Source organism: Hyperolius riggenbachi, chromosome 4 (assembly GCF_040937935.1).
Source record: "Hyperolius riggenbachi isolate aHypRig1 chromosome 4, aHypRig1.pri, whole genome shotgun sequence".
Lineage (NCBI taxonomy): Eukaryota > Metazoa > Chordata > Amphibia > Anura > Hyperoliidae > Hyperolius > Hyperolius riggenbachi.
Window position 1 is genome coordinate 128,881,996 of NC_090649.1, and position 113,013 is coordinate 128,995,008.

A 113,013-nucleotide genomic window follows, 5' to 3' on the forward strand; every position below is an offset into this window, starting at 1 on the left:
TAGGCAGGGGTATATGTCCCCAGTATATGTAGGCAGGTGTATATGTCCCGGTATACGTAGCCAGAGGTATATGTAGCCAGGGATATATGTGCCCAGTATATGTAGCCAGGGGTATATGTCCCCGGTATATGTAGGCAGGTGTATATCCCCGGTATATGTAGCCAGAGGTATATGTGCCCAGTATATGTAGCCAGGGTGTATATGTGCCCAGTATATGTAGGCAGGGGTATATGTCCCCAGTATATGTAGGCAGGGGTATATGTCCCCAGTATATGTAGGCAGGGGTATATGTCCCCAGTATATGTAGGCAGGGGTATATGTAGGCAGGGGTATATGTCCCCAGTATATGTAGGCAGGGGTATATGTGCCCAGTATATGTAGGCAGGGGTATATGTCCCCGGTATATGTAGGCAGGGGTATATGTCCCCGGTATATGTAAGCAGGGGTATATGTCCCCGGTATATGTAAGCAGGGGTATATGTCCCCGGTATATGTAGGCAGGGGTATATGTCCCCGGTATATGTAGGCAGGGGTATATGTCCCCGGTATATGTAGGCAGGGGTATATGTCCCCGGTATATGTAGGCAGGGGTATATGTCCCCGGTATATGTAGCCAGAGGTATATGTCCCCGGTATATGTAGCCAGAGGTATATGTCCCCAGTATATGTAGCCAGGGGTATATGTCCCCAGTATATGTAGCCAGGGGTATATGTGCCCAGTATATGTAGCCAGGGATATATGTGCCCAGTATATTGTAGCCAGGTGCCCCCCCCTCCCAGGAGGAGAGAGCGAGGGAAGGAGAGCGGCACCTCAGGGTGCTCTACCTCCCTCGCGCTCTCCTCCGGAATGAAGTGCGGTGGCTGGCAGAGGTGCGGAACTTACCTTCTGTGTCCACCGTCTGGTCTCGTCACCGGCGCGGGATGATTTGCCACTACTCTGGCCTGATCCAGACCAGAGCAGTGGCTGCGACACCAGAACTTCCGGCCGGCGCATGGAGCGACATGGAAGGTAAGTCCCGCCCGCTGCCAAACGCCGCCGCACACACAGATCGGAGGGGAGAGCGAGGGAGGCAGAGCACCCTAAGGTGAGAGAAGGGGGAGATATGGCCCCCTTCTCGGCCGCTGCCCACAGCTTTACCTCCGCTGCGCTGCTCCCCTCAGAGAGCCGCGACACATACCCGAAGCTGCCGCGACACATGTATGTGTCGCGGCACATGGGTTGGGAACCACTGCAATAGGGTATAGTCCAGGCATGGGCAAACTTGGCCCTCCAGCTGTTAAGGAACTACAAGTCCCATAATGCATTGCAGGAGTCGGACAGCCACAGACATGACTCATAAAGGCAAATGCATTGTGGGATTTGTAGTTCCGTAACAGCTGGAGGGCCGAGTTTGCCCATGCCTGGATAGTCCATAGGCCCCAGTGGAGATATGTAAACACCGGTAGCTACCCATAACTACAATAAATGTAATCAAAACATGTAATCAAAAATGCTGCTCAAAATCAGAACTAGTAAACATAGAATAATATACAAATCTGCAGTTGAAGAATATATATATATATATATATATATATATATATATATATATATATATATATACATATAATTAAAAATCATATAGAGTTTTCATACAGTACATAAAAAATGAGAGTTTAAATCAAACTATATATATATATATATATATATATATATATATATATATATATATATATATATATATATATATATGTGTGTGTGTGTGCATACACTTACACACACATACACATATACATACATCCACATCCACATCCAATACAGATAAAAATAGCATACATAATGCATTTAGGCCAGAGAGACAATGTCCCATGTGTGTATTGGACATTAGAAATTATGTCTAATAGAATTGCACAATATAATATAGCCCACGGAGGGGCCAAATGAAGGAGGGGGGCAATAAATAATAGGTACCCTGGGAAAGGGTTGGCACGTGGAAATGGACATTATTTAAAAGGACTCCATTATGGAGTAGTGTATATGGGATTCAGAGATACCCATAGGAGTTTGTATTAAATATCTGGGAGATGTCAGGGCTAGTGATTGATAAAATTAGTGTCAGAGGGGGCGGGGGAATCAAACTCTATGTAATAGAGGTGTAATTAGGATATACCTCTGAAAATATCAGGGCAGGGCAAATGTGCCTTTAAATATTTAATATGGGGGCCAGGAATAGAGGTGATGAGGAAGATGACAGTTATAAGGCAGGTCCCCCGAACGGGGGACTATGCATTATATAGGAGCAGGGAACAGCCGCTTACCTAATGCAAAGTGTCGCTATCCTGGGCGCCAAGCCTGCTGCTAGTCTGACAGCGCCTATTTGAAACATACGTATGCGCCGGAGCGGGGCGGGCCGACGTCATCAGGGGGCGTGGCCCGCAGCCGGCGTGCGTCCATGTGTAATGACGCATGGTGTGATCTTGTGTCAGGCCGGGGACGGGTTTCAGAGCTGCTTCACGGGTTGCTACGTGACAGTAGCCGAGAGAGTTGACTTTTTTTGTTTTAAAAACACTTTTCTTTTATTGGTCGGATGAAATATGCTAATTTTTTGAGATAGGAATTTTGGGTTTTCATGAGCTGTATGCCAAAATCATCAATATTAAAACAATAAAAAGGCTTGAACTACTTCAGTTGTGTGGAAGGAATCTAAAATATATGAAAGTCTAATGTTTATCAGTACATTACAGAAAATAATGAACTTTATCACAATATGCTAATTTTTTTGAGAAGATCCTGTACATCTATGAGACAATTATTATTACTATTATTTTTATTTATAGAGCGCCAACATATTGCATAGTGCAGTAAAATATGTAAAATATGCAATAATGGGGAGCATAATTCAATTGGCCCCTACCCTCTCTACCTGGGTTTCCTTTTTAGGTAACCCCGATTTCAACTCCCGCCCTAGAGAACCCTCGATCCTTTTTATGGTGGAAAAACCAGGGACTCATTACAGCTAATAAGTTTTGGATATCAAGATAAGTTTCCCTCTTTTTATCACTTTAGTTTTACCAGATCCATCCTCTATGGAGAAATGTTCCGCTACTGCCAGATTAAACATTATGTTTAATCATTGTATAATCCTATCCCACAAACCCCTCTTCAGCCCTTTGAGGTCATGTATTATACTCAGAGCCGCAGTAGAGGTTCTATTTCCAACATTTATCAATTGCTGGTTGGTGTGGGCACTGATAATAAGTTACCTTATACTAGCCAACCCACGGCGTAGCATACGCCACATTAGGGGGTAGCGGGCAGGAAGGGGGTATTGGGCACAGCGGCGGGGAGGGGGGTCGGACCCCCCCTCCCTCACCTGGGTCCCCCATGTGCGCTCCCCCTCCAACTTAAGCTCAGCAGGACCCCCCCTTCCTCACCTGGGTCCCCCATGTGCGCTCCCCCTCCAGCTTAAAGAGGAACTGTAACGACAAAACGGCCCCTGGGGGGTACTCACCTCGGGTGGGGGAAGCCTCAGGATCCTAATGAGGCTTCCCACGCCGTTCTGCGTCCCTCGGGGGTCTCGCTGTAGCCCTCCGTACAGCCGTGACGCAATATTTACCTTCCTGGCTCCTGCGCAGGCGCTCTGATGCCTCTCGGCGCCGAAGTAGGCGGAAATACCCGATCACCGTCGGGTCTGCTCTACTGCGCAGGCGCAAGTTTCCGGCGCCTGCTCAGTAGAGCGGACCCGACGGAGATCGGGTATTTCCGTCTATTTCCGTGCAGAAAGTCGCCACAGCGCCCCCGCTGGAGCCAGCAAAGGTAAATATTGAACTGACAGTCGGCACAGTCGCCGGCTGTTCGGAGGGCTGCGGCGAGACCCCCGTGGGACAGAGGACGGCGTGGGAAGCCTCATTAGGATCCGGAGGCTTCCCCCACCCGAGGTGAGTACCCCCCAGGGGATCTTTTTAATGTTACAGAGTCTCTTTAAGCTCAGCAGAATGCCCCTCCCTCACCTGGGTCCCCCATGTGCGCTCCCCCTGCAGCTTATGCTCAGCAGGACCCCTCCTCCCTCACCTGGGTCCCCCATGTGCGCTCCCCCTGCAGCTTAAGCTCAGCAGGACCCCCCTCCCTCACCTGGGTCCCCCATGTGCGCTCCCCCTGCAGCTTATGCTCAGCAGGACCCCCCCTCCCACACCTGGGTCCCCCATGTGCGCTCCCCCTGCAGCTTAAGCTCAGCAGGACCCCCCCTCCCTCACCTGGGTCCCCCATGTGCGCTCCCCCTGCAGCTTAAGCTCAGCAGGACCCCCCACCCTCACCTGGGTCCCCCATGTGCGCTCCCTCTGCAACTTAAGCTCAGCAGGACCCCCCTCCCTCACCTGGGTCCCCCATGTGCGCTCCCTCTGCAGCTTAAGCTCAGCAGGACTCCCTCCCTCACCTGGGTCCACCATGTGCACTCCCCCTCCAGCTTAAGCTCAGCGGGACCCCCCCTCCCTCACCTGGGTCCCCCATGTGCGCTCCCCCTCCAACTTAAGCTCAGCAGCAGCCGCCGCCACTGTTAGTAAGAGGCAGTGGGGGGGGGGGGGGGATGACTCACCTCTTCCGCGTTCCAGCGTGCGTTCCACTGTCGTCACGCCCTGGGGGCAGGGCGCTACTTCTTCTTCTTGTTTGAAGGTTGAGGCACTTACGCTATGATAGATAGATAGATAGATAGATAGATAGATAGAATGGGAACATGATATTGATGAGGAACTTGACCTAGGTATCTTGTCCAAGATTTGGGTAATGTCACTTTAACTTCTTCCTCTAATGTCCTGAAAGACACTGCTATCAAGCTAATGTTATGGTGGTACTAAACCCAGGTGAAATTACACAGAATATTTCCTTCGGTTTCCCCTCTTTGCTTTCAAAATTGTTATAATGAGGGTACGATGTCCCACATCTTCTGGGATTGTAGAGTGGCTCAAGAGTTTTGGGCTCTTTGGGATGATCTAGTTTTGCAGATATTTTCGTTTACTATTCATATTACCAAGAAACAAGCGTTGCTGTTTTTTTCCCAATCCAGTGATCCTAGGTAAATTTTATAAATTATATAGGTACCTGTTGTTATCGGCCTTGTGGGCCATCGCTTCAAAATGGAAAACCACCACTCTTTCTATTACAATGATCAAAGACAGTATGAACAGTATTAGACTTTCGGACAGATTGTTTTATGCTTCATTTGATAACCTGGATAGATTCAATGCTATTTGGGATCCGTGGACCACCTATTGTGAGAGTCTGAACTTAAATGTATTGCCCTCTACATCTCTGCTGGCTCCTTAATTTATATGCTCTGGAATTGCAGGAACTGTTGGATTTTATATATTTCCTATGATTGCTGTTTTGTCACCCCTATGCTTTTTTGGCTTGCTAGATTTTCTACTTTAATATGAATGTTTGTACCTGACTTGTTTATTGGCATTGTAACTTGTTGGATTTGAATAAAGCCTTTGAATATTAATGGGTAGCATAAATACATGAGCTGTTTAACCTATTGTACAATCAGGACAACCGGTGACACAAGTACAGATGCATACAATTGATGTGTAGTTTAAATGAACATCTATCAGTATTTTAGATGTTATTCAAAGGGAACCTAAACTGGGAAGGATATGGATTTTTCCTTTGAAAATAATACCAGTTGCCTGACTCTCCTGCTGATCCTGTATTTCTAATCTTTTAGCCACAGCCCCTGAACAAGCATGCAGATCAGATTCCCTGACTGAAGTCAGACTGGATTAGCTACATGCTTGTTTCAGGTCTGCAATTCAGCCACTACCGCAGCCAAAGGGATCAGCAGGATTGCCAGGCAACTGGTATTGTTTAGAAGGAAACATCCATATCCCTCTCAGTTTAGGTTCCCTTTAAATTGCACAGAAACAAGAAACAAAAGGGGGAGGTCCCTGCCCTTGCTAGCTTACAATCTAGAGGGTTGTGGGGTTGAGCCACTGGGGAAGTAGACAAAGGAGTTAGCAGATGAGACAGTGAGTTGATAATGAGACATTGGCCTCGATTAATCAAGACTTATCAAATTGGTTAACGACAGTTTGGTAAAATACCGAATTTGTTAAGATGGTTTCAGGATTCATCAAATGTATCTACAGCTGTTAGCGAGCATTCGGTAATAATTCGGTAATAATTCATTAGTGATGCGTTAAAACTGAAGAAAGTGCAATTCATGAAAATGAAAGTGGGCGTGGTTTAGCGTTAAATTTAGGATTAGTTATCTCTGTCACTGCTCTGTCGTTATTCCTGTCAGATCATTGCTGACAGAGAAGATGGAGCCATTTGAAGTGGTTATGTATCAGCTGAGAGTGATTCAAAGGCGCAGAAGGGCAAGAATAAGGTCTAGAACCATATCAATTTTGCAAGAGAATAGATTTATTTGCTTTAGCAGGACATCTGCATTTCTCTTGAATCCTCTTGTAAGAGAACACAGGCAGTGCCAGGGTTAACTAATTTGCTAGCTGCACTACATTTTTTTTTAGAAAAGACTGCTATAAAATTGTGGGATTGTCCCAAGCCACTTCCAGAATCCTGGTCCAGGTGTTAAGCCCTATTCAGAATGTTGCTACGTGGTGTTCAAAGGACTGCCTTTTTACCCACAATTCCATGGAAATCTTATGGCCTTGTGTTAAATTACCGCTGTAAAATGGAAATATCGACACGTTACCGAATTGTTATCGAATTCACACCGAATGTGGAAAAACCTTGATGAATACAACTAGAAATCGATAAACTTCGAATTCGGTAATTTAACAAACTGGAAAAAGTTATCACAAAGACAATGATGAATCGAGGCCATTGAGTTGGTGCAGATAAAAACAGATTGTTTTGTCTTCTCATATTATACTATGTAGATATTTCCAAAGTCCAAACAGCAAATACTAAAGAGAATGACAATAAATAATTACAAAGAGAGAAGTACAAATAATAGTACTGAAAGGAATGAATACACTTACAAACTATTAGGCTTTGTTCACATCGAAAATCGAAATAGCTGACGGACGCATTTTGCGATTTTGAGAGTGATTTTTTCCACTCCCGACGCTTACCTGAGCGCTATATGATTTTGTGTAAAGCGCTTTTTTTAAAGCGCTTTTGCAGAGTGATTTCTTTATTCACTTCCTAACGCAAGTCAGGAAGTGAACTCTTTGACCCGGAAAATAATAAATACAATGTATTTATTCTTAAAAGCACTCACACACTCCAATGAGTTCTGGTTCACCATGAGCTTGCTAGTTAGTCTGGTCCTCTCGGTGTTACAAGCCCTACTCCATAGAGCCAAATTAATCCATGCCATGCACTGATGAGGATCAAACAATCCGAAACAGTCTGTATGCATGTTGGATTATTATGGCTCTGTACAAATTAACAAGATGACACATGATTGCATTCCAGCGGTTCTGGAGGTGTGTTTAGCTTTTAAGGGCAACAATGAATAATTTGCATATATTCAGCAGTGATGCACTGGGAGACATCTCAAGCTCACTCCAACCTGAATTATCGCAAATTCTTTCTGTTCTAAGTAAGCAAACTTTTGTTTTTCTTAAAAGCATAAATGCAATTTCTGCATAAAGCGATTTTTGAGCATTTTGCGCTTTTCCTATACTTTCCATTGTAGCAAAATCGCCCAAAAAATGATACATGCAGTGCTTTGGTCAGCGGAAAGCAGACACAATGCGCTGATATGAACTGTCCCATAAAGAATCATTGTACAAGTACTTTTAAGGTGATTTTGAAAATCGCCGGCGCTGAAAAAACAACGAAAACGCCCTAGGTGTGAAAAAGCCCTTAGGGCTAGAAGGGCTAGTTCACAGTGGGTGCTCTTTCAGTGCTTTGTTGATGGCCAGCGTTCAGCAAAGCGCTGCTCTTAATGTATCCCTATGGATACATTCACACTGCAGCGTTTGCGATCAATCACAAACGCGCTGCAAGCAGCTTTTTGGGGGCGATAGCGCTGTGATTCTTGTTCTATTGAGCAGGAATCACAAGTAGTGATGTGAACATCTCCAAATCCCTGGGGCTTTTACTACTTCCGGGTCGCACTGACCCGGAGTAGTACGCGTGCGCTGCCTGGCGGAGCGCGTCCTAGATCGCGCTCCTGTTGCCGGGCACTCTCTGCGCATGTGCGTTACGTCATGAACGACGTCACGCTCATGCGCAAAGAGTGCCCGGCAACATAAGCGCGACCTAGGACGCGCTCCGCCGGGCAGCGCAGGCGTACTACTCCGGGTCAGTGCGACCCGGAAGTAATAAAAGCCCCAGAGATGTTCGCCGGGCGAACAGTTCGCAGCATCTCTAATCACAAGCGCAAATTGCGAGATTTCACCCGCCGCATCGCGATCGCGGACATGAATGCGATCGCCAGGTAGCGCCGAGGGTGAACCAGCCCTAAGTGCTTTTTGAGCACTTTTTGGCCATCAGAGCTTTCTGAGAGCTTTTTTAAAAACGCTCCCATTGACTGCCATTAAAGTCGCTGTAAAATCGTGATCGTGGTAAAATTGTGCGATTTTACCGTTATTGTGATTTTACAGTTATTTTAATGTAAGTCAATGGGAGCGTTTTTTAAAAAGAAAGCTCTGATGGGAAAAAGCGCTCTGATGGCCAAAAGTCTGTGCAGTACTATTCTCTGCCGGAAAGAGACGGAGAGAGTGCACTGCGCTTGCTCAGACTGGCCGAAGTTACAAGACCTGGTACCGGAGCTGGAGAAGACTGAGGACAGCGGCGTGGGAGCAATCCCTGCGGATGGGGCTGGAGGAAGCCCAAGGTATGCAGGGCCGCCATCAGACATTTTTGCGCTCCATACTGGGCAAACCTACTGGGCCACCCTCTGCCCATGGCAAATCACAATCTTTGAAGGCCTGAACACACTAACGTCCATGTGTCCGCTTTTCATGTTCTCCCATGGCTAGGAGCATTCTGCGTATACTCAGTTCGTCAAGACTGTAACTGCACTTGCACCGAACGCTCCCAGCTCTGGCAGCACGAAGGTGGAGGCCCGGAACAGTTCATGTGCAGTGCCCTGCAACCTATCAAGACTGTGCAAACTTCACAGGAGCACAATGGATCGGACCAGAAGGGTATCGAGGGAGTTGATAGACTACAGGGGGCTGGAAGGAGTCCCAGGTAAGTATAAATCCTTTCCTCTCTCAGTTTTACTTTATTCACTAACTGACTGAGGTAACTCCTGGATGAGCCTTCCGGCACCTCTCACCACACTAATGGGCAGCCAGAAGGACAGGCACAGACTGCCTACAGCTGGGGCCTGTGTGCAGGGCCGCCAGCAGAAATTTTGGGGGCCCCTCACACATCATCAAGCCTGGCGCCCCCCTCCCTGGGTCCACCCACTGGTTGCTGTGCCCGCCCACTAGCCACCCCACCCCCATGTCCGTGCACAAAGTGCGCTGCGGCGAAAAATGTGCATGGCTCCGACACTGAATAAAGCGGCATGCACAGCATGACGCGGCAAAAAGTGGGCATGACCATGGCATGTTGTGGGTGGAGCCAGATACTAGCAAAATACAGGTAGTCCCCGGTTAACAAATGAGATAGGGACTTATAGGTCCTTTCTTATCCTTTATCCGTTCTCTTTTGTCCCCCTCTTTTCTTCCTGTGCCTCTTTTGTTCCTCTCTGTCTCACCTCAGTTTGTGCCTCTTTTGTGTTCCTCTGTATGGCCTCATGTTCCAATCTCATCTCTTTTCTCCCTGTGCCTCTTTTATCCGCCTCTGTTCCCCCTGTGCCTCTTTTATCCCTGTGTTATCTCTTGTCCCCTTCTGTCTCAGCTTGTATCCCTGCCCTAGCCAGGTATAGGTGCCCCCAGTATAGGTATCAAGGAATAGGTACCCCCAGTATAGGTATCCTGGTATAGGTTCCCCCAGTATAAGTAGCCAGCTATAGGTGGTTCCCCAGTATAGGTAGCCTGGTGTAGATGCCCCCAGTGTAGGTGGCCTGGTATAGCTGGTGCCCCAGTATAGGCCAGCAAGATACAGGTGCCCCAGTATAGGTATTCAACTGTAGGTGGTGCCCCAGTATAGGTAGCCTGGTATGGGTGGTGCAACAGTATAGGTTAGCCAGGTACAAGTGCCACCAGTATATGTAGCAAGCTATAGGCGCCCCAGCATAAGTAGCCAAGTATTGGTGGTGCCCCAGTATAGGTAGCCAGGTATAGGTGGTGCCCCAGTACAGGTAGCTAGGTATAGGTGGTGCCCCAGTATAGGTAGCTAGGTATAGGTGGTTCCAGCCCCAGTATAGGTAGCCAGGTATAGGCGGTGGCCCAGTATAGGTAACCTGTAGCCAGATATAGGTGGTGCCCCAGTATAGAAAGTCTGCTGTAGCAGGCTCACTCATCTGCTCCCCACGTTCAAGCGCTGATGTCACTCTTCTCTCAGTGATGGAATGGTGTGTGCTGGTTAGTAAACCACAAGCCCGCAGCCAGCACATGCGGCCCTTCCAGGGCTTTGGGTGGGCCCAGGGCCCCCAGAAGCCCTGGGCCCCTCACTGAAGAGTCGGTTGTCCCCCCGATAGCTGCCCTGCCTGTGTGTGGCACTGTTCGCCGGGCCCCAGATTAACTAGTGCCCTATATAGCAGTCCCCCCTGTGATGCCCTGAAGGCGGCCCTGCAGGTATGTATAAAACTTTCAATTTAACTCATCTCTGGTTTCCTTTAAAGGGACACTTAAGTCAAAAAAAAAATGAGTTTTACTCACCTAGGGCTTCCAATAGGCCCCTGCAGCTGTCCGGTGCCCTCGCCGTCTCCCTCCGATCCTCCTGGCCCTGCTGGCAGCCACTTCCTGTTTCGGTGACAGGAGCTGACAGGCTAGGGACGCGAGTGATTCTTCGCGTTCCCAGACACATTAGCACCCTCTATGCTGCTATATGGTATATGATATATGCTATAGCAGCATAGATGGCGCTATTGTGGCCAGGAACGCAAAGAATCACTCGCGTCCCCAGCCTGTCAGCTCCTGTCACCGAAACAGGAAGTGGCTGCCGGTGGGGCCAGGAGGATCGGAGTGAGACGGCGAGGGCACCGGACAGCTGCAGGGGGCTATTGGAAGCCCCAGGTGAGTATAACTCATTTTTTTTGTTTGACTTAAGTGTCCCTTTAAGCTGGCCATACAATGGTGGATTTTTGACGTTGATTGAATCTGCTAGAAATTGATGCTCCACCATCCCGGCCCGATCCATTTTTGTCTGAAGTTGATCGATCATACTGGATGGAGGATATAAATCGGTATTGGGAGCAACGGCCCATATTGTTGCACTGCATAAAACAGTACGATGCTACGGTTCGATTTTTAATAAACTTCATCCTGAAGTTTATCTCTGTGCAGTGTGTAGAGGAATTCAATCAGAGATTCCTCTCTGATAAGATTATGATCTGAGAGAGATCTATCTTTTGGCCACTGTCAGCCTTAAAGAGACACTGAAGCGAAAAAAAATGATGATATTATGATTTGTATGTGTAGCAGAGCTAAGAAATAAAACATTAAGATCAGATACATCAGTATAATTGTTTCCAGTATAGGAAGAGTTGAGAAACTCCAGTTGTTATCTCTATGCAGACAAGCCATTAAGCTCTCCGACTAAGTTAGTCGTGGAGAGGGCTGTTATCTGACTTTTATTATCTCAACTGTTCCTGGACTATTTACTTTTCCTCTGCTAGAGGAGAGGTCATTACTTCACAGACTGCTCTGAAAGACTCATTTTGAATGCTGAGTGTTGTGCAATCTGCACATATTATAGAATGATGCAATGTTAGAAAAAACACTATATACCTGAAAATAAAAGTATGAGAATATTTTCTTTGCTGCTAATCTTCTAGTAATTATTCATAGTACACAACCAATTCACTATATCATATATTTTTTTTCCGCTTCAGTGTCTCTTTAAGGCTGCTTTCAGAGTGGGACGTTACAGGCGCACTTTAGAGCAGCCTGTAACGCAGCCCAACTCACAGTAATGAAAAATCAATGGGCTGTTCACAGTGCCCACGTTGCGTTACAGTGTAACGCTGGACGTTATTGGAAAGTGCTGCATGCTGTGCGTTCTAAGCGGCTTTAGCCGCGTCAGACTGTTTGCACATGCTCAGTAATTTGTTTTTTTATATGTTTGTGCAGGAGAGGAGGAGGGGAGAGTCCGCTATTGTCAGCAGCCACATGGCTAATTAATATTCACTGCACTGCAGTGTTTTCTTCCTGGAGCGGCTGCTTATTGGCTGGCGGGACCACGTGATGCGGAGTGTTCCGATCACGTGGTCTCCGCAGTCTATACTGCGCACCAAGAGCTGCATAACGCGGCTCACTCTGGCATCCTCCTTCAACACCACCAGGCGTTGCAGTAGGGGCATGTTATGTGACCTTAACGTCCCCTAAAACGCAACGTCTTGGTGTAAAAGAGGCCTTAAAAACACATCCGAGCTGTGCGAAAATAAAAAAAATCCACTTACCTGGGGCTTCCTCCAGCCCCTGCCAGCTGTCTTCTGCCCTCGCCGGAGCTCCGCTTACCGCTGGTGGCCCGGGGTCCCTTCGGCACAGGATGTGCACTGCGCCTACACTAGCGGCTCTCAGAGTTGGCGACCAGTGAGCCACACGCTGAAGTGCAGGAGAAGCCGACCAGGAAGCCGATCTGGTGAGGTTGGCTTCTCTACCGGACGGGACCGGGAGCCACCGGAGCTGCAGCGAGGGCACAGGACAGATGCAAGGGGCTGAAACAAGCCCCAGGTAAGTGGATTTTTTTTTTTAAGTGCTTGGACTTTCCCTTTAAAGGTGCCCACTAATAATACAATTTTTTCGTCCAATCTTTCATTTTCACCTATTCACTCAGTTTTCCCTTCTACTACATAGATTTTAGTACGATTTAGTAAACAGTAGAAGCCCCAGGTAAATTAAACTTTTTTTTTTTTTTTAAACAGCTTTCATTTGCCCTTTAAAGGGAACCTAAACTGAGAGGGATATGGATGTTTTCTTTTAAACAATACCAGTTGCCCGACTCTTCTGCTGATCAATTTGCTGCAGTAGTATCTGCCTCTCACACCTGAAACAAGCATGCAGTTAATCCAGTCTGACTTCAGTCAGAGCACCTGATCTGCATGCTTGTTGAGGGGCTGTGGCTAAAAGTATTAGAGACACAGGATCAGCAGGAGAGTCAGGCAACTGGTGTTATTTTAAAAGGAAAAATCCTTATCCTTCTCAGTTTAGGTCCCATTTAAAGGGAAGGTTCAGGGAGAGGGGAAAAAAAATAAAAATCCATATCCACTTACCTGGGGCTTCCTCCAGCCCGTGGCAGGCAGGAGGTGCCCTCGCCGCCGCTCCGCAGGCTCCCGGTGGTCTCCGGCGGGCGACCCGACCTGGCCGGCTGCCAGGTCGGGCTCCTCTGCGCTCCAACGACGGGCTCTTCTGTGCTCCACGTGGGCACGCTGACGTCATCGGACGTCCTCCGGACTGTACTGCGCAGGCACAGAACTACTGCGCCTGCGCAGTACAGCCCGGATGACGTCCGATGACGTCAGCGCGCCCCCGTGAGGCGCAGATTGGAGCGCAGAAGAGCCCGACCTGGCAACCGGGCCTGGCCAGGTCGGCCGCCGGAGAAGACCGGAGCGGCGGCGAGAGCACCTCCTGGCTGCCACGGGCTGGAGGAAGCCCCAGGTAAGTGGATATGGAGTTTTATTTTTTTTTTACCCACTCCCTGAACCTTCCCTTTAAATGAGACCTAAACTGAGAAGGATATGGATTTTTCCTTTTAAAATAACACCAGATAAAAAAAGCATTGAGTACGCAGCCTCAAGGTGACCCAAACCGATAGAAAAGTATAAGGTGCTCAAACAGAACAAAATCCCTCTCATTAAAAAATTAATAAATGAATACTATAAAATATGTTAGATTCCTGCGGGACAGGATGACATCTAGGCGCTTCACAAACGCAACGTGTCATTGCAGCAAACATACTAATAAAGCTTTTTGAAGAAAGAAAAGCGGCAAGTATTTCCTCCCGATTAAACTGATGCACTTCCGTTTCCGACTCCCAGTCGTCAGAGGTTCCGCCTGCCCATCCTGTGGCTGACGTGTCGCGGCTGATGACGTTGCTAGAGCTGATAGGTCAGACTGCTTTCTATATAGGAGCTGGAGGAGACGGCCGCAGCTTTCCCCGGCAGTCAGCGGATCGGGACACGGAGTGAGTGCAGAGGGGTGACGGGGAGGGGGTTGTCGCAGTTCGGGAATAGAGAGACCAGAGTGTAGCAGGGGCAGGAAAGCATGGTATAAGTGTAATGGGGTGGAGGGTGGGCTGCTGCTGCCTACGTGGAGAGCACACCGTGTTGGATTGCGTGTGCACGGCAGCACTTGTCATTGACTGGCGAGCCTGTATGTGTAACAGCCAGTCTGCCTCCTCCCCACCAACTAGATCTCATCAGTCACCCCTATTGCTGCATACCCCACCTCTCTATGGTGTGCCTGTCTGTCTTTTTGAACTCGGTGTGCTCTCCTGCCCTCCATGTGCCTGTCTGTCCATCCATCCTTTCCCCAGCAATTATCCCTGTTCTGTCACAGCTAGATCTTCAGTCTCAAGGCTGGGAACATTACAGCTCTTGAGATCTTCAAGAACATTTATGCCCAGTGTTAAGTTAGGTTGTGAATTGATTGATATTAAAAGTATGTGTGTAACATCAATATGATTATAAAGTGTTTCTGACTAAAAATTTTGAATTCAAGTTCTAGAGCTCATTAAAGACTGGATCTACTTAACCACATACAGCGCTGCGTAATATGTTGGAGCTTTATAAATACAATAAATAACCACATAACCTGTATAACAGATATCTGAGTAATTGAAGGGATGAGTTGGCAGACATTCTTTCTGAACACTTCCCAACGTTCCCCTTCGTTGCAAGTGTTCTCCTATATTCTTAATAATATTTTTGTGTGTGTTTTGAGGCTACTCAACTTCTGTGTTCTTTTATTGTTCTGATATTTTACTTTAGTAGTAGGATTTATTATTTGAGTTACTAGATCTGTCCACTAACTTTCACCATTACTTAAAGGGAACCTAAACTGGGTTTTTCCTTTTAAAATAATGCCAGTTGCCTGACTCTCCTCCTGATCCTGTGTCTCTAATACATTTAGTCACAGCCCCTCAACAAGTATGCAGATCAGGTGCTCTGACTGAAGTCAGACCGGATTAGCTGTATGCTTGTTTCAGGTGTGTGATTCAGCCACTACTGCATCCAAAGAGATCAGCAGGACTGCCAGGCAACTGGTATTGTTTAAAAGGAAACCTCCATGTCCCTCTCAGTTAAAGTTCCCTTTTAAGGGTCGTGTTCTCTCTGTATAGTTTGATTATTGTGAAAATAACAGAAGTGAGACAGGCAGAGCATGAGTAGAAAGTGCTGAGTGGTAGTTCTGTTTAGTATCCTGTAGTAACTGAAAGCGCCACTTTGGAAGGATTGCTCCTTCATACCTGAGTTTTCATAGGCTTATGTCAGCCATCTTCTCTGTCCCATATGGTTGCTTTGTACAGTCAGACATTTTTTGCCTGGGAATTGTGATTGCACGGGTATTTTAATTGAAAAATATTGCCACTTGACTACAAAGAAGAAATCCGTAAATGAAAGCTAATAAACGCTGCTTTTTGTGGTTGGAAACATGTCATCATTAAGTAGCCTGTTAAAGGCATGTCATACTGTTTTATAACTTGCACCTTGGCTGTCCACATCAGCTAAAGTAAAAGGCCCAGTTCCACAGCAAGGCGCGACTTTTTATAACTATGTAACATAATGCTAAAACTTACAGAATATATGGGGATTTTACTGTCTCTATAAAGCTGCTTATGTTCTTCCTAGACTTGAATGAAAATACTACATGTGCAAGAATTTAATAGTGTGATTAATGTTTGGTGCCTCTGTTGTATGTTTTATAGCATTAATGTGCTGGGGGTGTGCTCTCTAACTTGTCAGATTGGGATAATGTTGATAGCCAGATGACGGTACAAGTGACAGAATAAGATGTTTATATTGAGCTAGCTTTTAAACTTTTTCAGTAGTTTTTTTTTTCTTCTCTTTTTATTTTTCCCCATCTGCCAGACAGCTGTTGTTGCTTGTAGAATTAAATTCTATACCTTGCTAGAAGCAGAGATTTAACCTGGGCCTGAAGTGGTGACGTTGGCATATAAAGAGGCCCGGGGTGGGAGGGCTATGCAGAGTTAGGAGAGGGGGAGGTGAAATCCTTCTAATCCAGCTCCCAGGCAGCGAACTATGTTGCAATCCCTGCAACTGAAAAGAACTCAGGACTTTTTCTCTGTTAACTTTGGGACTTTTTCCTCTGACGTGTATACATACTACATGCATTATTTCCAAGAAATCAACGTGTACTTTGTGAATTTCTATTAAAGGCTTTGTATGTGTTCCTCTTGTCATGCTATTTCCATTATGTTTGTCAGGTTTTTAGCTCAGTATCGCTAATATATTAAGTTTTTTTTATATCTTATTTTTAGATTGTTTGTGTCCTAGTAGGTTAAAATCTGTTTAGTTAATTGCCAATGGTTCAATGTAGGTGGAAAGTTTATTCTCTTAAAGTTCCTTTGTGACCTGAATGTCCAAATATGTCAGATTTTAACGTGGCTGTAGATGAATTCATGTTGCACTGCGAGGCAATTTCAAGCCTTCTTTCTTCTTTGTTTTCTTAAGGCAATGGGAAGAGTGATACATTTTAAAGCAGATTTGTAACTATTTTCTACGACCATTATTTACATTGTATATTTTTGTATGTTGAGAGGTTCTTGATGTTATGGCCCTGTTCAAGTTGGAATGTTGCGATGGAGCAGACTCATTGTAACGGTGTTCCTGATTGAGCGGAGAACTTTTTTGTTGTTGTTCACTCTCCACTCATCGCTAAACACAGTGAACTGCTCCTGTTTTATAGGAGCTGTTCACACTTGTCACTTTGCAATGTATCTGTGGGATCCATTGCGGTAAGCTAACCGCGCTTCTGTGCTTTCTGCGATAATCGCCTGCAGGCAGATGCGTTTCCCCATATAGCCTATGGGGGTAATGCATCTTCTCCGTGCTACAGGCAGACCATTGGAATGGACAATACACTGTCCGCTCACGCTGGCCACACATGGTCTGGCACAAGTGGGAGCAGAGCCTTGAAGTCGCACTACATACATCGCTTAGATGCATTATCAGTAATGGTGAAGCATACTTTTCAATGAGTGTATGCTTCACTGTATGTGACGTAATACACACACAGCATTTGGTTCAACTTTTCTTTCCCTTGCCGTTCCTGTTTTATACAGAATGCAATGCAAATCCCACTTTGAACGAAGCCTTTCACTGTGACCACTTTATTTTTTTTTTCTTCCTCTGTGCCTAATTTTTGTTCAAAATTGCGGTTTTTTTTTGTTTTTTTTTTACGCCTGACTTTATGGCCCCGTTCACACTGGAGCATTTTACTAGCGTTCGATCACTGGTGACCGCTAGTTGTTTGAAAAAGCTAGCTATTAGTAAAATCACAAACGCAGTGCATGCAGTATTTTTTAGCGATTTTGGAGCATTTGTATTTCAATGTTAATGAATCAAACAATCGCTACAAAATCGCTTTCCAACAGAGTGAATAGTCACAGGAAAATAACTTGGCAAAACACTAGCAATTTAGCGATTCCCAGTGTGAATGCATGTTGGATTATTATGGCTCTGTACAAATTAACAAGCTGACACATCATTGCAATCCAGCGGTTCTGGAGGTGTGTTTAGCTTCTAAGGGTACAATGGTTAATTTGCATATATTCAGCAGTGTTGCTCTGGGAGACATCTCAAGCTCACTCCAACCTGAATAATCGCAAATTCTTTCTGTTTTAGGAAAGCAAACTTTTGTTTTTCTTAACGTCTTAGTAAGGGGGCTTTTAGGACCATTGTAGTCCCTTACACACTCCAATGAGTTCTGGGTCACCATGAGCTTGCTGGTTAGTCTGTGCCAGTGTGAATGGGGCCTATGATATTAAAACTGAAGTGTGAAATGATTTTCTTTGTGGCCTATTACACCTCCATACTGGCTACTACCAGCTCTTCATTACTGGTCTATTCTGTTGAAAAATGCAGTACTAGCTGTATGTTTGTGTCTTGTATCATGTAACCTGGAAAAGTGCACTCAGGTGTGCTCTTATTAGTTTTTGTAAATATATGGCTGACCTATTTCCACACCACAGTGCTTTACAGAGCGTATAGTCACTAACTCTCCCTCAGAGGTGCTTACAATCAAATCTCTATCATAGTCCTAGGTCCATCATGGTCTTATGCTGGGAATACATGGGTCGTTTTTTAGCTAGATAGATGGCAGAATGAGCCATGTATGGCCAGCATAGGGAAAAAACTGTATGGCAGCAAAAGGAAAAAGAAATGTTGTGCGCCATGCAACGCATACAGTACATGGAAAGTATGCTCCACTGCAACTGTAAACACACATCCGATACTTGTAGGCCTCTCATTATGCCTATGGATTCCCCACACTGTACTGCTAATGCGTTGATGTGAACTTACCGTTACAATATAATTACTTTGTATTTGCAATGCAATTTTATTGTTCGATGTGACTTGCCAGTGTGAACCTTGCCTAAATCTGGCTATACACTACTCAACCACAGTGCAGATTGGACCACTATCACTGCTGGTATATGGAGGCTGCCATATTTCTTTTTAAGCAATACCAGTTGCCTGGTAGCCCTGCTGGTCTATTTGGCTGCAGTAGGGTCTGAATCACACCAATCTTGTCAGATTTGACGCATTTTAGAAACCCTTGATCTGCATGCTTGTTCAGGGTCTATGGCTAAAAGTATCAGAGGCAGAGGATCAGCAGGGTAGCCAGGGAACTGGTATTGCATAAAAGAAAATATGGCAGCTTCCATATACCTCTCACCTCAGTTGTCCTTTATGGACAGTTTTGTAGAGACGCCAATTGACCAATATCTGTGGTTTCGGATTGTGGTGGGGAAACCGGAGTGCCCAGAAGAAACCTGTGCAAACACGGGAAGAGCATAGAAACTCCACACCTGCTTATCGGTCTAGGATGTAGATTCTACATCATAATTAGTGCTGCTGTATGTTTTAGGATGTAGAATCTACGTGTCTTCCCCCCCCCCCCATCATTAAAAGCTGCTGCTCGTGATCGTGTACTGCCCTATGTGAAAGTGAATGCTTGCTACAGACGCACAGGCTGGGGATAATGGTCTGCCACATGCACAGAATTTATTTTTGTTTTGTAACCTTCGGACTTGTCATGTGAAAATTGGGAAGGGCGATAAATGGAAAAAATAAAATCTTCACCTAATTTGTCCCCATAAAAATATTACCCAAAGCCTAGATTGTACTGAAAAACAAACAAACCATCTATATCACTAAGATGGTATAAGTTATTAAAAAGTTATCAAAGGGACACAGCTCAAGTGTAAAAAACGTCACAAACCTTAAGTGTATCTGAGACGAAAGAAGTCTCAGGTTTTATACTTACCTGGGGCTTCCTCCAGCCCCCTTGAGGCCGCTTGGTCCCTTGCAGTCTTCCTGGGTCATTCCTATGCCCGCTGGATGGCCTGGTGCATTGGGCGAGTCGCACATAGTGGCGCATTCCCTGCTGCGTGCGCTCCCCGTCATGCTCCAGTGGCTGGGAGCGTGCTGCCTCTGCACAGTTAAGGGGTAAAAACTGTGGAACGCGAACCAGATACTGATGGAGTCCTTATCCAGATTCTAACTGGGGACGCACCGCTGCAAGACGAAATATCTATCCAATATATTACCATACCACTCCATATTGCCTTTGTAATCTTTATATATTTTGGTCAGCCAACTGGCCTTGTTGTAGTGTTTCAACTTACTTGTCGCTACTCCCCCAACTTTTTCTTTTTAAATTGTGACATTTTTTCCAAAGGCATGGGTATATCTGTGTGTAATAGGGCCCTGTACCAATATTTTTTATCAAACGAGAAGGGTCGGCACCACTCAAAAGTAATTATCGCTCTTTATTCAAAGTGCATACACGGCAGCAATATTTTTTATAGCATCCTTGTTGCATTTATCATCTTTCCATCTCTTATTTTTGACTTGAGTTTGTGTTTGTACCAGGGCTGTGGAGTCTGTACAAAAATCATCTGACTCCATGTACCCAAAATTGCTCTGACTCCTCGACTCTGACTCCTTAGTCTAATACTTACCAGAGCTGCGGATTTGGTACAAAAACCATCCGGCTCCTGACTACTCAGTTTATAAATCCACAGACTCAGACTCCAACTCCGACTTCAGGTACACAAAAGTGCTCCGACTCCACAGCCCTGATTTGTACACACTTGTGCTGTGCAATGTGGTGTTATTTTATAAATTGGTACAAATCTGAGCCAAAAAGCAACATTGCTATCTGCATGTAAATGGCAAAATGTGGCTCAATTTCATTGCGACTTTACAATGCAATTTTTCTGCCATTGCATTTTGTGATTCTAATGCTAGATCCACACCATACAATTTTTTTGGGCCGATTTACTTGCCCGAATGATTATTTCCAGCATTTCCGATCTAAGGATCGATTTTATGACCGATTTTCATTAGAAATGAATGGGAATCTGTGATAAGATCGATCCTTAGATCGGACATGCTGGAAATAATTGATCGGGCATGTAAATCGGCTGAAAAGTAGTATGGTGTGGATCCAGCATAAGAATCGCAAAATGCACTATGCAATTTCTAATCAGATAGATGGGTCGAATAGATAATATCCGACATGTCCAACCTGATTTTATACGCCTTTGGGGTGTTTGCAGGCTCCCCTCGACCTTCTCGTTGTCTCCCTTGCATCAACACTTCCTCATAGATCACCAGGACATTGTTCCATTCAAAATACCTCAACAACAATAATGCATCTTTATTGCGCAGCTTGTTAAAAACAAGTGTACTTTATTAAAACCTTGCACTCACGTTTAGTGTGGTTTTTCAAAAGGCCTGCAGAGTACATGGCCGCCGCTTTAATGGTAATTGGGTCCTGAGCCGAACGTGACCCATCTATCTGATGGGAAATTTGCATGGTGTGCACCAGGCGTAACACAATGTGAAAGACCATTACTTCACCTAACATCTGAAAATATGCCTGAAAAAGGGGACTAGATCCCAGAAAGCTTGCATCATTTAACTCTATTAGTTAGCCATTAAAAGGTATTATTTTTTACAAAACGTTGTTTTTTTCTACCTATATAATGTGAAAGACCCAAACTCAATGCAGCATGCAAGACCGTTGCGTTCAAGCAAAATCTGATTGCGCTATAGTTTTTACTATTCCCAATATGCTACATTCACAGTGCCCAGTGCATTCCCTGTGACAGCAGGAACTCAATGGATCAGGACAGCAGCGCCGCATGTTATGATCGCATTGCATTAGGTACAGAAGCATACAGTCAGTGGAAAGTATGCTTCACTTTACTGGTAACGCGCATTTAGCAATAACACTGTATGCAGTGCCTTATGATGCCACAACGCACCTGCTGCACTTTGTGACTGGATTAGCGCATTGCTGTGTTACAAAGCAGTCATAATACACATCAATGCCCCACTGAACATGGCCTTATTCTGCAGATGTTTTTGCATTTTGGTATTCACGATGAGAATTGGATGCTAAATACAACAAATTGTGGTGTTAAACATTCCTAAGGCTTCGTTCACACTGCAAATTGCAATCGCTAATGTGCCTTTTTGCACATTCCTTTCATGAATCGATCTGAAAAATGGTACATGCAGCAAGATTTGGTTTTTTTGAAATGCTGCTGTGAGAACACCCTCATAGGGTGACACTGCACTAGCGCTTTGCTGATCGGTGGTGATCGGCAAGCGCAGCACAATTGCCCCCGGTGTGAACCAGCCCTGATGATAGGGTCAGGTAATTCTGAGTCCATTGCAGCAGCCTGGTCTGCTTTAGCTGTTTAGCTGTAGTAACACTGTGGATTCTGCTACTCTAATTTTGAGAAGCTGTGTGAAGCTCTTGAGGACATCCATGTGCACATGAGCTGCTGGTGTGTCAGGAATCAGCAGTTACTACACTGAAGGCGCTCTACTGGAGCTTATATTGTAACTGGTTATGTAATGTGTTGTACTTTGCACCTGACACTTGCTACTTGCACAGTTTTATTGGTTGATAGTAGTAAACCTGTGTAGACTGATCACCTCTTCTGTTCATAGCTGATCCGGGGATAAAAGTCCAGCTCTACCTATCAGCTGTCCTGTGATAGAACACTATAACATTATTCAGTTAGCGTAACTAGATTACTTGTTGTGGGTGTGAACACCTGTAGTGAGTGTAATATGGGGGCTGCCATCTTTGTCATCTGGGCTTCAGGAGTGAGTCACACCACAGCTAGTGGGGCCAGAGGATCCGCATGACAGGGAGGAGAATACATTTTCTAATCTCCATACCTGTCCTACTTGGGTTTCCTTTTAATTACTGGTTTCTTACCTGAGATAAGAACATAATAGCTGTGGAATCTATATCTAGACTATATTTGGATCCTCAATCAATACATGCCCTACCTGCTTCATATTCATTTTGGCTTATTCATTCTGCCCCAGATTGTAGTATCAGGGAAGTGGGCAGTCTGTTACTGTGCCCTGATCTGAGTCCCATGTGTTGGGTCACCGCCCCCATGTCCCAGACACCATAAAGACGTTTTCATTCTGCAGAGCCTCTCTTTCTGTGCACATTCCATAATTCCGAGCATTCTAGCATGTGAAGGAATCTTTCTGTTACAGATGCAGCTTGTTTTTGGAAGAGGTTTAAACTTTGCTTATTTTAGTTGCCAGTGTGTGAGAAACTAGGCAGGGAGTTTCTGATTGGACTAGAAAAGAATGTATGTGTGTATAGATAGATATCTCCTGTTTTATACCTTTTCTACTCTGATGGTTTATATAGTGCATACTTTATCTTCTGTTTGGTTAGTTTTATTGTATCCAGTCAGCTTGTTTTTTGTCTTGATTTAGATAGTATGTTTGTATCCTGATAACAGCAAGACTATTGCCTGGAAAATAGAATTTAAAAGAATAAATGTTTGTTAAATAAAGAAAAACAAACAGTCCTGTGAAGCTTTTGTTTGACATTTATTTGTAAATCTAGCACTCTGCTTTCAGCAAGTCAGGGTGGCAATATTACATTCCTTCTGTCTGTTAAATGAATGTAGAGGACTTTAAGCTATGGTTATAAATACTTTCTCTAAAAAGGTTTAAGCTGATTAATTTTTCAGGCAGTCATGGGGTTAATCTGGAGTGGAAAGCAATGTCTGGTGTATGCTGAGCTGGCAGGGAGCTCTGGCCCTTTAAGTCATCCCCTCCCCCATACCGGTAATACAGGCTGTGCTGAGGTGGCAGTACAGAGGGGCCTGTCCCTGCTGATCACTAACCTCCAGCCTTCCACTACTCCATGCTGCAAGTGTGAACCTCCTTCTCAGCACATACACACCTGCCAACTCTGTGGCCTGTGACACTGATCCTCGCTGATCCCCATGTGCACTACTTTTACATCGTCTTTTCTCATACTTCCTCCTCTGTCCCCTTGCAGCAAGTCCGCCTACAAATCAGAGCTGCTCTTTCAGCTCACTTGCCATTGGTGGATTAGAACTAGTGATGGCGAATGCTGTAAAGTTTCTCTGAAAGAAAAAATAGTATTTTCCTTTGCTGGAAAATGAAGATCATATGTGGAATCTGACCCTGTACGTCTGGGTGAAAACCTTTTTTCCTTCCTTCTGTAATAGACAATCTCTGTTCAGTGGATGAATTTCAACCATTGTGAACTTCTGGGTCAAATTGACAGAATCATGATAGGACAATTTTTCAAGGACTGTAAATTGTATGATTCTGTTCAAGTAAACCTGCTGTTTTTAAAAGGGAAGCTGTGAATAGATTTGAAATCTGTTAGTAATGTTTTATTACAGCTCTGCCTCAGAGTCTGAGCTTAATTGCTCCTAATTCTAAATCTTTATTTGCAAAGTAATTATGTAACATCTGCTGATTGTGTCTAACATATGCAGATGTAGCAGCCTTTAATTTTAAGTTTCTCAAGCAAGGAAGCATTGTCTCCTACCAAGCTGGTTGTGAAAACGTGTTGTGTGGAGTGCTAAACTGTCTGACTACAGTTGTTGGCCAAGCTTTTGTTGTGTGATCTTAGCAACTTAAAAGGGAGGGTTACCTTGTGTTGCTAAAGCTTATTTGATGTGTGCTTCTGCAAGTGTGTGTGTTGGGGGGGGGGGGGGGGGGGGGGGGGTGTTCCTAAGTTTTTAACTCCACTATGGCCTGTGTGGTTGTTTGCAAGTTAAATTGTATGTGCCTGTATTACACAGGTGAATGGTTCCGATTATTCAGGTAATTAGTATCACAGCTGGAGATGACTGGTACACTTTAGTCTTGTGTAATGGAGATATTTTGCAAGTAAAGCCTGTATGTGTATTGTATAGCACTTGCAGCTGTGTGGGTACTTTTGTAAGCTGAGCATCATGGTGAAAGCTGTTTATATAGTAGCGCCATGTTATCACCTAGAGGAGCTTTGTTTGCCGCATTGTGGCTGGCACCTCTGTCATCAGTAGCTATCTGTATGGAAACCAGTATTGGTATCATGGGAAAATTCCTTTACGGGAGAAAATTGTGTAGCTAAAGGTGCCCATCCATTGGCAGATAGATCTGCAGATTCGACCATTAGATATATCCTTTTATGATCAGATTTGTTTAGAGATGGATTGATCGCTGCTACACATCTGCACACATTTCTAATAGATTTTAGCATTAAATTTATTGAAAATCTGTGCAGCCGCCTCTGCCTGCCAGGCCCCCAGGCTTCCCCCCCCGTAATGCGTAAACGCATATTATCCCGTGCCACACAGCATGCTTTACATCAGTGCTGTCCAACTTCACGGGCATAGAGGGCCGGATTTTTTCAGAGTACATGGTGGAGGGCCGACTCCCCGCCCCTCCACTGACTCCACCCCCACCACTACCCAACTCCGCCTTTGACTCCACCACAAGGAAAAAAAATCTGGCAGCATCTTCCTACAAGATGCACAATCTGGCAGCATCTTCCTACAAGATGTACAATCTGGCAGCATCTTCCTACAAGATGCACAATTTAATACCAGAGCTGTGGAGTTGGTACAAAAATCTTCCAACTCCGACTCCTCAGTTTATGAAATACCGACTCAGAGTACCCAAAATGACTCTGACTCCTTAGTCTAATACTTAACAGGGATGTGGATTTTGTACAAAAATCAGCCGACTCCGACTCAGACTCCTCAGTTTATGAAATAAACTACTCCAGCTCCGACTCCGGGTGCCCAAAATTGCCCTAACTCCTCGACTCCAACTCCGACTCCACAGCCCTGTTTAATACTAATAATAAAAATAAAGCAGTATTAGGCAAATGCAGGCTCCCTCCTTTCCCCCACCAGTATTAAGTTTATGTAGCCCCCCCCCCCCAGCAGTATTAGGCATATGCAGGCTCCGTCCCTTCCCCCCAGCAGTATTAGCTATATGCAGGCTCCCTCCCCCTCACCCCCCCCCCCAGCAGTATTAGGCATATGCAGGCTACCTCCTACCCCCCTGCAGTATTTACCACCTAAAACCATCAGTGAAAGACTGGGTAAAGATATTCGACAGCATCATCACCCCAATCCTGCTCTATAGCAGTGAGGTATGGGGCCCGGTCACCTACCCTGACCAATCAAAATGGGACTCCAGCCCAACAGAAATCTTTCTTTCATCTAGAGTTCTGCAAGTATCTTCTCCAAGTCCATAGCAGCACCTCTAACTCAGCCTTCCGGGCAGAGCTAGGTAGATGACCACTATGGCTGACTATTCAGCAGAGGACACTCTCATACTGGGCGCATATACAGAGCAGCAGCCCCAGCACTTACCACCATAAAGCCTCACTGAGACAGGGGGGCGAGGCCATACCACGCGCTCTCAAGAAAAGCATCAGCAGCCAGCCCAACCAAGACCACCAACACAGGCTGACAAAAGCCCAAATAAAGGGGACTATAGAAAGCTGCAAGGAACGATACATAGAGGAATGGAGAAGTGACATAAAGAACTCACAGAAACTCACTGTCTACCAATCACTGCAGGGGAGTACACAATGGTTCCATATCTGGAGAGGCTACACCACCACAAAGACAGACAGACCCTGAGTCTGTACCGTCTGAGTGCCCACAGCCTGGAGATAGACAGACAGGGCGCCACAGACAGACATGGAAGCCCCGGGAGGAGAGACTGTGCAGATAATGTGAACAGGGGGGCTTGGAGGATGAGGCCCACTTCCTGCTACACTGCAGCAAATTCGCACCTGTGAGGACTGTCCACTTCCAGAGACTCTCTGACCAGATCCAGGATTTCACCTCCACAGATGAGGAGAGGAAACTCTACATCCTACTGGGGGAAGAGGAAAAAACTGTGCAAATAGCTGCCCAATATGTCACAGCCTGCCACCAACTGAGAGGAACATGATACCACATGGACTGTACACCCCCAATACCCCCTGTGGACTGTATATCCCAGTCCCCCATACTGTCCCTTACATCCTCCACACACCTATGGACTATATACCCCAACCCCCTATACCCTTCCCTTATTCCCACAATCCCCCCTCCCATGTTAATGCTTTGTTTTGCTTTGGCAATGCTAAATGTATTGGGTCCTGCCAATAAAGCTTTTTTTGGATTTGGTATTCGGCATATGCAGGCTCCCTCCCTCCTCCCCCAGCAGTATTAGGCATATGCAGGCTCCCTCCCTCCCCCCGAGCGATCAGAAACAGCCGTATCAGTCCGCCGACAGTGCGTACACACGCCGGACTGTCGTTGGAACGCCCACCCAGCGGGAGGTGACGACGGACCTGTCGTTGCCTCCAGTCCGGCGTGTGTTCGGACCTTTAGGCATATGCAGGCTCCCTTCCCCCCCCCCCCCCCCCCAGCAGTATTAGGCATATGCAGTCTTCTTTCCTTCCCCCTCCCCCCCCCCCCCCCCCAGCAGTATTAGGCATATGCAGGCACCCCCCCCCAGCAGTATTAGGCATATGCAGGCTCCCTCCTTCCCCCCTGCAGTATTAGGCATATGCAGGCTCCCCCCCCCCCCCCCAGCAGTATTAGGCATATGCAGTCCCCCTCACTCCCCCCCCCCCCCCCCAGCAGTATTAGGCGTATGCAGGCGCCCTCCTTCCTCCCCCCCCCCCCCCCTCTGCAGTATTAGGCATATGCAGGCTCCCTCCCTCCTCCCCTCCCCCCCCCCCCAGCAGTATTGGGCATATGCAGGCTCCCTCCCTCCTCCTCCCCCCCCCCCCCCTCTCCCCAGCAGTATTAGGTATATGCAGGCTCACTCCCTTCCCCCCAGCAGTATTAGGCATGGCTAGGCTTCCCCAGAACCCCCCAGCAGTATTAGGCATATGCAGGCCCTTCCTGCACTCCAACAGCATTAGACTACATAGGCTCCAACAACCTCTGGCCTGCTCCATCCATCCTCCCCTCACCTACATACATTTTGAATACACCCCCACACAACTGGTGAAATATCCCCTCTCTGAGAGAGAGCTCTCACCTCTCTGATGTGCAGCAGCTGACAGCGATCTGGAAATAGCGGCAGCAGCGTGGCTCCTAAGATGGAGGCGGGCTATTACAACAAACGCTGTCTGCAACGTCCAAATGGGGACAGCCGGGACAGAAAGCCATCTGTGCCGTCCCTTTTCACCTCCTCAACCACTTCCACACCAATCACTGCATTGCACACGGCCTCTGACAGGATGTCTAGTGGGGAGGGCGGAGCGATGACACGGAGAAGGAGGAAGCCTCCTCTTCTGCACGGAGGTTTGAAAAAAAAAAAATTTGAACCGCAGCAATTAGTTTAAAGGAGCAGGCGGGCCACAGAAAGACCCTGGCCGCATGCCGCCAGTTGGACAGCGCTGCTTTACGTTTGTGTGTTTGTGTGCGCAGAGCTGGGACAAGGTCCTCCAGCACCCAAGGCTGAGACACCAAAGTGCGCCCCCCCCCCATCCCTCCACCCCAGCCATCGCACACTGATTGCTATTAGACTAAGAGGGCCACAGGGTCCACAACCTCCCCAACACCTTAATATCTAGTTATCTGGCTTGCAGTCACTGCTATGTATCCCCTTTTCTTATTTCTTTCTGCTTCAAACACAATTAGGAATGAGAGCTGAATGAATTGTGCGCCCCCTCCTACACTGCGCCCTGAGGCTGGAGCCTCTCCAGCCTATGCCTATGCCTCGGCCCGGCCCTGTAGTGTTGTGTGTGTGTGTGTGTGTGTGTGTGTGTGTGTGTGTGTGTGTGTGTCAGGAGGAAAAAAAAAAGGGGGGGGGGTTAGGGTTAAACTTTGAAGTAGGGGAAAGGTATTGATGAGTTTAGGCCATCAACGGAGAGATGCTGCAAGATGTCTCCACTGCAAAGCTGAAATGGTAGTGTATGTGTAAACGCACTCCCGTATCCATGATTGTATTAGCTTCGGTTAACACTGGCGCTTTCAGAGAAATGGATCCATGAAAATTGCTCTTATTTCCATTCGACTGGATCAGTTTCCATTCACTTGGTTCAGTTCTGGTTTCTCCCATACACCCCCCAGACTCCCATCACCAAAGTGGATTTTGCTGGCTAGAATGGTCAGTTTTCTAGCCAGTGTGTTTTTATGATCCATTTCTCAAATGGATCCACAGGTTAAAATTGGATCCGTTTGCATCTGTTATGATCCGTTCGTTATGATCCACGGCAGTACTGTTTTTTAGAGCTAATGTGAACCGGGCCTTAAACATACGCCCCCATAGTGCTGATCAGTCACCAACGATCAGCCAAACCTCACTGAAAACGCCCAAGCATGAGTGGGGCCTAACTCAGCAAAGAGCAGTGCTTGCATGTGTTACTGTGGCAGGATCTCTGCAGACTGAAGACATCTAGCTGTTAAATCAAGTCTGTTTAGCTGTACATTGCGGCCATCACCCATAAATCAATCTTGCAGTACCTCTGAGATTCTGCCTCTTAGCAGTTTTATCCTTTGAGAATTAAACCCGGTACTAACATTAAGCTGTTGTCAGCCGAGGAGGCCGTATGGAGCTGCCTTGGCCAGTAACCTAGCATTAGCACAGGTGTCCTCTGAGGTTGTTTCATAGACACAGAACGCATCACTGGGCTGTCTAGCGATGTATCTGTATGGTATTGGGGCCCCACAGTTTCTCCCACAGGATTGAGTTATAACTTGGTGGATCACACAAATTGTAGGTAAATTGTGCACGTGTACACAGCAGAAAAGTGAGGTGGAAGATGTAATCTTAAGCTAAAGTGACTGCCAAGTGATGCCACTTTCCATTGATTTGTTGATTGCACCACATTCAGTATGGCACATTTTGCTCCTTTATAAATTGCTGAAACCAATGTCCGATATCAACTGCTAGTGATAGAGCAGTGGAAAATCCATTTTCTAATTATTGCCTCTTTATTAATATGAAAACAGACTATTATAAAGTATTAGTCTGTGAAAAGTTACAGAAGGTACATATACACGCAGCTCACTTTACATTATTCCCCCTTTCTTGTTGTTATAGTCTATAATAACTATAATCAGATTAACCTTAAGACTGCATTTCTAGCAGTCAGCTCTACATGACTTTCCCGCAGGCGTCCGAGAGAATTCTCAGCCAGGAGGCTTGGGTGCAGGATACAGCCGTTATGGCTTATCCTGCTGCTGCTGCACAGGTTCCTGGCGGCGTTAAATACTATTCCCCCTCTAGGTCCACGTGGATAGTGGAGAATGATGTAATTCGGTTTCAAGCTATTGCTGGAAGGCGAATTGCAGTGTTATAAAAGTAACTTCAGCTCCACCTTCTGACGGCACTGAAGTTACTGACTGTGCACCGCTATAACCGTAATTCCTATTGCGGTCTATGGTGGCGCCGCTGCGCCCAAGTCTCCTGCGATGCATTTGCAGTGTTCGTTCCCGCAGGGCTATGGAGTTGGTACAAAAAATCATCAGACTCCAACTCCTCATTATAAAACCACCTCCAGTTACCCAAAATAGCTCCAACTCCACAGCCCTGCTTCCCAGCTGGTGATCCCCAGCAAGTCCTATTTACGGGATGTTTTGTGTTGCTAGTCCAGTCCCCTTTTTTTAGTGTGAGCGTGCTTCAGCCTCTGCATTGGTGCAGTGGTTGGAAAAGCATATCACAAGGGATGATGCCTGCACATCTACCATCCACAACTTAGTGCCCATTAGAAAGGGACAATGTGATGCCCATTTTACAGATGCATGCAATTTAAACCAAAGCGTATGCAACTTGGAGTGCACATCCAGCTAACTTGATTGGTCAAATCTCAAGTTGCAAGAAGTTCATATAATAGATTTTCATTCAAGTAAAGACCATTGACGTTCCATTTATTATTATTATTATTATTATTATTATTATTTATTGTATTTATTTATGTAAAAAAAAAAATTATATGGCTTTATATAGCACTAGCATATTGTGCAGCGCAGAACAATAAATAACGTTACAGAGAGGGCTTGGGAGTCAGAGCAATTTTGGGTGCCTGGAGTCTGAGTTGGAGTCGGTGGTTTCCTAAACTGAGTTGGATGATTTTTGAACCGACTCCACAGCACTGGTTGCAGCCAATGATAGTAGTGGCGATAGTCCGCCCAATACAAATAGCAAGACACACAATGCCAGATCATGCACTGGGGTAGTAGTCCCTAACAATTCAAGTTGTTCTGTAAGCAAGATGATTGATCAGGTAGGATACACAAGAAAGGAGGGCCCTGCTCTGCACAGAGCTTTCCCCCTCCTCTTGTCAAAGTGGCATGACTGCTGTGATGTTGGTGGAGCTGTCCGCGGGGGACTCCCTTCTCTCTCTGCCAGCAGACCTCCAGTGTCCTCTCTCATTGGGTATCGCATTGTGCTCGGGCACCACATATATGCACACCTGTATTCATAGTTGCTATTGTCTCAAGCACTTTGCCACTTTTTGAAGAGTTTTGTATTTGCACTTACTATTTATTCACGACTATTGCTTCACTAATGTTTTTCTTTATGGGCAATCTGACCTATTATTGTGCTTTTACTCTGGTAATTTACTATTGAGTACAATTGAACCTAGGTTCATTACCTGATAGGAGCTCAATTCATGAGCACCTCAGGAGTTGGTATACATCATGATATATATGTATTGATGGTTATTTGCCTATTAAATGACACTATTATCATATGTTTCTATGGTGGTCTTATTTGGAAGTGGATATTTTAATTGATTTTAACCTTGCCTAATGCATTATTTTCCAATTAATTGCAATATTGTTGCTTGTATATAGCACTAATTAAAGGGCTTTAAGGGAAGATCCGAGGGAAAAAAAAAGTTCTACTTACCCGGGGCTTCCTCCAGCAGCTGATATGTTCCTCGCTGCAGCTTCAGTGTCCCAGGGTTCCCTCCATTGCAGTTGGCATCTATGGTGCCTGCGTGAGCGCATAGCCATGATGCTAGTGATTGCGCTCACATGGTCTGAATCGTTCTGTGCAGGCGCAGTACTGCTTCCAACGCTCCAGACCATGTGAGACTGATAACAAGCAGCATGGACGCAGGTTAGCGCAGGTGTAGTAGATGCTGACTTGGCGAGGTCGGCATCTGCAGTGGAGAGGATCCTGGGACACTGGAGCTGCGGCGAGGGACACATAGGCTGGCAGGGGCTGGAGGATGCTCCTGGTAAGTAGATCCTTTTTTTTTTTTTTTTTTTTTCTTTCCCCTCTGATTTTCCTGTTTGTTGGGTTTTTGTTCTTAAATTTTATTTTTATTTTTTATTTATTTTTTTTACTTCTTCAGCCTCAGCTTACACCTTTGCAGTGTTGCAGAGTGTTTGCCTCTCTTTGGTAAGTAGCTGCTTTTTTTTTTTTTATTTTATATATTTTTTTTTTTTACTTTTTTTCTTTTACCACCCTGGATTTGCTTTAAATCTGGGCTCCCCAACCTTTTTTGGCCTGAGGACCGCGTTGCTGTATAGAATGTTTCCGGGGGTGGGTGGGCGGAGGTTCGGCTGGGTAGTCGGTTGTGGGGTTGGATGTGTTGGGACTTTCACAGGGAGGGGGGTGCAGGTGGTTTTGATGGTGTACGGCCAGGTTGTTCGAAGGGAGGGGAGTGTGTATTATGGGTGGACAGTTGCAGTAACATTGCTACCCTATAGAACCATTTGTCTATGTAAAGTCCTGATCCAGATGAAGCAGGTTATTTTGGCGCGTGGCGCTCAGCGATGCAATGTCATGTTGCGCCCCCCCGCAGCTGCCAGACCCTGAATTACACCCCCCCCCCTAGTTGCGACAAGTAGGAGGGGGAATAGTATATAATGCTGCCTCAGAGTTAAGCGGCAGATCCAGAGCATAGTCCTGATCCAGAGGATTGAGAGAGTCTGGTAACTGGGCAGCATGGTGTAGTGCTTAGCACTCTCGCCTTGCAGGGCTGGCTGAGTCCCTGGTTCAAATCCCCAGACAGGGCCCTAGCTGAACTGAGTTTATGTTCTCCTTGTTTGTGTGGATTTCCTCCAATCACTCGGGTTCCCTCCAACATCCTCAAAACGGACAGATAAGTTATTTGGCTTCCACTTAAAAATGGCCCTAGACTACGATACATGCATAGACCTATGACAATAGTAGGGATTAGATTGTGAGCCCTCTCTGAGGGACAGTTGAGTGACAAGACTATGTACTCCATACAGTGCTGCAGAAGATGTTGATGCTATAAAAATACTAAAGAATAAATAACTCTAACTGCCTTTTAAACACAATACTGTTTGTAGGCCTGCAGCACTGTTGTTGCCATCGATACTGAGGTTTTGTATTTTCTAGTAGTGTGGACATAGCTGTGTTGAATGTCTGACATGCATAACATTTAGGAGTGAGCTTGAGGGAATAGCGCATGTAGAACTTTGTACGTTTCCCTGGAGTCCGGCCCTACACAAGAGACAGAGGAGCACATCTGCAGTATCCCCAACAGGGCCACTGCAGCTCGCAGAAGAAGATGCTCTGATTGTTTATGCAGAACTCTTTAAATAACATCCCCAGCTTGTTTTTGCAGATCAGAATACAAGTCTCATTTACTTCTCTCTGTGTGTTGGCCAGCATTTGCTGCACTTCACTGGCACTAGTGGCTGGTTAGCTGGTAACAATGCAGACTCTCTCAGCCCAGCTGTTATAACTTGGGAAACCACAGTGTCCACAACTGCTGGATGCAATGCAACAGATGTGCTTAAAGAGGAACGGTCCCGAAATCTTAAAATTTAAAACGCATACAAATAAGTACATTTCTCCCAGAGTAAAATGAGCCATAAATTACTTTTCTCCCATGCTGCTGTCACTTACAGTAAGTAGTAGAAATCTGACATTACCGACAGATTTTGGACTAGCCCATCTCCTCATGGGGGGGGGGGGGGGGGTTAGGTTTTTTTGTTTTTTTTTTAGTGAATGGCAGTTGCTCCATCCAACTGCCAAAATAGTGTGCAGGGAGGCTGGCCAGCATCTTTTGTATGAATCATTTTCAGAGAATGTCTTAATAAAGAATAAAGGCCATGCTGAGAATCTCCTATAGAGAGATGGACTAGCCCAAAATCTGTCGGTAATGTCAGATTTCTACTACCTACTGTAAATGACAGCAACATAGGAGAAAAGTAATTTATGGCTCATTTTACTCTGGTAGAAATGTACTTCTTATTTGTATTTGTTTTAAATCTTAAGATTTTCGCAATGGTTCCTCTTTAACGACCAATGGAGTAAGTGTAACAGTGCTTAACCTGGGGTACTTTAAAGGACCGCTGAATTGAGTGGGATATGGAGGCTGACATTTTACATAATGCAGATTGCCTGGATGTCCTGCTGACCCTCTGCCTCTAATAGCTCTAATGCTGGGTACACATGGTAAGATTTTCCGTGCGATTTTGCGACCCAATCGGTTTTTTTTCCACATGATTCCGCACTCTATTCTGAGCTCAATTATCTTATTTTCATTCGTTTTTAAAAAAATCTTTTTCCTTTCACCGATATGAGAAATTGAGCGCGGAAACGATCGGGAGGAATATCGGACATGGCGGATCTTATCAATCGTGTCCATCTATCGCAAGGAAAATCGTACTGTGTGTATTAGACAAAACTATAGACCCTAAACAAGCATGCAGATCAGATGTTTCTGAATGAAGTCTGTCTAGATTAAGCTGCATACTTTTTTCAGGTGTGATTCAGACATTACTGATGTGTGAAAGATCAGCAGGTTAGCTAGGCAACTGGTCCTTGTGAGAGGAAATAAATATGGCAGCTTCCATACCACTTGTCCATACAGTTACTGCTTTAGTTTTTACCATTTGCCAGTTAACCATTTCAGGTTTTTTGTTTTTTTTGTGGTAAAATCAAATGAGGGTTTTTTGTGTTGTGTAAAGTGCTAGCCATACACAAGCAGAGTTGGTAAAGTATGAGGAATAAATATTTTTAGTGATGTACCCTGAATAGTTCTGAAACCACTCATGGATTATTCCTGCTTTGATACTGGGTGTAATTTACATCCAAATGAATTAATTTGTATTATCTAATATACTTGCACACCATAATCTACTGGCTTCTTGTACTAAACCTGTGCACAGATGCTAAGATTGCATTCACACCTGCAAACCAGTCCCAGTGCAAACCTGTGCCGCTGAGTAGAATGTGCTGCACTACTACTTCAGAAAAGTTAAAAATGTGCACGTCCCAACTTTGCAATAGAAAGTGTAAAAATGCATATCTGGTGATCGTATTCTTGGTGATGTACTGCAGGCTGATCATCCCTCTCTGCATGCAGGTAATCAGAATCGCCCCCCCCCAGGACAAGTTGAAACTGGAGTGAAGGTGTACATAAAGTATCAGGGGTGGGGGTAGCAGGTCACACTGCTCTGCCCACTCTGTAGAAAGGGCCAGTGAGATGCTAATGATTCTAAAGCATGGTTTCCATGGGTAGAGGGCCAGGCCCTCCCCTACTGCATGAATGACAATACTGCTGCGTGTGCTTTGACTACCCGAGGGGGGGGGGGGGGGGGGATGGGGTTCCTGCAATACATAGCAGAGAGAAAGTTATTTACCGTACATGAATAAAATTGTGCAGGTATTTATGTATTTTCATTTTCCTTATTGTAAAACGAACTACCGTTTACCATTTCATTTAAATATTTTTTTAAATCCTACTAAGCTAATGACTTTCCATGATATTTTAAAGTGGAAGCTGATAAATTTAATTTCTTGCTTAAAGAGACTCCGTAACAAAAATTGCATCCTGTTTTTTATCATCCTACAAGTTCCAAAAGCTATTCTAATGTGTTCTGGCTTAATGCAGCACTTTCTGCTATCACAGTCTCTGTAATAAATCAATGTATCTTTCCCTTGTCAGACTTGTCAGCCTGTGTCTGGAAGGCTGCCAAGTTCTTCAGTGTTGTGGTTCTGCTATGAATTCCCCCTTCCAGGCCCCTCTATGCACACTGCCTGTGTATTATTTAGATTAGAGCAGCTTCTCTCTTCTCTTATCTTTTACAAGCTGGATAAATCGTCCTCTGAGCTGGCTGGGCTTTCACATACTGAAGAATTACAGACAAGGGCAAAGCTGTTTGCAGGAGAAAAAAGAGCAGCCTGAAACTTCAGTGCATGAGAACTGCAGGGAGAAAGAAACACACAAATGATCTCTTGAGATTCAAAAGGAATGCTGTATACAGCCTGCTTATGTATGGTTGTATTTTCTATGTGTGGACATACTGTACATCAACCTACTTCCTGTTTTGGTGGCCATTTTGTTTGTTTATAAACAAACTTTTTAAAACTGTTTTTAACCACTTTTAATGCGGCGAGGAGCGGCGAAATTGTGACAGAGGGTAATAGGAGATGTCCCCTAACGCACTGGTATGTTTACTTTTGTGCGATTTTAACAATACAGATTCTCTTTAAAGACACACTGAAGCGAAAAATAAAATGAAATAATGAATTGGTTGTGTAGTACTGATAATTACTAGAACAGTAGTAATGAAGATATTCTAATATTTTTATTTTCGGATATATATATATATATATATATATATATATATATATATATATATATATATATATATATATATATATATATATATATATATATATATATATATATATATATATATATATATATATATATATATATATATATATATATATATATATATATATATATATATATATATATATATATAATTTTTTTTTTTTTTTTTTTTAATAAAATTGCATCATTCTCTAATAATTGCAGTTTACACTCTACTCAACATTCTAAATGATTTTACAGAGCAGGCCAGTAAACTTTTGACCTGTCTGCAGAAAAACAAAATACTGTGACTGACAGTTGAGATAACAAGCTTCAGAAGACAGAGCTCTCTGTGACTTTGATTTGGAGCTCAATGGCTCTTTTGTGTAGATAACTGGAGTTTCTTCAGGCAGGGAACACACTTGTCTTTCAGTTTTCTGCACTCGTTTTTCTGCACACCAAGTGTGTTTCTATGCAGGAAACCGCATTCGTTTTTTTTTTTCAGTCAGCAGCTAATGTAATTGATAGAGAAAACTGACAGAATGTGCATAGTCATCATGTCCGTTTTTATTCTGTGTGCGAAAAACACATTAAGTGTTAACTAGCCCATTGATTAACATGAGTTCTCAGTTTTTCTGTGCAGAAAACGTGCACGAAAACTGTCAAATATGTTCCCTGCCTAACTTTCTGTACTGGAAGCAATATTAGACTTATGTCTCTGCTCCTAATGTTTTATTTCTTAGCTGTACTACACATACAAATCATATAATTTTTTTTTTTCACTTCAGTGTCTCTCTAAAGGCCCAATCCATCCAGCGGATCAACTCACTTGCCTGTTGGTCTGATATTGTGCAGTTGACCTTGTGTTTACAACTTTGTTTGAACGGCGTACTTGTTTTAAATGTGGCTGTGTCGTGCAGTTTGTCGCTCCGCTTGCGTGCGCAGTATGTTCGTGCGCTTCACATACAAGTCATGTCATGTGAACGGTTTGTCGTGGGGTCTGTCATGTTGTGGTGTTGGTCATGCACTTCGTTGGACGTTTGTACATACCTTACAAAACAGCTCCCAGTTTACTTCGTACATGGTTGAAAAAAAGACCTCTGTCCATCTAGTTAAACCAGTTTGTCTCAAACAATGCTCCTCAGATGTTTGGCTGGAACAATAGTTTGTGATCTTTTTAGATAGTTGTGGCTTGGGTCATTAGAAAGGGGGTGGATTACAGAGGTCAGTACATCAGCTCAGCCATGTGTGCATGATTGTGACTAGCTGCTAGGCACTCTGTTGTGTGTACAGGCTTTCACCTGTGGCTTGGTCTGTGTAAGTGTGTATGTATAGCGAGGTTTTGGTAATGGCAAAATATATGCATAATGTCCTTCATGACCAGAGCCCATTCTGCGGTAACTGCCTCTGTATGGTTTTAGTTTGCTTCCTAGTCTTGTTAATTTGATGTCTGTGGATCTAAAAAGACTTGGTGCTATATGTGATATACTTTATTTTGCAGTACCTGAATATAGGATTAGCTTTCAGATGAGGGATCGAATTGCAACTTATGATTAGACACAGATGAGAGGGAATTAGAGAGGCTAAACTCTCTAAATACATACAGGGTGCATTCCTCTGTTTCCCTTATGTCCTGTGCAAGAGTTCAGGTCCACTTTAAAAATGTTCACAAAGACGACCAAGTTCTCCCAGACTGAGTTTATTGCTCCTCAAGGTGATGTTTATCTTTGAATCTGTCTGAAAGGGTAACTTTCTTAAAATTACTATTTCTGTCTCAATAAAGGGCTGTTTCTTCAAGTGGATCCGAGGTGAACATTTACTCATTGCATAGTTGGGTTCCTTTCCTATTGTTTATAGGGCATTCCTCAAGCCAAATACTTATTTGTTTTAATACTCTAATTCCCTATAAACTAAATACACCACACCCACAGGTTTTCAGAGAGCCTTGGCAGTACCAAGGGCGCATGGGAGCTCAGTCTGGGCAGGAGAAGGAGGTGTTACTAGCCATTGATTTCAGAGGCCGAGGAGAGGGGGGATTAGTTTTTTTTTTTTCACAGGCTGAGTGCTCAAGATACAGATAAGCCTGCCTCTGTGTAATGTTTACAAACAACATGGCTGCTGTCATTGCATCACAGGAAGAAATAATCATTTTCTATTAAAGCTGTTTGCAGCTAGAGTTGCTGTGTAAACTAATCTAAACTTTAGATAAGATATATAGACAAGTTACTTGTTATAATTAGTCTTTCATCTCGGATCCGCTTTCAGTTTACTGTGATAGTAAAGAAATTGGAAGCCAATGCAATGTGGCTGATGGCTATTGGCCCTAGTAGGGTTGAGTGCGCACTATGTGGGATATCTGTACAGACTTAACCAAAATGATTATTTCAGGTGGTAGAATACAAAAGCTTATTTTAGACATAAAACATATAAAATGTAATCTCTAGCAGATTTGTAATTCTCTTTTTTTTTTTTCCTTTTTATCTCCTAGAAGCTGGCAGGCTGAAAAAAGCGTTCAGCTCACCGGACGGACTTTCTGGCTTTTGACCCTTTAGCTGGTAAGTTCATTTTTGGATCTCTGCAGGTTTTATAGCAGTCCTATGTATCTAAATGTATATGGTTCATTGAGTACATTCCTGGCTATGTAGAAAGGCCAGGTCCAGGACAACTGGGCTGCTTTGTCATGATGATTTATCATAAAGGATTTTACTCCTGAGCATATACAGAAAGTATCAGGAGTGGACATGTGTTCTAGGAAGTATTTTGAACACTGCAGCCCAAGGATTTGTCACGGTACCATAGCAGCCCTGGGGGTTGTAATGTAATCAGGCCCAGCCATAGAAATGCATCTGCAAAGGGATTATTTCATGTAATATCACATTCTGCCTGTCTGCGCAAAACAAATGTGTAATTTATATTTCCCTCTGTAGACTCATAGGGCTGTAGTGGTCAGAAATCGTTCTGTAAATGCCTATGCCAATTGCAGGTCTTATTTTTTTTTTTTTCTCTATTTTTCTATTTTTTTTTATTGAAATTTGTATGGAGTTAACATTGGAGACCACTGCTTCTAAACTACAGAATGTAACTGAACACCGCTGACTCCAGAAGCTGAATGTAGCTTGTAGCTGGGAAAACTTGATCGACCATGGCATTAGTGCAGTCGAGGCAAACTGCTGTAAACAATGTGAGATGAACCCTCCCATTCACCTCAATTATGACTCAGTTGATCCCTAGCGGTAAACATTGGGAATAAAGGTAGTCAGTCGTCCATCTGAACTGCCCCTCGGTTTGACTTTTTTTTTTTTTTGGCATCAGCACTTCAATGACCCAGACGTGTGCAGAGTGGGCGGTGTGGGATCCCCAGATGCATTCTGGCCCAACTAAGACTTCATGTCATGGAACCAAAGCACATGATAGTGGGACAAATGCCTATATTCTGAAGGGTGTCTGCTGTAGGTCTCCATCCCTCTTTTAATGCAGGATTCCTATAATATTACAGTGACTGACAGCAGTCAGTAAATGTAGGTGAACATAAAACATTTTGTGAATACAAGCTAAGATATTTGCACTGTACAGGAAGTGGTCATTGTAGTCACTAACCTTAATTACTTCCAATGAGAAGTCTTTTAGGAATCCAAAATGTTGACTGAGGGCCCATAGTTATGGCTGGTTGGCCTTCTTGCTACTCACAAGTTCAAGCTGTGACACAAGACAGTGAAACAGCAAAGTTGGAGGCACATAAAGGAGGTTTCGGACAAGGCTCTGGCATGGTTTTTTTTTTTTTTTGTTTGTTTTTTTTAGTGCCAGTCATACTGCTTCTTATTCGAATGACTTATGTTTTCTCGTCATTCCTGTGACTGCAGTCATTTTTTGCAGATATGAAATGAAAGGGGCACGCCATTGGAAGTAGTGTACGGCAGGTTTTATTTACACAGTACTGTTATTGAGCAGCAGAGGATGGAAATGCAGGAATTAAGCTACAGTACTGTAAATAGGACTGTCTCATAGGCAGTACTTGCCCTGATTTTTGTTGTAGTGTGCCCATGAACTTCTTCTCACCTAATAGTATGTGTACTCTAAGCGGTATGTTTTTCTTACCAGAGTAAATATTGTACATCACAGCACTGCTGAGTTTTAGATAGCAAAAAGTCAGATATTAAAAATGTATTGAAAACTTGTAGGTGAATTATGTAGATTTATGAAGGGTTAATTTTTACAGTGGTGCTCAAATGTGCATCTGGTAAACACTGGGAGGGACATATGTCGAGAGTGTCTGAGACAAAATATTAGTAGGTTTTTAGAAATCCGTGCAGAATTGTCTGACATCCTAAGAAATCACTAAATAGTGCAGTTTCCTTCTTAATCTGTTAGGAATAGGAGTTAGGAAGGTTTCTCAGACAGTGCAGTGTGTGAGAGAGATTGCTAGTGCTGAGGTAACCAATACGTAACCAATATGTATTGCATCAATGCCCAGCACTGGAAGCTTCACATGACACCTGGAAGCAGGGAGGAGAAGCCCTTCACAAATCATGCCCAGCTTGCACAACTGCACTATCTGTAGAACGGCTATTAAGCACTTCTTAATCTGCATCAGTTTAGGGATGGATTTGCACTTTTCTTAACTGCAGTACAGCTCTAGAAATCCATGCTAAACTGCCACTATCACGTAGGATTTAAGAATTTTCTTATCATGCAGAACTGTTCCTCTGCTGGTTAGAACTGTTTAACCTCCTGAGCGGTATGGACGAGCTCAGCTCGTCCATCACCGCCGGAGGCTGCCGCTCAGGCCCTGCTGGGCCGATTTTCTTCAAATAAAAAGCAGCACACGCAGCCGGCACTTTGCCAGCCGCGTGTGCTGCCTGTTCGCCGCCGCTTTGCGGCGATCCGCCGCGAGCAGCGGCGAAAGAGGGTCCCCCCAGCCGCCCGAGCCCTGCGCAGCCGGACCAATCAGTTCCGGCCAGCGCTAAGGGCTGGATCGGAGGCGGCTGACGTCAGGACGTCGGCTGACGTCCATGACGTCACTCCGCTCGTCGCCATGGCGACGAGGAAAGCCAAACAAGGAAGGCTGCTCATTGCGGCCTTCCTTGTTTGTTCTGGGCGCCGGAGGCGATCGGAAGAACGCCTCCGGAGCGCCCTCTAGTGGGCTTTCATGCAGCCAACTTTCAGTTGGCTGCATGAAATAGTTTTTTTTTAATTAAAAAAAAAAACCCTCCCGCAGCCTCCCTGGCGATCTCAATAGAACGCCGAGGAGGTTAAGAAGAAAAAAACGGTAGTGCTTTGATAAATCTGGCCCATAGAGATATAAAAGGATACATGGTGCAGAATACTGCCAGTAAATGGTGTAAATCAGTGCTATGTTGTTCTCTTATCAATACTGCATTACTGATTCTGCTGCACTGAAGGGAAGCCTTTGTATTTTACTTTTATTTTATACATCCACAGTGTTCTCCCCAGAAATTTTTTTCCAGCCGGGTGGCATGGAAAAGTAGCCGGGTGGCATGAAAAAGTAGCCGGGTGGGGCGAGATGAGAATGCAGGGCCAGTGCTTCTTTGAGCAACTCTGCTTACAGCACAGGAGGTGGTGAGCCGATGACAGCTGGGTGGTCACCAAAACTAGCCGGGTGGAGCACCCGGCTAAAAGAGCCTGGGGAGAACACTGCATCCACATAGTTTCCATCATTCAGAGCACAGTCAGAGTGTACTGGCCTTTGTGTAGCCTGACCCCTCCCCCTCCCCCCTACCACTTTGTTTCTGTGGCTTGTTAGTGAAATGGACACAGGTAGTTCCCGCCTTACAAACGACCTGCCGATACGAACGGCATGGATTCTGTGTCTCCATGGGAACAAGTTACATTTTTTTTTCCAAATTGGATTTGTAGTTTTTGAGAAAAAAGATTTTTTTAAAAATCTAAGAAAATGGCTTTTAAACTTGTATAAGCAGGGAAAGAGGGCAGAGGTGGCACAGGGGGGCACAGAGGAGGTACAGGGGACAGAGATGGCACAATGTTCCAACTGAAGAACAGATGCAGGTTAAGAACGAACCTACAGTCCCTATCTCATTCGTTAACTACCTGTAGTTCTCCATCTGTAGTGAGGTCTGATCATTGCTTTCTGCATATCTTTTCCTCCACCTGTCTGCACACTGGAAACAGGAGGGTGTTTCACAGGAAAAGGCAGGATGGTTTGTCAATAGCCTGACCTAATGTCAATAAATGCAGGGATGTTTACCTAATACACGAGTGTGGAGTTCCCTTTTTACCGCAGTGCTTCCGAGAAATAGTACCACCCTTATATTTGCCTCAGAATTACCCTTTGGGGAGAAATCTGTAAGGATCATGTGACAACTCAGCTTGCAGCTTCTGGAGTCACAGAATACTGTTTACTGCTGTACATGTTGGTATCAAGTTGTCTCCATTGAAGTAGACCAGGTGTCAGTAGCATCGATGCAGTGGCTTTTTAGCCAGAAATGGCACAGGTAGAGCCATCTGGGCCCCGCCATTGGTGGACATTAAAAATTTGGCGCTGATTGTAAATTTGGGTGCAGGATTTGCCTGATAAAATAGCGGGCTCCAGGGCCACCCATGTGGACAATGGCAGCTATAAATAGTGGGCGGTCATACCTCATTTTTTTTTTTTTAAATGGGTGCCTATAGGGGGGCTGAGATAGGGATGGTGCCCACCTACAGTTAACCATTAACATGGGGGGTGGGGGTGGTAAGGTTAGCCCCCCACCAGGGATTTGTTAGTGTTTGGCATCATCAGGGAGGGTTCTGTGTGAGAATAGGATTCGTTTAAGACATGGTAAAGTATTGGTAAAATTACCGATATTCTTCTGTAGTGGATAATAGAATATTGGTAAAATTACCAGTATTCTATTACCAGTTATTTCACAGCCATTTCGGTTTGCAGCACTACATGTATGCATACCAGGGGGCCTCCCTCAACTGCTGTATTAGCTCTTCATTGGTGCTGTGCTGGCAATAATGTTGGCAAAACTGGTCCTCTTCTGCTTCCAGCTCCCTGACACTGTGGCTGTTCTTAGCAGGAAGCCGTGCTTAATATAAATTATCATGTATGAAACGCTGGGGCCATAGCTCCTAAGCTATACCTCTGTATATACAGTCCTTGTTTCTGTTTACAGTATGGAGGTTTGTTGCAAAGGTTTTGGCCAAGACTTGAAGGCAAGTGTAGATACCTACAGACTTGTCTGTCCTGCCCTAATTCCACAGATATTTTATGAGATGGGTGTGGGGACACAACGTAGTAGAGTCAGCCTCTTTACTATGGTACCTTATGTTCCATTGGCCGTTGCTGCCAGGCACATCTCTGGTGCATGTTTTGTGTAGGCTCAGATTAGAAGACTTGAAACATCAAACACTTTCCTCTCCATTCTTAACATTCCAGAAGAACAAAATGTTCTTACATCTCACTGAAATCAAGATCATGTGAGCTAAATGCATGCGTGGTTTCAGGGAACTGCAGCAGGTGTTTACTAATACTGTATAGCTTAACCGACCGTTGATTCAATATTTCTTTGCAGGCTCCAGTGGGGGCGCTGTGGCTGCTTTCGGCTTCAAAGTAGACTGAAATACCTGATCTCAGTCGGGTCCGCTCTGCTCTACTGCGCAGGCGCCGGAGTCTTGTGCAGTAGAGCAGACCCGACGGCGATCGGGTATTTCCGCCTAATTCGGAGCCGCCAGAGCGCCTGCGCAGGAGCCGGGAAGGTAAATATTTACGTCGCCGCTGTACGGAGGGCTGCAGCGAGACCTCCGAGGGAGGGAGGACGGTGTGTGAAGCCTCATTAGGATCCTGAGGTTTCCCCCACCCGAGGGGAGTACCCCCCAGGGGACGTTTTGATGTTACAGATTCTCTTTAAAGGGAACCTAAACTGAAGCCCCATACACACGCTTAACCGCCGTCTTTTACAGTGAGCGAAAATCAAACTATTTAAAAAAGTTGAGCGACAGTTGTCACGTGTAGATGTGCGGATGACTGAGCAAGAATAGATAAGAAATGGCAAACGACGGATAAGAGGTTGAAACGTTCTGGTTGTCGGATTGATTATTGAAACGACGGGGAGAAGTAATTTGAAACTTGGTAATGCGTACGGAAACCCAGAACATTTATGATTCAACCAAAGTCGTTCTGCCTCTCTGGAAGTTGCATTGCAGCTCTTTGCTATGTTTGTTATTGATTGCATGACCTGCATACAGGTGAATGTTCTTTATGATTTTTTTTCTTCTTTTGATAAATGTACGTACATACGTAATACCTACAGACCCACCTCCTTCGAATATAACGATATGTAAATCATGAGTCTTTGGCCTAGTCACTCGTTGTGTTCTGCGGTGTGTATGTTTGCCATTTACACGTCAAGACGTATCTCTGCTGCAGGTGAAAGTCGTTTAAATTTCTTGTCATTTGTACTAAGCGACTTTGATTGGGCGTGTGTATGAGGCTTGAGGGATATGGATGTTTCCTTTTAAACAATACCAGTTGCTTGTCAGTCCTGATCTCTTTGGCTGCAGTAGTGGCTGAATCGCACACCTGAAACAAGCATGCAGCTAATCCAGTCTGACTTCAGTCAGAGCACCTGATCTGCATGCTTGTTGAGGGGCTGTGGCTAAAAGTATTAGAGACAGGATCAGCAGGAGAGTCAGGCAATTGGTATTTTGAAAGGAAAAATCCATATCCTTAGTTTAGGTTCCCTTGAACATACTAGGAGGTTTGACAAAATCCATTAACCGCGCTCCATTCTACACCATGTTTTTATTAGCAGAAATACAATTTTTAGTAGTCATATTCTAAGCTAAGGAAATGCAATACTTTAAAGATGAAATGAAATAAGGGATTTCACTATAGGGGGCCCGGGGTACGTTTTACACAACCTGAAGTTCTCCATTAAAGCATACTGTGCATTTTACCTTGATGAGAGTGCCTATATTTGCACACCTGCTTAAAAATGTGCTTTTGCTTTTGCAGTGGTTACACGGATTTGCGTGGGACAATGAGCTCGGTGGCGGTTCTTACCCAGGAAAGCTTTGATGAGCATCGCAGTGGACTGGCCCAACCAGCGGTCAGAGGTCAGTGTTGTCTACGGTTTGGCATACTGCATTACTGCTTCTATTAGAGTGGAATGTATATCATGCGTATCATATGTTTGACTTCACAGTGGTAACCATTGGATCAGAGGAAGAAAATGATCCTCCCACTTACAAAGATGCATTCCCACCCCTCCCGGAAAAGGCAGTTGGCAGCGAGACCACTTCTGAACCTGCAGGTGCATGGAGCAAGATCCGACCTATCAAGTCTTCCATTATCACTCAGGTTGGGGAAATATTGATCTTATCTGTTTTGTATTGCTAACGAGCAGAAATAAAAACTTTCATTAGATTCATTTTTAATGTACATTTTGGCATGTATAGAAAATGTGTATTTTGGATGGTACTCCCAATCAGTTGGTTGAGGAGAGATGGGAAATCATGCATTGGGAATAGCTATGGAAATCTGTGTTCCAACTCTCCCACTCTATCAAATCTATAAATGGATAATAAATTTGAGGTTTTTTGTAAACTGTATGCTGATCGGGAGTATTGGATTTTCTAATATACAGGCTCTTCTCAAAAAATTAGCATATTGTGATAAAGTTAATTATTTTCTATAATGTACTGATAAACATTAGACTTTCATATATTTTAGATTCAAATACACACAACTGAAGTAGTTCAAGCCTTTTATTGTTTTAATATTGATGATTTTGGCATACAGCTCATGAAAACCCAAATTTCCTATCTCAAAAAATTTGCATATTTCATTCGACCAATAAAAGAAAAGTGTTTTTAAAACAAAAAGTCAACCTTCAAATAATTATGTTCAGTTATGCACTCAATACTTGGTCGGGAATCCTTTTGCAGAAATGACTGCTTCAATGCGGCGTGGCATGGAGGCAATCAACCTGTGGCACTGCTCAGGTGTTATGGAGGCCCAGGATGCTTCGATAGCGGCCTTAAGCTCATCCAGAGTGTTGAGTCTTGCGTCTCTGAACTTTCTCTTCACAATACCCCACAGATTCTCTATGGGGTTCAGGTCAGGAGAGTTGGCAGGCCAATTGAGCACAGTAATACCATGGTCAATAAACCATTTACCAGTGGTTTTGGCACTGTGAGCAGGTGCCAGGTCGTGCTGAAAAATGAAATCTTCATCTCCATAAAGCTTTTCAGCAGATGGAAGCTTGAAGTGCTCCAAAATCTCCTGATAGCTAGCTGCATTGACCCTGCCCTTGATAAAACACAGTGGGCCAACACCAGCAGCTGACATGGCACTCCAGACCATCACTGACTGTGGGTACTTGACACTGGACTTCAGGCATTTTGGCATTTCCCTCTCCCCAGTCTTCCTCCAGACTCTGGCACCTTGATTTCCGAATGACATGTAAAAGTTGCTTTCATCCGAAAAAAGTACTTTGGACCACTAAGCAACAGTCCAGTGCTGCTTCTCTGTAGCCCAGGTCAGGCGCTTCTGCCGCTGTTTCTGGTTCAAAAGTGGGTTCATGCTTCCATCTGCTGAAAAGCTTTATGGAGATGAAGATTTCATTTTTCAGCACAACCTGGCACCTGCTCACAGTGCCAAAACCACTGGTAAATGGTTTATTGACCATGGTATTACTGTGCTCAATTGGCCTGCCAACTCTCCTGACCTGAACCCCATAGAGAATCTGTGGGATATTGTGAAGAGAAAGTTGAGAGATGCAAGACCCAACACTCTGGATGGGCTTAAGGCTGCTATCGAAGCATCCTGGGCCTCCATAACACCTGAACAGTGCCACAGGCTGATTGCCTCCATGCCACGCCGCATTGAAGCAGTCATTTCTGCAACAGGATTCCCGACCAAGTATTGAGTGCATAACTGAACATAATTATTTGAAGGATGACATTTTTTGTTTTAAAAACACTTTTCTTTTATTGGTTGGATGAAATATGCTAATTTTTTTGAGATAGGAAATTTGGGTTTTCATGAGCTGTATGCCAAAATCATCAATATTAAATCAATAAAAGGCTTGAACTCCTTCAGTTGTGTGTATTTGAATCTAAAATGTAAAAGTTTAATGTTTATCAGTACATTACAAAAAACAAAGAACTTTATCACAATATGCTAATTTTTTGAGAAGATCCTGTATATTTTTATATATAAAAACCCAATGAATTTTTTGTTTTTCAATCATTTTTTTTCATAAATAGTGAAAAAATTGAACACAGGTGTGTGTGTGTGGTACATTAAAATCCATCAGAAAAAACAATTGTATATTTTGAATTTAATAGAAATGCTAAAAAACTGAAGGGTGTTTGGCCAGCTTTACACTGATGAAGGGCAAATATCTCCAGTACCGTTCACTGCGGAAAAATCCTGGAGGTTATTCTTAACTTAATAATCATTTATCCTGTAATACCTGGATTCCCTGACATTGAAGTACACAGGTCAGGTTTTCTGACTGTCCTAATCTGCATATTTGTCATAAGTTAGAGTAAAAAGGTGGCCATACACTTATAGATTTGCAGCAGATTCGACCATCAGATATATTTCTGTCAGATGCCTGTCAAGCCGAATCTGACAGGAATCTATCTGTGTGCCACATACAATGGTATGCGAAAGTGTGGGCAACCTTGTTAATCGTCATTTTCCTATATAAATCGTTGATTGTTGCAATAAAAAATGTCAGTTAAATATATCATATAGGAGAGACACAGTGATATTTGAGAAGTGAAATTAAAGGGAAGGTCCAAGCAAAATAAAAAAATGAGTTTCACTTACCTGGGGCTTCTACCAGCCCCATGTAGCCATCCTGTGCCCTCGTAGTCACTCACTGCTGCTCCAGTCCCCCGCTGGCAGCTTGCCGACCTCGGAGGTCGGCGGGCCGCATTGCATACGTTTTTACGCATTCCCACTAGTGCAGGAACATTAACACATAAATTTTTACGCATTACTGGTTCAATGCGTAAAAATGTACGCATTGAACCAGTAACTCGTAAAACGCTTAAACTTTGTCACCGATTCCTGGACATTGGTCTCCAGAATCTACTGATACGGTGTGGAATCCATGTGTCCCTCAACTTTGGCAATATTCCCAGTCCCTGCACTGGCCACACAGCCCCACAGCATGATGGAACCACCATCATATTTTTTTTTAGGTAGCAGGTGATTTTGTTGGAATACTGTTCTTTTTCCATCCATACATAACGCCCCTTGTTATGCCCAACAGAAGATGTCCAAACCAATTAAACTATGGAGTTTCGTTATACATTTTTGACTTGCGCATAAAATTAGCTTTTTGGTTTAGCCTCTCGCAACCTTTTTTCAGGCTAACAAGTTTTTTGCTTCTTGGTTGCTTGTTGTTTGGCTTCTACACTTGTAGGGTGTGGACAGTAGCATTATTTCCTTTTCATTTCTAGTTTCTTGGCTTTAACTTTCTAATGAGATCTGTCTACTTATTTGGTAACACAAAACAGGAAAGTGAGGATCCATGGACCAGTTAACTTGGAAGATTCCACTACATGAGACTGTTAACACACTGTGGCTTCTAGTTTGCATTGAACTGCTATTTGTAAGGGCCTGTACACACTGGCGGCTTTGTGCTACGTTATTAAAACTGTATGCCTTTTTTTTTTTTAATCGCAAGGACTTTTGAAAAACCCTGAAAATTGTGATCACTTATACACAGTGGTGCTATGCAATTTTTTTTATTTTTTAAATTTTCATGAAGGCTTTGCAATTAAACGCATGCGCTTTTAAAAAACGCAGTGCAACACAGCCAGTGTGTACAGGTCCATAGTGTACATGCACTGCACTTTTTCCTCTTTCCCATTCCACATACTCTAAGGCCTCTTTCACAATACATGCGATTCCAGTTTTTTTATAGGATCAGATTTTTGATACAGATTTAAAAAAAAAAAAAAAAAACTGCATGCTGCGATTTTTTTTTTTTTTTTTTTTTTTTTTTTTTTTTTTATCGGAATAAAAAATCTGATTGTGTATATAATAAAATAAAAATCTGAATCACATGTATATGCAAGAAGCCTAAAGCCCCGTCTACACGGGGAGAGGTTGTGGTGAACCGGCGGCTCGATTAGTCGCCGGATCGCCTCTTCCGCGTCCCCGCTCCGGATTCAATTCCCCGCCGGCGCTGCTCATCTTCAGCTCAATTCCCTGCCATTGACCCCTCGCGGGGAGCGAGCAGGGAATCGGCGGAAGCAAGATCCGTCCTGTTGGATCTTATCAGGCTCGATTGATAAGCCACATCGCGGCCGCATCTACGCGTGTAGATGCGGCTTAACTGTTACAATATGATACAAAATGTTTTCTCTAGTCAGTTCTGTCTGGAACTCTGCAAGCCCTGTACTGTTTGGATACTATTAAATGTGTCAAAACTGCCTTACCAATCAGAACATAAGTTTGAAGACAAACTGTTACTATATTACACTATTTGAGAAATTGCGCTTCCATGTTGCTCTAATAAATTGTGTGGGTATTTTTGTTGTGCAGGTGTTCCATGTCCCTCTGGAGGAACGCAGGTACAAGGACATGGCTCAGTTTGGGGAGGGTGAGCAGGCGAAGATTTGCTTAGACATCATGCAGAAGACTGGGGCTCAACTGGAGCTTTCCCTGGCTAAAGACCAAGGCTTGTCCATCATGGTTTCTGGAAAACTCGATTCGGTAATGAAGGCAAGAAAGGAGATTGTGACCCGGCTGCAAACACAGGTAACAAAGACTGTACAGTTATGTATGCGTTGTCTAACAGATGTTGAGCTGTAGCCTTGACACCACTCTTCTCCCAGGACGCTGAATGGCTGAGGGGAATGTGGGGTGGTTGTATTGGGAGCTAGTATTCATGGACATGATGTAATCTTCTTCCCTGAAGGTTAAATTAACAGCCATACAGGGAAATTTTTATTTTTTTATTTTTTTTATAATATAGTGCAGAGCAACTGATCATCCAGGCAATGTCGAGTGTCAGCGGAGAATTGTTTCCCATGTATCGAAGGATGGGAGTTGCTTTATACTTTATTACATGGAGCCCGTCGTTACACAAACACACCTGTGCTCATAGCAAAGCATTCTCTATTAGTTTGCAGTGACATTTTCCAAGTACTAAATCCAGTTACTTAGCTCAAATGGGTTAATCTTGTAGTACTGTGTAATTAACGGCTCTGTGCAGGTTGTAGTTAATGAACGTACTGCTTAACCCTCAGTCTGCCACATATGACTATAGACGTTTGGTGAATAAAAACCTTAAGAAGTCTGTGGCGTATGTGCGCCAACTACTTTTGCCTACCACCGTGTTTGGGCATCATGTGGGCCCCATATTCCTTTACAATAATTCTTAGTTGATGCAGAATTGTGCAAGTGTAACTGCAAATCTATACAGCTTGAAAATGGATAAGGGCCCGTTTCCACTATTGCGAATCTACATGCATTGTCCGCATGCGGATTCGCATAGCCAATACAAGTGGATGGGCCTGTTTCCACTTGTCCGTATTGCTGAGCGTTTTTGTGTGCGGGGAAAATCTGCACGACAGAGCCATCAGTTTTCGCACCCCGCACACCGCTATGCAAATCGCACACAATGCATTTAATAGGGAAATTGCATGCATTTTCCCCCACGATTCCGCATAGGAATCAATGTTAATTTACACGGACAGTGACCTGGTTAAAATCGCATATACCCTAACCCCTAGGTTCTCAACATGCGGTACGCGTACCCCAGGGGGTACTTCTGATGGGTCCAGGGGGTACTCGGGCTTGATATACTTAACCAAGAATAACAAATTTAGAGATTTAGAAAATTATAATTCTTATTTAAACAACACCAAATTAGTATTTTAGCTAATTAAAAGCAATAATAAATGCTTGCACATTGTTTACAACCAATTATCATGTACTACGATTAAATATATATTTGTCAAGGGGTACTTGTGATCATGTTTACTATGCTAAGGGGTACTCGATGAGTACAGGGTTTTAAAAGGGGTACATAGCAATAAAATGTTGAGAAACACTGGCCTAACCTATGCGGAATCGTGGCAAAATACGCATGCGGATTCGGACCCGCATGCGATTTTGTCAGAGGTGATTTTCCGGTGATTCCGCACCGCAATAGTGGAAACGGGCCCTAAATGCTTTCGCGGCAATATTTGATCAGTCAATTCAGTTTCGATTTTTACAGTATCATACTTGGCATAATTCTCAATCATCTCATACTTATTTGCACCTCAATGACAATACCTACTGCATAATGTGGACTTGAACTTATAATATTAGTTTCTCTGCTGTAGTATTCCTCACTGTAAGTGAGAATAACTGATGGCATGGACAGGGCTGTGGAGTCGGTCCAAAAATCCACCGACTCCGACTCCTCAGTTTAGGATTCCACCGACTCCGACTCCACGACTCCGACTCCTCTAATTTGCATATTACAATTTTGTTGATTAAAAGTATGTAACATGAAATTCGTCTCATAACTGCCAACGCTTAGGAATTTTACAAGACAACTGAAGTGAGAAGGATATGTAGACTACTATATTTATTCCCTTTAGACTAAAACTAGTCCTTGGTAAGAGTACTTGTAAAAGGTACAAACCGGAACAAAGAACATCTATCAGGCGCTAGACAATGTAAGTGTGGGTACATGTAAGAATGATGTGCAGGTACTCTGCAGGGGAATGAGGAGATTGTAAACAGACAACACCTCTGTGTTCAATGTGCACAGCATTCTCAGTGGATTCCCTGCAGCTCTGTGGGGAGTGCATATGTAGAGTATAGTACTACTGTGTAACAAAGTAAACCTGAGACAGATGAAATTAAAGGCTTTATTCTTACAGCATAGATGTTATTTAGTATATATAAGAGATTCCTGTGTACACATCATATATACAGTCACAATCAGATATGTATATCTGACCTTAAAAATACGGGGACTGCTTTATTAAAGCAGCACAAGTAACTAATTTTGATTGGTTTATTTCATTTTTGTGGACTAAGCACAGCTATTACTGTATATATACTGTATATATACATTATTTTTAATGACTATTATCTGAGAAATAGAACATATCATATTTTCTATTTTAATTACAGTTACAAATTAATTAGGAGTCGGAGTCGGTGCATTTTTTCCCGACTCCGACTCCAGGCACCCAAAATTGCCCGACTCCACGACTCCGACTCCGACTCCACAGCCCTGGGCATGGAACACCTGCAGAACAAAAATACCCACTGACTTTTTGTATGTTGGAAATGTTTCCAAATGTTTTCCAAATGTACTCGACAGGCTGCAAAAGTAGTGTGGAATTGGTTTATTCCTCCAGTAGTTCTTCTCCCCCTTACCTGGCAGAACACGGAGGGTAGCCTTGGGGCTTTTCCAGTCCAACCCAAAGTTGCTCCAGACTCAGTCAGCACCACTGAGGGTATTAACTCTAACACTGTGTGCAGGTTCGGTGGGTGTACCAATTGATGGGGAATTAAACTTTAGGAATCAAATTTTAGTTCAGCTGAATATTGCCAAAATTACGCACCTCATTCCTTCAGAGGAGTTTCCAACACTAGTTCATGCCTTCATCACATTATGGCTGGAATTCTGCAATGTCCTCTGTACAGGCCTTCCAAATAAAAACCCGCATCACCTGCAGCTAGTCCATAAAATGGAGGATGTTTTTCAAAATTGGCATGCTAACATTCAAATCTCTACATAATCTAGGCTCTTGGATAACTGAAGGATTTGTTGCAACTGCATCAAACTTCCCACACCTTCCTATCAAAATAATCTTGCCCATACCCAGAACTTGCCCATACCCAGAGTCCAACTGCACCACTATAGCTGTAATTGACGTTATGGGCTTTAGTGGTGCCCAAGTCAGGCTGTATGTGGTGTTGTGCAGGCACAGAGATGAACTGATTCAGAAATAACAAACAGCTGTTTGCGTCTAACCCAGGGCTTTGTGTGGAAAGTATTTGACCTTCTACCCATAGGAACCAGTCATATTCTTTGTTTAATTCTCGAACTAGCACTAAAAATGATTATCCGGGAACCATGAAGCTTCCTGTAACCAGAAACCAGTCACATTTTAGATATACCACAAAAAGACAAATTTTATTATTCATTATATCTGTACATTCTGCTTAAAAGGAAACCTCCACAAACGTTCTACTGATGCTCCTCTGGCATACTGCCTGTTGAGTAATTAGTTACCTGTGCCTTCCATGTTTTTAGTTTTCATGTACCTACTATGGTGGAAACCTGGCACCTGGTATTTTGGCCAGGGAGTCTGTAACTCTGTGTGTGCTCCCTGGCCTCCATAGTCCCATTGCCTGCTCTCCTGGCTGTAGGAGGCTTCAGGAGAAGCAACAGCTTTCCACCAGGCCAAACATCTGACATTTGTTTGAGGAAAGCTCAGTTGATGGAGGGTATTATGAAAGGGCAGCATGCCACAACACTGCTTTAATAGCAGTAAAAAAATTTTTTTTTTTTTTACCATTTTTGATTCGACCAAAACTCAACTCACTGGTTTTGGTTCTGGTTGTATATGTATCCTGGTAAATGCACTAAAGGAATCTCCTACACCTCTGACTTGGCAGTGTCCAGTAGCACGTTGTCTCTTCCATTCCCCTTTAGAAGGAATTCCAAAGGGAGACGACGTGCTGAGGTCTATACTTCCAGATTCCCTACTTTCTAATGTTTCTGGCTGTGAATGTTTAGAATGTTCTTTGTCTATTGAGGACAGCAACACAATGTGCCTATCTGATAGATTTAAAGGTAACCTAAACTGAGAGGGATATGGATGTTCCCTTTTAAACAATACCAGTTGCTTGGCAGTCCTGTTGATCTCTTTGGATGCAGTAGTGGCTGAATCACAGACCTGAGACAAGCATGCAGCTAATCCAGTCTGACTTAAGTCAGAGCTCCTGATCTGCATGCTTGTTTAGGGGCTGTGGCTGAAAGTAATAGAAACACAGGATCCGCAGGACAGTCAGGCAACTGGCATTATTTTAAAAGGAAAAATCCATATCCTTAGTTTAGGTTCCCTTTTAAGGACGAGTTTTGCCTCCTATAGCAGGTTTTCCACATGCTATAAAGAAGTCTGGTTATAACATGGGAAGAAGTGCTCTCTGCCAAGTAAACACTGCTGGCAGTAACAAGGCAAGAAGTCACTTTGGGTTCCTAGAGACCACTATCATGAGTCTTCCACCCAGAGACCATTTTATTTTACAGAGCTGGGTACTGGAGGAACTTAACACTGTAGTTGGTTGAATGAGGCAGTTTCAGAGTTCCTGACACGGGGAGACAGTCTAACTGCATTGCTCCATCTCAGTAAGGGAATTTTAATATAAAAGAGCAGATCTACAGGGCCCGCCTTAGGTTTCACAACGCCCTGAGTGAAACTAGACTTTGGTGCCCCACCCCCTGCTGCACTTTCTTTTAGCAATACTTAGATGCCTGTCATTAATTAAAGACCTATGTTTGAGCAGCTTGTGCATTGTACAATAAGCATATTGGATGTGCATGCAGTCTAAAGTTTAACAGCAGACAAGAACAAAAATGTTTCTATATTGCACTTTTTTGATATCTGCAGGAAGTTGCATGGAACAATAGAAGGGTATGAATTGCCATCAATACAAGCATGTACGATGTTTTGGCATTTCTCAGTGTTCAATCACTGATTGGGAACATGATCGGAATGATGGCTTACCCAGTTGCTTCTGCCCACCCGTACCCATGTCAACAGTTGGATTAACGTCTTATTAGTTGTTTGAACAATAGCATTTAAAACTGATTAAGGTACTTATCTTTTTTTCGCTATTTGGGCTCGTAAGTCCTTTAAGGACCAGGGGATTTTCTAATGATCGGTGCTGCGTGGGCTTCACAGCCCGCAGCACCGATCAGGATTGTGGCCGGGGCGATCAGACTCCCCAACCCCCCCACCTTTTTTTCCCCCCACTAGGGGGATGTCCTGCTGGGGGGGGGGGTTTCTGATCGTCACCGACTATTACTGAGTAGGCAGCCATTTCCGCCCTCCCTCTGCTTACCTCCCTCTCCCTCATGCTGTGTAATGCGCAGGACGGACATCTGTCCTGCACATCCTAGGATAGGCTTTAGCCTATCAGATGCCGGGGATCGCCGATCTGCCTTACGGCGCTGCTGCACAGCAGCGCTGTATGATGTAAACATTTCACCCCCGCGTGTTTACATTACGCGTGCGAGCCGCGATCGGCGGCTCGCACACTGTTCACGGAGACACCCTCCGTGAACTGGCATGGAAAGGCCGCTCCGATCGAGCAGCCGTTTCCATGCTATACCACTAACGATCTGCCGACGCCTATCGGCGCTAGGCGGTCGTTAAGTGGTTGAGAGTTGCAGCAAGGCCTTCTCCTTTTTGTCAAAGGACCCTGTGATTTACTTACAGTGAGTGCTTTAAACTGATGATCATGAAGTGTCAGGTAATGTCATGTCTGACAAAGCAGTTTTTTTTTTTTTTAAAGCTTCTCTTGTATGGGAGGCTGATCTGTGGACCTGTTGGGCTGTTCAGGCTGCTGGCCATGATCGTCATTTGGCTGCAATGACAGCTCCAGTAACACCATAAGTTTAAAGAGGAACTCCAGCCTAAACAAACATACTGTCATTAAGTTACATTAGTTATGTTAATTAAAATAGGTAATATAATCTCTTACCAACCCTGTTTTAAAAGAACAGGCAAATGTTTGATTTTATGATTGCAGCCATCTTTTTGGTTGAAAGGAGGTGACAGGGAGCATGAGACACAGTTCCAACTGTCCTGTGTCCTGATCACCTCTCCCAGTTTCTAGGCAACGTGAATAACATAGGAAATCCCATCATGCTCTGCACAGCATCAGGGGAAAAAAGCCCGTTTTTTTTCTTTGATGGGTGGAGCTTAGATAAAAATGCAGCTAAAAATGATGCTTTGGTAAGAAAAACAAAGTTCTGTTAAAGAAACACCAAGCCTTTTCAGTTCTGCTGAGTAGATTTTGAGTCCAGAGGTTCACTTTAACTGCTTGACTGGTGGCAGACGGTGACTCCATAGGGGCGGTGCATACTCGCCGCTGGTACGGAGTTTTAGCAAAATCGTCACCAGTGCCATACATTAAAAATGGCACGGGCAAACTTGGGTACAGGGTAAAGCCAAAAGACAGCTTACCCTGCTCTAGCCAAACTCTCTGCGCTGAATACTATTCCCTCAGCAACTCGAGTGGACACGTAATTCAGGCTCCTGCTATTGCCTGCAGCCAAACTAGTTGCTGAGCTCCACAATAACTGCAATTTCCATTACGGCTTATGGTGGCACCCAAATCATTGGCGCAGTGCAAAAAATTGGCTGTCTTGGACTAGTGTGTGGGAGCAGCTGGCAGCCTGTAAATTCACTGCCTGCAGTCTCCCTTGTGAAAAAGGCCTAAAGGAAACGCACAGCAGTGACTGTACATCACACATTGGCAAGCTGCCAGCCACAAATACCTTTAAAGCAGATCCGAGATAAAAAACTAACTATAACAAGTAGCTTGTCTATATATCTTATCTAAAGTTTAGATAGTTTACACAGCAACTCTATCTGCAAGGGGCTTCAATAGTTTATGATTATTTATTCCTGTGATACAATGAGGGCAGCCATGTTTTGTTAGTCACAGGCTGAGGGCTGGAGATGCTATCAGCTTGCATGTGTGTAGTATGACAAATTCAGTCCCCTCTCCTCCTCCCTCCTCCCCCCTGCCTCTGAAATCTCTGGCTAGTAACCACCTCCTTCTGCCCAGATTGAGCTCCCATAAGCCCCTACTACAGTGCCAAGGCACTCTAAAAAGCTGTGGGCGAGGCTTGGTTAGTTTATAGGGAATTAGAGTATTAAAACAAAACAAAGTATTTGGCTTGAGGAATGCTCTATAAACTATATGAAAGGAACACAATTATGCAATGAGTAAAAGTTCCACTTTACGCATAGTTTCGGGCAATACAAATTGAAAATTTGTATGCAGCTGAAGCATGGATAGACTTATTTACTACAACATTGACACCTTGCCAGCAAAGTCTACAGGTTGAACTCCTTAAATTAAAGGCATCATTCATTTGTTTATATTTATTATAACTAGTGACCTAAACCCGTTTAAAAACGGGCTCTAGGTCTGTCAACGCCGCGCACACACTCCCGGCCGGCCCCTCCTGCATCAGCAGGACGCAGGGGCACTTGTATATTAGGTAGGACTAGGCGACCCAAGCCTGTTTAAAAACGGGCTCTAGGTCTGTCACCGCCGCAAGTCAGCACGCATGCTTGGCCCTGTCCTCTCATGCAAGCTGCGCGTCACTCCCCCTCAGTGTCTGTGTCCCTGCCCATGCGCAGACAGAAAACACACACACACACACACACACACACACACACACACACACACACACACACACACACACACACACACACACACACACACACACACACACACACACACACACACACACACACACACACACACACACACACACACACACACACACACACACACACACACACACACACACACACACACACACACAGGGACATGGGACACAGAGACACTTAGGTTTTAACACTGGCTAGGTCTGTCATTAATCAGCGGCGCGCGCGGCCACACGCCCGCCCCTTCTGGCCCCGTTCTCCTCCGGCTTTCAGCAGTGTCTCTGCATCTTGTCCCTGCACATGCGCAGTGTAAAAAAGCACTGACACACGGACAGACGCAGGGGCACTTGCCTATTATTGTATAGGATGATTACAAAAAAGCTTGCTTTTTTTTGTTATTGTAAATCGGCCTAAAAATTATTTTGTTCCACTTCGTTAATGTTTTTAAGAATCCAGAGCTTTAAGAATGCAATTGAGATGCCTACAAGTGACTAGAAAGCCCAGTTTTAAGTGCAGCTGCCCCATGGTAACAAAGGCCTGGTTTTGTTATTCTGGTACATTTCGACGATAACATTTTTTTCAGTTAGATCTTTTTATGGATGTCCTCCCGTAGCGGGCGATGAGTGATCTAGATAAAAATCTGACCTGTCAGATACACTTCACTAATCCTTGATCAATGAACTGGAGTGTGGGGATTCTTGGATTCAAGGATGGGGAAATTCTTATTGCTATGGCAACTGGGAAATGCTCCTTGACTTATAGTAAAAAAGGACAGTTCTAGTAATTTTTTTTCATAGTTTAAGGTTTGTAAAAGGCCAGTAAATTTTGCCTATAGAATCTCGCTGAGGACCCACACAGGAACTTCCTCCACAATGGTTATTGTGCACACCCTTACCCTGCCTGCACTGAGATGTGGCCTGAGAAATCAGTGTTCATTGAAAGGGATGCTGCCTTACTGGAGCAGATGCAGTGCTAGAGCAATGAGGACTTTGGGAGTGGATGATTGATCAGTCATTGCCAGTGAGCTGACAGCTGCACAAGGCAATGACGCTGGCTTCAGAGCTGTGAGCAGCTATACTTGCACAAGGCCTGATGTACTAAGGTTCTCCTATGCTGGACAACAGAAGTGACCGAGCATATCTAGATGTTTTCCTCACCTGAGTATTAGCAGACGCTTGTGAGGAATGCTGAAAATTACTGCATTTTTTGTCCTGATTTTTTGCAAACTGCTCTCTTAATTGTGGCGATGCCACTACAAACAAACACCTAGCCAAAATGTCACCAAATTTTAACAATCTTCCTTGTGCTTTGTGCACAGTGTTTAATATGTCCAAGCTAAGTTTTTTGGGTCTCGTGTTCAAGAGAACTTAAATTCCCTTCCCAGCTGAAGCTGCTAATCCTTTGGTCCTCTCTCCTTCCCAGTAGGCCTTCAATGAGACGCTCGCTTGTAAATGCCTTATGTCAACAGGAACAGAGGCAGTCTTGTGCGAGTAGGAAGGGAGGCAGAGACATGAGTGTGCTGCCACTGGTTACCCTCCCAATCAGGATATGAGGGAAGGGCCTGGTGGAGCTGCAGATCACCTTCTCACATCGGGCATAAAGCTGGCTGCAGGCTCTCTGATACTGCCACACACTGCCTGCTTGTTGTTTGCTGCACAGAAAGGGCAAGGGTGGTTACGTGACTGTTTCCTGGAAAACTACTGTATTATTACTGGGCGTTTGTAGGCCACAGGATTAATAGACATTAGCTGTGCCATGCGCCTTTAATGTTGGGAATACACGGTACGTTTTTGAGCCATTTAGATGGCTCGATTGATGATTTCTGACATGTCCGATCTCCCACCCGATCGATTCCGCGCTCTATTTCGCATAGGGAGCAATAGAAATAGATAAGAAAAACGAATGGAAGATGAGAGAATCGGGCGTGAAATCGAGTGATATTGTAGCCTTCATATACTTGTCAGGTGGCTGTTAAGGTGTGACAGACATTTGCGATGAATTTCCCCCCGGATCTTTTTCTTATTGTTATCTTGTTCTCTCATTTTTAAATACTTGGATAAAGAGGAACTCCGGTGACATAGAGTAGAATGTCCTAAATGATTTGGAATACCCACTTTTACATTAATTATCAGCATCAGAACTATATATTTGAACCAATTTGTAAATTTAGTTTCTGCTAGTAATCTATCATTTTGACATTTTGAAGCCACCCTTCAGGGCAGTGACACGAAAATCATACATGCTGTGTTCGTTGGAACGAAAGTGTGTAGCAACTGGGAGTTCAGATTTAGTATTAAACAATTTAGTGGCTAGTGTGCTCCTCTACTAAACACCTTCCTCACTACACCAATCTTAAGTACTTCAGGCTATAACGTGTGAAATGCTGGATCGCTGCACCGTGGGGGGTGTCACCACCCTGAAAAAATTGTATGGAAAAGATGAAGCGCTCAACAGCAGATCCACGTTCTAAATCACTTGCATGCAACAATATATAAATTGTACAACATCACTTGTATGCAGCAATACAGGAATTGTGCAACATAATTCTGTATTTCATATTAAAATGACACCAATTATTGTAATAATTTGTGTCATTTTAATATTAAATACGGAATTACGCTATGAGAGCTTTGTCTTCTTGAGTTTAAAGGCCTGGCTTCCCTCTGTGGATTCAATATACAAGAAAGCGATTATAGCTGGTCAATGCAGGATCAGCCACTGTAGTTGGTGAGCGTGCATTTCTCTTATATATACAACTGTGGTGTTGCACAATTTGTAAGTCACGCTGGGAGCACTAATGGTGATATATTGGTCTATCTGAAACTGGATTACGCTATGTTGTCCCTGTTTTTCTGAGTACTACCCAGGAAGAAGGTGGTTTTGACCCCAAGGAACTACTAGTATGTTTATGCCCTGTTTGCTGATCTGTGATAGAGTCAGCCACATCTGATGGTAAGAGTATTTCAGCTGATACATTTGAGTGATGAATATACAAATTGGGATCAAGAATCCAGTAATACGATCGCGGACTCTGTGATGGTTATGTGGACATAGTACATAAATACTAATATCACGGAGTGGTTTTCTTCTTTTCTTTTTTTCTTGGTCTAGCTGGACTTTTGGGACTCCTATTATGCAAATCTATTGTGGAAAATACTGTGTTTTTGCAGGTTGATGATCTCTACTTCAAATGTTGCACAATTCCTGTATTGCTGCATACAAGTGATGTTGTACAATTTATATATTGTTGCATGCAAGTGATTTAGAACGTGGATCTGCTGTTGAGCGCTTCATCTTTTCCATACAATCAGATTTAGTATTATTAAGTGTGCCTGTGTCCTTTCATACGTTTGCGCAGTTTGTCCAGTTTCTCCCACGTACATAACATTGGGGCATTTAGTATACATGATCAGATATACCAGATTGGTGGATCCACAGCAAAATGAGCCTTGTACTCTGTGCGCCTGTTGTGAACCTGGTATCGTTACCCTGTCAGTGGAGTAAATGTGTCTGCAGGTCCCACATCTTTTTTTGTCGGCAGGGTGATGTTCAGTTTTGTTGAGGCCTGTTCAAAGAACTCCTGACAATCATCTGTTTTATATTGAATTTTTGCCGATATGACGAGGGGAGGTTTAGGGAATATATTTCTCAGACTGTGATCCTTGTGTAAAATGGGATGAACTGAAGTTCCTTAGCAATCCTCCTTAAGATTTCCAGGTGTGGGTTGTAGGTGACAACCAAAGGGACACGGTCCTCTTTCTGGTTTTGCTTATATTTCAGCAGTTCAGTCCTGGGGATGACGTTGGCTTTCCTGATTTGGGCCTCAGCCATAGGAGGACTGTAACCTTGTTTAATGAAAGTGTTCTTAAGTCGATCCAGGTGCTTGTCTCTGTCCATCCTGTCAGATCAAATCCGGTTGTACCTTATAGCTTGGCTGTAAATTATAGAGTTCTTAGTGTGCTTGGGATGAAAACTGTCATATCTTAGGTATGTGGGATGGTCTGTAGGTTTGTGATACACAGAGGGTTGTAGGTTGTTACCCCTGATGTATATGGTGGTGTGCGAGAGTAGGTAAGTTTCAGTTTGATTGTAGGATGGAAGGCATTGACGTTCCTATGGAACTGGAGAAGATCATCCTCACTAGCGGACCAGATGATTAAAATATTAATGAAACGGAAGTAGGCAATGGGTTTTATGCGACATGCATTTGAGGTATTCCTCTTCGATTTTGGCAATGAAGAGATTTGCATACTGTGGTGCAAATCGTGAACCCTTTGCCACACCCATCTGCTGTAAATAGAGGTCCTTTCCAAAAGTTACATAATTATGAGTGAGAATGAAATTGATCAGTCCAGCAATAGGCTTTACAGGTATGCCCAGCAGTAGTTCTGCGCCTGCGCAGTACAGCCCGGCGGACGTCCGATGACGTCAGCGCGCCCGCGTGGGACGCAGAAGAGCCCGACCTGGTAGCCGGCCTGGCCAGTTCGGGTCGGCCACCGAAGACGACCGGGAGCCTCTGGAGCGGCGGCGAGGGCACCTCCTGCCTGCCACGGGCTGGAGGAAGCCCCAGGTAAGTGGATATGGATTTTTTTTTTTCAAGGTGTCCCTGAACCTTCCCTTTAAGTAATGTTGTAAAAAAATAAGACTGACAGTTGAAATGTTGCTTGCTTTTTAATTAGAATTTCCTGTCTGCTTTTGTGCATTATTCTGGCCATTGGGCTGTCGCTGATCTACAGGGAGTGCATTTGAAAATAAAGGAAACCTTGAGATGCAGAACTAGTTAGAGGTTTAGTGTTATCAAATGAAACCTACTGTAAATGACATCTACCTTGGAAAAAGTAATTTGCAGTGTTTTATGTTGCGACAAATGCGTGTACAATTTTAAATGTTCTTCATAGTGCTTCTTTCCGTGTAAGTATTAAAACTGGCAGCACACACTAGATTCTCAGTTAAGGTGGAGCTGACCTGGTCTGGCCAAGAGCCATTCGCGTGTAGATTTTATACATGTAGGGCAAATAGACCATTTTATCTCCTTGTGCTTGAGCCCAGCCTCCTGTGAGTTGCATACAATAAAGATTTGTACACACGTCAGATGCAAGTCATTGAAAACGAACAATGGAAGACCGTGTGGGGAGCAAAGCGGCGCTGACGCATGAACGCAACACTGTGAATCATGAGATAATTTGCATGAGCAAACGGGAACTACACTTCTCCTTTTTACACATCCGCTTAAAGCGTTTGTGATCTGTCGATTCCTGTTCACACGAATGACACAAAACTGTGGTTTGTCTTTTTTAGTCATTCGCTTGCATTTTCCCTAATGATCATTGGTCGCTCAGTTGTTCATTTGGAGTGACTTCCTTCTGGTGTGTGTACTAAAGCCTAGCCTCCCTGGTGGTATGGAAGAGTCTGATTCGTCTAGGGAAAAATGGCTGAAAATGGTGTGGACAAGTCAGGCAGCTCTAAGACATTTCTTAGTTGCAGTTCACAGAACTCCTGTAAAAAATCTGCAGTCTCTACTTCCTGCTCTCATGGAAGTAGAGAAAGGGTTAAACCTCCTGTGGTTACGTATTAGCTGTGTCTACCGAGACTGCTGAATTTCTGTGCTGACACAGCTGAGATCAAATTACACTTGCGATTACTTGAAGATGAGGGTGAATTAGGCTCTTCTCTCTAAAAACACACAGGGTTCATATCTGTTTTCCTTGTTTGCTGTGCAAGAGATCAGCTCCACAAAAAGTGTTTTTTATTTGAAGTGCAAATGTCTGTGCTCTTTTAATCAGTATTTTTAATTATTTTCTAGGCTTCAGCCTCAGTCGCTATCCCCAAGGAACACCACCGGTTTGTGATTGGTAAGAACGGAGAGAAGTTGCAGGACCTAGAACTGAAAACCGCTACCAAGATTCAAGTCCCCCGGCCCGAGGATGCCAGTAACCAGATTAAGATCACTGGCACCAAAGAGGGCATTGAAAAAGCTCGGCATGAGATTCTGCTCATCTCAGCTGAGCAGGTAAGAAAACTGACAAGACACTAAAAGGTTATTTTCTGTAGTGCATCTTTGAGCTGGTTTCCATTCTACATTGATAATATTTGGATGGAGGTTCTCCTGGGTTTGTGACTGATCTTTCTCCTCCATTAGGATAAACGAGCAGTGGAACGTTTGGAGATTGAAAAGGCTTACCACCCATTCATTGCTGGACCTTACAACAAGACCGTGAATGAAATCATGCAAGAAACTGGAACAAGAATAAATATCCCACCACCAAGTGTCAACAAGACTGAGATAGTGTGCACTGGAGAGAAAGATCAGTTGGCTCAGGCAGTGACAAAGATCCGGCAAATCTATGAAGAGAAGGTGAGGAGTTGTGCAGTAACGTCACACTTGTATGGACTGATTCACTAAGGGCCTGAGTCCACTAACACAGTTGTCTGCTTTTCAGCAATACATCAATGTTACAGATGCTGAAAAATGGGACAGAAGCGGAGACAACTGCGTTAGTGGGCTCAGGCCCTGACCATGGAAAAGTGTTTGGAGCAGATGCCTTTATCAACCAGTTAGAATTGTATTAGCCAGTCAGAATTTGCTTTGTCGGCGAGAACCTGTTGGCTCTGGGTGACAGCCTCACTTTTACATCAGCATATTTCCCACGTATGGCATTGGCGAACAACAAAACAAAAATGCACCGGTGTTTACTATTTTTGATGTATCCATATATTTGGGGGTATTGGTGATTGTACCAATCAGCTCTATTTTTCTGATATATTTTTTTCCATGTTGATATTCAGCCCCATAATTTATTTTATTTTTTTAACTTTTAATTTCTTTTAGTAAAGAGACTTGAGCACCAATGTAAATGTTTTTTTCCCCCTAAATGAACATCTCCGCAAGGGAGGTTCTAAACTGATCGTGCCATTGGGGGAGCGAGGGTTGAGGGAGGCACCATTACTTATCTATGGGGTGTCGTTCCTCTTGTCCCCCCCCCCCCCATCTGTTTGGGATGTGCCAACTTCAGGTTGGCAGCACCGACAGCAGTTTGTATCTCCTGACAGAGAATGTACTCTCATCCGTGCACTACATCTCCCAGGATGCATTGCAGCGCACACACGCTTACAACACCACTGGTAGATACAAAGTGCAGTAGGTGTGGCTAGTCTGAAGAGATGAAGGGGCATATTAAACTGTTGCGGGACCAGAGGAGCAGCACCCTGTAGGTAAGTAATGATGTGCCTCCAACCTTCGTTCCCTCAATGGCATGCTTGATTTAGAACCTCTTATGGGCCGATTCCATTGTGAGATTGTGTACATGATGCAAGCTGCAGTAGTCTGCACTTTGCAGAACATATTTTCTTTCATCATCCTCCAGTACCCCCGCCTCCCCCACCCCCTGGACTTGGGGGTAGGTTTATTTCTAGAATTGGAGCAAGATCCATATTCCGTTTCTCCGAACAAATCTTCAAAATGATGACTACATTTTTCTGCACTATTTTACAGTTCGCCTTATGTGGAAACCATCTCCTGCGGCTGAGCATCATCTAAAGCAGTTTGTTACAGTGATCTGGATTAAATTTTGCTAATCTCTCTGGACTAAAATAGACTCAATGGAGAACTTTAATGAAAGGTTCTCTCACTGATGCTAAATATTTAACTGTTACTTTACTCTACTTAGAAGGGAAACTGGCTGTTTCTGCTCTGCTGCATTGGTGCCGGCATATACTTTTGTGCATGCAGTGTAATGTGTGTGTGTTCATTCTTGCAGAAGAAGAAAACCACCAGCATTGCAGTGGAAGTACGGAAATCGCAACACAAGTACGTCATCGGTCCAAAGGGCAATAGCTTGCAGGAGATCTTGGAGCGCACTGGGGTGTCTGTGGAAATACCGCCGAGTGATAGCAGTTCAGAGACAGTCATCCTGCGAGGAGAACCTGAGAAACTGGGCCAGGCACTGACAGAAGTATATGCTAAGGTAAATACCATCATATGTAATATAACTGTATATCCTCAGCTATGAGCTAAGAAATTTTAGATTTGGCTCAAGAAAAGTTTAGCATCTGTGAGTCAGATCTAAATTTCCTTACTTTATAGGCAGGGGCCAGGACGCCTGGCAGAGTATGCTGCAGCGGAGCACTTAGTAGGCGCCCCTTCCCCCTCGTAGTCATCATTGGGCACTGGCCAGTATTTAACAACCCCCCTTTTTCTCCTGCCAGGGCGAAGGGTTCTTCCCTCCCCCCACTTAGGTGCCTATATGAAGAGCGGAATACAACAAAGTGGACGTACCTCTACCACCACTGGGCATGTCTTCGTCACTTGGGCCAGTGAGCGTGCACCAGCAGATGCTTCCGGTATCATGTGACATGTAACTGGAGGGGCAGCAGTGCTTGCTCTCCGGCCCAAGTGAAGAGCCGATGAGAGGATTTGGTGCCTGGTGGCTGCAGTTTTTTAACCAGAAGAGCCTCTCCTACTCAGAAACCATTTGTTACTAAGAGGGAGATTTACTGGCTGTAGTTAGTTACTATGGGAGGAGGGGGTGATGGGTTACTATGGGAGGAATGGGAAAATGGCTGCAGAGATTACTTAGGGTGGGGAGGATACTGGCAACACTGATTAATAAGATGGATGATTGATTGATACAGGCCACATGGAGTACTGGAGGTGGTGGTGGGGGGGGGGGGGGTGGCGAATACTGGCCTCACTGGTTACCAAAGTGGGGAGGAGGATAGATACTGGCTGCACTGATTACCAAGTGGAGTGCTGCATGTGGTGACCACGTGGGGTTACTGGCTGCTTAGGGGGGACATGAGGGGTTATTTGCTGCACTTGGGGATCGGGAGGGGCTAATATAATAGCTACACTTGGGGATCGGGGGGGAGGGGGGGTCAATGACTGCAATAATTTGTGTAGTGCAGCCTAGTCACCAACCTTCCTGGGCTGACTTATATTTGAGTCTTAAATATACCAGCTGAAGGGGGTCAAATATTGAGGTCGGTTTATACATGAGATCAACTTTTGTCCAAGAATATAGAGTACAGTCACTTTATTTCTTTAGGTAATTCAGTTGTAATGGATACATTTTGTCTCCTCTAGGCTAACAGCTTTACAGTGGCCACAGTCTTGGCTCCCTCCTGGCTGCATCGTTTCATTATTGGCAAAAAAGGACAAAACTTGGCAAAGATCACACAGCAAATACCAAAGGTAAGGTTTGCTGTTTAGAAGAAGCTAATTATCTATATAAAATACTTAAATTGAAAAGACTTGTTCATTCTCTAACAAGTGTTCTGATGGTGGTCTCTGCAGGTGCACATTGAGTTTACAGAAGGGGAGGACAAGATTTCCCTGGAGGGGCCAACAGAAGATGTAAAATTAGCTCAACAACAGATGGAAGTTCTTGTTACTGATTTGGTAAGCTGGTTTCCTTACTAGTGAATGTTCGAGATGCATTTTGAAACTCTAAGTACTGCAGTAATGTGAATCCTTGTGCTTTAAAGGGAATCTGTAACAAAAAAAAGCCTCTGTTGGGGTATGGAAGCCTCTGGATCCTAAAGAGGCTCCCTCCGTTCCTCCTCAGTAGAGGGGATCCATCGCTGGGACGTGCTCACTATAATGATGGCCACGTCTAGGAGAACTCATGGTGAAGCATGTGATTTGTTTGATCAGCTGATAGATTTGCATATCTATCACCTCAAAAAACTGAACACATGCTTTTCTATAAGTTCTCCTAGACATACCCATCACTAACCTTAGTCCCAGCACCATGCCATATGCTGCTATCATGCAGCACTTATTTCATAGAAAACTTAAAGTACAACTGAAGTGAGAAATCTATGGAGGCTGCCATATTTATTTCCCTTTATACATCACCAGTTGCCTGGCAGTCCAGCTGGTCTATTAGGATGCAGTAGTGTCTGAATAATGTCAGAAACAAGCATGAAGCTAATCTTTCAGATCTGACAATGTCAGTAACACCTGTTCTGCTGCATGCTTGTTCAGGGTTTATGGCTAAAAGTATTAGGGCTCGTTTCCACTAGTGTGGCGTGCGTCTCGTAGACGCATGCGGGCACTGAGCGAGTGGGCGGGATCGCAGGCGATTCCCATGAGCCGTGCCATGCACAGCTATTGGATTCGCAGCCTCAGCAGCGAATTCTGCGGGGGGTTCCGGCGAATCGCTCCAGCAAGCGATTCCGCCGCGGCCCCGTCATCCCCCTATGACAGTTTCCCTGTGCGAATCATGTGCGGGGAAACTCTGCAGAATCGCTGGCGAAATCGCCGAAGTGGAAACGGGCCCTACGAGGTAGAGGATTAGCAGGATAGCCAGGCAACTGGTATTGCTTAGAAGGAAATAAATATGGCAGCTTCCATATCCCTCTTATTTAAGTTGCCCTTTAAAGGCACTCTGAGCTGAGATATAAAAAAAATTATACATAACTGGGGCTTCCTCCAGCCCCATCCGCTTGGATCGCTCCCACACCACCGTCCTCCGCTGTCTGCAGCTTCGGGAACCAGGTCCCATCACTGCCGTCAGTTGGCTCCAGTCTACGCACGAGAAGTGCGCTGTTTGCATATGCGTAGAGGGCACACTTCTCGGTGGTGTGGGAGCGATCCAAGCGGATGGGGCTGGAGAAGACCCAGGTATGTTTTTGTTTTTTTTCCTTTTTTTTTTCTTTTAATATATCTTAACTCTGGTACACTTTAAGATAATGTCAATGAGCCCTTTTAAGTTAGATGTAGTGTTGACATTTGCATTCAAAAGTTTGATCTAAACTATACTTCATGTTAACCTATGTGAAAAATAGGCAAAATTGCCTACCTGTGTTATTTGTAAATGGTTTATTTCAGAAAAGTGACTTTTTTTTTAACTTTACATTTAGATATCTCGAATGGACTTTGCAGAAATAAGCATTGACCACCGGTTTCACAGGCACCTCATTGGAAAAAGCGGAACAAATAGTAAGTGGTTATTTTCTAAAGGCTTTGATAGCTGTTGATATTTATCTTGGCATTATCTGCTAGGGCCTGGGGTCTTGGAGCAACTATTTTCTTATAGCTGAATCCATCAGTCACTGAGCACCTAAAGAAAATCCTAGCTTGTCCCAAAAAAACCCAATGTAGATATGAGTAAACTATATTACTGATTAAAATGGGGGTATATAGTTAAAAAGTCAATACTGCTCAGGTCTATAAGGGAAAAGAAAAAGTGCGAAGTGGTTAAAAAAAATAAATAAATAAACATAACGAGGAATCTAAGAAATTAAGAGGCAAGACAAACTATCCAACTCCCCCCAACCCCCTCCCCATTTTGTGCGTTTTTTTTTTTTTGTTTTTTTTTTGTTTTTTTTGTTTCTGTGGGATTTTTTTTGTTTGTTCGTTTTTCCTTTTGAGATGCTTTTCAGCAGTATGTTTCCAAAATATTTATGATGAATTCCTAAGCTTTATAAATCATTGCTTATTTGAAGAATGGGTATTACTGGTTTAGCTACTCTGAGCACTAGCCAATTCTGATACGTTTGAGGGACTGACTCTGCGATAGGTTTTGTCTTCAACCAAACACTATGAAGGGACAACTTGTTATAGTTTTTATATTTTTACTTGTTTATAAAAAAAAAATGTTTCTCCTTTTTTTTAGTAAACAGAATCAAGGAGCAATATAAGGTATCAGTGCGTATTCCCCAAGACAATGAAAAAAGCAATGCGATCAGAATTGAAGGTGACCCCCAAGGAGTCCAGCAGGCTAAGAAAGAGTTGCTGGAGTTGGCATCACGCATGGTGAGTAAAGTGGAACGTGTTCTCACATGTTCAATGACCGAAAACCTTTATTAATGACAAATGTTTTGTTTTTTAGGAAAATGAACGCACAAAGGACCTGATCATTGATCAGAAGTTCCACCGTACGATAATCGGGCAAAAGGGTGAAAGAATTAGGGAGATTCGGGAAAAGTTCCCTGATGTAAGTGGTCTCTCTATTCCTGGAACATTTCTTGAAGGCTGCTTTCTTGTCTTTCCAGCAGTCTGAATCTTTTCAATTTCCCTTCTAGGTGATCATTAACTTTCCAGATCCCACTCATAAGAGTGACATTGTGCAGCTGCGGGGGCCCAAGAATGAGGTGGAAAAGTGCACAAAGTATTTGCAGAAGATGGTGACAGAGATGGTAAGGACAAATTCAACTTGTGATTTAGAAAAGTGTTTTTTTTTTTTTTTTTTTCTGTACAACATGCCATTAGTGGGCTTGGTCTGGGAGTTTGCTATACTTTCGGATAGGTGGCATAAGCACTTATAGTGACTATATGAAGATTTATTGGATGGATAAGAACATGTCCTCTGTATTCTGTATGTCCTCACTAGAATGAGATGCAAATCATTCGGAGATGATGATTTTTATGCTGGTTGAACACTGATCAATCGAAGCAGCCACTGAGACATTTGATTGGCCCATTTACAAGTTGCCTACCTTTCCATAAGATTGGCAGAACTCTGATTCACATTACATTGACCATCCCTAGTCCTCACCATGAGCCCCATCATACATAATTTGATATTTCTAGCAGAAATGGTCACACTGATATGGAAATGTCTTCAATGTTATGCTATTGACTTTTGATCTGTCTGAAAAAGGTTAATGATTTGAATTAATAAATTGCAGGTGGAGAACAGCTACTCTCTATCTGTGCCAATCTTCAAGCAGTTCCATAAGAACATTATTGGAAAGGGTGGTGCCAATATTAAGAAGGTATGTTAAAAAACAAACAAAAAAAAACACGGCCGCCATTCAGATTTAATTTAGTCCTTGTGGATTTTAATTGTTTGTTGTTTTTTTTAACCGCCCTATTCAGATTCGAGAAGAATGTAACACTAAGATAGACCTCCCGGCTGAAAACAGCAACTCAGAAATGATTGTCATCACCGGGAAGAAAACAAACTGTGAGGCGGCACGTGAACGCATTCTGGCCATTCAGAAAGAACTGGTAACTGTTCCATACTAAAGGAGTCCTCCACACCTATGTAATGGGTGGTTGAGTATGTTTTAGCACCAACTTTATATAAGCGGGTACTGTGTACATTATGCATAACTTGGAAGCATCATCTCAAGAATAAGCTAAAGTGGCCTAGGCCACATATGTGCTTGCATACAAGTGAGTTTTAATGTTGCGTTTGTACATTACCAAGCTTGCATAGGGTTGAGCTGGTTTAGGGAGAGAATTCCAAGGAAGTGGAGAGGCATGCGAGAAATCGTTTGTGGGAGCAGGAGAACTTGACTAGACCGAAAGAGGAGACTAGCAAAGCGCAGATTGTGCATTAGCTGCCATCTCATAACAGATGTTGCAATGTATGGTCCCAGCTGATGGGAGAGTATGCTAGGTCAGTTAGAAGCTTGAATTGTAATTGACTTTTATCCAGTATCTCCTCTAATATGGCATGGCTAGGTTTCTACACCAAAGTATGTTACACCAAGTGTATTTTTCATCCACACTTCTGTGCTTTTCAGCTGCATTTTTCTGTTCCCAGCCACATTGTAAGATAGATCAAGGTGTAACAAAGCAGAATTGTGGAAAGGATCTTGTGTTAGATTTTATGCAGAGCACTGTGGGGATTGAACCAGGTTTTGAAATTCTGTTATAAAACAAGCGAGGATGGTAGAGATAAGCAAGGCAAGATCATCTCGACGTGACACAACATAAGAGAAGGACAAAAGTGTCAACATGGCAAAGATTAGTCAGCAGATTTTAGAAAAAGAATATGGTGAAACTTGGATTAAAATGGAGTTGTCTGTAATGACGTCTGCTTTATGTCTGCTGTTCTAGGCAAACATCTCAGAACTGGAGGTCAGCATTCCATCAAAATTACACAACTCCCTTATTGGAGCTAAGGGACGCTTCATAAGATCCATCATGGAAGAATGCGGAGGTGTCCATATCCACTTCCCAAGCGAGGGCTCCGGCAGTGATACTGTAACCATCCGAGGACCGGCTCAGGATGTAGACAGAGCCAAGAAACAGCTGCTGCAGCTGGCAGAGGAGAAGGTGAGCTGGGGTGCCTGGAAAAGGATAATTAGTTAGATTATGCAGCTCATTCTCCAGCTGTTATGGAACAAGTTGCAGCTCTGACATTTGGCTGTGGAATTTTGAACTCAAACCCATAAATACAACAGCTTTAAATGGTTATTTCATTTCTACATAAAAATTCCTAGGACATATATCAGTAATACACAAGACATTTTGTACTTTCATTTTGAGCTACCATATACTGTATACTCAGCTAAAAGTCTAGCAATTTAGGTCTGACTCACTAAATGGTAAGGATAGGGGCTGACTTGGAGTTAGACCTAAATTTCTGACTCATAGGTGAGGGGTGGGAGCCCACCTCTCTCTCAACCTTTGCCAGAGCGAGCCACATTAGCCAGCATGCTTTATAACCACCTCCCACTGTCATAATTTGCTGGAAAAAGACTACTTTGTATAGCTTGCATCTCTTTTCACAGTGGGTATGGGCTGGGAGCAGGACATGAAGGGTGGAGTCATGACATCAATCCCCAACATCCTTTGCACCCATGGCTAGGAAATAAATAAAATTGCCAAAGTCCAATTTCAGAGGGGGCTGGGAGTTCAAGACCGTATGTGCAATACAGACTCTGGGGGGAAGAAAATCGCATTTATGTGCAATTTTAATATAGCTTTGTAACTTATTAGGTTTAACCTCTTGCCGACCGCGTCACGCCGATGGGCGTGGCCGTGGCTGCAGCCCCAGGACCGCCTAACGCCAATTGGCGTAAAGTCCTGGGACTCTGTTTTGCAGAAGATCGCACGCAGGCTGTGCGCGCGCTCATCTCCTGCTTGGAGGGGCGGAGCTCCGCCCCGCCTGGGAGACTGTTAGACGGCGTGATTGCCGTCTATACAGTGCAGCGCTGCAATCAGCAGCAGCGCTGCACTGGGGACAACCGTGTGACACGACTGTCCCCCTGGGGGTCAAGTGAGCGATCGGCTCTCATAGGGTGAAGCCTATGAGAGCTGATCGCCATGATTGGCTGGCTGGGGGGAGGGAGGGAGAGGGTTTTAAAAAACACGAACAAAAAATATTTATAAAAAAAACATGGGGGAGCGGTCAGACCCCACCAACAGAGAGCTCTGTTGGTGGGGAGAAAAGTGTACTTAAACTGAGCATGCTTGAGTTCATGAATTTCGCATGTCCAGTAAAAGCGACTGCTTGTGCACGAAGAAAAGTAGGTGTATTTTTCAGTTCAAACTCGTTATTGTCCAGTACAAGTATGCTCGTTCTCAGCAGAGTCTTTACTGCTGGGAACATAGCTGAAGACTAAGGGCCCTTTTCCACCTGCAATCGCTAGCGTTCATGCTGAACGCTAGCGATTGCTGAATCGCAAAACCGGCGATTCCCCCGACGTTTGTGGCCGCGATTTTGCTATGCTATGCACTGCATAGCAAAATCGCGGCAATTATCGCTCCGCCGCGCGTTCGCGTTCCCGACAAAAGCGAATCGCGGTAGTGGAAATGACCTACCGCGATTCCTATGTTAAAAAGCAAACCGTAGCGATTGTAAAATCGCTAGCGGTTTGCGGTTTTGCGATTTAGCCAGCGCAAACGCGCTGGTGGAAAAGGGCTCTAAGGGACTTCCAATCAAAGCTGTTCATCTGCCCCAAGAGCATAGGATGGTAAATGGGCACGGCACTGTATTATCAGAGTTCCACCTCAGTTGTCAGGTACCCTTTAAAGGGATACTGTAGGGGGGTCGGGGGAAAATGAGCTGAACTTACCCGGGGCTTCTAATGGTCCCCCACAGACATCCTGTGCCCGCGCAGCCACTCCCCAATGCTCCGGCCCCGCCTCCGGTTCACTTCTGGAATTTCTGACTTTAAAGTCAGAAAACCACTGCGCCTGCGTTGCCGTGTCCTCGCTCCTGCTGATGTCACCAGGAGTGTACTGTGCAGACACAGACCATACTGGGCCTGCGCTGTGAGCTCTTGATGACATCAGCGGGATCGAGGACACGGCAACGCAGGCGCAGTGGTTTTCTGACTTTAAAGTCAGAAATTCCAGAAGTGAACCGGAGGCGGGGCCGGAGCATCGGTGAGTGGCTGTGCTGGCACAGGATGTCTGCGGGGGACCATTAGAAGCCCCGGGTAAGTTCAGCTCATTTTCCCCCAACCCCCCTACAGTATCCCTTTAAGCTCACTCCATTAAAGAGAACCCGAGGTGGGTTTGAAGAATATTATCTGCATACAGAGGCTGGATCTGCCTATACAGCCCAGCCTCTGTTGCTATCCCAAACCCCCCTAAGGTCCCCCTGCACTCTGCAATCCCTCATAAATCACAGCCACGCTGCTGACAAACAGCTTGTCAGAGCTGGCTGTGTTTATCTCTATAGTGTCAGTCTGCTGCTCTCCCCGCCTCCTGCAGAACTCCAGTCCCCGCCTGCATCCCTTCCCTCCATGCTGATTGGAGGGAAGGGACGGGGGCAGGGACCGGAGCTATGCAGGAGGCGGGGGAGCAGCTGAGACTGACACTACAGATGTAAACATAGCCTCACAGCATGGCTGTGATTTATGAGGGATTGCAGAGTGCAGGGGGACCTTAGTGGGGTTTGGGATAGCAACAGAGGCTGGGCTGTATAGGCAGATCCAGCCTCTGTATGCAAGATAACATTCTTTAAACACACCTCGGGTTCTCTTTAAACTGTGTTTTAGTAGCAGAAACAGTCTTGTTTTTGTAATCAAAGCATAGTTTAAAGCAGATCCGAGATGAAAAACTAACTATAACAAGTAACTTGTCTATATATCTTATCTTAAGTTTAGATGGTTTACACAGCAAATCTAGCTGCAAACAGCTTCAACAGTTTGATTTATTCCTGTAATAAATGAGGGCAGCCATGTTCTGTTTGTCTTGAAAATGGGGGAGAAACCGAGAGCCCAATATGGTGCAGTATGTTAATATGGAGAGGTCTGTTGTGAATAAATGAGATGATTATACTCACAAGGGTGGGTCGCCACAAAGGCAACCACTGGAAAGGCCGGCGGGGAGAATTGTAACCTGACCCCGCTCAGGTTAAAAAGTCGCTCTCTGTAGATAGGAGAAAATGGGGATACACCCCTCCACCAAGGGTGGACTAGATGATATTGAAATATGATAACAGAGGCGCCAAGCAGAATAAAATTAGTTAAAATTGTTAAAAAGGGGGAAGTGGGTGGACTCACCTCCCTTCTGAAAAAAATGGCCGGACAATGGACAGGTTACTTACAGTCTAAAGTAACATTTATTAGTAACTCCAAAAGTGCAACGCGTTTCACGGGTAACAGTCCCGCTTCTTCAGGCAAACGATTATTTGGAGGGTGCTGGGGAAGGGAAACAAAAGGAAAAAAAAGGGGATTGCCAGAGGAACGCAAATACCAGGCACCCAAAGGTGCACCACAAGTCTACAGCAATAAAATGTGCAATATGCATTTAACAGCAAGATATGCATACAAAATAGACTGAGAACGTGTGCAAATAGCATGTATAAAGTGACAGTGCACATATCCATAATATAAAGGCAGAGTATGAGTCACTCTTAGTAAAATGATAAGACAGTAAAAAAATGAATTTAAAACAGGGAGAAACAGAGAAAGGTTTAGTTTTTAAAGGAGTGAGTGCAGCAGTATATTATGATAAGGCAAAAAAGGCATAAAAAAAAAAAAAAAAAAAAAAAAGCAGTGTTTCAAGATGAGCAAATGTTCAACTTACTAGAGTTATGAGAAGCAGAGAAAGGTTTCATTTTTGAAGGAGTGAGTGCAGCAGTATATTATGATAAAACAAAAAGGCATACTAAGAAACAGCAGTGTTTAAAGGTGAGCAAATGCTCAACTTACCAAAATCAGGTCATGAACCAGGTAGAGCGCCTCTGTGAGGTGTGGGGTGCTCTGTCTTAAATTTATAAGTGACTGGAATCACCCAGAATGGGGGATGGGAAGTGGGAGCGACAGAGGTCGCATGCTGATGACATATGGTAGTAGGGCGGTGCAGTACTGTGATCAATGTGGGAATAGGATGCAAACCTATGTGTATGATGCTGGATGGGAAGGGAAGGGGGGGGGGGGGGAGAAAGAGAGGGATATAGGCAAAGGGACTGGGATATGCATAAGTAACAACATGCTTACTCCCATAGTGTACCTTGTATGGGTTGGTAGTGGATGGTGAAAAGCGCATAGGATTGGAGGTGGCCTAAATCTTAAGTAAAAACAATAGATGTGGTGTTTGTTATAGGGTCGGAGGCTGGAGAAAGGAAATGTAGAAAGGTTAAATAAAAGTTGCACTTGGAATACATAAAAAGTACATGTAAAGAAAATGCATAAAAAAATTTGTTCATGCCACACTATGCCGAATGTTGGATCCAAAATATACTGGAGAGGTTCATTCCAGCTAGGGTTAATGGTACAGGGTGAAAAACAGAAAACTGCTGTAATAGGAGTATGGATACAAAACTATGCATAGTTGCAAAAATTTGTATGAAGCATAAAACTTGACGAAAATACATTAAAAATGATAAAATAAGTAAATGATCAAAGCAAAACAAGTGTAAGACAAATATAATGGGTTCGAATAAAAGAGAGGACCATTTAAAATATATTAAAAAAGATGATTCAATATACTTTCTCTAATTGTTCGTTTAGACCTTCGGGCGTTAGTGTTTTAAGAATTTGTATCCAGAACATTTCTTTATTCCTAAGGACCTCAAAAGCATTGTGCGGTGGGATGGATTCAATAAGCGTGAATTTGAGTGTTTGTGGATTGCAGTTGTGGGTGGAGCCGAAATGACGGGAAATGCTGTGAAGTGGATAGTTTTTCAATATATTGCGCTTATGTTGTCCTATTCTGTTTCGGACAAGTTGAGTGGTTCGCCCCACATATTGCAGATTGCATGAACAAGAGATCAAATAAATGACATTTCTGGTTGAACAAGTAATGTATTGTTTGATAATATACTGAATTTGGGTGGTATTGGATGAAAAGGAATCAGTGGTGTTTATGAAGCGACAGGCAGTACATCTGGATTTCCCACAGGGAAATGACCCAGGGTTTGAGATGGGGGTGGTTTCAGTGGGATTAGGGATAGGTAGGCGTAGTTTACTAGGGGCCAGGAGACTTTTGAGGTTGGGGGCCCTTCTGAATGTGAGTAAGGGAGTTTCAGGTATGGTAGGTTTGAGGTGAGGATCCTGTGTCAGAATCTCCCATCTGTTTTGTATTATGGATCTGATCTGTTTGTGGTGTTTACTGAATCCAGTGATAAATCTGGGGAAAGGACTGGGGGTCGAGGACGAAACAGTATTGTTGGTATTGGTGATGGTGGCCTTCCATTTGGCGTCTTTGATCAGTTTTTTTGGGTAGCCACGTTCTGCAAACTTTTTGGTAAGGATATCTGATTGGGATTGGTAATCAGAGATTTCTCCGATTACCAATCCCAATCAGATATCCTTACCAAAAAGTTTGCAGAACGTGGCTACCCAAAAAAACTGATCAAAGACGCCAAATGGAAGGCCACCATCACCAATACCAACAATACTGTTTCGTCCTCGACCCCCAGTCCTTTCCCCAGATTTATCACTGGATTCAGTAAACACCACAAACAGATCAGATCCATAATACAAAACAGATGGGAGATTCTGACACAGGATCCTCACCTCAAACCTACCATACCTGAAACTCCCTTACTCACATTCAGAAGGGCCCCCAACCTCAAAAGTCTCCTGGCCCCTAGTAAACTACGCCTACCTATCCCTAATCCCACTGAAACCACCCCCATCTCAAACCCTGGGTCATTTCCCTGTGGGAAATCCAGATGTACTGCCTGTCGCTTCATAAACACCACTGATTCCTTTTCATCCAATACCACCCAAATTCAGTATATTATCAAACAATACATTACTTGTTCAACCAGAAATGTCATTTATTTGATCTCTTGTTCATGCAATCTGCAATATGTGGGGCGAACCACTCAACTTGTCCGAAACAGAATAGGACAACATAAGCGCAATATATTGAAAAACTATCCACTTCACAGCATTTCCCGTCATTTCGGCTCCACCCACAACTGCAATCCACAAACACTCAAATTCACGCTTATTGAATCCATCCCACCGCACAATGCTTTTGAGGTCCTTAGGAATAAAGAAATGTTCTGGATACAAATTCTTAAAACACTAACGCCCGAAGGTCTAAACGAACAATTAGAGAAAGTATATTGAATCATCTTTTTTAATATATTTTAAATGGTCCTCTCTTTTATTCGAACCCATTATATTTGTCTTACACTTGTTTTGCTTTGATCATTTACTTATTTTATCATTTTTAATGTATTTTCGTCAAGTTTTATGCTTCATACAAATTTTTGCAACTATGCATAGTTTTGTATCCATACTCCTATTATTACAGCAGTTTTCTGTTTTTCACCCTGTACCATTAACCCTAGCTGGAATGAACCTCTCCAGTATATTTTGGATCCAACATTCGGCATAGTGTGGCATGAACAAATTTTTTTATGCATTTTCTTTACATGTACTTTTTATGTATTCCAAGTGCAACTTTTATTTAACCTTTCTACATTTCCTTTCTCCAGCCTCCGACCCTATAACAAACACCACATCTATTGTTTTTACTTAAGATTTAGGCCACCTCCAATCCTATGCGCTTTTCACCATCCACTACCAACCCATACAAGGTACACTATGGGAGTAAGCATGTTGTTACTTATGCATATCCCAGTCCCTTTGCCTATATCCCTCTCTTTCTCCCCCCCCCCCCCCTTCCCTTCCCATCCAGCATCATACACATAGGTTTGCATCCTATTCCCACATTGATCACAGTACTGCACCGCCCTACTACCATATGTCATCAGCATGCGACCTCTGTCGCTCCCACTTCCCATCCCCCATTCTGGGTGATTCCAGTCACTTATAAATTTAAGACAGAGCACCCCACACCTCACAGAGGCGCTCTACCTGGTTCATGACCTGATTTTGGTAAGTTGAGCATTTGCTCACCTTTAAACACTGCTGTTTCTTAGTATGCCTTTTTGTTTTATCATATACTGCTGCACTCACTCCTTCAAAAATGAAACCTCTCTCTGCTTCTCATAACTAGTAAGTTGAACATTTGCTCATCTTGAAACACTGCTTTTTTTTTTTTTTTTTTTTTTTTTTTTTTTTTATGCCTTTTTTGCCTTATCATAATATACTGCTGCACTCACTCCTTTAAAAACTAAACCTTTCTCTGTTTCTCCCTGTTTTAAATTCATTTTTTTACTGTCTTATCATTTTACTAAGAGTGACTCATACTCTGCCTTTATATTATGGATATGTGCACTGTCACTTTATACATGCTATTTGCACACGTTCTCAGTCTATTTTGTATGCATATCTTGCTGTTAAATGCATATTGCACATTTTATTGCTGTAGACTTGTGGTGCACCTTTGGGTGCCTGGTATTTGCGTTCCTCTGGCAATCCCCTTTTTTTTCCTTTTGTTTCCCTTCCCCAGCACCCTCCAAATAATCGTTTGCCTGAAGAAGCGGGACTGTTACCCGTGAAACGCGTTGCACTTTTGGAGTTACTAATAAATGTTACTTTAGACTGTAAGTAACCTGTCCATTGTCCGGCCATTTTTTTCAGAAGGGAGGTGAGTCCACCCACTTCCCCCTTTTTAACAATTTTAACTAATTTTATTCTGCTTGGCGCCTCTGTTATCATATTTCAATATGTTCTGTTTGTCACACTACACCAAGCAAGCTGATCTGCATCTCCAGCCCTCAGCCTGTGAAAACTTCTCCCCTCTCCTCCCCCCTTCTGCCTCTGAAATCTCTGGCTAGTAACTTCCTCCTCCTCCTGCCCAGACTGAGCTCCCATAAGCCCTTGCTACTAAGGCTCAAAGTGCCAAGGCTCTAAGTGCCAAGGCTCTCTGGAGAAGCTGTGGGCGAGGCTTTTTTAGTTTATAGGGAATTGGAGTATTAAAACAAATTAAGTGTTTGGCTTGAGGAATGCCCTATAAACTATATGAAAGAAATACAATTATGCAATGTGTAAAAGTTTCTCGGATCCACTTTAAGCAAGGGGGAAAAAAACTATTCGAGGATGAATAGTAACACCATATAAATATGGATATACTTATTTAAACTATCTTGGAGTTCTTCTCTCATATACCATGTTTGTTGATGTTATACTGATATACCGAATATGGAGGTTTTTAATTTAGATGACATGAGTGAAGGATATACGGTAAGTAATATTGCCACTGCCTAAAGTTTCATACGGTATAACATTTAATGAATGTCTTGCAGCAAACCAAGAGCTTTACTGCAGAACTGAAAGCCAAACCGGAGTACCATAAATTCCTGATTGGTAAAGGTGGTGGTAACATCCGTAAAGTACGCGACCAAACAGGAGCCCGCATTATCTTCCCCACTGCTGAGGATAAGGATCAGCAGCTTATCACCATTGTGGGCACAGAGGAGGCAGTGAAGGACGCGCAAAAGGAACTGGAGAGTCTCATTAAAAGCTTGGTAAGACCCATTGATTTCTCACTTTGTGGTTTAAGGGGTTACATATCTCTTCTGCTTATCCAGAGACCAAGGAAACCTATGGATTATATATTGCTGCACTTCAGATATATTGTGATAACTTGAAACCATGTTATTGACCAAGATGATACACAAGGCTGATAGCTGGCTGATGCATAAAGGGAGGTTGGGGTACTTCTATACATACACTAGTTTCTTGGTAATGTACCACCGACCGGCTGCTTTAGCCAAGAATCGCATAGGGTGGGTACAAGGTTTACAGCACACCTGAAGTGAGAGAGATATGGAGGCTGACCTATTTATTTCCTTTTAAAGAATGCAAATTGCGTGGCTGTCTTGCTGATCCTCTGCCTCTCATACTTTTATCCATTGACTTTGAACTAGCACGCAGATCAGGTGTTTGAAGTTTGGCTGGATTTTCCACATACTGGTTTCAGGTGTGTCATTCAGATACTACTAAAGCCAAAAAGATCAGCAGGATGCCAGGTAACTGGTATTGTTTAAAAGGAAATGTATTTGGCAGCCTCCATATCCCTCTCACTACAGCTGTCCTTTAAGTATAAAGACAGCTAAATGATTGCTTATCCCTCTTTCCTCGCAGCACCAATGTTCCAAGTTAGAATTCCAGCCACAAAACTATCTACATCGTTTTTTTCTCTTCTTTATTTTGGTTAGGTTGTGTGTTTTTCCAAGGTATGCATGTGTCTTCCTGCACAACCCGGAAACATGCTGGTAGGGTAACAGTTTTTCCCCAAAAAACGGGGGCTAGACTGTAGTGGGGGGTTTTACACTGTGGTGTGCCTTGTTTTGTGTACTTACTAAAGTGCTGTCGAAAATGTCAGTTCATGTTTATTCTTTTTTCATATTTTTTTTGAAGGACAATGTTGTAGAAGACTCCATGGCTGTGGATCCTAAACACCACCGTCACTTTGTGATCCGGCGAGGACAAGTGCTGAGGGAGATAGCTGAGGAATATGGTGGTGTGACTGTCAGTTTCCCTCGCTCCGGTATACAGAGTGATCGTGTTACTCTGAAAGGCGCAAAGGAGTGTGTTGAAGCTGCCAAGAAAAAGATTCTTGACATCATTGAGGATTTGGTAAGCCGCTAGCTAGCCAAAATTTCTTTGCAATCTGAGACATCACTAGTTGATATTTCAGTGGCATTAATGAGGTGATTCTTGCTGTTTAGGAGGCTCAGGTGACCATTGAATGCATGATTCCTCAAAAATTCCATCGATCCATCATGGGACCTAAAGGATCTAGAATTCAACAGATTACTAGAGAACATGGAGTGCAAATTAAATTTCCAGATCGTGAGGAGAACCCTCAGGGAGGTAAGCAATCTCTCGTCTGCTGGTTTAGTGGAATTTGAATATTGGTCTTTAGAGCATTCATATTGGATATTTACCGTATTATACTCTTTATGCTAGCACCTGGTGCTGAGCTACCAGCCCAGGAGAATGGAGAAGAAGGGACAGAAGCTAAAGTTGCCCCCGAGCCTGGTTCTCCTAAAAAGTGTGACATCATATTGATCTCTGGTCGCAAGGAGAGATGTGATTCTGCCTATGAAGCATTAAAGGTATGTGTTTTTTATATTTCACCCTTAATTTTTAAATTGTACCTGAAGTGAGATTTTTGGGGAAAAAAAAAATCAGACATTTACCTTAGAGATAAGCTTTTGGAAAGTCTATGAGCTTCTTCCATCCCCCTCAAGCTTGCCAATCCAGTGCTGGGACCCTCTGAACTTGTTCAACAAGGGTTTGTTGAAAACATTTGTGTTGCCGCACTCATGTCCGTGAACAAGTGTACCCGTATTGCGCAGACGCAAGACAGCCCAGGCAGTAGAACTGAGCCACTCGTGCACGGCTTTTTCTCCTTCATGCTACTGCACAGGCACGGTCCGTCAGTGCATCTGCATAGTTCTGCTGTGGTTGTTCATGGATGGGAGTGCAGGCGTGAAGAAAAGGGTCCCAGCCACCAGGAGTAGACTCAAAAAGAATTGGAGAAGATTCTGTAGGCTCCAGTGGCAGCTTCCCTCTATTGTGGGGATTATCGAACGTTAAAAAAAAATGTATGTCATAGGTTTGCTTTAAATATCTTGCAATTATCACCATTTGTTGGCCATTTTTTTTCCCATTGCCACCATTGTCTGTCTTTTTTCTCCAGGCTCTTGTACCTGTCAGCATTGAAGTGGAGGTCCCCTATGATCTTCATCGCTACATCATTGGGCAGAAAGGATCTGGTATTCGAAAGATGATGGATGAATTTGAGGTGGGTTTTCTACAAGGTGTAACATGGATTTCTGACATTCTAGTTTGCACAAGACTTACAATTGCCTTTAGTCTTGTACTCTGATTTTTGAAATATTCTGACAGTCTAAAGATTCTTTAGATTTCAGACAACTCTGGCTGTGATGGCAAAGTTGGCTTACCATTGTTTGGCAGCTTTCTAGATTTTAAGCATACCCAGCATCACAGTTGAAAACTAGTTTATAAAGTCTGCGTTTGACCAGCTTTGCTGTGCGGTCTCCAGTGCTGGCTATTGCTTAAAGGACACCCGAGGTGAAAATAAACTGATAAGATAAACCATTGCATCTATCCTCCTCGATACCGGGTACCGTACTTTCCGCCAGTCGACGCAAGCGCAGTGCGTCACTGCTGGCGGACACGGCCAATTTTCCACATGAACAGGGGCTCCCTCCATACCCTTACGCATGCGCCTCCATACTACGCAGACGCATGCGTAAGGATATGGAGGGGAGCTCCTGTTCATGCGGAAAATTGGCCGCGTCCGCCGGAAGTGACGGGACCAGGTAGCGGCGATAAAGGCAGCGGAGGACGGCGGCATGGGAGCGATCCAGGCTTATGGGGCTGGAGGAAGCGCCAGGTATGTATAAAAGCTTTTTCATTTTTTCATTTCTCTTCGTCTCTGGTTCCCTTTAAATCTACTTTTTAAGTTTTTTTTTTTTTTTTTTTTTTTTTTTACGGTTTTGTTTCTGCTCAATGACACCTTCATTGAAGTATGCCAGAGCTAAAATCTGAGTCATTGATCTTTTTTATCTTTTTCCTGCTCTAATAAGCCATTTTCTGCTAGGAAAGTTTTTATGACTGTAATTCTTTGTCACTGAGGGTTACACTGTAGTCTGACCCAGACAGAAACTGTCACTTGCATACCTGATGTATAGCACTTTCAGGCAGAGAAAGAAAAAAAAAGGAACACCGCATGGTTTTGTGTCAAAATCACACAAGATAAAGTGAGGTTGCTCGGCACTCAGTGGGGTAAGGCTGTTGTCCAAAATATCACCAGCGAGGTTTATAACATCTGCATACATATAAATGGCTTCTGGATGTCAGGAGAAGACGTGCAACCAGTATTAAAGAAGAAAAAATCTGTAACATGTCACACAATAAGAGCAAGAAGTTTTAAATCAGGATGATACTATTTATTGGCTAACTAAAAACTAATAAGAATAAACTAGCTTTCGGCCTTGCAGCCTTCGTCGGGCTTATAATCCTGTTAGTTTTCAGGCTGGTGGTACAAATAGCAACATACATGCAACATCAAAAGTAAAACAGATTTTTTTTTTCAAGCATAAATACATGTCATTAAGATGCCTTAAGTGAAACAGAACATCCAAATGGGGTGAGAAGTTGTTAGCTGAGATAAGGATCCTTGTTTATTCCATGCTCACAGACCTGGGAGTTGGACTGGCACAGAGGTGATCCAGGCACTGTCTCTCCATAAAAGCTTTTGAATTCATGCAAAAGAATTGCCATCATAACACTGCAGACAAGTCCAGCATAACATGAAAAGTGAAGTACATTCCTAACCTGGCGCCCTGTGTGTGTGTGCTGAGATGGGAGGATTCACTTTTTATGTTATGCTGGACTTGTCTGCAGTGTTATGATGGCAATTCTTTTGCATGAATTTAAAAGCTTTTATGGAGAGACAGTGCCTGGATCTTTCTCTATGGTGTGACATAGTTATTTGTGTGCTAGGCATTGTACATATGCATGTCTATCTCATCATGTCACCTCAGGTGTCCTTTAACCACCCTGGCGTTCAGTTTCCCCAGGATTTCCGTGCAAAAAGTGTTTCAATTAATTTTCAATAATTTGCAACCATTTTTTTTTTTGCAACCAATTTTTTTTTTAATATTAAATTTAATACAGATTATTGTATTGAATTCAATTAAAAAAAAAGTGTTTTCTGCAAGATGTTGACGCTGTGTGACCCTGGTGTCATCAACGCCGATCAACGGGGGACATGTGATCGCTGAGGAAGAAGCAAAATCCGCCAAGGGACATGGAAGAAGACACTGGGGAAGCTATCAGAGGTATGCGACGAGGGATCAGCATGCCAATGGTGAGTATAAGACCCAGATGTATAGGTAGAAGATGTGCAGCCAGGTATAGTTAGCCAGATGTGCAGCCAGGTATAGTTAGCCAAGTATAGTTAGCCAGGTATATAGTGAGCCAGGTGTTTAGCCAGGTATATAGCGAGCCAGATGTTTAGCCAGGTATATAGTGAGCCAGGTGTTTAGCCAGATTTATAGGTAGCCAGATGTCCCCCTCCCGATCCTCCCCCCCCCCCCCCCCAGCACGCTGTGGGTAGCGATCTGTGCTACCCACAGCGTGCAGAACAAGCATCCAGCCACCCTAGGGAATCCCTGGGCAGCCAGCGGGGCAGAGAATGTGCGGGGGATCCCCCTTGTATGTAGAGGCTGTGCTGGCGGGGGATCCCCCTCTGTGCGGGCGGGGGGAACCCCTTTATATGGTGGCTGTTGCGGGCAGGGGATCCCCCTCAGTGCGGGTGGCGGCATCCCCCTTCTATTGTGGCTTTTGCGGGCGGGGGGATCCCCCTCTGTGCGGGTGGGGGGATCCCCCTTCTATTGTGGCTTTTGCGGGCGGGGGGATCCCCCTCTGTGCGGGTTGGGGGATCCCCCTTCTATTGTGGCTTTTGCGGGCGGGGGGATCCCCCTCTGTGCGGGTGGGGGATCCCCCTTCTATTGTGGCTTTTGCGGGCGGGGGGATCCCCCTCTGTGCGGGTGGGGGGGATCCCCCTTCTATTGTGGCTTTTGCGGGCGGGGGGATCCCCCTCTGTGCGGGTGGGGGGATCCCCCTTCTATTGTGGCTGTTGCGGGCGGTCTATCCCCCTCCTCCCCCTCCCTCCCGATGTCCCCCCTCCCGATCTCCTCCCCCCCCCCCCCTCTCTAAGCCCATTGAGTAAATAGATTTACTCACCGAGGGCTTTCTCCAGCGACGGCAGCAGCACTTCCTCCTCCATCTCCGAAGTCTCGTTCTCTGTACAGTTACATTACGAGACTTGGTGACGTCACCAAGCCTCTGTACAGAGACCGGGACTTCGGAGATGGAGGAGGAAGTGCTGCTGCCGTCGCTGGAGAAAGCCCTCGGTGAGTAAATCTATTTACTCAATGGGCTTAGAGAGGGGAGGGGGGGACATCGGGAGGGAGGGGGAGGAGGGGGATAGGCCGCCCGCAACAGCCACAATAGAAGGGGGATCCCCCCACCCGCACAGAGGGGAATCCCCTGCCCGCAACAGCCACCATATAAAGGGGTTCCCCCCGCCCGCACAGAGGGGGATCCCCCGCCAGCACAGCCTCCACATACAAGGGGGATCCCCCGCACATTCTCTGCCCCGCTGGCTGCCCAGGGATTCCCTAGGGTGGCTGGATGCTTGTTCTGCACGCTGTGGGTAGCACAGATCGCTACCCACAGCGTGCAGTCAGGCATCCAGCCATCCTGGGGAATCCCTCTGATAAGAAAAAATGCAGCCGGCGGGGCAGAGAAACAGGAAATCTCCCTGTCGGCATGGACGAGCTCAGCTCGTCATTAACGGTTTTTGCTGGACGAACTCAGCTCGTCCATACCGCCAGGGAGGTTAACCTCCTGGGGACTGCCTAAGGCCAATTGGCTTCAAGTCATGTGCGCATCTCCGCATGGATGAAGGAGCTCCGCTCCGCCATTAGTCTCCCAGTGGCAATTGCTGCTAGGAGACTGTTAGACGCCGTCTTTTAACAGGGTACAGCGCTGGTATCTGTGGCAGTGCTGTACAGAGGACAGCTGCGTGATACAGCTGTCCCCCTGGATGGCACAAAAGTGATCTGCTGTCATAGGCTGCAGCCTATGACAGCTAATCACGCTGATTGGCTGGCAGTGGGAGGGAGGGGGATTACAAAATAAAAATCGGGAAAAATATTATGAAATAAATCTTTATTAAAAAACAAACAAACCTATGCGGAGCGATCAGACCCCACCAACAGAGAGCTCTGTTGGTGGGGAGAAAAGGGGGGAGGGATCACTTGTGTGCTGAGTTGTGGGGCCTTGCATCGAGGCCTTAAAGCTGCAGTGGCCCTTTTTGTGAAAAATGGCCTGGTGTTTAGGGGGGTAAAAGCCTGTGGTCTTGAACTGGTTAAAGGCCTCGGGATGCACTCTGGTCAGCATTGTGTCATGGCACAGCCCTAAGTTGTCAAGTACTACTGCCCCTCCCTCTGCAATATGACAAATTGCAGTCATGTGGAATGAGGTTGAGAATAGCCACATGGGGACAGGGTTGAGCTGCACTACATTTGCAGCAATGGCCTAGCAAGTTGTGTCAGAGCTGATGAAAAATACATTTATTACAGGAAAGTATGCACTTTTTATACTAACCTCCACTTCCCTCCCATATGTCTGTGCCCTTGCAATGGATTTGTATGCCCCTTGTAAACAATGAACATGTATAGCCCAACCAGCAAAATTCCTTCTTTTGTTTCTGAGGTACAATCACCCAAATAGTTGGTGCAGTCCTCAACAGTAAATAAAGGTGGAGGGACCACATTACGCATAGCTGTACAAATTGCAATTCATTCTTCTTGGGGGTATAGAAGTATCATGAATCACATGATCTGCTGAGCTGCTTCCATGTTGAGAAAGGAGATCTGCCTTTCCTGTAAGAATAAACTGTCTTTTGTACTGCAAGCATGTGCACTCTCCATCTTTTTGTGCACCATGCATATATAGTTCTGTTTAGTTCCTGGGATCAGTGTGCCTTGTGTATTTGATAATATGTTCTGTTTAGTATTGTGATAGTATGTACTTAGTATTGAAAGAGGATGGGATTCGACCCTGCTTCTAATGTGTGATCACTTGAATGCTGTAGGTCAACATCCAAGTGCCTGCCCCAGAACTCCAGTCCGACATCATCACCATCACGGGGCTTTCTTCCAACCTGGAGCGAGCCAAAGCTGGTCTCCTAGACCGAGTCAAGGAACTTCAGGCTGAGCAAGAGGACAGGGTGAGTGACTTGTATGGCTAATCCTGACTTGTTCACATTTATTAACGAGCCAGCAAAACGAGCTCCATCACTTTATATTTAAACTATTCTCAGATATCTGAGACATTACATGCAATGCCATAGCAGGAACTATATTCTTGCTCACAAGTCGATTGTCAATGAGATGTTAACTTTCCTGGCTTGCATGCACATTTTTATGCAGACTGTATGCATCTGGGAACTGGACCATTCAACATCAGCAGGATGTGAATGTCATTGACCCAGTTCCAAGCAGCATACAGCTTGCATTAAAGGGGCCCTAAGCCGGTCGCCATAAGTGTCCTGTGCATGGACGGTTCTCTAAAGACTGCACAACTCATGTGCAGGATGCTTACGGCGACAGGCGTAATGACGCGGCAGGGGCACGCGCACGCTACTTCAGTCGAAGTCGCCAGATTACTGGCGCCACGGAATGGAAGAAGGGGGTGCCGGGAGTCCTCGCGGGCTACGGTGTGGGGGGGGCTGGAGGATGCCCCACATAAGCAGAAGTCCAAATTTCCTTTCACTGGCACTGCTAAGGGTCCCTTCGGATGCACAATTTTTTTTTTCTTTCCTGCATGCACAACTTTAACCACCCCCCCCCCCCCCCCCAGCAGGCAAATTGGATGGCATCCTATTGATTTTAATAGACTGCGTGTTCCCTGTCCAAATTCAGGGAAATATATTGCATCACAGATAATGGTAACCGGTCCTTGCTGTTAACCTTTAAGCCTCGAACCCACTAGGATTGCTTTTCTGAGCGCTTTGTGATTTGAAAAACTCTTGATAATGTAATGATATGGGTGTGATCCCAGTAGAGGGATGTGATTTTATAAAAATCCCCCATAGCATTGCATTAACAAGAGCTTTTTCAAATCACTAGTGCTTAGAAAAGCCTGCTAGTGGGTTTGAGCCCTTAAACTGCTTGAGCCAAGGTTACACCCGCTGGTTAAACTTTATACCTCAAGCTATCAAGAGAAAAATATTTTAGAAGTAGTACAACATTTTTTTTATTTATTTTTTACAGTTCACTTTGATGTATTTTGAGCTTAACCACTTCAGGATTCGGCGTACGCTTAACTACGCCCCTGAATCCTGAAGTGGATTCCATGGAAGCGGCCGCTCGTTCGAACTGTGTACGCTTTTCTACAAATGTGGAAGTAAATTGTTGCTTGGGGTCATGCACATAAAAGGGAACTTGGACTAGGCAACATGGATGAGCAACAGATGAAATCCGAATGACCTTGATTCGGATTTCATCCTTCTAATGAATGCACCTGAACATGTGTGTGCAGAGTGGTTAAAAGTACACAGCAGGCCTCTTCTTTAACCCATCCCACAGTGCTTCCCATGCTGCGTTCCAAGCCGCGGTCACATGACTACAAACCCTTCCTCCTTCCGGGTTGAAGGAGGAAGTGTTTGTAGTCACGTGATGCTGCTTGGAACGCAGCATGGGGTGGGTTAAAGAAGACTCCCACTGGGTAAGTTTTTAACCCCTCCGCGCACACATGTTCAGGTGCATTAATTAGGAGGATGAAATCCAAATCAGTCATTCGGCTTTCATCCGTTAGCATTCCGGAGATCATCACTGCTAGGCAAGATATTGCTTATATTCTGCACACCTAATGGAGCGACCTAAGGTTGAATTGAACAAGCTTGCTGCATGGTGACACTGCACACGACTTCTGCTGATTATAAAGCCAAGTGGTGTCCAATGTGAAAGGTCAGCTGAAAGTCCATGCCCTCTCTTACTGGACTTCAGGAGTCCCCTTTAACGTGCAAATATTTTCTAGTCTCCTATTGAGTGAATATACCATGTGTTACTTGCTATGCTTTACAGGAGAATTGGCTTTTAACATTGCTGTGCTACCAGTTGTGCAGTATGTTAATTTCTCTGTACGTGTGCATCTTGTTCTGTTTTCAGGCTTTACGTAGCTTTAAATTGAATATCACTGTGGAGCCCAAGTTTCATCCTAAAATTATTGGTCGCAAGGGTGCGGTTATCAGTCAGATTCGTACAGAGCATGATGTCAACATCCAGTTTCCAGACAAGAATGATGAAAATCAGGTAAAGCTTTAAAAAAAATGTAAGTCCCAAAAAATATCTACAAACTTTGCACACTGAAATCCTCCTTACTGCCAGTTTATTCCTGTTAGATGAGAATACTTTATGACTACTGGAAAAGTATTAACTACTTCTTCCTCTCCACTTTCTCTCTAGGCCAGAGGTATTGAACTCCAGTTCCCAGTGCTTATGATGGACTGAAAAATGGAGAATGTGTTAGATGAACCACACTTTTCTTGATTCAGTCCCATCAATTTGAGCTGTGTGAAAAATGTGAGGACCTTGGCCCTTGAGGCTGGAGTTCAACATTCCTGCTACGCTAAGGGAAACCTTTCCTCCATTCACTTTAGTGAACTAAGCTACAACCTGATAGTACAACCTCTAGGGGGTCGGGGGTCTTGCCTACAGCTGTAAAGTCAAAATTTGATTAGTTTTAGTTGGGCCGTTGGTTGTACCACGTAGATTATAAAATGGACAAAGATGTAGTCAGGTACACGGCCAGTATTAGAGGTTATGTTATGTTTTCTTCACGATCTTAGATTCTTGAAAGATATGCAATAATCTCAGTGTCTTATTTTAATACATATACATTCTGTGCCATTTCCAGGACCAGATTATTATCACAGGTTATGAGAAGAATACAGAGTCTGCTAAGGAGGCCATCATGCAGATCGTTGGTGAGCTGGAACAAATGGTTTCTGAGGACATTACGCTGGACCATCGTGTCCATGCTCGTATCATTGGAGCCAGAGGGAAAGGTATACGCAAGATCATGGAAGAATTTAAGGTGTGTGGAAATACAATGGTTGCTTTATAGCCATTTCAAACTAAGTCTATATTTGACATTTTCTAAATCTCATATTTAAAGAGAAACTCCAACCTAGAATTTAACTTTATCCCAATCAGTAGCTGATACCCCCTTTTACATGAGAAATATAATGCTTTTCACAAACAGACCATCAGGGGGCGCTGTATGACTGATTTTGTGCTGAAACCCCTCCCACAAGAAGCTCTGGGACGCGGTACTCTGGGCAAACTGCCACAATGTAACAATGTTCACAAACAGGAAATAGCTGTTTACAGCTGTCTGTAACAGCCAGAACAGCTAGAAGCAGTTACATAACCTGCCCACAGTAAAAATGTCACCATGTAATAAATGTCAGAATGTAAATCCGGGAGAGGAAAGATCTTACAATGAGCAAACACTGACTAAATCATTTATACATAATTATGGTAAAAATGAAGCACTTTTTTTACTACATTATTTTCACTGGAGTTCCTCTTTAAAGCTTTAGTTATCCCTCCCAGATCTTTTGTTGGTAAAGGTGAACAGGGAACTAAGCCATTACATAATCTCTTCATGATGCAAGTCGGTCACATGACACAGGGATCTTTTCACAAAGTATTGAACAGCCAAAAAAGCAGGGGTTTCTTCCCTAGCAGATTAATCACCTAACTCTACCCACCCCTCCCTCTGTAAAGCACGGTAAGAAAACAGGCAGGGTCAGCTCTGTTCAGAGGGAAAGACTGGCTCATCTCAGGCTACCTCATCTGAATAATGATTGGATGGGGGAAGAGTTTGGATAGGCACAAACTTGTTTTCTCAGGTATGCAGCATCTAATATTGGGTGCAGGAAGAACTTTTTGATCACCCAACCAGTGAGGCAATAAGTTAACATTTTCCCTGCAATTTTCCCATTGCAATTGTTTGTACCGTGGTGGGGGATTGGCTTTCATGTCCAATGCTAGAGGACCATTTGGGCAGTACTGTTCTCCAGTGGCTTGAGCCCCCACCTACAGAGGAAGTACCTTATAGGCTGCGATTCTCGTTCTCTGAATGTCCCCGGTGCTTGGAGGACAATTGCACTGTGACTGCAGATTGCTGGTAATCGGCAAATCATTTGTGCACTCTCTCTGTGGGAGCATTCGCAATGCAGCATTGCCTTCACAAAAAGAGCTTCTAGTAGTGTTTGAGGAGCAATCATGCTGCAATTCTAATTCCCGGAATAATTGCGAACGCAAATACCAACTTAAGACGACCCCAAACTGTGAGAAAGTTAAATGATTACATATTTTAATGTTTTTTTGTTTAAAAAAAGGTTTCTAAGGGGAAATGCAAAAGGTATGTGTAAGGCCCAGAAGTTTGTGCATTGCAAATTATTTATTCCCTACAATATGTATTAAAACTTGAGTCTGAACTGGAAGTGTTAACCTTGGATTTCTTTTGTTTGTTTTTTGTCAGGTGGATATTCGTTTCCCTCAGACTGGAGCCCCAGACCCCAACTGTGTGACTGTGATGGGAAAGCCTGAGGATGTGGATGAAGCCATTGATCATTTGCTGAACATGGAAGAGGAATTTGTAAGTGCCGTTCATCTGATCAACCACTTAAGGACCACGGGCTTAAACACCCCCCCCCCCCCCAAAGACCAAGCCATTTTTTTTATAAATTGGGCCACTGCAGCTTTAAGGCCTCGCTGCAGGGCCACACAACTCTGCACTTAAGTTATCCCACCCACCCTTTTCTGCCCACCAACAGAGCTCTCCTATTGGTGTGCAATGGTTGCTCCCAGGATGTTTTTTTTTTGGGGGGGGGGGGGGGTGTAAATATTTGATTGTTTTTTAAATACATTTTACCTTTTTTGATTTAAATATTCCTCCCTCCACCAGCCAATCAGTGGGATCGGCTGTCATAGGCTTCAGCCTATGACAGCAGATAGCTTCCGTCTCACCCAGGGGTACAGCCGTGTGACACGGCTGTCCCCAGTACAGCGCTGCCGTAGATGGCAGCACTGTACCATGTACCAGTAAATGGACAGCAGTTTCGCAATCTAAGTCTCCTGTTCCTGGAAGGGAGCAGAATCTTCTCATTTAGAACCCTGCCATAAAGACCTTTGTGTTTAGAAAAACTTTCTTGGGTACTTTATTTTTTTTTTTTGTATTGTTTTTCAATGGATGGAATTAACCACTTCACAACTGAGGGGTTTTACCCCTTGAACACCAGAGCAATTTTCACCTTTCAGCGCTCCTTCCATTCATTCGTCTATAACTTTATTATTACTTATCGCAATGAAATGAACTATATCTTGTTTTTTTTGCCACCAATTAGGCTTTCTTTAGGTGAGACATTATGCCAAGAATTATTTTATTCTATTTATTCTAAATGTGTTTTAATGGGAATATAGGAAAAAATGTGGGAATTTTTTTTTTGTTTTTGGCCTTTATAGTTTTTAAATAATGCATGCTACTGTAATTAAAACCCATGAAATTTATTTGCCCTTTTGTCCCAGTTATAAAACCGTTTAAATTATGTCCCTATCACAAGGTTTGGCGCCAATATTGTAATTGGAAATAAAGGTTTTTTCAGTTTTGCGTCCATCCCTAATTACAAGCCCATAGTTTATAAAGTAACTGTTATACCCTCTTGACATAAATATTTAAAAAGTTCAGTCCCTAAGGTAACTATTTATGTATTTTTTTTTAATTGTAATTTTTTTTGAGTGTGGGAGGTAAGGAGTTAATTTTGTGTGTAAAACTTATTTGTATGTGAAAAATGCTTTAGGGTGTAGTTTTACTATTTGGCCACAAGATGGCCACAGTAACATTTTGTTTATGCGACCTGCAAAGGACGCTTGCAGGAAGTACAAAGAGGTTGGGAACTTTTTTTTTTTCACAATAATCGCGCTGCTTATCGGAGAAGCAGCGGATCATTGCAGGGCTTAGATCAACGAACGAGAATGAATTTTCCCGTTCATTGATCTCCGGGCGAGCGGCCGGCGGCGTGTTTACCCGCGGGAGTGCGTGCTAGTGCAAACGGGAGCGCGGGCAGCGGCGGGAGCGCGGAAATTATGCATTTCTCCGTCCCTGGTGGTGAAAGGATGGAAAGAGGGACGGAGAAATGCGTACGCGTGGGGGTAAAGTAGTTAAACTCCTATTTTTCAAAAGAAAGTGAGGGAAATCTCCCTAATTAAATCCAGGCAGCAATACAAAAAACCATTATAACCCTTTCCCACTTTATTCCAAAAAGACCGTTATTTTTTGTCTGGCCTCATCCTTAAATTTCAGATGTTAAGCATGTTGAAAATCACATGTGTTTGCTGTAGATGCGCATAAACTGACAATTTGTTTTCTAACCTTTTAGATGACTGATGTGGTGGAGAATGAAGCGATGCAGTCATACATGAAGCCCCACTCTCAGGAAGAGTCCAAGCCCCAACCATCAAAGGGATTTGTGGTGCGTGATGCTCCCTGGGCCTCAGGAGGCGGCAATGAGAAGGTGAGCATCAAAATATCTTCAGATAAAATACTCTAGTATGCTTCCATCCCAACGTTATGTGCAATTAGAATGAACAAAACAGTCCCAAGACTATAGGTTTTAATAGGAACATCATCCGTCTTTATTCTTCAATAGTATGATATATTCTCGATTGCAGTCGTGAAATGTAGACAATTCATACAAAAATCCACTCTACAGAACCATAAGCTGCATGACACGCGTTTCACGGGCAGAAGCTGCTTCCTCAGAGGCACACACATTTGTAGATATCAGGATAAAACCCAAGGTTAATAGACCACAATCTAATGCTGGGCATACGCGGCTTGATTTTGCCACTCAATTTTCCCACTCGCTCATATCGCTGCTCGATACCACAGTCAATTCTCTTATCTTCCGCTCGTTTTTCTTATCTTTTTCCATTCACTGCTATCCGGAATGGAGCTGCAAAACTATCGGGCGGGAGATCGGACATGTTGGAAATTATCTATCGAGGCATCTTAATGGCTCAAAAACGAGCCATGTATGCCCAGCATAAGATGCAGAAGGTCCAGATATGACACTAGGATGTGCTGTTTGTAGTCACTAACAGGAACGTGCAAGATTGGCCTGCGGGAAGCCCTCTATCAGCTGGCTGTGAGCTGGCTACAGTATAACTATTAACATATTACAATGCAACTGTAGATCTGTAGCCACTGAATCTCTGTAAGGCAGCCTGACGTGTTTAATGTACATGGAGTAAAGCTAGATCATCTCAGAAATACAAACCCTGTTTTAGGCTATATTCTACTTCTGCTAAATTAAGCTTAACATCAATGTCATTTTGACTAGTCATAACCCTAGAATGTGTATTTAGTCCAGAATTTGAGCTCTAACCACTTTTTAGTCAGACTTGAGTAATAGGGGTTTTGCTTTTTGATAGTTCCTTTACAAGTGAAATACTTAAGTTTCTTTTTGCTTACTTTTAGGCTCCTGATATGACCAGCTCTGAGGATTTCCCCAGCTTTGGTGCTCCTGTTGCCCATAAGACATCTCCATGGGGCCCCAAGAGACACGGGGGTGGAAAGGGCCTGTTGCCTGCTGACATGTCTGCTTCCTGTTAATTCTCCTGTTGCTGTGTCTGATTCACTCGTCCCATCATCTCCTGATCTCCTTCACCCCTTTCCTCTGCCTCCCAGAATCCTGTATAACCAATCACTGCTGCAGGGGGCTTACTTGGCATTTCTGGGTTTCTGGTTCCTCACAAGGAAGACTTCAGTCTGCAATATGGTGACAGGATAGGCCGTAGGGATACCATTTTTTTTTCCTCCTCAGCGTTTTCAGGCTATGCGTATCTTTAAGCGTCACTACAGCACCTTGTTAGTCTCCAGAGATGCAAGTGATGTCAACTCAGTTACCAAGACTCGTTCCCATTTTAAAAGTAAATATTTTAATACATAGTGCAAATTGCAACCGTCAGCATCAAGACATTGGAAGGGTATCACATATTTGTCCTAATAGTACTTTTGACCAGACTCTTGGTTGTGCAGTTATCCATTGTAGTCTTGTGCTTAAAAAATATAAGAGAAATATTTTTAGTGCGAGGATGAAATGATCAAAAAGGCCTGATCAGGTCTTCCCATTCACGGATCTTCACACACTTGCTGTCCTGCTGCAGAATGGAATGTATTGTGAAGTGCCCTGTAACCCTGTCACTGCCAGAGCCATTGGGGGTGGGATATGCACAACTGGGAGTTTAGGGGTATGATGACCTCTATTCTCTAATCCTTTCATTCGGTTTTACGTCATTACAGCCAATCATGTCCCAAGCTGTGGAGAAGCCTAGATTTACACTGATGGCATCAGGACTGAATTTTACCCCTCTGCTGCTGATGGAAGACATGCCGTGAACTGACTTGGTTAGAGAGGCCACCGCATCTCAGTAGTCCTGTCACAGCCCCTTCCTCAAGTCCCCTTACCTCTGATGCCGGGGGAAAGGGATTATATATTGTCCTATTTGGGTGGGGGGTGACTTTAGTTCCAGGTTTTTTCCAGACCTCTCCTCAGCCCCCTTAACCCTTGGACATTTCTTCTTACTGTGCCTCAGTATCAACTTCCTGTACACGAATGTCAGGAAATAAACATCCTTTAAAAGCCAGTGTCTTGTGTTATTGTGAGTCTCTTCAGTGTTTACAGTTTGTTTTGCAGTGTTTTAGGGTCTTTTTTTTTATTATTATGTTTCAGGCCCCCTGCTCACTGCAAATCCGATTTCAGATTTTCCCTGGATGCTGTAAAAAAAAAAACAAAAAAAAAAAAAAAAAAAAACAGAAAACGCAGCAAGCAGTAAAGATTACAAATCGTAGATCGGAATTGCATTTTAACCACTTTACCCCCAGCGGTACGAATTTCTCCGCCCCTTTTTTCCCTCCTAAAAAACCAGGGATGGAGAAATCCGTACCTTCCGCACTACCGCCGCTGTACGCGCTCCCGCCGCTCGTGCGCACGCACCCGCCGCTCGTGCGCGCGCACCCGCCGCTCGTGCACGTCGCCGCCCGCTCGCCCGGAGATCAATGAACGGGAAAATCCATTCCCGTTCGTTGATCTAGCCCCCGCAATGATCTGCTGCTTCTTTCAGAAACAGCGAGATCATTGTGCGTCTCCCAGCCTCCTACTGCTTCCTGTAAGCGTCCTTCCGGACGCTTACAGGTCGCATGTAAACAAACACTCTGTGGCCATCTTGTGGCCAAATAGTAAACTACACCCTAAAAGCATTTTACACATACAAACATTACATTTACACAATAAATTAACTCATTACCTCCCACACTCCCCAATTTTTTTTTTTTTTTTTGTAATAAAAAAAAAAAAAAATACAATAAAAAAAACCCCATAAATAGTTACCTTAGGGACTGAACTTTTTAAATATTTATGTCAAGAGGGTATAACACTGTTACTTTATAAACTGCGGGCTTGTAATTAGGGATGGATGCAAAACTGAAAAAAATGCACCTTTATTTCCAAATAAAATATTGTCGCCAAACATTGTGATAGGGACATAATTTAAATGGTTTTATAACCGGGACATATGGGTTAATACATTTCATGGGTTTTAATTACAGTAGCATGCTTTATTTAAAAACTATAATGGCCGAAAACTGAAAAATAATAATTTTTTCCCACATTTTTTCCTATTTCCCCATTAAAACACATTTAGAATAAAATAATTCTTGGCATAATGTCCCACCTAAAGAAAGCCTAATTGGTGGCAAAAAAACAAGATATAGTTCATTTCATTGGGATAAGTAATAATAAAGTTATAGACGAATGGAAGGAGCGCTGAAAGGTGAAAATTGCTCTGGTGGTCAGGGGGTAAAACCCCTCAGTGGTGAAGTGGTTAAAATCTATTAAACCGTATGTAGTGTGCAAGAGGCCGGAAAAGTGTGAGCTGTTCTTCCATATTTGGTAAAATTGCTGCTCCAACAGGCATTTTGATAATTAAGTACATTTTAATTGTTGTAGCTTCTGCACCAAGCTCAGAAAACGAATGGAGCTGCAGGATCTTAGATATGTAAAACATCCAAACCAACAAGGGGTAGACAGGATGGTGGTACAGGAGAAATTGTTTCAAAAACAATGCGTCAAATGCGTTTAACAAAATCTTTTTAATTAGTATTTAACTATTAAAGAATTAATGTTTTATAATTTTACAGTTAACTTGTAAAAGTCTATACAGGTTAGCCAATTAAAGGCACTTTGGCCTGGTCATTAAATAAGTTGAAAGACTGAATATGCATGTTAGAATGTAAAGTATCTCCACACTGCTGAAGTATCTCCGCAGTAGTGCAGATCAGTTGTGAAGTGTGACCATCCTGAACAACACAGTTGTGCACTTTGTTGATTTACATCTGGCACAAATCTAGCTGTGATGTTTGGGTAGGAGGCTTTTTAAAGCACAACCGAGGTGACCTGATGATAGACATGTCTATGTATAGTGCCAAGCGTACAAATAACTAGGCTGTATTATGTTCCTTTTTTCTTTCTCTGCTTGAAAGAGTTAAAAATCAGGTATGCAATTAAGTTTCTGTCCTGGTCGGGACTGGGTCAGACTATAGCATAACCCTCACTGATAAGTAATTACAGCCATAAAATACTTTCCAGTCAGTAAATGGCTTCTGAGAGCAGGAAAGAGATGAAAAGGGTCAATTAATAGATTTGAGCTCTGGCACACGTCAATGAAGTTATCATTGGGCAGAGACAGTGTAACAGTAACAACTTAAAAACTATATTTAAATATAAAATAAAACTGGGATATCAGTCATTTTTAGGAGGAGGAGGATAGGTGTAATTTTTCTTATCGGTTTATTTTCACCTCGGCTGTCATTTTAAGTGGAAAATAAGACATGAATTCACGTTCGACCTTACAAATCCTCTCCCTTACTGGATCAAGGTATCATCTTGATCGATCTACAGGGAGTGCAGAATTATTAGGCAAGTTGTATTTTTGAGGAATAAGTTTGTTATTGAACAACCATGTTCTCAATGAACCCAAAAAACTCATTAATATCAAAGCTGAATATTTTTGAAAGTTTTTAGTTTTGTTTTTAGTTTTAGCTATTTTAGGGGGATATCTGTGTGCGCAGGTGACTATTACTTTGCATAATTATTAGGTAACTTAACAAAAAACAAATATATACCCATTTCAATTATTTTTACCAGTGAAACCAATATAACATCTCAACATTCACAAATATACATTTCTGACATTCAAAAACAAAACAAATCGGTGACCAATATAGCCACCTTTCTTTGCAAGGACACTCAAAAGCCTGCCATCCATGGATTCTGTCAGTGTTTTGATCTGTTCACCATCAACATTGCGTGCAGCAGCAACCACAGCCTCCCAGACACTGTTCAGAAAGGTGTACTGTTTTCCCTCCTTGTAAATCTCACATTTTATAATAGACCACAGGTTCTCAATGGGGTTCAGATCAGGTGAACAAGGAGGCCATGTCATTAGTTTTTCTTCTTATACCCTTTCTTGCCAGCCACGCTGTGGAGTACTTGGACGCGTGTGATAGAGCATTGTCCTGCATGAAAATGTTTTTCTTGAAGGATGCAGACTTCTTCCTGTACCACTGCTTGAAGAAGGGGTCTTCCAGAAACTGGCAGTAGGACTGGGAGTTGAGCTTGACTCCATCCTCAACCCAAAAAGGCCCCACAAGCTCATCTTTGATGATACCAGCCCAAACCAGTACTCCACCTTGCTGGCGTCTCTCAATCGCACTGGAGCTCTCTGCCCTTTACCAATCCAGCCACGGGCCCATCAAGACTCACTCTCATTTCATCAGTCCATAAAACCTTAAAAAAAAATCAGTCTTGAGATATTTCTTGGCCCAGTCTTGACGTTTCAGCTTGTGTGTCTTGTTCAGCGGTGGTCGTCTTTCAGCCTTTCTTACCTTGGCCATGTCTCTGAGTATTGCACACCTTGTGCTTTTGGGCACTCCAGTGATGTTGCAGCTCTGAAATATGGCCAAACTGGTGACAAGTGGCATCTTGGCAGCTGCACGCTTGACTTTTCTCAGTTCATGGGCAGTTATTTTGCGCCTTGGTATTTCCACACGCTTCTTGCGACCCTGTTGACTATTTTGAATGAAACGCTTGATTGTTCGATGATCACGCTTCAGAAGCTTTGCAATTTTAAGAGTGCTGCATTCCTCTGCAAGGTATCTCACTATTTTTGACTTTTCTGAGCCTGTCAAGTCCTTCTTTTGACCCATTTTGCCAAAGGAAAGGAAGTTGCCTAATAATTATGCACACCTGATATAGGGTGTTGGTGTCATTAGACCACACCCCTTCTCATTACAGAGATGCACATCACCTAATATGCTTAATTGGTAGTAGGCTTTCGAGCCTATACAGCTTGGAGTAAGACAACATGCATAAAGAGGCTGATGTGGTCAAAATACTCATTTGCCTAATCATTCTGCACTCCCTGTACAGTAAACTCTGATATTGTAAACTTCTGGATATAGTAAACTCAGCCCTTAGGTCTCAGCAGATGTCTGCATAAATGTACAATGTATGACCAATTCTTCTATAGTAAACTACTGATATAGTAAACTGTTTCCTGGAGTTTACTATAAAGGGAATCTATTGTAGGAGTCAGAGTTGTGGATGCCCTTTAACCTCTTGATGACTGCAGGGCTAAACCCAACTAGTGACCAGGCCATTTTCAGTAAAATTGGCCACTGCAGCTTTAAGGCCAAGCTGCAGGGCCGCACAACACTGCACACAAGTGATTTATCCCCCCCCCCCTTTCTCCCCACCAACAGAGCTCTCTGCTGGTGGGGTCTAATCGCTCCCCCATGTTTGTTTTTTTTCATAATAAATATTATTGTTTTTGTTTGTAAAAAATCCCGGTTTCTTTAAACCCTCTCCCTCCCTCCCTCCCCGCAGCCAGCCAATTACGGCGATCGGCTGTCATAGCACAGCTGTGTCGCACGGCTGTCCCCAGTGCAGCGCTGCTGCTGATCGCAGCGCTGCACAGTGTAAATAGACGGCGTAATCGCCGTCTAACAGTCTCCCGAGCGGCAATAGCCTCTCGTAGACTGAAGAGGGGGCGGAGCTCCACCCTCCGAGCATGAGATGCGTGCGCGCGATCTCATGCATATTACAGCCCCAGGACTTTATGCCAATCGGCGTTAGGTGGTCCTGGAGCTGCCGCCACACCCATCGGCGTGACGCGGTCGGAAAGTGGTTAAAGTTTAAAAAATTATAATAATACAAACACTTTTTTTTAAATGCAAGTATCGAATTTGCCTTCCTTTTTACTCCCTGTGGTAAAATTCCAAACATGCCAGAAATTGCTCAGTACAGCATCAATAGACGTGATGTAGATGGCTGTATGTGGCGAAGCTGAGTGTGATAGCATCTACTGTATATAACAATTTCAACAATGCTTCAATTGTAGCATAATGAATGCCATTTTTGATCAATATAGTACAACAGTGTGCCCATCTCTTACTGTATATTAGATTCTCAACGTCTCTGAAAGATGTTTATGGTCTGTCTGCACTGGGTGAGAATGGAGTAGATGTAAGACACCAGCCCTGTGTCAAAGTCTTTGCATCATGCTTAGAAAGAGACGTAGCAAAGGGTCATGTTGTCAAAAATGTTTGGTTTGCATGAATGCATTCAGAAAGCAGCATGTTGGCCTCTCTAGCCAAATTTGCTCTAGTTATCGAATTATATAATTTAAATGCCCTAAGAAATTTCCCTATAGTGAGGAAACCTTGTTCAGTCTACCATACAAGCAGTAACTGGTGGTCTGGTTTTTTTTCTTATTTTTAATAAATAAAGAAAAAAGATACGAACCAAGAAGAACATGGAGGCTGCCATATTTATTTCCTTTTATGCAACACCAGTTGCCTGTCAGCCCTGCTGATCTGTTTGGCTGCATAAGTGTCTGGATCACACCATAAACAAGCATGCAGATGAAAACAAAAGACACACACTTATATAGCGCTTTTCTCCTGGCGGACTCAAAGCGCCAGAGCTGCAGCCACTAGGATGCGCTCTATAGGCAGCAGCAGTGTTAGGGAGACTTGCCTAAGGTCTCCTGCTGAATAGGTGCTGGCTTACTGAACAGGCAGAGCTGAGATTCGAACCCTGGTCTCCTATGGCAAAGCCCTTAACCATTACACTATCCAGCCACACTTGTAAAATTTGACAAGAATGCAAGAAAAACCTGATATGCCTGCATGCTTATTCGGGGTCTATGGCTAAAAGTATTAGAGGCAGAAGACAAGCAGGACAGCCAGGCAACTCGTATTGCTTAAAAGGAAATAAATAGGGCAGCCTCCAGATCACTCTAACTCCAGGTTCCCTTTTAAAGGGAAGATCTGAGGAAAAATTTTACTTACCCGGTGTATCGTCTAGCCCTGGGCAACTGATATGTCCCTTGCCGCAGCTCTTTTGTCTTGTTGCAGACGCTGACCTCACCAGGTCGGCCTCTACTCCGCTTGCTCAGAATGCTCCAGACTACATGAGCACAATCTCGAGTGGCACATTCGTGCTGGCGAGGGCAGCATCTGCAACAGAGGGGACCCCGGTACAACGGACTTGTCACGAGGGACGTATCTGCTGCCTGGGGCTAGAGGAAGCCCCTGTAAAGTAGAAAATCCTTCCCCCCCCCCCCCCCCCCTGGTTATCTTCCTTTTAAGTTCCCTCTGGTTTCCTGTTGCTCTGTAAGGTCACTTACCTTTTCTACACTGCACATATACAGACAGTGTTTTATGGATGGTTACTAAAGGATGTGACAAGTCTTTAGACACCTTAGCATTTTACCTCCTGATATATACTGCACAAGAGAAAAGGGATGTGTGCTCAGACCAGTCAACTCCTGGCTAAATACTGGCTGCCTGAAGTCTGCTGACTAGTTAAAATGGCAAGGCGTTTGCATATTGCATTCGCCTCCCAGAATTTGCAGGATCTACACTATCAACCTGCCTTCCTGCAGGAGTTGGCCCACGCAATATACATTGCATCTCAACAGGGGTGCCGTGTGTAGGCCTCCTTGTACCCACTAGAATTAAGGGCAGTGCAGACTCCCCCACAAGGCATCCACTGCCTGAGAGTGCCGCAACTGGTCATGCAGCCCCCCCAAAGAATAGATTCCCTACCTTGCGAATTTACTTACCTGTGGTGCAGATTGCTTGTCCTGGGAGCAAACACACCAACAGTGGGGTGAAGGGGGCAGGGCGCAGGCAAGCACCCCAGACGCTGAAACCGCTGGGTGAGCCCCCCCCCCCAGGAAGAAAGAAACACAACTATATGTTGCACAAGAGAAAAGGGATGTGTGCTCAGACCAGTCAACTCCTGGCTAATGCTCCTGATCTAGTAAGGTTTGTAGGTAGTAGGTGGTGTTTTGGAGCAACAGCAGTTTCCCTGCACATTTTATGCAATAGTGTGGTCCAGCTCCTGCGCATACATAATGGAGAGAACCAGGACCTAGGAGTATTCAATTACTGAGGAATGACCAAATGACTAGGTGGTTCAGGGCAGTATGGAGTTTATAGCTGACTCTACACTGAACAGCAATTCAAAGCCCCTGAATTCCTCCTACTGGTCAATGAGATGCAAACTAACCTGAGCTGGTGCAGAATTTTAGCATTTTTAACCCCCTTGCCGGTCCATTTCTGTCGGCAAGGGGGCGGCGCAGCACTTTTAAAAACATTTTTTTTAATCCATGTAGCTAGCCTAGCGCTAGCTACATGATAGCTGCTGACAAGCTGCATCCTCCTATCTACTTCGATCGCCGCCGGCGATCTTTGCAAGCAGGAAATCTCGTTAAGAACAGGATTTCCTGCTCAGCTTCCCCTGTCGCCATGGTGGGATGATGTCACCGACGTCAGAGGGAATCCCAATCCACCCCTCAGCGCTGCCCAACACTGATTGGCCAGGCTATGCAAGGGGGTCTGGAGGGAGGGGGCAGCACGGTGTGTAGCGGCGAATCGGAATATGCACGCAGCTAGCAAAGTGCTAGCTGTGTGCAATAAAAAAAATTGTGAAAATCGGCGGGGCCTGAGAAATCCTACTGCGCAGGTTACCCCGAGCTGAGCTTGGGATAATCGGCAAGGTTAATGCAAATTTATGCAGCATGAAATCGGACTAATCAAATCCCACTTTGGCTTCATTTGGCCTATTTTCAAGCTGCACCCATACATTTGCTTTAAACTTGCACGATTCAGCATCAGCTTAGATTTTGGCTTTGATAAGCACTCTATTTGCAAGAAGTGTTGAAGTGGGGTAGGGTTTTTTCTGGGTATAATTATTGACTCAATTACAATGTGTGCAGATCTGCCTTTGTCCTCTGTTACTTGGATCAGAATCAGGAGTCAAGTCAACTTCTTCCCAAAGTCAGGAATCAGGGCCCATATGCAATTCACTTGTTCTCCTGTTTTCTCCTTGGTGATATTTTCACACCAAGTGTGAAAATACTCAACATATTTTTGATAGTACTTTACCATCAACTTTTTAGTAACTTTTCAATTACAAAGTGCTAAAAAAGTTATTTTAAAAAGATGAAAAATGATCTCCTAGGAGAAAACTTGGGCAAAAAGTGAATTGCATACAGGCCCAGGTGTAATCAATGCTGCAATTGTCAATTGGGTTTGCCTGTCTTCTGGACTTAAAGAGACTCCGTAACAAAAATTGCATCCTGTTTTTTATCCTACAAGTTCAAAAAGCTATTCTAATGTGTTCTGGCTTACTGCAGCACTTTATACTATCACTGTCTCTGTAATAAATCAATGTATCTTTCCCTTGTCGGACTGTGTCTGGAAGGCTGCCAAGTTCTTCAGTGTTGTGGTTCTGCTATGAACTCCCCCTTCCAGGCCCCTCTATGCACACTGCCAGTGTGTTATTTAGGATTAGAGCAGCTTCTCTCTGCTCTCTTATCTTTTACAAGCTGGATAAATCGTCTTCTGAGCTGGCTCGGCTTTCACATAGTGAAGAATTACAGACAAGGGCAAAGCTGTTTGCAGGAAGAAACGAGCAGCCTGAAACTTCAGTTTTGGTGGCCATTTTGTTTGTTTATAAACAAACTTTTTAAAACGGTTTTTAACCACTTTTAATGCGGCGAGGAGCGGCGAAATTGTGTCAGAGGGTAATAGATGTCCCCTAACGCACTGGTATGTTTACTTTTGTGCGATTTTAACAATACAGATTCTCTTTAAGCCTGGTTTACACAATGTTTAAGCCAAATTGCTCTGGTCTCCGCTTCATGGGGATCTGCATGGCATTTCCACACTGCCAAACAGAGCCACAAAAATGAATCTGATCACAGGTTGATCGGATCAGTTTTCCACAGCAGGTGTGTGTGTGTGGGGGGTGGTTGTTGCAGCAGCCGAGTGGGCGGGCAATGGTTAAAATGCACCTAGGTGTCCTCTTCATTATAGCCGGGTAGTAGAGTGGGTTTCTTCCAAGCTTTCTGTGTCATGTGACTACATGCATCATGTGACTAATTATATGATGTCGAACAAAACAGAACATGTGAGTCTGGAAGAAACACTCTCTACCTCTTGGCTACGATAGAGCCCTGGGTAAGTTTTAACCCCTACTCACCTGGCTGCTGAACCTTCCCTCGCCTGTCCAGTTTGCGTTCCTACATACCACCAATATGGATTTTGCCCCTGAACAGTCAGTTTCTTTACTGGTATTAAACTTTCCATTCTCTCACTGCCCCAATGCATTGCTTAAAGAAAACCTGAACTGAAAATTAAAAGTTAAAATAAGCATACACAAGTCATACTTAACTTCCATGTAGTCTACTCCTCAGTGTCTTTCTCATGTCCCGCGTCCTGTTTGTTCACTGTGATCAAGGGAATTTTCCGTTCTCCATTTTGAAAATGGCCATTACCCATAACCGCTTTCTGGTCAGCACACAGTTAAACTGTAACATCGCCCACTTGAGCCATAGGGAAACATGGACATTACCTGGTACATCAGTTTTCCTCTCAGCTATAACTGACAACAACTGATATATTTCAGATCTGACAAAATATTGTCAGAACTGGAAGGGATTATTGTCAGAAGAAAATGGTGTGCTTCTGAGAGGAACTGATGGTAAGGTAACTATGTAATTTTCATTTGAAGTTACCTTATGTGTTTATTTTAAATATTTTTACTCCAGTACAGGTTCTCTTTAAGCTTCTGGTCCGCTGGGCTGGATGGATATAACAAATTCTTAATTCCATGAGTTACTTCATCAGTTATGATAAAATTTGGGCTCCATTTAGTCTAGCATCTGCCATTTTAAGTACAGTGGAACCTTGATTTGTGAGTATAATTTATTCTGGAAATATGCTTGTAATCCAAAACATTCATATCGGTGAATTTTCCCATAAGAAAGAATGTAAAGATAATCCACCCCATCATCCAAAAACATTAATAGAAAAATATTTAATACAATGTAATGTGTAAATTAAAAATGCATGCAGTAAAACCTTTTTAATCTGCACTTTACTTTTGAAAATAATTCTAGCTGGTGATTGCATGAGAATTATGGTGTAGGGAAAAAAAATCATTGCTTTGTTAGTTCACCTGAATCTTTTTCTTTTTGTATGGCATCAACAAAAAACTTATCTAAGGACAGTTGCGTTTGCCTTGTTTTTGAAAATTGCTTGGAAATATGACATTGAACAGTCCCTACACTCAGATTACGCACACAATTTTGCAGTTTCAAATACTTACACACTCCAATGAGTTCTGGTTCACCATGAGCTTGCTGGGTAGTCTAATTCAGAGAGAACCACTGACTCAGTTGTGATAACATGACATGCATATATATTCTGTGCTTGTATATTAAGATGTTGCTTACTTATCAACTCAAAATAATTTGCATCTTGTCAATCTTCTATTCATGACTCACCTAAAAAGGTGCTCATCCACTTGTATCTGCTGGAGATCAATGCCACATGGCTGTCATAATTTTGATTTCTGGCTGACATATAGCAAAACTATTGATCTCTCCAGATGGAAAGTGAATGACTGATGGAAACCAATTCCCCAGTATCCCCCTGGGGCCTATGCAGAGAGTGCACACTTGTCTGCTGGCGTGCATCTTGTCTCCATCCCCACTAGTGTGCCTTTGACCTGATGGCATGTACCGTATATAACATGTATGCCACTGGGTGATGGGGTACAGGTGTTTTGGCAAGAATGGAGAGAAGACACTACAGTAACTGTACTCTCTGACAAAACTCTGCATAGGCCTCAATGGAGCATATTTAGACAGGAGGTACCTGGGAGCCCAGCACTGCAGCACAATTGATTACAATGTGAAATGTATGAATCTATTTGCAGTGTGTGATTTAGATTCCTCTCTGACCAGATTGTATGCTGAAACATTATTTGAAAAAAATAAACGTCAAAAAAATGGCATGTTCACCTCCTTAGTGGTATGTTCAACACTGTTGGGCATACCACTCTGTGGCCCCAGGAGTCCCCCATAAATAAATGTGCCAAATGGCTGTAAATCCTTTAGCTAGCACTAGGCTAGCTAATTCTAGTGACAAGCACCTGCCACTCCTCTGCAATTCCCCCCCACCCCCCTCCTAAATCCAGCAATCGCGCAGTTTCCCAGCACAGCTCCAGTCTCTCTAGGGGGAGGATTAGGTTTGCGCATGACGTCATGTGCAATGCTCCCCATAGTAAAGACCGGTGCTGTCCGGGGAGGCTGCGCTGATCCAGGCTGGGTGATGTATAAACGGAGGATCGGAGACTTCTTCTAGCTAGCCTCGTGCTAGCTAGAGGGTTTATAGCCATTTAGCACATTTATTTATTTAAAAATCGGGCTCAAAGTAACCAAACCTCCTAAGCAGCGTAACGCTCAGGAGGTTAAAGGGAACCTGAAGCAAGTAAAATTATTTAAAATAAACACATGACGTAGCTGCAAAATGAATATTACATACTAGGCTCACCATTTCCTTGTTACAGCGATCCCTTCCAGTTCTGACAATATATCAGTTGCTGTCAGTTACAACTGAATGTGCAAGGTAATGTCCATGTGTCCCTATGGCTCAAGTGGGCGATATTTCAGTTTAACAGTGTGCTGACCAGGAAGCTGTTATGGGGTAATAGACATTTTTAAAATTGAGGATGGAGAATTGCACCGATCACATTGGACGGAGGAAAGGAGAAAGAGATTGAGGAGTAGACTACACCAGAGGTATGTATGACTTGTGTATGGTTATTTTGACTTATTTTCAGTTTAGGTTCTCTAACTCCGTGTATCTCGACTCTGTCCTCAAGGCCCACCAACCGTGCATGTTTTGTATAAATCCACAGAGGTAGTTAATCAGATATGCCGATTGCTGAGACACTAATTACCCACTTGTGCATGTGTGGTTTTCTGTAAAATATGAACTGTTGGTGGGCCTAGAGAACTCTGTGCTAACTAACTTCTGTACTTTGCTTATGACATAAGGTGTTGCTTCACACCCAACCTATGGTAAGAAAACACTCTACTTCTCTGATCAGAGAGGGATTATCTGTTGGTTAAATCTGCCAGTAAATGCCCTCAGGTGCAATGTATGGGTAGATCAACCAAGAGACAAATCTCTCTGATTGAAGAGAGATGTGTTGCCTGCACAGACACCACAGGCTGGTTGCCAATCAATTTCAGCATGAAATCTCTCAGGAATCAGCCTTGTGATGCCGCCCTATCGCTGCATATCAGAATGTTTGAAATGCAGGAAAAGTTATATCAATAAACCAATAGAACTAATTAACCCTTTCCAGACCAGCAGTTTGACCCCTTAAAAGGAGCACTATTGCTAATTTCATCTATTTTTGTCTCCTTTCTCCTTAACATACATATGCCTTATTGGAGTTATGCTATTGCTCAGTATATAGTCCCATCAAAATGTAATTTTACGCTTGTAATAAACATTTAGAGCCAGGCAGTCACGTCAGTAGTAAAACCTTTCCGACGCCAGCTCAGCATAAACCATTCTGTAGTAGGGAGGCATCTGCTACTGATCCTTAAGCTGCCGTTATTTTCAACCCCTCTGGCCAGCTCATTTATTCTTTTCCATGTTGTAACTGCACTAAATGTGCAGTTACTGAGCCCACAGCAGCCGCCGTACAGTGCAGGATGTACCTGTACATTGCCGGCCGGCAACATGATTATGGCAACATATAAAGCAGGACACAGCTGTAGCACTTGTGTCTGCTCTTTGATGCCGCCGCTGCTGCTGCCGCCTAGCACACTTCAGAAGCCGGTCGGGTTACCATGGAAACGGACAGCAACAGCTGTCCGTTTTATTGCCAGCTTCACAAAAGGGGTCCTTAGCAGCCGGGCAGCGTATCATCACACAGCTGTACAGGTATATCCTGCGCTGTATGGAGGAGGCTGCGTGCTGCACTGTACGGCGGCTGCTGTGGGCTCAGTAACTGCACATTAGTGCAGTTACAACATGGAAAAGAATAAATGAGCTGGCCAGAGGGGTTGAAAATAACGGCAGCTTAAGGATCAGTAGCAGATGCCTCCCTACTACAGAATGGTTTATGCTGAACTGGCGTCAGAAAGGTTTTACTACTGACGTGACTGCCTGGCTCTAAATGTTTATTACAAGCGTAAAATTACATTTTGATGGGACTATATACTGAGCAATAGCATAACTCCAATAATGCATATGTATGTTAAGGGGACAAAAGTAGATGAAATTAGCAATAGTGCCCTTTTAAGACCAGAGACTGCTGATACTGAAAAAAAAAAAAAAAGCATTAACCACTTAAGCCCGAAGGGTTGTTTATTTATTTATTTATTTTTTTTTTGCATCTGAGCAACTTTCACCTCCCATTCATTTGCCAATAACTATCACTACTTATCACAATGAATTGAGCTCTTGTTTTTTTCTGCCACCAATCAGGCTTTCTTTGGGTGATACATTTTACTAAGAATTAATTTATTCTAAATCCATTTTAACAGGAATATTAAGAAATAGAAACAAAATCATTTCTCAGTCTTTGGCCATTATAGTTTGAAATACATGCTACTGTAATTAAAACTCATGTATTTTATTTGCCCATTTGTCACGCTTATTACACCATTTAAATTATGTCCCTATCAATGTATAGTGCAGATATTTTATTTTGAAATAAAGGTGCATTTTTTCAATTACAGCCATCACTATTTACAAGCCCATAATTTTAAAAAAATTATATTAATATACTCCTTTGACATGCATATTTAAAAAGTTTAGACCCTTAGGTAATTTTTATTACATTTTATTTGGGTAATTTTTGGTGTGGGAGGTAAACAGCTAATTTTAAATGTAAAATGTATTTTTTTTTAGAAAAAAATCCTGGACGTGTGATCGTACACTTCCAGGAAGAATTAAGAGGATGGGAAACTTTTTTGTAACACAGAAAAACCACAGTCTCTGGTGAGAGGCTGTCAGCTTTTCTGCAGGGGGTTTTGATCAGTGAATGGGATTTATAATCCCATTCATTGATCGCTAGACTAATGCTGGATACACACCATGCGTTTCCGCGTTCGATGCGGCCGTCGATTAAATTATTTCCGACATGTCCAATTCAAGCTTCGATGGATCGTTAGGTCGATTTGCCATACTTTACATGGCATTCGACCTAAAAATCATCGAAATTTGTTCGGAAATGATCGAATCGACGCGTATCGACGGGCGTATCGAACGCGGAAACTCATGGTGTGTATCCAGCATTACGTCCGGGGCTGCAAAGAATGTTTGTCCATTTGGGCTTAAAGGGGAACTTCAGCCTAAACAAACATACTGTCGTCAAGTTACATTGGTCATGTTAATTAGAATAGATGGGTAATATAATCTCTTACCCACCCTGTTTTAAAAGAACAGGCAAATGTTTGTGATTCATGGGGGCAGCCATCTTTGTCATGGGGGCAGCCATCTTTTTGGTTGAAAGGAGGTGACAAGGAGCAGGAGACACAGTTCCAACTGTCCTGTGTCCTGATAACCCCTCCCAGCTGCACACGCTAGGCTTCAAATGTCAAATTCAAAATGTAAAAAAAAAAAAAAAAATTGCACCAAAACAGCAGAGCGAGAACAACAAAATCAGAAATCCCATCATGCTTTGCACAGCATCAGGGGAAAACTGCCCGGGCAGTTTTCTTCTGTGCAGCTAAAAATGAGGCTTGTATAAGATAAACAAAGTTCTGATGCTGTGAAACTGTTAAAGAAACACCAAGCCTTTTCAGTGCTGCTGAGTCAATTTTTAGTCCGGAGGTTCACTTTAAGTGATTAATGTTACCTAATGTGATTGGCTCACAGGGTCAGGAGCTAATGAAAGCTGCTCCTGACTAACCCACAGTGCTCTGCCATAGCGATGGCTGAGCAAGAGGCTTCAGCGATAGCTGCAGATCCGACCGGCGTGGTAATGGAAATCTATGAACTGTCAGGAATAAGCAGCCACAGAGCATAGATTTCAATTACAAAGGTCTGGAAGTGGTTAAAGGAGAACTGTCTTGAGAGGTATATGGTGGCTGCCATATTGATTTCCTTTTAAGCAATACTAGTTGCCTGGCAGCCCTGCTGAAATATTTGGCCGAAGTAGTGGCTGAATCAAACCAGAATCAAGCATGCAGCTAATCTTGGCAGATCTGTCAAAATTGTCAGTAAAACCTGATCTGCTGCATGCTTGTTCAGGGTCTATGGCTGATAGTATTAGAGGCAGAGGATCAGCAGGATAGCCAGGAAACTGGTATAGCTTAAATGGAAATAAATATGGCAGCCTCCATACACCTCTCTACAGTTCTCCTTTAAGGACCAATGATTACTCACATCATGGGTCCTAAATAACAGGAACCCAATAATTTAAACCAGGGCTGTGGAGTCGGAGTCGTTGATTTCATAAACTGAGGAGTTGGAGTCAGATGATTTTTGTACAAAATCCACAGCCCTGTTAAGTATTAGACTAAGGAGTTGGAGTCTGAGCCATTTTGGGTACCCGGAGTTGGAGTCTGAGTCATGGTTTCATAAACCGAGGAGTTTGAGTCAGAGTTGGAAGATTTTTGTACCGACTCCACAGCCCTGATTTAAACACAAGCACATAATTTGCTAGTGCAGAAAGCACCTGTTAGTCTTACCGGTAACGGTGTTTCTGTTCAGCAGCCGGGACACCCTCTGGAAGGTATGGCTCCGCCCCCAATCTAGGAAACACAACCCAAAAAGTATAAAAAGCTCCCGCCCCCCCTCATTTCCAGTGTATATAAAGAAAAAACCGACCGGAACACCAGAAAAAAAGGAGAAGTGAAGCACCTCCTAGTGACCCTGAAAAAGGGAAAGGAATGGGTATAAGGAAGTGCGACAGGAAGGAAGGGTGGGCAGTAGACGGTGTCCCGGCTGCTGAACAGAAACACCGTTACCGGTAAGACTAACAGGTGCTTTCTCCCATTCATCAGCCGGGACACCCTCTGGAAGGATACACAAGAAAACACCCACCTAGGGAGGGACCACAGACTGAAGCACCTTCCTGCCAAACGACAAATCCTGCTGGGACAGGACATCCACTCTATAATGTTTGACAAAAGTGGAAGGATTTGACCAAGTTGCCGCTTGACATATTTGATGGACTGTGGCTCCCGCTCTTTCTGCCCAGGAGGTCGACATGGATCGAGTTGAATGTGCCTTGATAGCAGGTGGTGGAGTGGAGTCTGAAATCTCATAAGCTAAGGCGATAACCTGACAGATCCACCTAGCGATAGTCTGCCTAGAAGCCTGCTGCCCCTTCTTCTGTCCCATAAATAGCACAAATAAATGTGAAGACTTTCTAAATTCTCTAGTCCTTGAAAGGTAAGCTAAAAGAGCTCTCCTAACATCTAAGCAGTGGAATTCCTGTTCTCTGGCACAGGAAGGATTATCACAAAACGAGGGAATCACAAGATTCTGAGACCTATGGAAGTCCGAAGAGACTTTCGGTAAGTAATTTGGATCCAGACGTAAAATAATTTTATCCGGGAAAACAGTAAGAAAGGGATCTTTAATCGACAGGGCCTGAAGATCACCAAGTCTTCTGGCCGTAGTGATGGCTATCAGGAAGGCAACTTTTAACGTTAAAAACGTTAAGTCAATTTCATCAATGGGCTCGAATGGACCCTTGGACAACACCCCTAAGGCTAGCGACAGATCCCATTGAGGCATAACTTTCTGCCTCAAAGGGGAAGATCTCTGAACCGCCCGAAAAAAATCCTTGATTAATTTTTCCTGTGCCAGGGGTTTGTCTAGTAAGATTGACAGAGCAGAGCATTGTACTTTAAGGGTATTTAAGGCTAACTTCATCTCCACTCCACTCTGAAAGAAATCAAGAATCGTTCCCATTTCAGATTGGACTCTTTTATTCCTAGCACACCATGAAGTGTATACTTTCCACATTTTCCTATAAATCTTGTGGGTAACTGGTTTTCTACATTTCAGTAAGGTATCATTAGCCCTGTCCGAAACCCCCTTGTTTCTTAAAATTAGCCTTTCAGGGTCCATGCCGCTAGTTTGAACAACTCCGGTTTGGGATGTAAGATAGGACCCTGCCGAAGAAGATCCTGCCTGACAGGGAGGTTTAGATACGGCTGAATGGAGAGACTCAGAAGTGTGGAAAACCAAGGTCTCTTGGGCCACACTGGCGCTATGAGAATTAGCTTTACGCCTTCTCTTCGCACCTTCGCTAGGACCTGGGGCAATAGTTTGAGAGGCGGATACGCATATCCTAGATTGAAGGTCCAGGGTAGAGAGAGAGCGTCCAATCCCAGAGAACTTCTGCTGTTGTGAAGGGAAAAG

The 113,013-nt window shown here is 43.9% G+C and overlaps 1 protein-coding gene across 1 annotated transcript; it reads left to right on the top strand.

The window, feature by feature from the left end:
• The first annotated feature begins 14,082 nt into the window (after positions 1-14,082).
• HDLBP (high density lipoprotein binding protein) lies at positions 14,083-95,843 on the top strand. The gene is made up of 28 exons (XM_068280619.1): positions 14,083-14,188; positions 38,588-38,654; positions 45,077-45,177; positions 45,267-45,421; positions 49,631-49,846; positions 63,317-63,523; positions 63,653-63,868; positions 65,271-65,477; positions 66,596-66,703; positions 66,806-66,910; positions 68,377-68,455; positions 69,132-69,271; positions 69,348-69,452; positions 69,541-69,654; positions 70,147-70,233; positions 70,337-70,468; positions 71,306-71,524; positions 79,818-80,039; positions 80,935-81,153; positions 81,246-81,390; positions 81,487-81,635; positions 82,223-82,327; positions 87,218-87,352; positions 89,295-89,438; positions 90,043-90,222; positions 91,678-91,794; positions 93,575-93,709; positions 94,675-95,843. Exons 3-28 carry the CDS (start codon positions 45,102-45,104, stop codon positions 94,807-94,809), a joined length of 3,852 nt encoding a protein of 1,283 aa, XP_068136720.1. The 5' UTR covers positions 14,083-14,188; positions 38,588-38,654; positions 45,077-45,101; the 3' UTR covers positions 94,810-95,843.
• Positions 95,844-113,013: the final 17,170 nt, after the last annotated feature.

What these genes read in the sequence shown, in the direction of transcription:
- HDLBP (XM_068280619.1), top strand. Translation starts at nt 45,102, where the DNA reads ATGAGCTCGGTGGCGGTTCTTACCCAGGAAAGCTTTGATGAGCATCGC. An exon ending in TGACAGAAGTATATGCTAAG is followed by an intron (nt 65,478 to 66,595) that starts GTAAATACCATC and finishes TGTCTCCTCTAG; the next exon opens with GCTAACAGCTTTACAGTGGC. An exon ending in TCACACAGCAAATACCAAAG is followed by an intron (nt 66,704 to 66,805) that starts GTAAGGTTTGCT and finishes TGGTCTCTGCAG; the next exon opens with GTGCACATTGAGTTTACAGA.